Below are 144179 nucleotides of genomic sequence, written 5' to 3'. Positions count from 1 at the left end.
TTTTTGCTTCTATTCCCTTATTGGAGATTGCTTTGACGGATTACATTTGAGAGGGAGTTCACAAGAGAATCACTCTACCTTCCATATATTGCCGCCTGATGTGTCTTTGACCCTTATGGGCTATGTGAGTGAATAAGATTACATTTTCCACACATTTAATTTTATTCTGTAATGACTACTCTCATTATTGGTTGGAATCCCAGGCTCCCCACATTGTCAAATCTCACAAAGGGCTAAGCCTGAGAAAAATAAACCCCTGAAACCCCCCTGGCTGCACCATGTTCAAACAAAACTTAAAAAAATGATTTCAACATTTATACGTTCATCTGATGATTGATTAATTCTTCCAAATCAATCACCCACATCTAACTCCTTAACTCCTTGGGTGCACCATGAGGTGGTCGCTAATTCATATTCAATGTGATCGTTTTCTAGGGGAGATCGCATTCTGCGCCGATGTGGAACACAGAACCTGGTATGGCTGGCGGCGGAACGGAAGAGGACTCCTCTTCCGTCATCAGTGATGGAGCAGTCACATGATCGCGAAGTGCCGAGGGACACAATCTGTGGCCACCCGTGATACAAAGGGTTAAACGCAGCACTGTTATTGGTTTATTTTGGCTCTAAAAGGGACTGCTTTCTCATCTTTATTTCTCTCAGGTCTGTTGCCCTAATAATGAATCCTTCCGTATTCTGCCTCTGCCTCTTCCTCACCCCTCTATCACACGAACTTGGTGCACTTGCACAAATTATAGATTGACATAGGCTACATCTTATTTCCCCATTAAGTTCAGGGGCCAAACATATAATTCCTATTATTGTCTTTAAACATTTAGCCCCACCACTGTTTTATAGTTCATCCACTGAGAGAGAACGAGCTTTCTCTAAAGATAGTTGGAGGCACACAGCAAAAATGTTCCTCAATCTCTCTGTGCCTGTTAAAAATACAAATCAATATGAAACCCTACATTACAGTGCGTACTTCCCTGAAACATTTGTTAAAGCATTTAGGGACTTATTTATTAAGGAGTCTGGAAGACAACGTAGTGCTTATTCAGGTCAATAGGCTGTAAGAGGTCTTCCAGCACCAAAAGGTGCCTTCTAACAAAAGACTGCTTAGTAAATATGGGCCCTAGTGTAATGCTGTGCTCACGGAAGCCTGGAACACATTATAATAATACCACCACCCTTTTACCAAACCTACATATCCTATTTATTACATCTAATGCACTGGTCTTTACCTCTACACTCTCTGCGTCACAATGCACCAAGTAGATTGTGAGGCCTTTAAGGAACTCAATAAACAACCTTTTAGGAAATGTTTTTTTCCTCCGCTATAGTTTTATTTTTCTTTCCTTTTTTTTTTCCAACTTAGAATTGTATTAGTTATTTGAATCAAAATAAACGAGGGAATAAAAAGGAAAGGGGGTGGGGATAACAGTCACCGCATAATACCATTTTGAACCTGCTGGAGTATAATACGAACAGATTCCTTCAATTATTAGTCCACTTTTGTTCACTTGTTGCATATATATATATATATATATATATATATATATATATATGCATATATTCAAATAACGGGGGAAAAAAGAGGGGGAAGGGATAGGGAAGAAAAACCTCGCATCTACTTGTACAATATTCATGCCACCATAAGCCAAAGAAAATATACTATTTGCTTTACATGAGTAAGATTTGGCGGTGCTCACGGGTTGTGAATTATGTAAGTGAAAAGAGAAAAAAGTAACCCGTATGGGAGCACTCAGGTATGCAATTGATATATTTGTTTATTTATTTGACACAGTGCAAAAAGGGATGAATAAACAGTACATGATTAAAAACACTTAAAAAAGAGGCATGGACCCCTGTCACGGGTGCTACCCTAAAACACAAGTGAACAGCACTAGGGAACGACACAAGTTGTCAACCCTAAACATGAAAAGGATAGTGACTCAAAAACACTAGGGTAAATCAAAGTGAATCACAACAGGTTAATGGGTTCAAAGGCACCTATACAAGGCTAAGAATAGTACACACTACACACCAAAAAGTAGACTGGTCAAAATATAAATGACAGTCTCAAAGCATCACACATCTGCATAAGCATACAGTAATATAACCAATACCAACAGCGCAAATAAATCATTTGTAGGTAAGATGGTAAGTTGGAATGAAATCCCTAGATGTGTAGAACAATAAAGTTTGTGAATAGCATGTATAGGAAAATGCCTAATGAACACCTATTAAATAACCTTGTGTTTGTTATCAGTATCCCTAGTGAAAAAATGAAATGTCACAGTCCCGAAAAGTAGTTTGCATAAGTGCTGGGTAGCATAGTTACGTGAAACATGGGTCAGGGGTCCTGCCTAGCACCCCCACTCCGACGCGTTTCGTCCAGAGACTTTGACCAGTCTACTTTTTGGTGTGTAGTGTGTACTATTCTTAGCCTTGTATAGGTGCCTTTGAACCCAGTAACCTATTGTGATTCACTTTGACTTACCCTAGTGTTTTTTGAGTCACTATCCTTTTCATGTTTAGGGTTGACAACTTGTGTCGTTCCCTAGTGCTGTTCACTTGTGTTTTAGGGTAGCACCCGTGACAGGGGTCCATGCCTCTTTTTTAAGTGTTTTTAATCATGTACTGTTTATTCATCCCTTTTTGCACTGTGTCAAATAAATAAACAAATATATCAATTGCATACCTGAGTGCTCCCATACGGGTTACTTTTTTCTCTTTTCACTTATATATGCATATATATATATATATATATATATATTTATATTCCAACCCCACACTGATGAGACCCATCAAGGTCGAAACAGTTGTCTGTGGGTGGGTTTACTGGCTATGTATCTTAACCCAGGCTGTGCTCAAAGCTGTGAAATGCAGCAAGCATAAGCTTATAGGGGATCATGTTATATGGTTTTGAAGCAAAAGGTGGCAATGTGTGCTCATTTGCATGTAATTTCCCAGAATCCCTTGCTGCACTGGAAGTGCTGTGTGCTGGGTGATATTGGTGAAAGGCGGGGTTGCAGACCTGTCTAAGACATGCAAATGAGCACACAGTAATATATCCATTTGACACACAAACACAAAGAAAAAAAAGCATGGAACCAGAGTACAGAGAAGAAGGGGGGGTATGAGGTACAGAACCCAGAGGATTTGGAAACATTGTAATCATCAGGTAACCGAGGAGGGAAAAATACCATGCAACTCTCTGCTGGCATCACACCACTTCTTATATAACTCGTATCTCTCCAGGTAATAGATACCTTCATCCCCTCTTGTTTCTGAGCCACCCTGGCTAGAGTATTAGAGTTGATCTACCTATACAAAGTAATGTGGGATTTTTTTTTTATCCATAGAGACCAAGTCTTGGCAAATCTATCGGTCGAATCATTGAACCAGCCAGTGAGTTTCTCCATGAAGAGCACTTTCCATATTTTATCTATAATTGCTGACATTTTAGGTACAGGACATCGCCAGGCAGCTGCTATAACACATGCTAATAGGAAACATTGTCAGATTGTTTGTGGAGCAGGGCCCGCCATGGTGAGGGTAGCAGCGAAATATCTAACGTCTTACTTATTAGATCAAACACCTCGTTCCATAGGGTTTTAATGACCGGGCATTGCCACCATACATGGAGCATCATGCCAATCTGGCCCCAATCCCAGTAACAATGTAGTGAATGATTTTTGTTATATATGTGTATCCTAGAGGGGGTCGGGTACCATCTATATAACAGCTTATAGCTGTTCTCTTCTCTATACTTAAAGGACTTGCGTAATGGCTTTCAATCTAAACCAACCTATTCAAGGAGCTCGGCGAGTTCCACGCTGTGTTGTGCTAACTGTGCTGCATAAGAACAAGTTTGGAGGAAGGATACTGCCAGTCCTCCTTACGAACCGAGTGTCAGTACTTTAGAGAGATTTTAACGCGCTTTCCTTTACAAACAAAGTTAAACATGCTTTTTTTGCAGGATATCTATATCTTTAGCTTTAATGGGTATAGGTAGGGCTCTGACTAAATTTAAGATTTTGAGGAGGAGAGTAATTTCTAGTACATAGATTCTGCCAATTCAGGAGATGGAGTATCACAAAATGTTTCTTAAGGTTTTGGATTATGTATAAATAGTTAGCTAGATACATTGATGAATAATAATTTGGAATAAATCTTCATTCCTAAGTATATAATATTGTTGTTTTGCCAGCTAAAATTAAAGTTAGAGACAATTAGCATGACTGATTCCGGTAGTAAATGTATATTTTGGGCCTCTGACTTGCCAGAAATGGCCTCAAATTTTATATAGGCTTGGGAGGGAAATCAGCGGCTTGTGAGTTAGCGTTATATCATCCGCAAATAAAGTTTATATTCCTCTTTGCCGAGCTTAACTCCTGCAATATCAGGGTTGTCGCAAATTGTTGCTGCAAGCGGTTCTAGTAGGAGGGCAAATAGTAGCTGAGACAGTGGGCACCCTTGTCTAGTCCAGATTTTTTATCGGAAACTGCTCTGAGATCTGTCCTGCATTTTTGATAAATGCTCTTGGGTGTCTCTAGAGCTGCCTAATCCAATTGACAAAATTTCCCCTGAATCCAAACACCTTCTGGGTAGTAAACAGATAAATCCACCCTGTCAAATGCTTTTTCTACATCTAAGGCCAGCAGCATGGAATGGCTATCAGCAAATGTAGATGTCTGTATAATGTTTACAATTCTCCTTATGTTGTATGGGGCTTGTCTATCTAAAATTAAGCCCAACTGATCTGGATGCCCCCTGTGACTTTAATGGTTAATGCCCTAAACTCTGCATTGTTTAAAAAAAAAAAAAAAAAGTTTAATATTTAAGTTGTGTTTATACAAACATGTTTATTTGGGTTAAACCAAGTGATTAATACCTTGCAATAGCAGCTATGTATACTTCTACTAAAATAGTTAATGAAAGTTCACCCTAGAAAGGTACTAGGTTTACAGTGAGATTTGCAGCTTTGACTTCTTTATGGTTAACCATTTTGGCCTCTTTCTAAGCTGACACTTTAAAAAGGTATGTACAAGAAGAGTGGGTGCAGAAAAGATAGATAATCATTTCTCCCACTCAGGTCCTTATTCAATAGGCTGTGAAGCTATTTTTCTTTGTAAGGGAAGCTAATGACCACCATTGTAATGAATGTAACGCAGAAGCTTCCCTAACAGCGAGAAGCAGCTTCACCGCATAATGCAATGAGGTTGTCAAACTTTCAAAAGTTTGTAGATGTGATTTTAAGGCATTAGTCACCTAATTTAATCCTATTCCCATTTGTCTGCACAACTACAGTTTATACCAGACCATTGCCAAATTCAGCCAAAAGCACAGAAAGGCAGCTTTTTGTAAATGCAGGCCATCCTGATAAGCTTGAACTGGGATATTCCCTACAAAGCCTTGACAGTAGGAAGCCCTAACCAAAAATGTAACATCCAGGTGCAAATTCAAGTTGCTTTTGGGAGTTTCCACTGAATAGAATCTCTGCTCCTTAATAGGCTTATAATCATTTATTTTTTATATTAATGCGTAATAAAAGTCAGACGTTAAAATGTTTCTACATTGGTGTTAGTGTGTGTAAATAAATAAACCTATGGTCTTTCAATTTATTTATAGTTGGTAGTGGTATTACCATACATCAGAAGAGTATTTTATAGCCCGACTTGTTCAGAAGTCTATAATTTTGTATTAAATAATGGCAGTGATATCAAGCAACCTTTATTTTAAAATACACATGGCTGACTGCCTCTTTCCTTCAAAAACATCAACGTGTCCCAGGTTAAGTGGTAAGCTTTATTTATCCATGGGAGGGGGGAAAAAAATAAATAAAAAAGTACTACAATCCTTAAACAAACATTCTCATTTATGCTGACACCATAAACTCCAGCCCAGTGATGTATTTTTTTGAGGCAATAAGTATTCCCTAGGATAACAAGGAGCGCTCACTGTTTGAAGACCCTAACTCTCCTTCTTGAAAAAGGTCATTGGCATATGCATCAGGCCACTTTATTTTTTGTAATGCTTGCAGTTTCTTAAACCAGCGTCATTTATTTCAAATATACCAGCCTCCTTGCTCTCTAGCCATGTCTCCTTGTATTAGTATGCTGTTGAGGTTGTCTTGCAGGTAGAGGGCGAAAAAGAAAGTGCTTTTAAGTTGAATACTTCCATCTCCCCCTGCTGGCTGCTAGTTGCAGTCTGTACCAGCCGCATTAAAAAGTGTTCAGCTGAAATGATGCAGACCTAGCAGACGTTACAGCACCCGTAATCACAAGGCAAGGCACTAAATGGTGCACAAGTTGCAAAAAGTGCAAGACACAAATTCTTATAAAAGTAATGCGTTGTGTTATAATGGATGCAATAAGATCTGACACGCTGTTCAGGTGTATCAGAGGTAGTCCTCGCTTTTCCGACACAATGCGTCCTGCAAACCCGCGTGGGAGACGGGCCAGTCGAAAAGCGAGACCCATGTTAACCAGCGGCGGTTTCCGTCGGATACCCGAAAACCGTGGCAGATAATGAGTTTAGACTGCATTATGGGAAAACGCATCTGACGGAAAGTGGAACGTCGTAAAGCGAGAACTACCTGTACTATTAATACTGTCATAGTGAAAATTGAATTATTTTATTAGGCTGTGTATTGAATATCACCATCATCTATTTTATGTTTTTTTTTAATAATTTTTTTTATAAGAGTCCTGGCAAGTGTGCGTAAACTGTTACTCTTTTGGCAGCAACTTAACTATGAAGCTTTTGCTTGGGAATTTTTCATAAGCAAGTGTGTGTCTAGCGATGGTAAAGGTTATTCCAACCTGACCAAACAGTGAAGTATCAAAAGCTGTGTTCTGGTGTATAGCATCTCTAAAGACCAACTATCCAGGACCATTCAAAAAAGACTCGCAGGTTAGCTATAACAAGTGAACAAAAACCAGTTCTTATGCATTTGGGCCAAATAGGATTGCAAACTGAAATTGTGTCAAACACGTTACAATATACTTTCAGGAAGATGCAACATTTTCATTTTTCGGAATGTATACAGCTTTTATGATAGCATGCACAGTTTATTGTTTGCATCTCATGTGACCTAAAAACCAACTGGTATTTCCTAATTCCATTGTGGTGAAACTAGGAGAATTTATATAATAGAGGTTAGTGTATACAGGCAGTCCTCGGTTATCCAACACAATGCGTTACTCAAAATGGTGCTGTAAAGCGAAACGTTGTAAAGCGAAACACGTTTTCCCATAGGAACACTGTTTAAATGAAAGGTTCCGTTCCTGAAGGCATTTTTAACACTAAAATACACCAAATATTTTATGCCGGCAATAAGATATGCAGCACACACATAAATTATATAGTGTATATACTGTATTATATATATAATATAACATAATAAATAATATATTATATAGTATAATATTATATATATATATATACGCTCTTACGATGCTTTGCAATGTTATTTATGTGAATGTGTATATATATACACACATACACAACGTTGCAAAGCGTCTTAAGAGCGTTGGATAAGCCATTTTGGCGTTGTAAAAATGAATATAGGTATGCATTGCATACCGTTGGATAAGCCATTCGTTGTAAAGCGAAGCGTTGTAAAACGAGGACTGCCTGTAGTGTATAGCGTATACAGGTAATAACTCCATCAACTCACAAATGGCCGTATCAATATGAATGGAGCTGAGCTTTTAAAAAGCAAGGGGTGGTTCAAAGAATATTATATATGGGCCAAAGAAACAGAAACTGATGACAGATAAGAGCCCCCTTAGAGCATTCACTTTTTTTCCTTCTTTTGAAAATACACTGCAACAGCAGCTGCAGAAAAGACAATGAGAGCTAGAAAACAGATACAACCAGTTAGGATTGAGATAGACACATATGCCTACATCCAGACAGGTACCACGTTTTAGCACACACATTCATTCATATGCATGCACCCCTTTTCAGGATCTGGACCTTTGTGGTTAAAATTGATATACTCCATAACTTACGTTATTGTCCGAAAACTCTAATTTACTTCCCTATTTCACAATGTACAAAATGTCTGGAGCATCCGGCCTATAGAAACAAACTATACATTTATACAAACTAAAAAAAAGGGGTCGGATAAAAAAAGCAAATTGTGATACTTAACAGAGATCTCACATTGCTATGTTAAACTATACTATATATGTGTCACTATAAAGACCTGTGGTCCAAGTCCAGGGGTGGCCAACTCCACTCATTTACCGAGCCACTGGTGCTGAAGCAGGGATATCCTTAAAACCTGACCTGTTGGCCACCCCTGGACTAGCCAATTATTGAAAGGAATCATAACCTGCAGCAACCTTACACCTTTGCAGGGTCAACAGAGCTAACCACTCTCTGCCCTGCAAGAAAATGAACTCTTTGGAGAATTGCAAGATGATTTTAATTCAGCAGCATATGTTGCAATTTAAGCACCCCTCATTAGTGCAGTACTTATAGACCCGTTTTACCAAAACAAGATATTTTTCAGACACAAATTTCCATCATTTACAATATGAACATTATCAAACCGTAAAAAAAAAGCACTTTGAAGACATTTGCAGTTACTATGTTGTCAAGTATTGAAAACAAAAAGGTTTAGAAAGCCCAGCATGTAAAAATATATAGTCTTAGCAAACTCCCATCTATATATATTTTTATTTTTTTTAAATGAAGTCTGCATTTTAACTTCCATCTAGATGTTCAAGTTCTAAAGAAAAAAAAAGTAACTTGAAGCAACACGCACATTTTTTAAGTTAATAAATTATCTGTAGCAGGAGTTTTCCCTGTACAGCCATAGCAGCGATACATTGATAAACCTAGGACATTAGGAGTTGTAATTATTACTTAAAGAAAATAAGAAATACAGCTGTTGAATGGCTCCCAGGGTTGGAATGATTGATGCAGATTGAAGAAAAGAAGTTGTGTTTGATGCTTTAATATTATATATATTTTGAAATATATCAAGGATGTGAAACAGAATACGGTGTTACAATAATATTCTCCAGTGTTGGGCATGAATACTGTAAAATAAGATTAAGCTTGTGCTAGAAACACAAATGGCAGCTGGCTGCTCATTCAGTTTTCTTCTTTGCACGGAGACTAATTTATTAACGCAAATAACAAATAGTGGGGGGAAATTTAAAGTCCAAAAAATGACCATGCATTTGCAGTACTGAGCAGCTGTGTGCTACAAAATGGGTGAGAGGGGAGCATTTGTTTCCCGCGTCACAGGAGAGGTCAGACTACCACTGCTATATTTGATATCCTGCACCACTTAATCCAAACAATGCTTTAAAAAGCTATACCGCTCCATCATGAAACTGCTTAAATCACCCATTAAATATAAGCATTACATCTCAAACATACTTGTGCTCGCAAGTTGGTTGCGAGATAAAAATATGAAGTTCTGCACAAGATCAAACTCAAAGTAAAACTGTTGCACTTATATCAATATGAAAATCACAAATCAAACCATTACATTCCCAAATCAGATCACCAGGGCCCACGAATATCCTCTTTACAACGATGGAAATCGGGTATGGGCACTTCAATTTACTACTTGTTTCTTTGGACGCTATATTGCATTTCAGCAATCCTGTTGGCACAAAATTATTAGATAGTGGGAAACAATTATTAACCGGTTTCTGCCGAAGGGGTCTGCAAGCTGTGGCAGCACCTCTAACAGCAACCACACACAAAAGAGGGTAGCCCCGCACAGCTGAGAAGTCAGTGTGAGGTGCTCACTAGCTAGGGTAGATTTGCATACACGAGAGAAAAGAAACCTAGTAGGTGAGCACTCAATCACAGCTAAAGTATTGTGGTAATATTAAAAATAATCTTTATTATCATCAATGAATATAAAATAAAGGGGTTTAAAATTAGATCAAACAGCATGGACTGTGATCAAAATAACATTGCTGTACCAGCTATGTTGATTATACATATGGGAGATTATATGACAAATAATCAAAATCTCATGCTGTAAATTTACAGCCTAATGTGATAGAATAAGGGGCCAGTAATTGAACTGCTGTATATTAACTGCCTCAGCAGCCAGTAGTATCAATTGATGTAACTTAGGTAAATGTAGCTCAGTAGCTATGAGCTACAATAGAGGAATGAGACTGCGACAATTGTATATTGAATGCAGATACACCTCAAAGTATAGGAAGATACAAAACCGGCAAAGTATGCAGTGTCCACATGATTTTGGGCACTGCAGAGCAGAGTGTCTCCCTCCGCGGGAGGGATAAGGATACAATCACTGCTGCGGAAAGGCAAGTATGCAGAGGCAGTAATTACATAAGAGGGTATAAGTCATACGTAAAAAATCAAGGAGGCAATTAGTGTCTACAGGAGAACGGTGTCCTTATATATAGGTAGGTAATATCCCTGTATATGGCAGCAAACATTGTAACCCAAAGTAAGCGAGTGGCTGTGCCGTTAATTAACCAAATATTGCAGCCAAACACCCGACAATTCCCAGCTGATAATAGAAGCGGATCCACGGCTGATAAATGATCCCGTGAGAAGATCCGTGTGTGCACTATACAGCAAGGATGTATACAGAGGGAATAGATGATATATGCATATATGGTATAAAAGGATAACCAGGTACAGTGTTAATCGAGCACATCCAGAACCAACAGGGTAAATGAACCTAATTGAGGCAGAACACTATCTTCTGTATGCACTGTCCCCTACATCAGCACGGATCATAATATATCTCTGCTGATGTGCTCTCGGGCGTGCCTAAATAATGGCAGCAGAATAAAATAGAGGTCCCTTATATAGAGAGGTCCTGCGAAGCCGAATTGCTGCATACAGGATCGTTGTATGGTATACAAAGCAGGGACTCCGCAACTTAAGAGTAAATATCAGTAAATGTTGCGGTCACAGTGATGGCGTCCCGCATGTGTGGAGGAGTATGGCCATACTGTGACCGCAACATTTACTGATATTTAATCTAAGTTGTGGTGCTTCGTTATCCGGCGGCGCCGAGAGGGGGCCGCCATCTTTAAACCGCAGTCGCGCATGCGCAGAATGGGCGTAGTTTGCGCGTGCAGACCGTAGGCCGCGCATGTGCAGAACGGCGAAAAACGCCTTTCTGTGCATGCAGGGAACTGAAAATTGCCGGATCCGCTTTCCGGCGATTTTCACTATATGGCGGGGCCCTGGAACGGAACCCGCCGTATACCCGGGGCCCTGCTATAGCTGGTACAGCAATGTAATTTTGATCACAGTCACAGTCCATGCTGTTTGATCTAATTTTAAACCCTTTTATTTTATATTCATTGATGATAATAAAGATTTTTAATATTACCACAATACTTTAGCTATGATTGAGTGCTCACCTACTAGGTTTCTTTTCTCTCGTGTATGCACCTCTAACAGCAAACAGGTTCAGATCTGTTAAATACAGATTTGTAAGCTTCTCTAGTTTCTAGGATGCTGCTGATCCCTTTTAACCTTTGGAGCCTGGTTTCAAATTTGCCAACGCTCTTGAGTTTTTGAGGGAGTGGGACAGCTCATTGAGAAAGGAGATGAAATGAGAGTCTCTCTCTGACTTTTTCGACTCCAAAATCACTACGATGGTAAAATGTGGCTCGGGGCGTGTTAGAAAATACGTGCTTTGAACTTTGTCATCGTAGAAGTGGACAACCTTGTCCAAAGTGTTCAGGTCGGGAGTCTTGTCAGTCATGATCATGATGACATTGGGCCAGTGCATTACAGGTCTATCATTGGGTAAAGACACAACTGCTGGGTACTGGTCCACACCTTTTGGTGCTTCCCGGTAAGAATCTGGATGGTGATAACCATGACCCTGAAAGTTCTCTGACCCCCGGTTGTCAAAAATTAAGGAGACATTGATAGCGTCGTATTTTCTAATGAAACTGGATATTTTCCCAAAATAGTCTGGGTTTGTTTTAGCAGTCAGAGTCTTCATCTCTGAGGTCTGACGACTAAGTGCCTCATGGAAGTAAAAGCTGAACTTGGCAAGGAGGATGTTTTTAAACTTCATGAGCCAGAGGAAGAGGTGTGGGGGCTGCACAGCCTTTTGAGACTGTCCGCCAAATAGATGCTTCTTGGTCTCTCTCTGCTTCTCAAATATTTGACCCCAGGTCTGTAACTTGGTGTGAGCGCTGTGCAGGTTTACCAGGGACGGGAGGAACTTCCACTCGCAAATCTGAGTCTGGGCTTTCAAAAGGTGGGCAAGGACATCCACTTCAAGCTGAAATCCGCTTTCCAGAGGAGACAGTATGGGGTGGTGAAACCTACAGAAAGAAACAATAGTACAGATAGAAGTTTAGTGCTTGCAAGGTTAACCCAGTCAGTGGAGCATGTAACAGTGCAATCCCAAGGTTGTGGTTACCAGGGCAGAATCACAATATACATCACACATTCACAAGTAGGACACATCTTTGACGCAATTTTTTTAATGTATTGAAATTACCACTTTTAAAAAAAAAATGTGCAATGATTAAACTCCTAGAGCCAACCATCACATAAGCAACATGTTGATGTGTCAAAGGACTTGGGTTGGTAGGGCCTCCTCCTTGAGGGTGAACAAATTGAGGATTGGGATACTATAGTCTAACTTATTCTCTTTCGACTCACAGTAGTACTACCTTAAATAACAATACAGTATGTTACATTTTCAGACTCATTTGGATGGAGTCGACAGTCTATGGCTATCCTTAATTATTATTCCCTTTTATAATGCTCACTGCTCTACTTAATATGATTAAAAACTTCTACTGTAAATAGCAAGTCTGCAGTGCTTGGCTTGCATAAGAAGGAAGAAGGCACAGCACACTAATTTAAATAGCTTATTCATTATTAAATTACCTTTCAAGTAACAAAACTAGATCGAGTTACTGGCGTATAGCAGGGAAATGTCACTTCTCCTTTGAAGCAACTGTTCAAAGGAGCGCAAAATGCAAATTGTTATACTCCAAGTCTCACGGATTTGCTACGCTGGAAATTACATACATTCTTTTTATATATTTGTGTTTAATTACCAAACTACATCATAAACTATCATTTTGTTATAATATAGCTTAATATTGTCACAAACCAATATCAATGGAATGACCCTGTAAATACGTTAGCCTTAACATTACAAATATTACAGACTGCGCACATTTATCGAGACGGTGCCAAAAACAAAGGAATTGTAATCATTTTTTTTTTATTTTAAAGATTAAATCCTTCATTTAAGATGAATAGGTACAAACTAAAAAGCAACTTTTAAGTTAGGGCAGGAAGGGGGGATGTGGGGGGAGTTGAAAATCCTCCAATCAAGCCCCTTTGTCTCCCCCATCGCTTGTACTTGAAGAGTCTTAATACACAGCTGGAGATCTTTGTATTACAATACTGACCTTGAGCTGTACTTCTTTAAGATGGATTCCAAAATGTTGACCAGCTCCTCTGAATTGATGAACTTTTGGCTGCTCAAAGTGTACATTTTCTCATAGAAGTCCGCAATTTCCATGCGTGCCTGGACAAAATAGCACAGCTGCTCCGATAGGTGGGAAAGCAGCTCTTCTAAGTGTGGAGCAGTCCCTCCAATGGCATTCCTACCTGTGGTTACCACCTTCTTCAGTTCATTGTATAATGATGTGTAATTCGTTCTGATGGAATCCTTTCTACTGAAGAAGGACTGGCCACCTGATGGTGAAATAATAGAACACTTTAATTAAAATCACAGAGAATAGAGGACTATATTACCTGTATCTATGGTAAAGGCAGTCAAGTGTACATTTTTCCAATTCAGACGAGTGATCCTTGGCTCAAGAGTAGACTAATTCTAATCAATAACTTTAATATTAGTGCTTCACCCCATGCCATCTCCACCAATAAAAATTATTTCTCCCAAAGTCATGGAAAAATGTGTCCACTCCCATTTACGCGATTACTACACCAAGACAAATTTCCCTAGCCACTTCCAATCTGGCTTTCGCCCCAAACACTCCACGGTAACTACCCTCCTAAAAGTTTGCAACGAGATCCAGTGTGGAATGGAACTGAGACAACTTACAGGTGCAATATTCCTAGATTTTGTAAAGGCTTTTTTATACGGTTGATCACGTTATCTTGCTAAACAAACTTCAGTACTCTGGAATAGGGAAGCTTTAAACTGGTTTCATTCTTACCTATCAGATAGATCCCAACATGTGTCTATCTCAGTCAATAACTCCAACCCTTTGGACATCACCTGCGGTTTCCCGCAAGGCTCTGCTCTGGGACCCCACTCTTCATGAATGATCTTTCTACAGCTTGTAAGGGATCCTCAATATACATGTATGCAGATGACAACCTTATATGCACACAGCCCTAACCTCTCAGACCTTGGACAAATACTTCAATCTGACTTTGAGACTTGAAAATTGGATTTCCCAAAACAAAAAACTGTTTCTAAACACTGACAAGACTGTAACAATGGTATTTGGGACCAAGGCTACATTTCTAAAGCTTCCAATGAAGGAGCTACAGATCAGAAGCACCTCTAATACCATCCTAGCCCCTGTTACTAGTTTAAAATATTTGGGCTTACTGTTTGACCCCCATTTAACATTTGGGATGCACATTGATACCCTGATATCCAAAATCTATGGCAAATTAGGTGTACTATAGAGGAACAAATCCTCCCTAAGTCTGCTGGTCAGAAAGCACATCGCACAGCAGATGCTGATGCCAATTATAGACTATGAGGACATAGTATATGGCACGGCACCCCAAACTCACTTTGGTAAACTCGATATCCTCTACAACTCAATATGCCGCATTGTCCTCCAATGTAATTCCAACACACATTACTGCGAAATGCTAAAAGAACTAGATTTGTTATCACTTGAGTCTGGGCGCAAAGTTCATCTCTCCTGTCCTGCCTTCAAATACTTTCTGGACAGCTGCCCGCATATCTGAACAAGCTCCTCACCCCCACCACATGCAGCACTTATCCGAGATCTGACTCCAAAAGACTGTTCATGGTCCCACGGTTCAACAAAGTATCCGGCTGCTCCTCCTTCTCTTAACATGCACCCCACAACTGGAACAGTGTACCAGAGACTCTCACTGCCACCACCAGTCTAAGTTCTTTCAAAACTAAAGCCGTCTCACATTTTAATCTGGTCTGTAACTGTTATATACGCATATAATATATATTATCTTTAAGTGTGCATGCAACGGCTTGTATATAATGTATTGTATAACCATTTTACTTAACCTAACCATGTATTTGTCATTATAACTCTGTGCCCAGGACATACTTGAAAACGAGGTAACCCTCAATGTAATATTTCCTGGTAAAAAAAATTGATAAATATTTAATGGGACTTTTCTAAGGTGGCTGAAATAAAAAAGGAGCACCATACAAAGCATCTACACCAACAACTACGTGCAGTATTTAGGTTGTGTCTGGCTGTATCTGTTATGTTCACTATACAGGCATACCCCGCATTAACGTACGAAATGGGACTGGAGCATGTATATAAAGCGAAAATGTACATAAAGTGAAGCACTACCTTTTTTCCACTTATCGATGCATGTACTGTACTGCAATCGTTATATACGTGCATTACTGATGTAAATAACGCATGTGTAACAGGCTCTATACTCTCCCCGCTTGCGCACTACTTCGGTACAGGTAGGGAGCCGGTATTGCTGTTCAGGACGTGCTGACAGGCGCACGCGCAAGCTGCCGTTTGCCTATTGGGCGATATGTCCTTACTCGTGAGTGTACTTAAAGTGAGTGTCCTGTATAATGTTGCTGAAATATTAAAACCACAAATTATTTTATAAGTACAGTAGTTTGAAAGATATGGCTCCTGTTGCAGATCTAGAAGTTTACTTTTGTAATGATTGGAATAAACTATCTGGTCTGTGAATTCATTCTTGTTTTTGTATAGCTTGGCATCTTTTAAATAACGGTGATAATAAAGAATAAGAAATTATTTTAAAGTTATCGCTCCTGTAGAACACACTCAATTCTGTTTCCCCGAGAGAAAGATGCTTGCCCAAAAGCAAAATGACAATTGACATTTTGCATTAACCACTATATTCCAAGTTACATAGCTGTGGAAGACAGACATGTCCATCGAGTTCAACCTATTTTCAATTTAGATGAGATACTCATCCTATATTTACAATGCAGAGGAAGGCAAACAAAAAAACCAAGTCAAACATTATCCAATGATGCCTCATAAGGGGAAAATTAAATTCCTTCCCGACTCAGATATCTCCCTGGATCAACACCTTTCCTGTGTTTACTTATTTGGTTTATCCCTGTATACCTTTCTTTTAAAAAGAGGTCTAACCTTTTCTTTAAAAGTTTTCTATTGTATCTGCCATCACAGTTTCCATGGGTAACGAATTCCACATTTGGACTGCCCTTACTGTAAAGAACCATTTTCTTTCTTGCTGGTGAAATCTCTTTTACTCTAATCCTAAAGGATGACCCTGAGTCCTTTGTACTGGTGTCCTTGGGATGAATAGTTATTTTGAAAGCTCCTTGTATTGACCCTGAATAAACATTTTATATTTAGTAGTCAACATATCCCCTTAGATGCCTCTTTTCTAATGTAAATAAATCTAATTTAGCTAACTTTTCCTTATTAGTTAGACCTTCCATCCCCTTTATTAATTTGGTGTCTCTGCTCTTCTAAAACTGTACTCCATATTCAAGGTGTTGTCTTGCTAATGATTTATACAGTTAAAAAATGATGCTTCCTTCCCTTCCATACCATATTTTATGCAAGATATCTATTTTGCCTTTGCAGCTACTGTCGGACGTTTTATTGTATTGTATGTCTTTATTTATATAGCGCCATTAATGTACATAGCACTTCACAGTAGTAATACATGTGGTAATCAAATAAATAACAGATAATATAAATAACAGATCATGGGAATAAGTGTTTTAGACATAAAAGTAACATTAAGGAAGAGGAGTCCCTGCCCCGAGGAGCTTACAGTCTAATTGGTAGGTAGGGAGAACGTACAGAGACAGTAGGAGGGAGTTCTGGTAAGTGCGTCTGCAGGGGGCCAAGCTTTATGTATCATGTGTTCAGAATATCCACAGTGCTATTCATATGCTTCTTTAAGCAAGTGTGTCTTAAGGTGGGTCTTAAAGGTGGATAGAGAGGGTGCAAGTCGGGTACTGAGGGGAAGGGCATTCCAGAGGTGTGGGGCAGTCAGTGAAAAAGGTTTAAGGCAGGAGAGTGCTTTAGATACAAAGGGGTAGAAAGAATACATCCTTGAGAAGAACGCAAGAGTCTGGATGGTGCATAACGAGAAATTAGGGCTGAGATGTAAGGAGGGGCAGAAGAGTGTAAAGCTTTAAAAGTGAAGAATGGAGTGTGAGATGCGGGATTTGATCGGAAGCCAGGAGAGGGATTTCAGGAGGGGAGATGCCGAGACAGATCTAGGAAAGAGTAGAGTGATTCTGGCAGCAGCATTTAGGATAGATTGTAGGGGAGACAGGTGAGAGGCAGGAAGGCCGGACAACAGGAGGTTACAGTAATCAAGACGGGAGAGAATGAGGGCCTGAGTCAGAGTTTTAGCAGTCGAGCAACAGAGGAAAGGGCGTATCTTTGTTATATTGCGGAGCACTATTGCCAAACCTGCCGTCTTCATCACTCCTAAATCCTTCTCAATGATTGACCTAATTTAGTCACACTTAATTTAGAAGTAGGCTGTTTATTCTTTTTTACCAAATGCATAAACTTACATTTATCTGTATTAAAACTCATCTGCCATTTACCTGCCCAAGTTTGTAGTTCATCAAAGGCCTTCTGTAGAGAAATTAGATTCTGCTCTGATTTCACTACCTTACATAATTTATTATCATCAGACATCAGTTGGCATGGAGACTTTTTCATGCCAACCTCAAGGTCATTAATAAACAAGTTAAAAAGCAGTGGCCCCAGTACCGAACCTTGAGGTACTCCACTTTTAATTAATCCTCTAATATTTCTTATTAGAGCACAAAACATTGGCAAATTCGCTCTTTTTTTTATTCACTCAAAAAACAGTCTGCACCTATTTATAGTAAAAAAAAATTTGACAAGCATTGAACCTAGGAAACCAATTATCCAAGTACCCAGCGAGCTAATTATAACATTGTCACAAAATGCATCGTGGGATATGGTGTGGGAAGGAGGTTTCATATAAACGGAAACAGCACTGAGAAAACACTTTACAGAGCTACAGTCTGACTCCAATAACCTATGAGCTGCCTGCCTTTAACACCTAAAGGGACAAGTTATGTTACTAGCAGATGTGCACTCAACCGGAGATGTTACAACAGAGAAGACCTTTTCATGCTCAGAAAGCAGTTCACCAAGTGTGCATTGCTAGGGGCGATCATCAAAGGCATCCTTACAGGGTATGAAAACATCTATTATCTCAACAAGGGCTTATAAATAACTAAATGCACCAGATGTTAAAAGGAACCTTAAAGGCCATAGGCATGTTATTTAGAAATGGATTGCAGCTGTTTTGGAACTGGATACGGGTGGAGTTTAAATCAGCAGTTTATATTTAGGAGGAAAGAGGTGCATTGAGAACAACACATTAAACCAGGTTGTTTGAGGACCCCACTCATAGTAATGGCCAACTGCATCCAAAGCAAATCCTTATTTATTGGTTATTATAGTTAAACATAAAGGCAGAGAGTTCATGTTCTGATGGTCCCACTGGCATGGTGATTAAAGCCGAGGATTGGTTCATGACTGGTTGCTTCCTACTCTGCTCCATCCAGCAGGAGGCACTGGTCACAATGCAGCTGGTGTTCCCTTCACCAGTGCTGTATGACAAGAGGTGGTCCAAAGGAGGAGCAGCAGAATGCAACCTGCATTTATTTATTTTTTGATTATTGAAGCTCGGCTAACACGGTACTGGTACCTCTACATGGATATATATATATATGTAGATATAAATAATCAGAAGTGGAGGCCCCAGTGACTACAAATCCCAGCAACCCCTGCTATAGCTGACAGACACAGCACTTCAGTCTCTGTAAACTTACAAAGGGCGTGTTGCCCGGAACACAAGGTGTGTTGCTATCTAGGGGTCTGGTATGATACGTTTAATTAATAAATAATTTCCTATTTTTCTATATTGGCCTCCTCCAATTTGTTGGCAGTGCTCTGCCCCCGTTTCTATTTCTGTAAACTTACAAGACAAAACACACACGTGTATGTAAACCGTGTATGTGTGTATGTAAACCGTGTATGTGTGTATGTAAACCGTGTATGTGTGTATGTAAACCGTGTATGTGTGTATGTAAACCGTGTATGTGTGTATGTAAAACGTGTATGTGTGTATGTATGTACAACAAAAGACAGGGGTGCCCAATGCTACATCCAATTGACAAAACATATAAAGTAATAAGTATAAAGTTTAAATACTTCAATAATAATAATAATATTTACTTGGTTATTTGTATGTATGTATGTATGTATGTCTTTATTTGTATAGCGCCATAAATGTACATAGCGCTTCACAGTAGTAATACATGTGATATAAATAACAAATATAAATAACAGATCATGGGAATAAGTGCTTCGGACATACTGTAAAAGTAACATTAAGGAAGGAGTCCCTGCTCCGAGGAGCTTACAATCTAATTGGTAGGTAGGGAGAACGTACAGAGACAGTAGGAGGGAATACTAGTAAGTGCGTCTGCAGGGGGCCAAGCTTTGTGTCATGTGTCCATGATTATCCAGTGCTACTCATATGCTTCTTTAAGCAGATGTGTCTTAAGGTGGGTCTTAAAGGTGGATAGCGAGGGGGCTAGTCGGGTATTGAGGGGAAGGGCATTCCAGAGGTGTGGGGCAGAAAGTGAGAAAGGTTTAAGGCGGGAGAGAGCTTTAGATACAAAGGGGGTAGAAAGAAGACATCCTTGAGAAGAACGCAAGAGTCGTGATGGTGTATAGTGAGAAATTAGGGCTGAGATGTAAGGAGGGGCAGAAGAATGTAAAGCTTTAAAAGTGAGCAGTAGAATTGAGTGTGAGATACGCGATTTAATCGGAAGCCAGGAGAGGGATTTCAGGAGGGGAGATGCGGAGACAGATTTAGGAAAGAGTAGAGTGATTCTGGCAGCAGTGTTTAGGATAGATTGTAGGGGAGACAGGTGAGAGGTAGGAAGGCCGGACAGCAGGAGGTTGCAGTAATCGAGACGTGAGAGAATGAGGGCCTGAGTCAGAGTTTTAGCAGTTGAGTAACAGAGGAAAGGGCGTATCTTTGTGATATTGCGGAGGAAAAAGCGACAAGTTTTAGAAACGTTTTGAATATGAGAGGAGAATGAGAGAGAGGAATCAAGTGTGACCCCTAGGCAGCGTGCTTGGGCTACTGGGTGAATGATCGTATTTCCAATAGCAATGTGGAATTATTTAATTAAACCCTTTGGCCAAAGCGTCATAAGCCTGCATACCAAACGTCAAGGTATAACCAAATTAATGCAGGTCCTACACTACACTGTGAACCTTCCCTTTTACCCCTGTATGAGGGGAAAGAACCATAGTAGATCCTGTTCTTTGCAGCAAAGTGAAAAGACCTCCCGAGTTAAAAAGGTGAGGAAGAGGGAGCACGTACGTGTACACACACACACACACACACACACACACACACACACACACAGTGTATATATACACACACACATATATATATATATTTTGCAAGAGAAAAAGAAAGAAACAACACATACTAGAGTGCTTTTTTAGAGCCTTCTTTTCTCTCTCAACACACACATATATATATATATATATATATATATATATATATATATATATATATACACACACATACGTATGTGCAGTGGTCGACAAATCACCAAAAAATCTACTCGCCGAACAAAAAAATCTACTCGCCACCTAGTACCACACGTGTGTGCTTGGGCCAATAGGAGCTCGCCACGAGGTTAAATCCACTCGCCCGGGGCGTGCAAATGTATAGGTTTGTCGACACACTGCGTATGTGTGTGTATGTGCACGCGTGTGTGTATACGTATGTATGTGTGTACACCTCTCTCTCAGATATAGATATATATCTACACATATATGTGAGTATGTATATATACATACAGACACCATAAAGAGTAATCAGGATTAGTCATGTCAGGCTGTTAACTATTAACCCATTGGCGACCCATCCAACAACCAAAAAAAAAGGGGGGGGGGGGTGCGCCTAGCACGTGCTTCTAAATGAAACGTTTGTGTTTTGTCACTGAAATTGTTTTTTTTGTTTGATGTTTTTGATTGAATGAAAGACTTATGAGAGTATAATTACAATTTCAGTGACAACAGAAAGAAGTTTCACTTACCCCCCCCCCCCCACCCCCGCCCTTTTTTTTAAATGTATTTTTAGACAATGGTCGTTTGTGATGGGGCATGGAGTACCACATTTTATATATTACACACTTCATACTCCCCCTTTTTATAGGGAAATGAGAATAAGCGCCATCCTCAACCACTTCACTGCTAGAGTGGGGGGTTGGCAATGCATTGATCACTTTGGTTAGAAGTGAGACTGAACCTTTGATTCAAGACGGGTAAATCTGTTAAATTAGTCAGACAAAAAATCCTCTGCGTTGAGCCTGTTTCATTTTAGACCTATGCATTGGGCAGGTGAAACGGAAACGGAAACCTGATGCACTACTGTACCTTCTCTCTGGGTGTACTGGGAATACTTTTAAACAAACCACCGACGACACATTTACAACTTACATTGCTTAAACATGGGCAAAAAGTAGGGTTGCACATGTCAAAATTGATTTGAAGCAAAGTGTGTGTTCCTTTGCATGTCATTTCCCAGAGTCCCTTGCTGCAGTGGAAGCATTGTATGGTAAGAGATATTGGGGAAAAGCTGGTTCTCTGTTCAATATGGGAAGAATTTACAATATTTGAAGAATATCGATTACCAAACCATGCCATATTACTTGGCTAAACTAATCATTTACCAGGACTCTAAATTCTATAGCGTGACAAATCTAACCTTCCAGGTCGTTACTTAAAACATGTAAACTGGAAGAACGAAAAAAAGTGTATACCACTGTATACATAGTTTGAGTGACAGTAAAATGATTACCGATGGTTGTTCATGGGTCTTATCCATTTGTAAACTATTTACTTTGTGCAAAATCTTCAAAATTTAATTTATGGCTGCCTTCCAGTACTAAAAAGATATAGAGGAAACGCCACATTCACCTACGAAAATCCTGGCAATTCCAATTTAGACAAAGTTACCCATTAACTGGTCAATATGAAGATGGTTTTAGACCAGGTCAGCTGGTTAGGGTAATAAAGCGGTTACAATCTGCAGCCATCCCCAGCAACAAAGTGGCCATTGGACCTTAATGCAAACAACAAATTGCAGCCGCTGCTGCGGTGTAAGGCTTAGGAGGAACAGCTCGAGATGTAGAGCATGAAATTGGTTATTGCTAAGAATAGATTCTGCATGAACACCAGCCTCCCCTGACTTTCTAGCCAATGGCATAGCACGTACTGTATTATGTTTCATCTTTTTTTTGCAAATGTAGGAGATCAAGACCCAGAAAGTGAGCTCAAAATAAGATTGTTTTGCTTTTCTGCGATTTAACAGAAGTGGTTTGGTGAGTTTACCCCAATCAATACACTCACACCTTTACACTGGCATATACTGTATGGAAGGTGAAATGTAAATTGTGGCATGGTGTGCAATTAGTGCTCAATCATCCTGCACAATTTTGGAAAGCCAATTACAGTAATGATGTACGGGCACTCAAAATTCGACAATGCCTAATCATTGTAAACTAGCAAAGACAAGAAGCCCATGGGTATCTCTGCAGATCTCAAACAGGTCAATAAAACCAGCTTTGTGTATTCCATTCAGTAACACCGAGGATTCTGGGCAAGGACATGAAAATGAGCACACATTTTCCTGGTATAGTCAATCATATAAAAGTGAAAGAAAAATGTAAGTACTTTCCACTATCATTTTCCCACTTAATTGTCTATATATAAATACTGCCCACAACAACTTGATAGATACTTCATGTGATACAACCCTTTGGCAATCACTCAAATCACATCGATATATCTTGCAACTATGTGGTTGTAAGTAAATAACAATGGAACTTTTCATTGAAAACTACAGTGGCCTTGTGCTTTACTGCAGCAATACCACTCTAAACACAAAGATTATTCTATTTCAGTGTGCCATGTTCAGATGTTTCCTCCTTCCGCTAGCATTAGGTAATAACATGGCAAACTGAACTGTTTAAATAATATGTTTGAATGGCAGTGGCCATATTAAATTCCCAATGTGTAAAATATGTATGCACCTTCAGAACTTAAAAAGGATTGCATTAATGTAAAAAAATGTTTTGAAGAGCAGGCAAGAAGCACTAGGATCACAGTCTGCCAAGTTTCTTTTATATTATTATAGTCTGCCAAGTTTCTTTTATATTATGATAGCCTGGTGTGTATCCCAAGCAGTTTTGAACTCCCTTACTATACATTATGCTTTACCACCTGTTGGGAGGCTGTCCTAGGAATTCACCACCCTTTCCATAAAGAAGTATTTCTTTACATTCTCCCTGAGTCTCCCCACCCTCCCGTTTCAAAGCATGACCTGTGGTTCTAGCACTTTTGGTACCGGTGCTGTGCCCAATGGAAAGCCTCCTGACTTGTTTACGAGAGGATCATTCAAGAGGTAAGAACGCGAGACAAGATTTGGTTGCCTGGCATAACAAGCTATACTGCCCAAGAGAGAGAAATAATCCACAATCAAACTCTCAATAAGACACCTGTGTGGAAGAAGACAGAATGGAGCAGTAAGATTTGGCGAGAGACAGACATATGTTTTGTTAGCTCTGTCACAATTTACCAATAAGACAGAAGCACTGCAATGAAGGAGGAGGCTTCTGAAGCCCCTGAACGGGTTCACAATATCCAGTTATCTGATAATGGCAAAATGCATATCAGAAGCATGAAAGTTAATTACAGGGAATTTAGTTGATGACAGCCCAAACTGGCAGATGTCTTATGGCATTTGAAATCCAGGGCTAAAGGACAACGAATTTGACTCAGCAATAGAGACTTGTGAATTATTCGAATACATTCAACAATCTCCAATCAGGCACATTCGCCTCATTATAAAGTTAAATGAATATTTGTGCGCTAATTATTCCCACATGGTGCCAAACCCACAAAGGTGTTTTGGGCCATTCGTGTGCACAATCAAATACATGACTTGAATATTCGTTTTAACATTTGCTGATGGAATGCTATGACATGAAATGCCTGTAAATTTAATGTTTACCACTATTGATGTAACTTAACCATGTATTGTCACCGTAACTCTGTGCTCAGGACGTACTCGAAAATCAGGTCGATCTCGATTTATTTTTTCCTGGTAAAAACATCTTATAAATAATATTTCTTTAAAAGGGACGCCGAAGCAATACGCCGGTGGGCTTCGGTACAGTTGCCCACATTTTTCGATGCCAAATTCAAGGGCAAATATTCGACATTGAATTGTCAAAAATTCCCCCGAACTCACGGATCGAATTTTGACACATCTGCCCATCTCTACGCAGCAGCAACAACAAAAAAAGTATAGACATTTTGTTATCATCTGACAGTACTACCCATCAAGAGTGAAAGAGGTAGCGTTCAATCCATATAAAAAAAAGGTTATTTGGTAGGAAAAGCAGAAGAGAGTTGGAAAACGTTGAGTCCTTCAATCCATTGCTATGCCCCACTGGGAATCAAGAGATAAATGTATCAGGTTGAAAACTACAGTAAACCTTAATACACATTAAGGTAATCTACATATATTGAAGGCAGGATTTTAAACTTCTCCAAATATTAGGAGCGAGAAAACCTCCTATTCAAAGTATTTCTGTCCTTAATAGCTATTCCAAGTCTATCTATCATTGGCCTCTCCTAAATCTGCCAGCCAACTGCGGCTGATATGCAGGAAATGTCTAGGCCAGAGGTGTACGTTTGGCCAAAAAGTATCTTATGGAATGGATCAACTAATGCATAAAACATTTTTTACATTACTTATTCCTTCACATGGATAATATTAATTTATATAAATAAATGAATACTTGATAATAGCTAAACTAGGGATACAAAAAATATCATAGCAAAACACTGCAACCTCCTTGCGTTTTCCCCAGGGATCTTTAGCATATAAGACAAAGAAACGTATACTGTACTGTACATACTTTGATGTTACACAAATAAAATAATGTGCAACAGTACAATTCAGAAGTAACTGATCACATTTACAAAAAGAAGGCTCTATGTACCAAGCAGTCTGCTCTATAACCTCCTCCCTCTTCCTTATTTAGCTGGCAATTAGCACCCAGAGTAGGACTCAGATAGTGCTCATTAGGTTGGGACCATGAGGGATAGGCTAAAACAGCTTGTATTTATTCTGCTGTAGGGTAAAGAAGGTTGAACAAGTGCCTTGCTTACCGAGCTCAAGCCTCTACCCATACACAATTACATTTTAATCCAATCAGTAGGATCGTCAATGCTAGATACCTCTGTCACTGAAGGATTTAAAAGGGGGCAACTTTTAGAATTGCAGTTGGCACCGGTAGTTTTGGTACTAAAATATTGCTCTTTTTATTTCGTTACTGCTTGTAATGCTCTGAGCTGTGGGTGCGTCAGGGTGACCGCTTCTAAACCTTATTTCTCGGGGTTCCCCTTGGCATGCACACTCGGGGAGGGGGGTGGGAATGAGGTCACCCTGAGCGTGCACACACTGTGCGGGGAGGAGGGGTGTGAATGAGGTCACCCTGAGCGTGCACACACTGTGCGGGGAGGAGGGGTGGGAATGAGGTCACCCTGAGCGCGCACACACACTGTGCAGGGAGGAGGGGTGGGAATGAGGTTATCCTGAGCGTGCACACACTGTGCGGGGAGGAGGTGTGGGAATGAGGTTACCCTAAGCATGCACACACTGTACGGGGAGGAGGGGTGGTAATGAGGTCACCCTGAGCGTGCACACTGTGCGGGGAGGGGGGGTGGGAATGAGGTCACCCCGAGCGTGCACACACTGTGCGGGGAGGAGGGGTGGGAATGAGGTCACCCCGAGCGTGCACACACACTGTGCGGGGAGGAGGGATGGGAATGAGGTTACCCTGAGCGTGCACATACTGTGCGGGGAGGAGGGGTGGGAATGAGGTTACCCTGAGCGTGCACACACTGTGCTGGGAGGAGGGGTGGGAATGAGGTTACCCTGAGCGTGCACGTACTGTGCGGGGAGGAGGGGTGGGAATGAGGTTACCCTGAGCGTGCCCACACTGTGCGGGGAGGAGGGGTGGGAATGAGGTTACCCTGAGCGTGCACACACTGTGCGGGGAGGAGGGGTGGGAATGAGGTTACCCTGAGCGTGCACACACTGTGCAGGGAGGAGGGGTGGGAATGAGGTTACCCTAAGCATGCACACACTGTACGGGGAGGAGGGGTGGGAATGAGGTCACCCTGAGCGTGCACACACTGTGCGGGGAGGAGGGGTGGGAATGAGGTGGCCCTGAGCGTGCGCACACTGTGCGGGAAGGAGGGGTGGGAGTGAAGTGACCCCGAGCGTGCACACACTGTGGGTGGAGGAGTAGTGGGAATGAGGTCACCCCGAGCGTGCACACACTGTGCGGGGAGGAGGGGTGGGAATGAGGTCACCCCGAGCGTGCACGTACTGTGCGGGGAGGAGGGGTGGGAATGAGGTCACCCTGAGCGTGCCCACACTGTGCGGGGAGGAGGGGTGGGAATGAGGTTACCCTGAGCGTGCACACACTGTGCGGGGAGGAGGGGTGGGAATGAGGTTACCCTGAGCGTGCACACACTGTGCAGGGAGGAGGGGTGGGAATGAGGTTACCCTAAGCATGCACACACTGTACGGGGAGGAGGGGTGGGAATGAGGTCACCCTGAGCGTGCACACACTGTGCGGGGAGGAGGGGTGGGAATGAGGTGGCCCTGAGCGTGCACACACTGTGCGGGAAGGAGGGGTGGGAGTGAAGTGACCCCGAGCGTGCACACACTGTGGGTGGAGGAGTAGTGGGAATGAGGTCACCCCGAGCGTGCACACACTGTGCGGGGAGGAGGGGTGGGAATGAGGTCACCCCGAGCGTGCACACACTGTGCGGGGAGGAGGGGTGGGAATGAGGTCACCCCGAGCGTGCACACACTGTGCGGGGAGGAGGGGTGGGAATGAGGTTACCCTGAGCGTGCACATACTGTGCGGGGAGGAGGGGTGGGAATGAGGTTACCCTGAGCGTGCACACACTGTGCTGGGAGGAGGGGTGGGAATGAGGTTACCCTGAGCGTGCACATACTGTGCGGGGAGGAGGGGTGGGAATGAGGTTACCCTGAGCGTGCCCACACTGTGCGGGGAGGAGGGGTGGGAATGAGGTTACCCTGAGCGTGCACACACTGTGCGGGGAGGAGGGGTGGGAATGAGGTTACCCGGCTTCTGGCCCAGGAAGCTCATGCTGTGATAAGCCTTCTCCGCCGCCGCGAGGTGAGCCAGAGCCGCCAGCATGGAGGACCACGAGGCCCCGGCACTCCTGTTGGCCTCCTTCTCCTTCTCCACGTTGTCCTTGGCCTTGTCGTATGAGAAGATGCCGAGGTGAGAGAAAGTAGTCTCCAGCACGGCCTGCTCCACCGGCACCGCCAACTGGATCATCCCCTGGTCCTCCGAGCTCATCATTAGCACCAGCTCGTCGTCGTCGTCGCCTTCCTCCTCCGCCTCCTCTTCCACAACCTCCGCCGGAGCATCGCCCGGATCTTGCCAGGGGGCTGCGCCTGACTCCTGCAGCGACGGCACCACCATGCAACTCCCGAGGACGCGACCCAGGTCCGGTGTTTACCTAACACACGTGACAGATCCGGAAGCGGCGCCGTGTGAATGACGTCGGCCGTTGTTTTTTTTTTTTACTATATCTCACTATGCTTTATTGCTAACGGACAAAATAAACAGTGAGCGAAGCAACAGACAGATCCTGTGGTGAGAGCAAACAACATGATCATGAATGCACATTAGCAGCACCTCTCCTATGAATGCACATTAGTATCACCTATCCTATTGTAACGGGTGTTCCCTCTGGCCTGACCCACCCAATCTCATATTGGCCCGTGTAGTCTAACCAGTCCCCCATTACAAGGCGTGTGTGGTGGTGCACCTGCAAGTAACAGGACTCTTGAGTCTCCCGCTTGGTGTTATTAGGGGATGTCATCAGGACAGGTAGCTGAGGTAGTGGGTGCGAGTCCAACTTACTTCATGTGCAGCGCCTCCACCTCATCAGGATCTATGCTTCCGCAGGGAGATGGTCCTGGTGAGGAACTCCTTCTTGGTGCCATCCACTGTTGAGTAATCTCACACTCACACAGTGGGGTTCTTTTTCTCAAGGACATCTTTATTGAATACAGGGATGTAGCAGACTGCCCCATGCAGCTGCCGGCTCTAGCCACACATCTCTCCGTGATGTCCCTTTGCCAGGTACGCCCTCCCGTACTGAAGTGGGATTCCCTTTCTCCTAGGGAGATCACCGCTGTGCCAGGTCCCTGGACACAGTGTGGCATAGACAAACTTAATCTATCACTCTGCTGCCGCTAGTTACTGCACTAGGGTCACAAAAGTGTTACTTCCTCTCGGTACCTTCGGGTTACTATTTCTTCACCAACAACAACACTAACTGACAGTGTTGTGCCCTTTATACTCCAGGGGGCAGGCGCATCTCTGAGGTCACTATCCAGGGACTCAGAGCATACAGCCACTCCCTTCCTTACACAGGGCACCACACAAGGGTGTGAGGGAAAACCTCCATAACTCCCGTTGGCAGACCTGTATTTACCAGGACTTACTGCCAACAGGGAAGATGTATGCAGTCATTATTATGCATGGCTACATACTCCCCCTGGTTAATACCCACCGTCCCGGCTGGGACCTAAATTTGGTGTACCTTGCGCCAGGAAACACTGCAAAAGAACACACAAATAACATAGCAAACATCATTGCATGGACATAATAATGTAAGCCCAATACACTCACTGACCAGCAGGGAGCGTTAAAGAAAACAACAGACCACTCTATTGGATACTCAATAATAATGCCGAGGATCTGGCTTCTTCACCTCTCGCCCCGCGGCATCATGTACAGTCACGCTGTATTCTCTGGGTACTCCTCGCTCATTGCAGTATACTACCTTATGCATATATACACTGCGCCCTATCTTCCATACCCTCATCAGTTGAGCTACCCTCTGCTCAGCCTGTATCCCTTTTATGGCTCCCCCTCTCTCCACGATATAATACTGTATATCAGTTTTGAGCCATCTCTCCCTATTCTCCTCTATCTCTCGCATTAGAGGTTCAGGGACGTAAGGGTAATCAAGCCCATGGGACTTCCTATACTTCGCCGCAATAGCCCGTTCAGCTCGACACGACCTGGTCAAGCCACCTTGCCCAGCCGCTCCGGGCAACACCCATGACAGGGGCTCATCCGTTTCTACCGGATCATCCAACCCTGCGGACCCCTTAGGTATAACAAGGCCTGCCTGGATTCGATCCCACCTTACCCTTAGGGCCCTAAGGTATGACTCGTCGTCAAAGTCACCGGCAGCCCACCAGTGATCAACCACCCCCTCCCTCTCTAAAATAAAGCGGGTGCGGTCGAACCATGATACATACCCCTCGTACAATGGGGCCCACCACCTAGTCTCCTTCCGTTCCTCGGAGCTAGGATCTGTACTCTCTTCTATGGACTCCTCATCAGGCCCACCAGAAGACACCCCAGATGTACCCTCAGATCTCTCATTAACTCTTTTATACTGAGAGGTGTTTCGTACTGTGATACTAAGCCCACTAGGACAATCGCTAGATACAGACACTTGCCTAGACATACTCCCTCCTCCCTCCGACCCATCATCCGACGTACCCAAGTCCAGGCTTCCAGTCCAATCACCGGAAGGACCCCGTGACTCCCCGGACAACCCTAAGCTGGAACTGGACCCAAATAAAATAGTGACGGGTACAGGGGCTTTAACTAGGGCCTTGGGGCTAACCTTGGGTGTGGATGGGGTTTGGGGACGGGACCGAACAGTAGGTACTGACAGGGTTTCGACCTGCTCTCCAGCGATACCTGTCTTGACGTCGCCACAAAGTCCATCTTTATGCTCAACAGCGGAGCTTCTGGGGTTGCAGTTCAAACGTCCGTTCCCCCTGGTAGTAGAGGATCGTTTCTCGCTGCTTGACCTCAGAGGCGGCACCATCTCCCACTCGGGGCCTCCCTGGTCCGCCTTCACCACTTCCGCACACGCACGTGCTGCGACGCCATCTTGGGATGGATCCCCAATCGAGATCTCTTCCTCCACCATGACATCCGGCAACGCCCGTCTGCTGCGCGATCCAGTCTGGCTCTGGACTCGCTTCTCCGGCTCTTCCTCCCCTCGGTTCTGCAACAGGCACTGTGTCTTAGCACCTCGCAGGGTCGGGGTTGATCGACCCGCATCCGATCCACTAGTCACCACGGCAGTGGGACTCCGGCGATCGGGAGGTCGCGGTACGGGAGACTCTCGACTCTGCGTCTCCACACCACGAGGAATTTCATCCCTCCATGGCGTACCAATGGTATGACAGTCTCGTCTGATGACCGTCTTACTCGCCAGCCTTGCACACTCCTCATCCGAGGATTCCAGTTTGCAATTCGGCCGAGGCATCCCGGTAGGAGACCGGCGATGGGCTCCTCGGTGATCACCTCTCCGATGACTGGATTTCTCTATCGGAAGCACTAATGATGGCTCCGACTCTGCGGGACTGGCACTCTTGTTCCAGAGAGCTCCCGGCTGTTCTTCTCTTGGAATCGGGACATTCCCGGCTACTCCCACAGCCTGCACCGGTACGAATGTGGTCATTGGCCACATGTACTGCAGTCCGCAGTGGGGGCATCGGGCCTCGCTGCCCACGGCTCCGCCCGGCAGTCTGCACTGCAGGCAAAGACATGCCACAGTCTCCACAGTCTCCACACGGATTATCAGGAAGCCTCCTGGAGCCGAATAAGGTTGAGTGGAAATCACAGGACCTTGGTCCACTTTGTCAGCAGCTTCAGCCATCTTTACCAGCGGAGGCACTCGTCTCAGAGGTCTATACTGATCAATGGCTCTTCGCAACTGAAAGGCATGGGCAGAGGTAGCAACCCTTCCTCCCATTTTCTCTGTCGACATCCGGTGTAACCGCAAACCACTCCCCCTGGTTGAAACTAGGGGGATGTCTCGTAGATTTGTAGGCTGACCCAGCACAGGTGCGGAGTGAGTCATAGTCCATGAGGGCGCGGCTCCAGCTTTCGCGCCAAACTCCTCAGCGGGGTGGAGTTTTCTCGTTGGCGCCAATCCTGGCCAACAATTAGCAAACTGCAAAGTTGCAAGACTTTCTGCAGCATGCCCACGCGGCGTCCCGGGGAAGCGGGAACCGCCATTTTGGTAAGCATTGTCCTTTCTTTCATTTAAGGCAGCGTCTGGCTGTTTGTTAATTGTGGTATAACAAAGTCCATTTCGTTCCTCCCATCTAAGCACACTGTCCTGCTCATTATTCTCAGGGGTATCATCCCGAGAACAAAAACACGACAAACACGGCGCAGCCACGGCTTTCACGCCATTCCACAACAAACTCACAAAAGTCTCTTCTGTAGCTTGTTCTTCGTCTGACCGCAATCCTGGACCTTCTGCTCTATGCAGATCCTCCATTCTCGTGGTTCTCTCTCTCCGCCATCCTGGACCTTCTGTTCTGTACAGATCCTCCATTCCGACAGGTCTCTCGTGATCGTTGAACACGTCTCTCGTGATCGTTGAACACCGATTCTCTGTACGTGGAGCTCCGCTCTGCGGGGCAGCTACCACATCTGTACAATAAACATGCCTTGTGCACCACCTTGTGTACCTAACGTAGATCTGACTCGTGTTTGCACTACCTCAGGCTAGGCTCACTCTTTCTGTGTCTACTGTAACACGTTCCTCCAGTCTGTGCTCCTTGGTAAGTGATCTGGAATGGAGACTAGAGTACTCTGGCTCTTCCATGCAGTACTTTGGGCGTCGACCTACTTTTGGCTAGCCTAGTGCGGACCCTTCCAGAATTCCTGCTCTCAGTTACCAGTTTACCCCTTCAGGCGTCCCCCGCTAGCGCTACCTCAAGGCGACTAGAACAGCAATAGCCCCCGGCTCCAGACTCACTAACCCCTAACGGATCCCAAGGCGTCTTTGCGGCATGCATATCCAGCATCTCCCTGACTACCCCTGGCTCCGTCCCACGCAGCACAAAGTGGCAGCAGACACTTCTCTCTTTCCTAATGTGTGCCTAGCAAAAGCCTGTCCTGTTGACAGGCATCTCAGCAGCGCCTCCAATTGTAACGGGTGTTCCCTCTGGCCTGACCCACCCAATCTCATATTGGCCCGTGTAGTCTAACCAGTCCCCCATTACAAGGCGTGTGTGGTGGTGCACCTGCAAGTAACAGGACTCTTGAGTCTCCCGCTTGGTGTTATTAGGGGATGTCATCAGGACAGGTAGCTGAGGTAGTGGGTGCGAGTCCAACTTACTTCATGTGCAGCGCCTCCACCTCATCAGGATCTGTGCTTCCGCAGGGAGATGGTCCTGGTGAGGAACTCCTTCTTGGTGCCATCCACTGTTGAGTAATCTCACACTCACACAGTGGGGTTCTTTTTCTCAAGGACATCTTTATTGAATACAGGGATGTAGCAGACTGCCCCATGCAGCTGCCGGCTCTAGCCACACATCTCTCCGTGATGTCCCTTTGCCAGGTACGCCCTCCCGTACTGAAGTGGGATTCCCTTTCTCCTAGGGAGATCACCGCTGTGCCAGGTCCCTGGACACAGTGTGGCATAGACAAACTTAATCTATCACTCTGCTGCCGCTAGTTACTGCACTAGGGTCACAAAAGTGTTACTTCCTCTCGGTACCTTCGGGTTACTATTTCTTCACCAACAACAACACTAACTGACAGTGTTGTGCCCTTTATACTCCAGGGGGCAGGCGCATCTCTGAGGTCACTATCCAGGGACTCAGAGCATACAGCCACTCCCTTCCTTACACAGGGCACCACACAAGGGTGTGAGGGAAAACCTCCATAACTCCCGTTGGCAGACCTGTATTTACCAGGACTTACTGCCAACAGGGAAGATGTATGCAGTCATTATTATGCATGGCTACACTATGAATGCACATTAGCAGCACCTCTCATATGAATGCACATTAGCAGCACCTCTCATATGAATCCACATTAGTATCACCTCTCCTATGAATGCACATTAGTATCACCTATCCTATGAATGCACATTAGTATCACCTATCCTATGAATGCACATTAGCAGCACCTCTCATATGAATGCACATTAGCAGCACCTCTCCTATGAATCCACATTAGTATCACCTATCCTATGAATGCACATTAGCAGCACCTCTCATATGAATGCACATTAGCAGCACCTCTCATATGAATGCACATTAGCAGCACCTCTCATATGAATGCACATTAGCAGCACCTCTCATATGAATGCACATTAGCAGCACCTCTCATATGAATGCACATTAGCAGCACCTCTCCTATGAATGCACATTAGTATCACCTATCCTATGAATGCACATTAGCAGCACCTCTCATATGAATGCACATTAGCAGCACCTCTCATATGAATGCACATTAGCAGCACCTCTCCTATGAATGCACATTAGCAGCACCTCTCCTATGAATGCACATTAGCAGCACCTCTCCTATGAATGCACATTAGCAGCACCTCTCCTATGAATGCACATTAGTAGCACCTCTCCTATGAATGCACATTAGTAACACATATCCTATGAATGCACATTAGCAGCACCTCTCCTATGAATGCTCATTAGTAACACCTATCCTATGAATGCACATTAGCAGCACCTCTCCTATGAATGCACATTAGCAGCACTTCTCCTATGAATGCACATTAGTAACACCTCTCCTATGAATGCACCCCCCTCCTATGAATGCACCACCCCTACTATGAATGCACCACATGCTATTTATTATATGCAGAGACCGGTTTACCAATACAACATTTGTACAGTATCTATGGATTTATTTGTAGTTACTTGCTCCACTTCAGTGATGAGAGCAAAAGGACTCCGATAAAATAAACACAGCACTGCAAAGTTCACTATCAAGTGTGCTGAGGGAGGTCCCAGAGAGGAGCAAAATGTTGATTTCTGTACTTTGAGCTATAAAGATGACATTTTAATATTCAGCGTTGCAATGCTGCGTCTATTTCATCGGAATCTGGTGGAGAATTTATCAGATGATTTTCTGTTTGACGCGTGCACTAGCCATATCGTGAACACACACACACACACAAACACTACCACCACCCCTACTAATGAATCATTACAGAAGTGCATGGAGAATGAAAATCGAAATTCATGTATTAGCACTTCTCTTTTTATTAGATATACACATTATACTACTAAGTAAAGGTACAAACATGTTTAGATATAAAAAATGAATTAGTTTAATTCTAATATATTTTTCTCAAATGTTAAGGGAAAATTATACACGCAAATATAAATATACAGAAACGTATCAAGAAAGTACAGCCATCCCTCGATATACAGAAATTTGATATAAAAGAGTGTGTAAATTACAATGCACAGTCTGTCATTTGTCCTAGCGCAGGTCATACTGCTCTAGGTTGTTTGCGAGCGCTTTTTACACTGAACTGGTTTCCAAATGCTCTTAATTTTGCCAGTTATTATTAATATTCTATAATATAATTATCGATTTCCCAATAAATATGTGCTTTAAAAAGGTTTGCTGCATTGTTAAGTGTGATTTTATTAAGTCTTGGGGTTGTTTTTTCTTTCCGTAGGAACGCATCTCCAGTTGTATCATGCAAGTCAATGTTAAAATAGGGTTCGATGTTCAGAATTTCGCTTTACGGACAACTTTTCTGGACAATTCAAAGATGCTCTGTGCTGAATAGACGTGAGACGGCTTCAAAGATTTTGACTCAAGACTTCTTCTAAGTCCCACTTCTGAAGAATGTAGCTGTCGCGTCTGGCATTGCATGCTGAAATCAGTTCCAGGACTTTCGTGAGTACCTACCGGTCATTGGAAAGGGCTCCTACAGAGGTCTTTTTTGTGAATTTTGTTTAAAGGATAGATTTATTCGTTAGCCCCGTTCCCTGTAAGTATGTTAACCCTGTAAATTGTGTTACCTTGTGTGTATGTCTTTTCCTGAAATAAATTACAATTCATTTTACCTTCTTGCTTTGCTCAATCAATGATCCCGGTATAAAAAGGTGTTGATAAACCGGGTCTCCCATGACGGGTAGATAGTTAGTGATTAATGCGCTCCAGCGCTGGATCCATCTCATTCATAAAATGCAAATAGGTACAGAGAATAGGGCCCGTGAGATAATGAAGATATATAGTCCTCTATGGGGCCAGAAGATCCCTGAAGATAGGGCTAACAATGAAGCCCCTATATGTTCCTCATGGGGGTGGACCCTTGCTTCACAATGTGACCCGATGATGGAATAATAAAAGTACTCACATATTGCCCAATCTCAATGTCCTGAAAGGCGTGCTGCCGAGTCGAAGTGCTGGTGCAATGTAGAAAAAGGAGAACTGGCGCACAGCCAAAGGAGTGGGACACCAAGGTATAATGCAGAATAATCCTTTATTTAATCCATAAAACAAACGGAGGTTAGCACCCTCCTACGCGTTTCGTGTACGCCAGTACACTTTATCAAGGAGTAAACCAGTAAACTCCTTGATAAAGTGTACTGGCGTACACGAAACGCGTAGGAGGGTGCTAACCTCCGTTTGTTTTATGGATTAAATAAAGGATTATTCTTCATTATACCTTGGTGTCCCACTCCTTTGGCTGTGCGCCAGTTCTCCTTTCTCTACATTGCTCCCATGACAGGTATCAAGTTTGCTAAGGTGAGTTTGGGGTGCAGAACCATATACTATGTCCCCATGGTCGATAATTGGCATTAGCATCTGCTGTGCAATACGCTTTCTGACCAGCAGACTTAGGGAGGATTTGTTCCTATAAAGTAGTGATGTACTGAGAACACGGAAATTACCCAGTACCCGTCTTACCTGGCGCTTTTTTAGCTACCTGTAAATTACCCGGACCCGGCAGCAAAGGGCTGGAACCGGAACCGGGTAGCCAGTAATTCCAGAGTAGCTAAAAATACTTCAACACTTACCTGCAGCCGGCGATGGAAGGTGGTTAGGAAGACCGCAGCGACATCTGTGAGCAGCAGCAGACGTCCAGGCGGCGGTGGTAGCAGCAGAAATCCGTGTTCAGCCTTCGGGAGCAGCAGGAATACAGCACACAGCTTATACCAGTGGGAGCCACGGAACCATCCTCCCCGGCTGACCAATAGGAACGCTCCTGCTCAGGTCACATGGTTCCCCGGCTCCCACAGGCATCAACTGTGTGCTGTATTCCTGCTGCTCCCACCAGCTGAACACGGATTTCTGCTGCTGCTGCTGCCACCACCGCCACCTGGACGTCTGCTGCTGCTTCCAGATGTCGCCACGGTCCTCCTCACCATCAGCAGCGATCTCACCCAGCAGGTAAGTGCCGTCTAGGTAACCAGGTACCCATCCGGGCACAATGGTTCATTTTGCCAGAGTACCAGTTACCCGGTTTTCGGAAAATTTAGGGCCCGATACAACACCGCTATAAAGTACACCTAGTTTGGCATAGATTTTGGATGTCAGGGTATCAATGTGCATCCCAAATGTTAAATGGGAGTCAAACCATATGCCCATATGATCTGGAGCTCAGTCATTGGAATCTTTAAAAAATTAGGATATGTAGAAGGAAAGGAGCACAGCATCCGCATCAATGGATCAAAAATAGATAGGGCAACTCCAGATGTATTAAAATTGTGTTTATTGCACAATCAGCTTAGCAATGAAGGTGTAGGAAACACACCAACATGTTTCATCCAACAAGACTTTATCAAGGTAAAGTGACCACTGGGATTAGTAGTCAAGAAGAAAACCCAGGCAAAAACATTTATTTTTCCTCACATAAATATAATTTGCTAAACAATTTATGGTTTGTCTGAACTTGCATTGTTTGCATAACACCACTAAGTAGCTTTTCGCTTTGAGTGATGAATTATTTTTAAGTAGAAAAAAATAAAACAGGCCTGATGAAGGGCTAAATATGTAGAATACCATTAGAAAATCAAGTTTCAATATCATTGGGAGGGCCTGGAAATTCTGACAAGTGGCTGCTCGTTCCTTCTGGAGCACCCCGTAGCTTCTTAAGGAAACCATGTACCTTGTTATATGTGTTAGATTTTTGTCGGCTAGGTTGAATTGACTCTTCTTTGCTTCCCCTTATAGTGATAACATAAAGCTTTGATATAGAAATTCTGCCTTCAGGATAGTTCCTGTGGGTATTCAGTACGATTGAAGCAGGATTTCTTTGGCTGGGCTATTCTGCTAAACAGATTTTCTTTCCAAAACAAATGATTTCCTTTCTTCTTAAATCCCAAGAGATTCAGCACACCACATCCTATTGTGTATATGGAGTACACTTTTTCTTTCCTCCGTGTCTCTCCTTCCTGCCCTTCCACAATCCAACAATCACGAGGCCGTTATAGCAAAGAAATCCCAACAGAAAAAAATGCAACAAAGGTATAAATAGCAATCTGTATTACAGAAGGTGACATGCTCATTTGCTGGCTGCAGTGGAAGCATTGTATGCTAAGGCTGAGTCCATGGGGTGGGAGACCGCGCAGAGGCGTCTGCACGGGGCGCGATCAGATTGCCTTAAGGCATTGATCGCGCCCCTAGACTGTGCGGGCGCACGCGGGCGGAGGCAGGAGGGGGAGCGCGTCGCGCGGGACGAAGGCACCATGGCCTGGGCCTTAGAGTCGAGATAATGGTGAAAGGTAGGTCTGCAGACATGTCTGATATATGTAAATGTGCTCATGTGGTGTTTTTATTTGGTGTAATCCTTATTACAAAATGCACTATAAGATTAATTTCCCAGCTTTGTGGATCACTGAGATGGCCGCTAGGAGCACCTCACTTGGGATTTTCTGAGATCTCAGAAAATTGTTAAACAGATGGGTCAGTTTAGCGACAAGTATATCACTACATTTCTTACAATACGTGCTGGAAAATCTATCTGGGCCTGGAGCCTTTCCGGGACTTGATGGCCAACTCCACCTCATTGTATGTGATTGGGAGGTTGAGTTTGTCATTCTCATGACAGGATACTTGTGGGAGTCTACTCGCATTAAGGAACTCCATTAGGTCTCTGGCATATGTGTGTAATAAACACTTGAGCTGGTATGACAGAGTTGGTGTGTGAGATTAATAAGTGCAGGAACTTGCTAACGTTATCTAGGTCAGTGTTTTTCAACCAGGGTTCCTCAGGCATGCCTAAAAAGTTTCCTGTAATTTTCTGACAATTTTAAAATGAAATCAAATACAAAATAATTTACAATGCATTTGATCGGAGTTGCTATTAGAGATGGTTGGGGGTTGCTCAGAATTTCACTTAGGGTTCCTTAAACAAAACAAGGTTGGATATCACTGGTCCCTGCGGCATTCAATGTAGCACATAATACACCAGAAATACCAACCAGTCTGCTTGTTCAGATGTTGGTAATAATTGCAACAGCCTGCTGCTTAATTACCAGTAATGTGAAGCAATGTAATTTTCCTATTTCCAATCCATGATTGGATCGTGGGTCACTGCAGGATCCAATTACTAAAAAAGCAGCATATGAAATCAGCAGTATAGGTATATAGGTTTAGAGACACTTACAGTCCGGCTCACACTCCTCAGATAGATTCATGATTTGGTAACCATGGGTTACAAAACGGGAGCACTCATCTTTGGAAACCACTCTTTTTTTTTTTTTTTTTACAGTAGTGTAGCAACAGTTATGAGACACACAACCGAGGGGCTGTATATGCACATAATTGGCTGTATATCTGGTTACCAACATGAGACTGTTCTCAGCCCCTTTTCTACCAACATGAGTGTCTTAATTCCGTATGACATTTCCCCTCCAATTTTTTATTATGTATACTATGTTTCAAATCCATATACATTACCCAGATGAGACCCCCTTAAACATGTCACTGCAATTAGTTCACTTTGGTCCTTGGAGAGATTGTCCCCTTAAATGAAACTTATAATGCATTTTGTAATAAGAATTACACCAAATAAAAATGTGTGCACCTTCGAATATATCAGACAGGTCTGCAATCCTGCATTTCCCTATTATCTCGTAGCATACAAGGCTTTCACTGCAGCCAGGCACTCTGGGTATTGACATCCAAATGAAATGTCACCTTTCGTAATAAAGTTTGCCATTTATACCTCTTTGTAGCCATTTTTTTTCCTATAAAGACCCAGTGATTGTGGGACTGCTGGCAAAAGCTGCAAACACTTCCCCATAGTGGTCTAGGGAAATAAAGTAATGCAAGAAAGGAAGTGTTTTAAGTGACTCTTGATGGAGCAGTTCAACCTAGCAGCTAATCTGTTTTATTTTTATTTCTAGCAAGCACATTTGGCTTTGACAGATTTAATCACCCTTAAAGTTACTGTATTCCTTATGCATATCGTGAATAATATGAATAGATTGTTGAAAACAGTGAAACCAAGCGCTTCCATTGTTCTACAGCAGGGTTTCCAGACTACAGCCCAGGGGCCACATCAATCCCCCCCACAAGATTTTTTTTTTCCCCCAGCCCGCAGTGATTTGAAATATATTTTTGCTCATTATAGATAATTTCCCAGTGTAAGCACTGCATCCTCTTTGTAATTGTCACATTTCTCTCTTGTTCTGAATCATCATGCTAATTACCACAAAAAATCCAAATAAAACTTATTAATTCATAAAATACATAAAGATTTTTTTTCTTCTTTAGCCCATAAACAAAATAGTGTAGAATATACGTGTCTCTCGTACTGTAAAGTACAAGACCACTGTTATACAGCATTAGTGCCCCCACTTTTCCCCTCCTCCCTCACCAGGGCAAATGTTACTGGTGTAGCTTCTTCCCACCTGCTGCCTAATGAGTGTTAAATCACCAACTACCAGTGTAAGCAGAGGAAAGGGACAGTATTCCTCAGTGTGTCGGCATTAAGCAGCAGACTGGAGGAGAAACTTGTACACAGTGCTGCAACATCCCTTCTGCCTGTGCACACTACCATTGTTCTATAGAAAAAGGAAATTATATTTGTAAATAAAAGTACGTTTGGTAAAATACATCAGTCTATTGCAATTTATAGACAAATTGTTACTTATGTCAGACTATTGACCTCAGTTATCAAAATGAGTTTCAATGGCAGATTAATACAAGGCAGAAGCACTAAACCAACAATACTTCAAGATGTTGAAAAAGTCTCTTTTTGGAGCCACAAAAATTCACTTTTCACAGGGATTTAAGCTCAGGAAACGATTTCATTTTTTATGTATGATAAAGTGGTGTGCAAGCAATTTGTAAGAATAAAGAAAAAATATACAATTTACTACCATGCTCCTTTTCCAATCAATTCTGCTGAATTTAAAACAAATGACTAATTTTCCAATAAGAATCTTTATTACACCACAGAACAAAGAAAGCTTCTTTGCTTGGTTTAGAAGAAGGTGTTTGGTCTCTTGGTGGTGAAACGTGGCTTGTGCTGGCGGCGCAGAACTCTGTGTGGCAGAGGGAACTTGATCTTTGAGTCCTTAAATAAAAAAAACAAACAAAAAAAACCATTACAAATCATTTCCACAGCACTAAGATGTGCACAATTGACACCATGTTTAATGCATATACATGCAATAGACAGGCTTTCATTTAACACTGCAAACCATTTAACACTGCAAACCATAAGAACTGTACAGTATAAAAATGTATGTTTCGGCTACTTAGTTCAGTTATGCTAGAAAAAAAAAGCACAACCTGCTACTGTAAGTTATTAGCAGGGGTCACTATTTGGGTCACAAATTAACATGCATTGGGATTTTACATTGAAGAAGAAAAGTCACTACCATGAGAGCAGGAACCCTCAACATGGTCATGTAACAAAATGATGACACTTACATGGAACTGCTTGATGGCAGGTCTGCGGCATTTGTTGGCAGCAATCACCTCAACCTTCATGATCTGAATGGAGTGGGCACGAGCACGATGGCGGGCACCCATGTCACGGTCTGCAGGAGAAACAGCAACATTGATTCATATTTTAAACAAAAAGTATGCTAGAGCCAAGAGGACAAAACCATGCATATCCAAATGGGCACACTGTTGGAGTCACCAAATACATTATACAGCTATTAAACATTTGCAGCCCAACAGGAATACTGCACTCGCCGCTTATCATTACAGTTCATGCAGAACATAGAAGTGTCATTCTAGATACTACAAATTCTATATTTGTATCAACACTAGCCTAATCTATGAAAACGTATTAAACAAGCAGGTTCAAAGACAAGGTGAATGTTTGCTTACAGCATTGTGTTACCGCAGCAGCAGTGGTCAGGTCTCTGTACTCCCTGTACATATTGTGTGTTCCACTACGAGAGTCATAGCGCAGCCAGATGCCAAAATTCTTCACCCTCAGTGGAGACTTCTCAAAGACCTGCCAACAGGAAAAATGTATGTAACAATCATGGAAAAGCTGAAAATGATGCATCTGCCTTCTCATTGACATTGGCATGTCCAATATTCCATTAAAGATAATACAAAGAGACGGAAGACCATCAACATAAACTTAAGCAAGAGTAAACATTCTACCCAGTGCTGAGGCAACATTAATAATTAGAGGGAAGCATAATTTACAGTGCTGTGAGCTAAAGATAGATAATCTGATGTATGAATAATTTGATATCAGAATTATGAAATTTACATTGGTAAATTCAATTTTATAAAACAAAAACCGCTAAATGACAAATGAAAATGTTTGCATACGAAAACTGACAATTATTCGTTTTTGTTATACTTTGTGTTCTTGGTAGCCAGCAATGCTCTCAGATTCATCAAAACAAGTAGCAGCTACTAAAGTTAATCTATTATCTAAACAAGCTTGAAATTATAGAGCTTTCAAAATGTATGTAGCGCATACCATTTTTATTTCAGTCTAGAAATAAATTGTAGGACCTTCGATTTCACTTTCATGAGCACTTCAGCTCTTGAAAGGCGACAAGGTACAGATAATATCTGCACACCAGACAAGATCATTACACGTGAAAATAATGATCGTTGGGTTTTGTGTGCAACTTCATAAAACATAATACGCTGCACCTATTAAGCAAACTTTACAATCAAAGGTGATGTCAATAGGTATGGACTCTTTCCAATTCACAGCATAACGGAAAATGAACTTGTGATGCTTCAAATAGCTTTTTTGCTTTAGAGGAAATCTTTTATGCATTAAAAGTGATTAATTATTGGATGCATTGCTTAAGTGCAGCAACATAAATTACATACTATTTTATGCTCATCTCATTTGCCAGAAATTTTTTCTAGCATTCACTCTTGGGTAGATCTTGAGACAGCCGATATTGTGAATGTGGAGTTTATGTTGGACAAAGGAAGAAACTAGTCCTTTTCATTGAGACAAGACAGCCCTCGCAATACCAAAAATGTTTTTATTCATGACAGAAAAAAAAACAGATTTAGTAGCACAAACCTGTATTATGCTACATTCTGCTTTGCGGATTAGTAACAGTACACCCAGAATTCAGTACTTTGTAATACTTTACTAGTAATATATACCTGTCCGCAGTACACTATTTCTCCAGACGCCTTCTTCATCTTTTTAAGCTGAGAGACGAAGTACCAGAATCGGGACTTGGCAACCACATGGTTGGGTGCAAAGATTCGCATGCGATACAGGGGTGGAGCAGGAGTCTTCGTTGTAGGCAGACTGCGCCCGATGACCTTATACTCCCTCAGCTGAAAAACAAAAAATAAGATTAAATACATTTTCTTGCAAATCGCCTTACTCTATTGGAAAATAATGTAAATATCAAGGACCGGAACATTGTGCATGGACTGAACCACCTGTCCTGAAACCGGTATATCCTTAAAACCTAACCTGTTGGTGGCTCTTGACAGGAGTTGGTCACCCCGTATTAGTATAACAAGTCGATTGCAAAGTCCCCAAACCCTAATTATGCAATATCTTTAAAGTATTAATATGGAATTACATTGTGGTACCTTATAGTTCACTTTCATGAGCACATCAGCTCTAGAAAGGCGACAAGGTACTGGTACTTTCTGCACAACAGACAAGAACATTATTGGATGATACAATGCTCTTTGGGTTATGTGTGCATAGACTCCAATATGCCTCTTAAATATGCTGCAGCAGTGACTTCAACTAACCAGCCAACACTAGCAGCCCAAATGTCTCTAAATACATTACTACACATGCATCAATACTGATTTGCAATGACAAAAACTTTGATCCAAAGCTATTTGGAGGCCATTATGGGAATGGGACAAAATGTTTGCCGTTTCATTAATGGTGAAGACTGTTCAATTGGAATAAATATTAAAAATGTGTGTTTGCAATGTTACATTAAATATTTGACATCCTTGAGGTATAGTAAAAGGTGATTTTATTTTATATACACGGATTTAGCAAATGAGAAATGTAATTCAGCTTAGAAACCTAAAATGCCGAATGAAGGTTCTAATTTGCCAAGTCCGTGTGCCTGGCTCATCTTTTTAGCATGGACACCAAGCTTTCAGACACTACCACCCCGCAGAACAACTCTCCGGGCTAATGTTAGGTTACTTAATGTCCGTTTACTATACCCCCCCCCCCCCCCCCGCCACTTTTTTTTTTGTTGCCCAATCAGCCGTCATGTCAGCCTCACTTACCCGAAACCCTTTCAGCTTTAATATCAGAGCTCCCACAGACTTCAATGAAGTCTGACTCGCTCAACTAACATACTACGGATTTTTTTTTTACCCAAACCCAACTGATTTCAGTCACTGAAAGTTACCACCGCGTATAAAGTAATCCCCCCCCCCCCAATGTAACCCTGCGGCGCTGTTGTGCGAGCATACCCCGGCCTACCCACGAATACCCCGCCGCGCTGTGTTATCTGTATATAAAAGGGATATCCCCCACGTATGCAGCTCTGCCCCGGGCAGGACGCCCGCGCTCAGTATGTACAGTAACCCTCCCTCCCGGTGGTGACGGTCTCAGGCCGCCTCCCTCACTCCTTCCCCGGGGAGGACACGTGGTGGCTGCTGCCCGGCAGTGGGCCGCACGGCCTTCCCTGCGCCGCACACCCATGCAAACAGGGATAACGTTCGCAGCGTCCCACTATCCTTCCTATCCTACAGCCGCCTCTCTCCCTCCCTCCGGGGCCGCATGGCCGCGCTGTGTCCGCCATGATGTAGGCCGCGGCCGCAGCAAGCGCAAAAATATAAGCAACGGCGGCCACCTGGACCCGGCCCGGGACACTGACACCCTCAGGGGAGATACTGAACCAAACACCGAGCCGAAACCCCACCGCCCAGCCGCCCCCGGCCCGGTTCCTCGGGGTTTCCTTACAGTGCCCGACGCCTTCATGGTGCCTCGCTCCCTGCCAGCGAGTAAAAGGAAGCGCTGCTCCGACCGCCGCCTTACGTCACCCTGCACCGGAAGTACGCGCAGGTGCCGGCCCCGAGAGCCAATTGGAGTGCGGTGGGAGTGCACCGGGTGCTGATTGGATGCACTGCCTGTCTGTCAAATGCTCGCACATCCAGAGCTGGTTTGTGCAGCGCTAGAGAAGAGGTGCGGCTGGCCACGCAGTGTGTACATGTGGTGATAGTCAGTGTGGTTATAGCAAGGCCCGAGGACTGCAGGCCTACTGTATACTGTGCAACAATACTGCATCCTGTAAAAAAGCACGGCCTTTGTACATTTTAATATATCATACATTTTGCAGTGTCATTTTTTTTTTTGCTTAAACATAGATTGTAAGCTCTACAGGGCAGGGACTCTGCAAAATGTGTCTGTAAAGTGCTACGTAAAACTAGCAGCGCTACACAAGAACAAACAATTATTATAATTAAATATATTTACAGGTATATATGTTAAACCAGCGGGGCGCAAAGTGGGGTGGCGTGCCCCTGTGTTAAACCAATAAAGTGTATACAATAGAGCCGCCAAATTGTGTTTTTAGCTGTGCAGAAAAGTTGTGTAATGCGGCAGACATAAGCTTACAGGGATCCATGTTAAAATGGATAAGAAGTAACGAGTGACTCACTGAGTGCTCTTTTGTAGGTCATTACCCTGAATCCCCTGCTGCAGTGGAAGCATTGTTTGCTAAGAGATTATGTATGTATACATTTATATAGTGCAATCTAGGTAAATAGTGCTTTACAGCAGTAATACACGTGAGCAGAGGTGGATTTGAAAATTTGTCGCCCCTAGGAACTTGCATATGGCGGCCGCCTCCATTCTGCCGAGTTCCGCCGTGGACGTCACCAACGTGACGTCGCACGGTGGCACGTTGCCATGGAAACACAACATAATTACGTCATTTGACGTTGCCACGTCATGTTGCTATGGCAATGAGACGCCGTGTGATGTCCCGTTGGGGACGTCCGCAGCGTCATTTGACGCTGGGATTCCAAAGGAGCAGGAGGGCGGCAGAAAGGAGGTGGCCGACAAAGGGCAAGGGCCTTCCTATTAGGTCCGATAGGCCAGGGAGTGTGGCAAAATTATATGGAGGTGGAGATTTTGTCCGCCCCAAATTTTGTCACCTTTTCGTTTTAAGTGGCAGTAAGTAACAATACATTTGCTTAAGGGCCAAGGATACAAGTCACAAGCCAAAATGGTTAGATTATATATAATTTATTCCTTATAAATGACAATCTGACATTACTATTACTTTGGCTTGGTTTGACCACATTTCTCTCACCAAGTGAACTCTGTATTTACAATAGTGTCTACCTGCACATAAAAAAAAGATATGCAACCCTTCTCTCAAAAGATCTGTCCAGAGAGGATACAAATATCTCTAACAGTATAATCTTATTAAACAATTGGAAGAGCATCAAGTATGGGAGTACCAAAATGTTTGCAGAGTGGGCAAGAGGTAGGGCCTTCGTCCTCCAAGTACAGAAGAGATACTGCAGTTGTATGCAAAGCTCCAGGTGATAAGGGGTATACTGGGAGCTAAAATGTACCAAGGGGCAGAGGGATGCAGAACTTTTAATAAGAGAAAGAGGTCCAAAGATAGAAATCCCACGAGTGTATCTGCATTTCTTGCACAGGACACACAAAGCTGCTTTATTCGCCGCACTATTATATCATATAGTGCTGTGTTTTTCAACAGAGGTGCTTAGTGTGAGGATCGGGGAGTCACGCCGCTCTCGGGCACTCCCCGTTCACCTCTCTTCGTTTCCGGGTCTCCCGCTTCTCCCGCACTGCCCGTCAGCCTCAGCACCTCCTCAGGGACTACCTGCTGTGAGGAGCGCGCTCGCGCACTTCATCCGCAGCTATATGCTCCCTCCGGCCACCCTGGACTCCGCCCACGAGTTGACACCACGCGGTGCGCAACCGGCGCGTGCAGGACCTGTACCTTCCAATCATCACTGGAGCACCTCCCCACACCTGTCCAGCATCACAGAACAGCCAATAGTAGCCGCCACTTGGGATGCACCTTCTCTGCACCTCCTGCCTCATTGGTTGCCTTCCTCCTCATATGGGCATAAACCTATGTTGCGTAGTGTTCACTGCTTCGTTGCCTCCCAAGTTCTGTCTTGTACCATTGTTCCTAGCTCGCAGTTCCTGACCCCGGCTTTCCATCGGACTCTGCTCTTCTATTCTCCTGACCCTTGCTACGTATGACGATCCGCACATCTCCAAACCCGAGCTCGGCAACGAACCACGACTACTCTTCTCTCTCCAATCCTGACCACGGCTAATAGTACCTGCAACGATCCATTACTCTCCAAACCAGACCTCGGCAAGTATTGCGACTACCCTTACCTCTCCAATCCCGACCCGGCTACCAGAGAGGTTCAGTTACAAGCCGGGTCGGTACACAAGAGGTTAATCTGAAAGATAAGACTGGAACAAGGCAAGGCACAACTGTAGGAAGCAGCGAGGCTACACCGCATTATGCTGTGCACTGACTGAGAGCAGGAACGGGGTATATATATAGGCAAATGGACGGGGTGTAGCGGGGCGCGGCCCCAGCGGAAGCTGGGATAGGCTGCAGGAGACAAGAGGCACAAATGATGCTAGACATGCAGCTGGGGATCGTCAGATGTGCGTGCGCCTTACACGAGAGCTGTGCGGCACGTCCGGGGGCGGAGCCAAGCTCTGTGACAAGGGCTGAAGAGCTGCGGGTGCGCGCTCTGTAATCAGGGCACGGTTGCGCGCATGAGCGGAGAGTGGAGCAGCAGAAGCAACAGCACTAGGTAAGGAGGGAACACGTCGCAAAGGACATGTTCCCTGATTCCTTACACATCTGAACAAACCACAAAACTTCTGGAACAATGTCCTTTGGACAGACGAGACCAAAGTGGAGATGTTTGGCCATAATGCACAGCGCCATGTTTGGCAAAAACCAAACACAGCATATCAGCACAAACACCTCATACCAACTGTCAAACACGGTGGTGGAGGGGTGATTTGGGCTTGTTTTGCAGCCACAGGATCTGGGAACTTTGTAGTCATTGAGTCGACCATGAACTCCTCTGTATACCAAAGTATTCTAGAGTCAAATGTGAGGCCATCTGTCTGACAGCTAAAGCTTGGCCGAAATTGGGTCATGCAACAGGACAATGATCCCAAGCACACCAGCAAATCTACAACAGAATGGCTGAAAAAGAAAAGAATCAAGGTGTTGCAATGGCCCAGTCAAAGTCCAGACCTCAACCCGATTGAAATGCTGTGGCTGGACCTTAAGAGAGCTGTGCATAAACAAATGCCCACAAACCTCAATGAACTGAAGCAACGTTGTAAAGAAGAGTGGGCTCAAATTCCTCCACAACGATGTGAGAGACAGATAAAGTCATACAGAAAACGATTATTTCAAGTTATTGCTGCTAAAGGTGGTTCTACAAGCTATTGAATCATAAGGTGTACTTGGTTTTTCACACATGGCTTCTCCATTTTGGCTTTATTTTTGTTAAATAAATCATGACACTGTGTAATATGTCATGTGTTGTTCATCTGAGGTTGTATTTAACTAATTTTTAGACCTGCTAAGGAACAGATGATTGTTATTATGTCCTCATATTTAAAACCATAGAATTCGAAGAGGGTGTATTTTCTTTTTCACACCACTGTATATAACTTGAACTTGAGGACCATGAACAGTCTTTTGGAGTCGGATCTCAGATGATAAGTGCTGCTGGGACCATGAACAGTTTTTTGCAATCAGATCTCAGGCGATAAGTGCTGCATGTGATACGGGTGAGGCGCTTGTTCAGAAGGGTGGGTAGGTTGCAAACACACAAAGCCAGCATGCTCAGAACCCCAACATATACATATATATTTATGTCAAAAGGAGTGCTACTGAGCGTGGCCAAATGTATGCAAGAAAAGACAGAAAAGCCCAACGCTACATCCAATGTGGTAGTAGGTTTTTTTCATTTTGCTGTATGAACAGACCCAATGTGGTCATTCTCCCTCCAACAGAGATAAAAGAGAAGTTTCACAGTTTAGTGTCAGTTAGGACCTGCACATTTGGTTATGCCTTGACCTGGCTTGCAGGCTTATAACGCTTTGGCCAAAGGGTTTAACTATATGACCCTTACTAATGAGAATATTATTATTGAAGTATTTAACTATAGACTATTTACTATCTATTGTCACATTGGATGTAGCATTGGGCTTTTCTGTCTTGTATATGATGTGGTGGGTTTTGGGGTTCTGCGCTTGCTGGGATTGTGTGTTTGTTCATATCAATTTTTAACTGGCATCAGTTGTTTGGAGGTTAGTGGTCCCTCCTCCCAGGGTTTAAGCTCACCCCTTCCCATTTTTTACAGTAGTAGTTTTTTTTCTTCATTTTGCTGTATGGATGGACCCACTGCGCTCATTCTCCCTCCAACAGAGGTAAAATAGAGAAGTTTCACAGTTTAGTGTTAGGGCCTTCAAATTTGGTTATGCCTCGGTGTGGCTTGCAGGCTTACAACATTTTGATCACTCCACAGAATTCCAGAGGGAGCAGGATCACCCGGAAAAAAAGAGAAAAGACTATAGTGTACACTGTATATATTAATGAATGAAATGTGGCTAGAATCTTGGCTCATATGTCAGCCCACTTACAAGAAGGTTGAAAAGAATAAATCTCCTCCAAACAGTGGCTCATGCGTTTCTTCTTTGTGTAGTTGATACTTTTGATTCCCAGGGGTAGATAAATACAAAGCTTTCCCCAGAATTGGTTACAGAGTTTCTGCTTAACGGGTATCAAAGCTCAAGCAGCATTTCCTGCCACTGACTTATTTTATTTATTTATAAGATGTTTTACCATGAATTAATACATTGAGAGTTACCTCTCGTTTTCAAGTATGTCCTGGGTATAGAGTTATGATGACAAATAATACATGGTTACAAATACATAGTTACATAAGTGAACAGGGTATACATTAAATACAAGGCATAGCATGCACTGTTAAAGATAATATCTATTATAGGCATATGTAACAGTTACAGACCAGATTAAAATGTGATACAGCTTTAGTTTTGAAAGAACTTAGACTGGTGGTGGCTGTGAGAGTCTCCAGTAGATTGTTCCAGTTTTAGGGTGCACGGTAAGAGAAGGAGGAGCGGCCGGATACTTTGCTGAACCTTGGGACCAGGACCAGTCTTTTGGAGTCTGATCTCAGGTGATAGGTGCTGCATGTGGTAGGGGTGAGGAGCTTGTTCAAATAGACAGGTAGCTTGCCCAGAAAGTATTTGAAGGCAAGACAGGAAAGGTGAACTTTGCGCCTAGAATCAAGTGATGACCAATCTAGTTCTTTGAGCATTTCACAGTGATGTGTGTTGTAGTTGCATTGGAGAACAAAACTGCATATTGAATTGTAGAGGGTATCAAGTTTGCTAAGGTGGTTTTGGAGTGCCGAGCCGAATACTATGTCCCCATAGTCGATAATTGGCATTAGCATCTGCTGTGCAATATGCTTTCTGATCAGGCAGTTGATGCCAATTCAGCTTTGATAGCCATTATCAGAGCCCAGTGAATCCTCCCATTAGTTTCCCTTTTGAATAAAGTCTCTACATGGCAGATATAATTTATTGGTAGTATGGAAAGTTAAGCTTGGGTACAACATCAGCAACAATAGGTTGTGCAGGGAAGTCAATGAAACATGGGTTTCATTAGCAAGAGGGAGGTGTGATGGGGTTGTCAAATCTGGTGATGATGAAAAAACCATAAAGAACAGTTTCCACAGAAAGTGGCCATCCTTATTAATGTTGGGAGAAGTCGATTGGACGGTGGTTGAAGAGGAAATGCACAAGCCAAGACAACCGAGATAATCATCCACATAGGAGAGTAGAGGAGCTGGAGCAGTGTTTGTCCATTTGGGGGTGCCAGAGGCTTGTCACCAAGATACAGTAAGCGACAGAGTGACAAAAAGACAGAGAGGGTTTCAGAAAGAGTGAGAGGTATGTATGTATGTGTTTATTTATATAGCGCCATTAATGTACATAGCGCTTTACAGCAGTAATATAGGTGACAATCATATAAATAACAAATAATATAAATAACACATAAAGGGGAGAAGCGCTTCAGACATAAAAGTAACATTTAGGAAAAGGAGTCCCTGCTCCAAAGAGCTTACAATCTAATTTGTTGGTAGGAAGAACGTACAGAGACAGTAGGAGGGCATTCGAGTAAGTGCATCTGCAAGGGGCCAAGGTTTATGTATAAGTTGTACAGTATCAGCCATGGAGCTACTCGTATCCTTCCTTAAGCAGGTGTGTTTTGAGGTGGGTCTTAAATATGGATAGAGGGGTTGCTAGTCGGATATTGAGGGGAAGGGCATTCCAGAGGTGTGGGGCAGTCAGTGAGAAAGGTTTAAGGCGGGAGAGGGCTTTAGATACAAAAGGGGTAGAGAGAAGACATCCTTGAGAAGAACGCAAGAGTCGGGATGGTGTATAGCGAGAAATTAGGGCTGAGATATAAGTAGGCGCAGAAGAGTAAAGCTTTAAAAGTGAGGAGGAGAATTGAGTGTGAGATGCGGGATTTGATAGGAAGCCAGGAGAGGGATTTCAGCAGGGGAGACACTGAGACAGATTTTGGAAATAGTAGAGTGATTCTGGCAGCAGCATTTAGGATAGATTGTAGGGGAGACAGGTGAGAGGCAGAAAGGCCCGACAGCAGGAGGTTACAGTAGTCGAGATGGGAGACAATGAGGGTCTGTGTCAGAGTTTTTGCAGTCGAGAAACAGAGGAAAAGGCATATCTTGGTAATATTGCGGAGGAAAAAGGCAGTTTCCCTGCATCAATAACTCAATATATATTCCACTAAGTAAGTCTCTTATTGTTTAACATGGAATTTTTGGGCAACCAACCCCAGACCTTTGTCGACAATCTTCAACAGTGCATCTGATACAGAATAGAGCTAACAAAGGTAAAATTATTACGTCTGGGGGGTGCAGTTCAAATGGATTGGGAACCACTGGGGAGGAACAAAAGTAGTTAAGGCAGGATTCCAAATCAGAGAGAAAGATGGCAAAGAAGCTTGCAGAGTTCGGTTGGCAATACATGCCGGGCCTGCTGGGAGAGTGGGGACAAAACCCCCTCCATCAGATTTGTGACGAGGATGTGGAACAAAAACCAATGTGATAAGAACTACACTATAAATATATTAATAAAAATGCCACACAGCAGGGATTTGAACCAATCCCATCATGTGCACACTATCCCACACCTGTTGCTGCAGGGCAGCCCAATCGGTATGTTTTTTTTTTTTTTTTTTAAATTAAAATATTTGGATAGACTATGAACCAGTAGCCAGGCAAGTAAATAAGAGGCTCTTTTGAAGTGATGATACAGGATACATACTTTTTGGTGTAGTTACATTTCATTTTTGTATCAGTGACTAGTCCAGTATTTTCTGTATCCAAACTCCTATTTTATTTATAATAAAAGGTACCCAAGAAAATTAATTTCTAACTTGATGAATGGATATTCATTATCCCAAATATTTGATTGTGAGCCTCACTCATTCCCTGGACACTCATATTTCACGCTCTGGTACCCAGAGATACTCCATTAAAATAGCATTTGTTTTAATGCATGTGCTTCAAAGCTACGTTTCTCCGCTAAAGATATTCAGGGTTCATTATACTGTATGGGACCAGCACTGCCTGCAACCCTGGCTGGGTCTCCACTAATAAGAATAGACGCTGACGCTCACTTTGTACATCACACGTCCTGGCATCTCGCCCGTACCAAAGATGGGGACACGCGCTTGCCCTTACTACAGGCACCTATAATGACGTATTTACCCAGCGACGGGAAGAGTAGGGAAGGAAGGTCTGTCCACATGCACGAGTGCAGCGAGTTGTGGGCAGGACCGGTGGGTAATGTAACATAGTCACATAAAGTAACCTTCCATGACCATCGTTTAGTTCTTGTGATAGTTTGCGCCACACTAGTGATTTTCATGGTTCTGTCCAGCCACAAAACACACTGTAATTCTCTCTCTGGAGAGGCTTAGGTCCGTTATGAAATGGGGACATAGCTAAATCCCGCGTCCTGTGTCTCACTCTGCTCATGCTCTGCGGTCTCATTTGTAAACCGCACGGTATGTAGGTTTTGTTTCGGGAGGAGAGTGTGCGTTACACGAATCCCCAATATAAATATTAACCCCCATGTGCAGAGTTTACATGAACCTCATAAGCTGTACAGTATGTACAGGGCAGTGTAAGAAAAGAAGCATGCGATGTGCACGCCTAGGATTAGGCGGGCAACCTTTGCTTCCCTTTGCACCGTCATATATTCTCGCATTTCATGCTCGTGGAGGTGAACTCATGTAAATACAAAATATTTATATATATATTATATATTTATAATAATTATCGTTTTTCAACCAAGTGATCTAAATTAAACTCGGAAATGAACATACCTGTTCAGTTGTTTTTTTTTGCCAATGAATTATTTTTAGATAGTCCTGGTTAGTTACTTATGTTTGCACCAATTATATAATAGACTTGAAAGGAAACTTACTTATTTGTGTTCTTTGTACTGGAAGGTACCGTCCTATGACCAAACCGAACTAAAAGTTGTGGTATGTTTGTTAGTTGATGAAATCCTTTTTGAACAAGTGAAATGTGAAAGAAAACTGATTGTCAGTCTTGCTGCACCGAGATTTAAAAATACTCAAAATGTCTATAACTGATCTACTTTAACATAATACACATATCCGTGTCATTCTGTTACCTTAGACCAGTGGTTTCCAACCTTATTTTGGTTAAGGAACCCTATGTGAATTCTGAGGAACCCCAACCCTCTCTAACAGCGCGCCTAAGATCAGATGCATTGTCAATTCTACTGTATTTGGTACAATTTTAAAATGACCTGAAAATTACAGGGATCCCTTCAGTGATGCCCGGGGAACTTAAAGGTTCCTAGAAATCCTGGTTGAATAACACTGCCTTAGGCTGCGCTTATAGTGTCGGCGTCGCGGCGAAACAAATGTATTGCCGCCGTCGCGTGCGCTTATAGTAAGCGCGACGCGGGCGGCGCGAATTTCAGAATCTGGTCATTTGATTTTTCAGAGGCTGTCGCCACATGTGACAGCCTCTGAACCAATCAAAGACCTGGTCACTCGCGACGTCGCTGGAAAGCGAATTACAACTTTCACTAGCGGCGACGGGTGACGTATAGTTTTATGTATGATGTTCCAATAATAATAATTTACATTGCATGGTAATGCTGTAAGAATGGGCAAATGTCTCAAACAGTGAACTGTTCGCAAACTATTAGCTTTCAGCTTCATGAAGATTTGTCTACACACAGCTGTTTTGTATTCGCTTCTGCAATATAGTAACAAAGGAGGGGGAAGGAGTAGGTGGTATGATACACACCCTGCTTCGGTCACTTTTGCTATATCAGATTTTTAATGCAAGAAGGTGCAGATATGCATAGTCTTCTATGACCAGGTATTTTCTGATACCTCAGAGCATTTTTGACTGATCAAGATAAAAGTACTTTGTGGGCATCAGCATAGTCCTAACATTGTCCTTTTGTATTGGTATTACACATCTTACAGGTCCACCCAATTTTAAGAAGACTGAAATGCTCATATGTATTAGTGTTTCTTAATATTTTCTTCCCCACACCCGATGCTAACTTTAGTTTTGCTTTTCTCAGGGAAAAGAATGTTCCCTACTCCTCTATATTCGCATGTTGGACATGGTGATTTTACGGACGTTTATGACCCGGCTGAGGACACATTTCTTTTAATTGATGCCCTGGAGAAAGACGCAGAGGAGCTAAAATCTAGGTAATTTTAGATAAAGCAAAATTACCATTAAATAATAATACTATTTTTTTTACACTTGCTTTCTTCAACTTTCTTTTTATAATCATTTTTCAAATATAAGTGCATCCAGAAAATTATACACATGTCGATTTGGTCCGTCCACTGTTACTGTTACTGTTTAATGTAAAATGGGAGATCATGCTTAAAGTAAAAATAGAAATGTTTAATTAGCCTGGTCATAATTTAATCTATTCTTATGAAAAAAGTGTTTTGGAAAGCCAATGGTTAAACTCAGACCACCACAGCATTTACTGTGAGCTTACTTGGCAATACCTGGGTTTTTCATATACCTTATATGTCTCCCCTAAGCTATTATCCAATGCGGTGTTATTTCTGTCTTTGCTTAATCTGCGCTCTTGTTGCAGGGTTGGGATCTGTCTAGAAGTGGGCTGCGGATCTGGTGTTGTATCTGCATTCATTGCCTCACTTATTGGACCAAAAACTTGGTATCTGTATGTATGAATCCTCTCCTCCTATCTCTTTCAGACATATCTTTTTTGCCAAAACATAAACGAGCCTAATTGGGAACGGCACCATATAATACATGAAGAGTACATTCAGTATCTCGTTTGCTAACACCTCCTACTCCTCTGTCGATCTCTCGGTGGGGGTACTCCATGGGGTCTGTCTTGGGACCTCTTCTCTTTTCTCTTTACACACACTCTCTAGGTGACCTTATCACATCTCTTTGGTTCAAATATGATTTCTATGCTGATGACACCCAAATTTAGCTTTCAACCCCTGACCTTACACCTGCTGCACAGACCGAAGTATCTGAATGTATCTCCGCTATATCATCCTGGATGGCCCTCCGCCGACTTAAACTTAACATGTCAGACAGAGTTCCTCATACTTCCTCCCAAGCCTGGCCCTGCTGCCCCCTTCTACTGCTTAAACTTTAACGCAAGCCCTCATTCACTCCCACCTCGACTATTGTAACCTTCTACTGTCTGGCCTTCCTGCCTCTTACATGTGTCCCCTACAATCTATCCTAAATGCTGTTGCTAGAATCACTTTACTCTCTCCTAAATCTGTTTCAGCGTCTCCCCTGCTGAAGTCCCTTTTCTGACTTCCTATTAAATTCCATAGTACTTCCAAAAACTTCTCACGTTTAAGGCTATCTACACTCTTCTGCCCCTTCATACATCTCAGCCCTATTTTGTCGCTATAGACCTGCTTAACTCTTGCGTTCTGCTCAAGGATGTCGTCTGTCTACCCCTTTTGTATCTAAAGTCCTCTCTCGCCTACAACCTTTCTGACTGCCCCACACCTCTGGAATGCCCTTCCCCTCAATATCCAGCTAGCATCCTCTCTCTCCAGCTTTAGGACCTTTCTTAACTCACCTCTTTCAGGAATCATATGGCCAGCTCCGCTGGCTGACACTATACATCTCATATGCACTGACCATGGCCCCTTGTACACACACTAACCAGAACACCCTCCTACTGTCTCAAAGTTCTCCACACTTACCACTTAGATTGTAAGCTCTTCGGGGCTGGGACTCCTTTTCCTATTGTTTTGTCTGAAGCGCTTATTCCCATTGTGTATTATGTCACAAGTATTGTAAAGGGTTATGTACCTGAGTGGCGCTATATAAATAAAGATATACATACATTCACCTTCGCATCATACTATTGGCTAGCAACTATTGTGGCATGACTTTGGATTTTGTAGTACCACGGTTCATGTTTTACATTTCTTTGGCTTTGTGACTCCTGCAGGGATCCAAAAGAATAGGTGTTAAACACGGAATATGCCTCATGTGAATAGCCGTAATAAAAGGGGAGCAAAGTCACTGCTTTAGCTGCACTCAATACCCTGTTGGTTCTTACAGATTAGAAATGGTGTGAAAACCACATTGTAATAACTAATTAAAATAGTAGGGTGAAACATAATGATTGTACCACACAGAACAACACAAAACAAAAGCCTAGTGTTGAGAAGCAACTGTTAATAAAGTCGAGTGTTTACGCCAAACAATACTATTAAGTCAATAAACACAAAAGGGAGCCCGAACACTCATGGAAAGAGACACTGCACAAAGTGGAATATTTACTCTAAATATAAATGTGATGGCACTATACACCATGTGATTCTATACAGAGATGAGCTTATACAGGTAAATAAAAGCTAAGGAGAGTGAGAGCAAAAAAATACTTTGTTTGAGCTCATAGGAGTAGGCTGCAGGACAGGCAGCAGGGTCAATCAAACATTGTATAGGTCAAGGGGTGGATCACACTGGGAAGAACAAGTCAAAAAATGAAAGGATGTGTTGGCAGCATTTAGTGGATATGTTGAGGAGGAATCAGACTGGATTGTAGCAATAGTAGCTGGTTGAATTGGTATAGTATATAAAATATTTAAACGGCAGATACAACAGAAATGTATCTCTCTCAGTATGTACAAAGAAGCTCCCCCAGCAGTGTTATATCTGCTGCTTCTGTCTCATTCTGATAGTCAGAAAAGGATTGCTGCTAGACCACAGTTAGCTACTTTCTACATCTGTCTCCAATAGATACTTGGTATTCCCCTTACCAGTATGATATTGTTTTGACTGCTTCTATCCACAGCCCTATTCAAGTTGTCATGGAGGCGCGACAGAATAGTAGCGAAAGATAGATACACAGAGAGTGTAAGAGTATAAAGAGGGGCATTTATCCCCATTTAGTAGCAAGTTGATCAGACCCCGATCCTCAGTCGGTGAGCGGTGCTCCGTTTGTATCGGAGGCAGCGGCGTTGACTCTCTGTGGCTGCTCACTCAGGCGGCACACGACTTGTGATATCAGATGCTGTGCACCGACGTACGTTTCGGGTCGCAAGGGACGCTTCTTCAAGGGCGACTCTAGATTCAAAACTTATGCTTCAGTAAGGGAGTTCTATTACCTACTATCTTGTGAATAGTAGTAAGGATCTAATAGGAATTGTCTTCAGTATCTGGGACACCCACTAAGGGTGACAGGGCACAAAGGGAAGGGAATTTCCAGTTGTGCTTAGAATACAGAAGGGGAATCCAGGTACACAGATACTGATGAGCCACGCTTTGTCTCCATTCTTTTGTACAATGAAGAGATGTATATTCTGCTTTGCTTGCAGATGCACAGATATCAACCCATCAGCAGCTTCATGCACCCTGGAGACGGCACGTACCAACAAAGTACACATTGACCCAATAATAACTGACTTGGTGAGACTCATATCTATATATAAGGATACACAATGATTTGCATATCATTTACATTTTCAATATATGTTGTAGAGATAACCGTTCTGTTTCCAGGTTCCCATTCCCCCTGGGTAAAATCTTTTCCCTATAGGATGCTTCAACATTTTTGTTTACAAATTATTAATTGAAAACCAAAAGGCAATTCATATACTACTTACAATACACTGCTCGTGAGCAAGTACTTAGTTCAGTTATGGGGGAAATAGTTTTTCACAAGTTGGGATAGAATGTGTTTTTTTATACCAGACAGGGATGTTGCCGTTTGGATGATGGCATAGGATATATCACATGCAGTTTTGATAGATCTAAAATGATGCATGTTAATGAACCTCACATTAAACATCAAATGGGATTAATAGGTTCACAGTAACAAGGCTACATGAACAGATTGGTTGAACTAAGTGATTATTATATATGCAAAATGCTGTGTTTCTGTATTCCTACTTCTGGTGATTCCTGACATGCATATTCTTCTAGGATTGCCAAGTGGACTAACTGTGGAAATTAGCTGGTGTTTCAATATTGTTTTCTCTTTCTAATCCTGTACATAGGTCAAAGGGTTGCTTCCGAGATTACAAGGACAAGTTGATCTTCTTGTATTTAACCCTCCCTATGTGGTGACACCCCCTGAAGAGGTAAAGTCTTGACAGAAGCTCAGTGATAAGTTAATACATATCTTGTTTGGAGGGTCACTGCTGAATTGTTAAAGTATATCATCTGTGACAACAGAGATGCCTTTCTTGTTGGTCAGTAGCTGTGTAATGCGGAGACCAAAAAATAATCCCTTCCATTTACTTCTTTGATTTCCAAGTAAGGTGAGGCTGGGGTCTTTGGGCTACATCCAATACATCTCACATTTTCTGTCCCAAACACTTCATAAAGAATGCAGTGTTCACATCAGTCTCTCCGCTCCTTTCTTTCCTAGGTGGGAAGTCATGGAATAGAAGCTGCGTGGGCTGGAGGCAAAATTGGTCGAGAAGTAATGGACAGATTATTCCCTTTAGTACCCAAGCTTCTCTCTGACACAGGCTTGTTCTACTTACTTGCTCTAAAAGAGAACAATCCTGGTAATAAGTGTTTTTTTTCCTGTACTTTTTGTCACGCTTCCCATACTACAAACATAAAATAAATGTAGCAAACCTTATTAACATCAGTGGACAGGTGACATTTCTTTGAATTGGCTGTCTCCTGGATATCATAGTATATAGTTTACAGTTTATATATACCTTACATCTGTAATGAAACATAATTTTGCAATTTCTTCTTAAAACTGAAAATATTTCACTATCATTTAGTAACAAGTGTGGTTGAAGTGGAGTTGAGGAACAGTAATAGCATAGCAACTTTGCATGAATACATAAAGCATGTACAAAATGTCTTCAGTCCTCGAGTTGGAACATACAACAACCATACACTGTGTTCAGTGTTATTTTTTTGGCATATCTTGCAGAAAAATCACTGAATTTTCATGAAAATATGAGTAATTATAGGTCTGTCACAGTAGATTATTACATTTAAGAATTCTTTGATAATCTAATAAATATTCTTTAGAATTGGTGACTGCATGATGACCTCATCAAGTGCATAGTTACAAAATGTTGTTTAGCAAAGAAGAGAAGCGCGTTATAAAGTAATTGAGACAGAGCAAGTATTATTGTCCAAAACACTTACAGAAAATGTTTCCTGATAAACGATGGTCACTAGGAGGACTGAAAAATAATTAGTAAAACAACGTATCGCTCAGGAGTGGCAGCAGCTGGATCTATGCGTTATCGATAATGCAATCAGACAGTGGCGTTTTCTCGTCTTCGGGCGTTTCAGCAGAAGGACATTTTTAACCACACTTTGAACTCAAACGTTATAGTAATCTTCATGTTTCTGATTAGATTACAGCAGTTTAACACATTTAGGAGCTACGAAGGAAAAACTCCTATTTCTCGTTTAATAAACATGAACCTAGCGCAGTGTATCTGGCACTTGTTGACATAACACAGCGACATCAATTTAGTTAACATCAGTTGACTGCGTACATTGTGCTTCTTTATATAGTGTTAACCTACATAACAAACCTACAGTTGTGCACGTTTTTATGGGGATTGAGCGAGAAATATACAAGATATGATGAAAAACGAAAGAGGTCCCTTTTTTCGTGAACATGGTGTAGATTGCATTTACAACAGCAGAAACAGGCAAAATAACTGTCAGGATACTTGATAATTTTTGTATGATGTGGAAATCCTGTATAGTTTACCTGAGCGTTCCAGAGGTTACAGTTGCATTGTTATGTGTGATTCTTTTCGCTGGGGGAAACAGGAATGGCTGAGATGCAGAGTCTCAGTTTCCAGTAATCGTTTGCAATGCCAGTGTGTGGATTTCTATGCTATCTGAAACCTAATGTGGAAACACAAGATAACTTGTGCATAATTGCCCATATTTTATTCAGGTATTGGAAACTCCCAGCTCTTTGTATGTAAAATAAAAATAGTTTATTAAGGAAACGCCGACGTTTGCTCAACATTTCAGTCCAATGATTAGTGGTCCTGGGGACCTAAACCTTGTGCAGAACCAATGGTGTTTCTTTCAGAAATATTTATAATTTACAAACCTATTTCATTTGGTTAGACTTTTGACCATGACAAGAGCATCTTTTGAGGAAGGTGGATTATTAAGTGTGTCCATCATGCATTCCATATTTTACTGACTCTTTGTATGTGAAGTCAAATTCCTGCAGGGGATTCTGGGATAAACAGCATTTGGGGAAGCCAATGATTTTCATATTTACCAACAGCTGACATTTGCTAATCATTGTATATCTGATGCTTTCCTAATTGCAGATGAAATTGTGGAGAAGATGAAGACATATGGAGTAACGGGATCCAAGACGCTTTCTAGACAAGCAGGGAGAGAACATCTGACCATTTTAAAATTCTGCAAATCCCCCGATGCATGTGAAGTCTTTTCTGTATCTGTAGATACATGAAATGTTCAACGAAAACGGATCCTCTGTGAGGAAGTGATCAGAGAGTGACTGACTTTTTGTTCTATTGCCATTTGTGGACTTAAACACAGAGTGATGATAGATACAGTTTTGTATCTTATAGGCAGCAGATAGTTTTATTTAAACTGCATTGGTCATGTATCCTAAAGATCGTCAATCAGCGACTGTGTTGATGTCGCATTTCAGAGGCACAAATACTTAACATACATTATAGATGACGTTTGCATTGGGACTAAATGCTCACTTTAATTGTTTTACATTTTTAAATATGCCAAGTATAAGGTATTTTACAGGATGTTTCTCAAAACGCTTTGATTTATCAAAATAATAAATGCTTTTGTAACAAAAGGAAGTACAGTATGTTCACAAGTAAGACTCATGGTTAGTATTGCGTACGTTATTCATTAAAGTAAAGATTTTTTTTTAGCCTTTAGGGAAAATGTATTATTCCCCATTGACTAGCACAAGCGACATATTTTTTTATATTATTTTCAACTAATTTGTAACCACATTTTGTGTTGCTTATTTTGAACATTGAAATTGCAAGCGATGATACATTTCTTATAAGTTTGGTGATAAAAAAAAAATGCTACATTGGTCATGTCAAGCTCAGCAGTACAAAATATGCAATGTTTTAGAAATGTCAGGTCTGAATTGCTCTTTAAGTTTCAATGTTACAAGTTATTATCTCATGGACAATGGTTTAAACCAGGGGTGCGCAAAGTGGGGGGCACGGCTGTTAGAGATCCGCGCTTCCCCGAAGGCATTTAAAATAAATGCAGAGGATCGCGCAAGGTCACTGTAAACTTCTTACTTTGGTTCCAGCAACGCGTCACCATGGCAACCAGCGCCACCATGGCAATGATGCCGCAGGGTCATATGACGCTGCAGCCGTGATTGGGGGGGGGGGGGCGGGTGAGCCGGAGGGGAGAGAAGACAGGGTGGCACATTAAGAACAGTTTGTGCACCCCTGGTTAATACAAATGTCGTTTAGTTGGAAAAAAATAATCTAAATACTGGAGAGATTTTGAAGAGCTTATTAGTGAAACGATGCCACCACTGGCAGTAGTACATTATAGCTGTGGCCAAAAAAATAATGCTAAGGCCATACAGCCTTCGCCCGCGCGAAGCCTTGCACGTCACCCGCGTGAAGGGAGTGCGTTTTCCATCCATGGTGGACGCGCTGTGGGGGGCGTGCCTAGGGGCGTCACGGAGCTGGTTCGCCCTCATTGGGCGAACCGATCACGTGATCTGCCTGTCGCGCCGAGAAATCAGTTTGAACTGATTTCTTGCGTAATACGCGCCCTTCCTGCTTGCACCCACGCTGTCTATGGGCGCGATCAATGCTTTTAGGCAATGTGATTGCGCCCCGCGCGGTCTGCGGCAGTATGGACCTGCCCTAAGACAATGGATATAAAGACCCCACCATTTATAGAGGAGCTAAAACTGGAAATTCTCTTATGATATAGTATGACAAAAGAGAAACATTATCGGACCGGGAAATAAATAGAACACACAATAATTTTATTTCATATAGTGCATTTTTCCCAATGGGACTCGTCACAATTACAGTATAGTGCGCGGGACGCAGCACATAGGATGTTAACAGACACAGCCCCTGCCCAGATGAGCTTACAGTTGACATATTTGGTGCCTGAGGCACAGGGATATAGAGTGATTTGCCCAAGGTCACGAGAAGCTGACACTGGGAATTGAGCCAGGCTCCCCTCATTCAAACTCTGTGTCGTTGTTTAAAGAGTCAGTGTCTTTACTCACAGCCACTCCCTTCTCATACCTGGAATCTCCTTCCTCAGCAAAAGGATAGCATTTCAAGGATCTTTGAGGGCACAAGTTTGATCCTAAATAGAAAATTAAGAACAATAAAAGGTGGATATGAAAAATGGGTAATGGTATAAACTGAAAATGCGGGAAAGCTTTACCATGGTTCATGATTATCTGAGGGCCCTAGTAAAAGGGTTTTGAGGGGACAAGTCTAGCCCTAAAACTAAACTGTCACGATACCACAATGACATTGTTATTCTTAATTTTATTCTCGGTATTATCTTTGATGTTATGTTAATAGAAATATATTGTATTTTAATTTTGTGAACAATATTGGAGGTAAAAATATAACTCGTCTAAGCTATGTATGAATTGGCAGCTATACAAGTCGGAAATGTCAAGCAAACGGTGTCGACTTGAAGTCATGGAAATTATACTGTGTTAACTGATACTGTGATTATATTTCTGCAAGACATTATGTAAATGCACTGTTTGTAATTTCTGTCGTAGGAAAATGTGGAAACAATAAAAAATAATATAAATAAAAAATGCTGGAGAAATGTATGTCAATCTTTATATGACTGTTATAGCATTAATTGGTGGCAGGGTTGCCACCTTCTATTGAAGGCTAACCCAGGGACTTTTCGCAATACATTTTTTTTAACATTTATTTATATATTTATTTCTCTTACCTTCAGCGGTGGCGGGATCTCCCCCTGCAAGTGTCCAGTCGGCATGGCTATGCGACGTCAAATGGCGCACGTTGCCATGACAATGTGATGTCACGGCGCCTTGTGGTGTCAAGTTGCCATGACAACGGCACCTTATGGCGCCGACGCGTCACGTGATGCCCTGTTGTAATGGCAACGTGACGGCGTGTGACGGTGTGATGTCATGTAGCGTCCCGTTGTCAAGGCAAAGCGGCGCCGCTTGACATTGCGTAGCCATGTAGACGGGATTTGCAGAGGGAGATGCCACTGCTGACGCCCGGAGATTTTTCAGGTAAACCCATAGTATTTAGATACGTGGCCGAAACACGTAGTCTCCGGGTCAAATCCGGTGTGCTGGGCCATGTTTTCACTGAACATAAGCAATAAACATACCTACTTGTAGTGTAGACATACAATGTCACTTTAACAATAATAGAATTTGTGAAGTTTTGACAAATATGAAATATTTTTTAGTTGCTTTAAAACTTCCTTTTTTAATTAGAATATAGATGAAAGTAATTGAATATGAATGAAATATGATAACTTTTTAAACCCCAATGCAAAAAAAAAGTATAATGCAATTCTAAATGTATGCAACAAATAGATGAAGGGGGCATTTCTATTGAAAAGGAAAACGAACTAAGAATCTCATAAATAATTGCATGAGAGAAGAGTATACTATATGTGTATGTCAATTGCACGGCTCCAGATATTGACTAATACCAAATCATGAGAGAAACTTTCATCAGTAGCAGAGTGGCGCAGCGGAAGCGTGCTGGGCCCATAACCCAGAGGTCGATGGATCGAAACCATCCTCTGCTATTTTTTTTTTCTTTTTTTTTTTCTTTATTGTTACTTTATTAATAAAACGGAATTTTATTTTATTCATTATAGTTTAGCGCTATCATATTAAAAAAAAGTATTGATAAGCGCCACAATCACTTTTATACATGCTATATCATCAACACGAGGCTTTCACATCTCTGGTGTGCAAGACTGAAGCGCACTGCACTGAGTGACGTCACACAGCTTCACATGCGGATGACTATTAACCTTGGCAGATGGATTTAGAAGAAGGATGTACACATGTTGTGATTCTATATATATTATACACATAGATTTGCAGTGCAGCAGGAGGGTAGATGATGGTTGTTGATTGGCTGGAGTTTGTACTCGGATATGACATCAGCAATAGATGAATGGGCGGCATTGTGACGTACACATTCCTCCCAGAGGCTGGCGTTTAACCCCCTCCTTGCCGGTGAGACCCCCATGCGTCTCACAGCCACACTCTCTATCACTCAAAGTGTGTGAAGTGACTGTGCTGGCGGCGCCAGGAAACGCAATCATGCGTCAGAGTCATTCATTCCCCTCTGTGCAATGTGTGTGTATTCTCCCACAGTTACTAAGTAACACATTGCACATACAATCACAGGAAGAGTTTGCACCTGTGTGCAGATACCCCATCCTGTATACGGTATACATAGCTGCAGGGGACAATGACCTGCAGTATACAGACATATCATCCGAAGGCAGACAGTCCGATAGCGTAACTCCTGCAGTGCAACTATTCTAGGGCAGCCAGATTAACCCCTGCACTGCTGGGGGAACCCAATACCTGTTAACCCCCTCCTCGGCCGTGCCACCGATAATGTATATATCAGTGTTGCAACTCCATGCGTATTTACCCGTTAACTCAATGGAGACCTCCACTTGCACTGATGGGGTTACATGATCCCCCCGAGGCTGCTGCTGGGGAAGAGCTGGGCTCTGTATAGGGGCAGTGTTGTGTCTTCTAAGCTCCTCTCACATTAACACATCCCTAATGTATGTATTGCAGTACAGGTGACACCCCTGCTCATGTCCATGTATGGGATATGCTGCTACATAATCATTTCAGATTTTTTTTTTCTCTGTAAAACATTTTCTATTGTTTTGTTTGCAATTTTAAACCTGCATTGTTGTGTCTTCCTTCTAATTCTGTCTTGCGATCTACATTTTTAGGACACATCTGGCTTTGTTTGTGACACATTACACAAGAGTGGCCAACTCCACCCCACAAAGGCCACCATAAAGTCAGTTTTTCAGGATATCCCTGCTTCAGCACAGGTGGCTCAATCATAATGGCTGAGCCACCTGTGCTGAAGCAGGGATAGCCCTAATACCTGGCCTGTTGGTAGCCCTTGAGGACTGGAGTTGGTCACCCCTGCACTAGGATGTCACCACACCTGGCTGGGATGGCTGATAACATTGGGGACACTGAACAGAGTGATTGCATTTTCCAGCGTTTGGCAGGGAGAACTGGTGACCGCTTACACCACAACCACTTCTTTTGAGACATGAAATACCATTAATATTGATCAAGCTCAGAGAACAAATGGGTTTATTTTCTGGCCCATAACTTTAACACCGTGTGAATGTTGGGTATACATGTCACTTACACTGGAACATACCGTAGAACTGCCAAACGTTGAAAAGGTGTATAGCAGTATCAAATATCCCAACTTAATGGTTGAGAAAGCAAAATGTTCCAAACTTGGGAAGAGCACACCTTCCTGTGTCACCGCAGCATAGTATTAGGCCAGTATGGACCAGAGATCACAGAGTATGGGCTAAGGACAAGGAGAGAGGGGACAGCATTACATCAGCTTGTCAGCTCTGTAGTAATTGTGAAGTGGCAAGGAATGAACAAGTGTGCCAACCATTCGTCACCTGCATCACCCCTGGCCAGGCACAGTCTGTGACCATCATCAAGAATCGCATGTCCCTACTTTGAAAGTTGGTAACCTTAAGTGTTGGGTAAACAGCAGTACCCAAAAGGCAATCAGTGTCACTTTTAAGGTGTAAAATGTGACAAGTTGTAATGCTTTCTGTGCAGCTACACCCATTGTTTAAGTTTTTTTATAATACAAAATATAATTATAGCTGTTACTCTGGTATAGCACATTGCCCGTGGAGGCGTTTTGGAACACACCTGTGGCACAGCGCTTTAGGGTGGTGCTGATACGGTCACACTTAGGACTCGGCCAGGCAGGGAACGGGTGCACTGCATGCTGCTCGGCCAGGCGAATTGTGGCCGGCTAAGCGCGCTTGCCTTGGGGTGCGGCAACGACATCATGGAGCTGGTTCGCCCTCATTGGTCGAACCGCTCATGTGACGCGCCTGCTAGCAGCAAATTCAAATTTGCTTGCTCACGCTGGCAACACATTGCCGCAATGTGGCAAACGTGAGCTTGCCCACCCACTCAGTGCCACCCTGGACGAGGCCTAAGGCTGTGGCCCTGCTGGCGCTGACCGCGCTCATGCTTGAGTGGTAACATCACCAACTCTCCAAGCAGTAGCGTTGATGTCCTGCGAATTTTGCAGGCGCATGGTTGGCATGGGGGGGCCTATTGAATCCGCTTCGAACACTTTTTTTGACTTCCCAAGCGCCAAGCTTGGGAGAGCGTGCGTGCCCACGCGCGCATGAGAATTCACTTTACACAAAGTGAACTCTGCAAACGCCGCGCACTCAAGCGCTAGCAGGGACACAGCCTAATATGTGAAAGGCGACTCAAGTGGCTTTTGTGCCACACTGACAACACAAGCCACACAAACTGTATTAAAGACAAAAATAACATCACACACATAGACCTATCAGTTCAAGCATACCCCAATTACATCTCACTACCTAGTAAAATAGGTAATTACCATTTCTTTTGGGGAGCCGATGAGTATGTGACAGTGATATAATAGGCGCAAACACCTTAATAATAATAAGAAATTATTTATATATATATATATATATATATATATATATATATATATATATATATATATATATATATATATATATATATATATATATATATAATCATGGCGAGCTCCTATTGGCCCAAGCAGCACACGTTTGGTACTAGGTGGCGAGTAGATTTTTTTGTGATTTGTCGACCACTGTGTGTATATATATATATATATATATATATATATATATATATATATATATATATATATATATATATATATATACACACACACACACACACACAGTGGTCGACAAATCACAAAAAAATCTACTCGCCACCTAGTACCAAACGTGTGCTGCTTGGGCCAATAGGAGCTCGCCATGATGTTAAATCCACTCGCCCGGGGCGTGCAAATGTATAGGTTTGTCGAACACTGTGTGTGTATATATATATATATATATATATATATATATATATATATATATATATATATATATATATATATATATAATCACAACAATGTGAAAATAAGTGAATAAGTGATAAAAAAAATTCTGAAATTCCAGCTCAAACCCTCTGGTGGGACCTGTCTTCACGGGTTCCAAAACACAAGAATGATTCTCTGGAAATCCAGGGGGAGCATATGGGAGAGAAGAAAACAACGACACACAATATAAGGGTAGACGTAGGAACACTGGAAGTCTAAAGATGGTAATCTTGGCTCTATGTCCAGCCTACTCACAGGAAAACGGTGTTTAATGGGCGTTTAAGGGAATAATCCCCACAGAATGCAATTGAGTCCCTTCCCTCCGATGTCACCGAGATGGATAGGTGCTCCAACGGTATAAAGAGAGATAAGAACTACATAGCACAGATCAATAAAATAAATGGAACTTTATAAAAAATGTATATGAAAAACGCACTCACAATGGTGCCAGTAAAAAAGGCATGTATCACATAAAAGTGAACCACAGATATGATCGCGATGTCTCTCACCGCCTTCCACAACGTGTGGGGACCCTCACACAAACTGGAAATGTCCCGTCTTCTTAGCCGGTACTCAGGATCAGCCAGAGAACTTCTTTGTGCAGATTGCAGCTCCTCTGGCGTCTCGGCACATTCGTGTCTACCCGGTCGTGCTGATGACGTCACACTATAGGCGTCTCTGGATACGGATTGTCTGGGTGGCCAAAATTCCTCCACTCTACGCGTTTCGCCCAGTCAACAGTCAGCGGCTCCTGACGAAGCTATGGAGTGAGCTTTTAACCATTTAAATGTGGGAGGGGGTGAGCTTCAATTAGGTAGGAGGTTGCCACCCTCCAATCAGCTAAGACCAGCTGAACAAGAATTGTAAAAATATATTAGTGTTGGGGACCCTTGAGATGTGGTCTGCCGTGTAGTGGCTCAGGGGCTTACAACACTTTGGCCAAAATGTTAAACTAAAAGACCATTTTATTTAATAGATATCTATACATATATATTTAGGCACTGTACCGTGTATAAGTTTCGCTGGATGTGCACTGAGCTCTGGGTTTCATGTTCTGTCTCTGGTTTTAAATATATATTGCCATGCTCAGTAGCACTCCTCTGTGACACTCATATGCTTATATATGTTGTGGTTATTTTGGGGGTTCAATATGAGCTTGTATTTGTCCTGTATGTTTTACAATTCTTGCTGGTTCAGCTGGTCTTAGCTGATTGGAGGGTGGCAACCTCCTACCTAATTGAAGCTCACCCCCTCCCACATTTAAATGGTTAAAAGCTCACTCCATTGCATCTTCCACTCTCAGGGGAACTTGCTTGCTTGCAGTATGATTGTGACAAATCTAATACAGGGTGTTTTTCCTGGTAATATACAGGTTAATAAAAGCTTCAATCAGACTTAGAACTATGCAACTAATTTTGACAGATTTATTATAAATCATTCTTCCTGGTAATGCACAGGTTATTAAGAATTTATATTAGCGTTAGGGACCCCTGAAATGTGGTCTGCCGTGTAGTGGCTCAGGGGCTTACAACACTTTGGCCAAAATGTTAAACTAAAAGACCATTTTATTTAATAGATATCTATACATATATATTTAGGCACTGTACCGTGTATAAGTTTCACTGGATGTGCACTGATCTCTGTCTGTGTTTCATGTTCTGTCTCTGGTTTTAAAAAAAGTGTAAAATAATACGCCTGGGAGCTACTACGGTTAATAAACAGTATACAAACAAAAGACAGGGGTGCCCAATGCTACATCCAATGGACAAAACAAAGTAATACGTATAAAGTTTAAATACTTCAATCATAATAATATTTACTTGGTTATTTATTTAAACCCTTTGGCCAAAGCGTCAAAAGCCTGCATACCAACGTCAAGGTATGACGCTTTAGCCAAAGGGTTTAACTAAATAACCAAGTAAATATTATTATTGAAGTATTTAAACTTTAGTTATTGCTTTACGTTTTGTCAATTGGATGTAGCATTGGGCACCCATGTCTTTTGTTTGTATACATTAGCCATGCTCAGTAGTAGCACTCTTTTTGAGAGAGACACACACACACACACACACACACACACACACGGGTGTTGGAGTTAGAGCGTGCTGGGAATGTGTGTGATAATAAACAGTACCCAGAAAATTGTAGATCTATAAAAATGCAATTGGAGATATCACAGTCGCTTCTGCTTAATTCACGTAAGCCTAATGTTAATGTGCAAGTCCCACAGTACAACTCAACCCAGGGAAAATAGGAAGGCGACTGCGAGTACTGCCACACACAATATTCATAATGACCGTGGGGGTTACAAGTGGAACTCCTCTATCCTTTTAGCACATCAAATGCCTAGTCACAGTGCAATGATTCTCAACCAGGGTGTTCAATCACAAACATGTCATGAAATAAAACAAGCTAACAAAGCAAAAAATAACATCTGTAAATAAACGTATTAGCATAGGCTTAAAGACATGTTATTGATGGGCTAGCTTGCATAATGTACAGTTATGCAAGTGTTGGCATTGCTCCTATTCAGACCCTGAAATTGTGCTTTTGCTGGAGAAGAGGGAAATTACATCATGTTTGTTAAACCCTAGCTAACTGGTGTTACACTAATTTCATACACAGCAGAAGCCCCATTTGAAGGTCTGGATTGGAAGCTCCGATTTCGGCAACCTCACCTTAATGGAGCTTTGTGAAAAGGATGATAAAAGAAAGCCTCATTTGCATCTCATCACTAACATCCATTACTTTTCAACCTATGCTCTTTACAGGAGACCATATAGTTTAATGTTACATTATTGTCTTTAGTTAAAGACACGTTCATTGTAACTGTATTCACCAAGGTTAACGTCACATTACGTGGCCTATTGGAATTTGGTGAATCCGGGCCATACCAAGATAGACAGAAAATGCAGCTTTACACGCAAAGATTGGCGTACGAAAACCTTGCATTTGCAATAATAAAACAAAGTAAAACGACAACATCATTGGTTTAAAATGTAAAATCATAAGAATAAGGTTTTCACCTATGTAAAAACAAAACAAAAAAAAAGCTGGAGGTGTCACCATTCAAAGAAGGTGAACGGCTGGCTTAAGGATACCTGGTGTAATCTGAAAAGAGGTAAATATATTGGAGATCAGATGAAGTAACACGTGGCCGAAATGTCCTGCTGTTGTAAGCAGCTCTTTTGACTTATTCTTCTGTGGCGTAACATTCATTGAGAGTTGTCACTGTTTTTGAATGATCATCAATTGTGAGAGCAGGGAATAGTTCTCTCATGGCACATCAACATTTATAGAGACCCTGGACTAAAAGTGGTGTATTGCTCAAAACCATATTAGCACATCTAACTATCCAAAAATGTTTCAACACAATGACTCAAGATACTTTGCAGATTTGACTACATAAAATTTATTGTTTTCCTTTTATAAAAAAAGTTTGTAGAACCAGTTCCTATATTGAAATCCGACATTCCAAAAAGCAGCGTTTTGCACTGAAACCTCCATCTCAGAGATTTACTTTCTGCATACTGTTTCCATGTTCTGAATCAGACCTCCGAGATGAAATCGAGCCTGAGGATGCATCTATTATAGCCCCAGAGCAATGCACAAGTTCTTATACTACCAAGAGAATTACGCCACGATTTAATAAAAGGTCCCGGGTGGGGGATCGTACCCTGATCTGGTGTTAACGGCCATTGACTTGAATGCCTGTTAACGTTAGATCAAGGGGCAATACTCCCCCTGGGACCATAGAGAGCCCCCCATAGTGCCTGGGAGCCACAATTGGTTCCGTCATCAGGTGATAACTAATGCATTGCATTATAAACATAAAACCCAGCGATAAAGGGATTTAATATTCAAGGTAGTTGTAATGAAATGTCATGACTAGCTACAAAATTAATTAGATTGTTTTATTATGCCATCTCATTTGGACATCCAATTTAAAGAATTTATGTCTTCAATTGAAATCAAATAATAATAATAATAAAAAAAAAAATGTACATACAGCTTCTTGGCTGACTTTATACTTTTTTTAAATTCCAAAATAAAAATCAATTTAATATACTGCTTATTTCATTTATGTACTTTGAGCAGGTCACAAGCTTAAATTATGGCATAAAATAACAGTGTGGGAGCCCAGTCTCCCTTTCAGGGTCTCAGATTTCCGTCATATACAGAACCGGTAAAAAATTGTCTGCAGCTTTTAACAAATCAGTGAAGTATTCTCTGTTGTATGGCAGGAAGCAACTTCTTGTAGAGAACACCAGTTTAAAGGGCATGTACAAAATTAGCAATCTACATAAATTAATAACTGGAGTCCTCGAGTGTGGATCTCGGGTGCATGAGATTTCCCAGTATATTCCTCAGGGTTTTGCTCTTTGAAAGAAAACCTGTAATAAGAAATGGAGGACTATTAGGACAAAGTTTTAATAATCGGCCATGACACATTTTTAAATAAGGGAGTGGAGTTTAAAAAGGTCCTGAGGTTGTGCTCGGGGCTCTTTTACAAGGTGTAACCTCTACAAACACCCACATTGTTTTATAATCCGATACTTGCGTGTTTGGGCAAAGGAACATACCTTTAGGTAGTTCTTAAACACTTTAGCATCAGGTTGCTGAAGAGCCTGACAAAACTCCTGCAACGACAGAAAACAATAAATGAAGACAGGTCTGCTCATTTGTAATGACAACACTCTAAAGCAAAGGTGTGACATTCTCTGCATGTTCCCAAGAGACTGGTACAGTAAGATAACTCAACCATGGTGCCTGGAGTCTGTTTGACATTATCAGTGGCTGCATGTTTACAGAGTAAAAACAATTTATATAAAAAAAAAATAATCATAGGTGTTGGATTTTGAAAGAAAGATAAATCAACCAAATGTAAGCCCTAAAACAGTTCACTGCTATTGGTACACTTGGTTTTAGGATAGACTGTCCCTTAAGGACACATTTATTGTGTGCATCATAGTGGAGCTCACTTTCAGAGCAGCTATACTTGCCCTTCACTGTAGAGATCCTACAAGGCATTGTAAAACGTCCAAAACGTGTTAAATGTGCATGTCACATGGTCTCACAACCAATTTAACTGTAGCCAACAAGCAGTGTGCTACACATACAATTCAGATAAATAACGAGCATCTTAATAAAATTATTGCATTACAATATTTATATATACTTAGTCATGCGTGTCTGTCTCGGACTAAAGCCCCTTTTGCCTAAATACATACGATTTTATCTAGACACACGGGTACAATTGATCTCTATACAAAAACACTGCAGATACTGACTGTACTCAGCAGTGTTATTTTCAAATAAATATTTGGAGTCAAAGAATTACCTGAATAATTTCCGGAGCTACCTGCAGAGAAGGCAGGTATTCTTGCTGTAGGTACTGAATGCATTCAGGTCCCTGAAAGGTGAACATTGTATTCAGTAACTCATTTTAGAACCAGACTTGTCAAACACGGTAAGATGCAGAGAAAGGTAAAGTACAAATTGCCACACAGAAAGGCGTTACTTCTTGACAAAACCAAAGAATGTAATAAAGGGAGCAAACGCTTTTTTTTTTTTTTACCCTCTTACTACTGAACATTGCAAAATATAAAAACAAATAATATATATTACATACATATATACACATACACACTGAATATATTCACCACGCTTCTCAGTGTAGGAAGCACGCTGCTGGCGAAAAAATTGGCCATATGTATGTGAAAAAACAGAAAAAACAGAAAGCGAATCCCTGCGCTTCTCCCATTGGGCTAACAATAATTGGGGAAATATTATAGATTATTTCCCCATTTATTGTTGGCCAAATGGGAGAAGTGCAGGGATTCACTGCAAAATATAGGACTGATATACTGGAGAAACTTAATTGAGAACAGGAGAAAAGATTAATAGATTGGGGCTCATGTATAACGTACCATTAACCCCCATTGACCTTAGGTTAGAAGTCCTACACTACTCTGCAAAACGTTTCTGGGCTCCCCAGCAAAGAGTTGTATTAATTGGGAAGTACCAATGTCAAACAGTGGGACAAGTCAAACAAAATACGGAGAAAAAAAAAAATGTAAAAAATGCCACCAAACACCAATTAATATTTCAAGCCTTCGTTGTTTTCTGGGTAGTGTTGTGCAGTGTTTGCAACGCAGATCTGTCTAAAAGAGGGGAACTACTTCATCTGTGGGTGTGAGAAATCTTACCCTTTTTAGATGAATGGTTTTCATTGTCACTGCACATTCTGATAAAGCCTGTGGATGGTAGAAAGTATGGTTAGAGATGTTTACCGTACAAACCAGAAGATATTGTAATTATCCAGCCGTTACTTGTATTAAACAATTGTAGGTCTCTGGGGACTGTTAAAGCAGGTATGTGTCAGGTACAAATTTACGAAGTTATGCTGTATAACAGCGGTGCGCAAAGTGGGGGGCGCAGCGGCTAGAGGTCCCGCACTCTCCCCCAAGGCACTTAAATTAATTGCCGGGGGGCCGCATGAGGCCCCTGCAGCTTCTCTTACCTGATCTTCGGCGATGCGTCGCCACGGTAACTGGCGTCAAATGACGCCATGGGGTCACGCGACGGCCCATGACCCCGTGACGTCATTTGACGCCGGAGGAGAGGGGGCGCGAGGCAGGAGGTAAGAAGGTAAGGAGGTAAGGAGGCGCAAGTAAAAAAAAACTTTGCGCACCCCTGCCGTATAATACCACATTGTGTGATGTTCAAATACTTGTTAAGGCAGGACTCCAATTGATGGGAGTATGTAACTAAATAACAGATCATTAAGTATAAGCTTTGTGAAACAAACCTAACTTAAAATTTAACACCCTCCTTTGACCTTGGTGAAACAGAGTGCTGCTTCACAATCTTAATATATAAAATCGAAAGGTTGGTACTAGCTGCAGTGAATCTTATTGGTCCTCAGCCTCTGGCCAATCAGATTGGTGGCTCTATGACGTCACCCAACTCTCTCCCTCCCTTTCCCTCCCCCCCCACCGGCTCCCAGACGGAGGGGAAGCGAGGCGCGGCCCTCCTGCCCCAGCCGCCAATGCTCACTTCCCTCCCTCCCCGGCGGTGAGACAGGCAGTGGGCAGGCAGCCTCCGGAAGGACCCCCTTCCTCCTGCAGATGCCTCCGGTAAGATGGCGGCGCACAGCGGACAGGCGGGGGGTGGTATTCAGTCAGGAGAGAGAGGGTGGGGGGGGGGGGGAGTTAGTCAGGAGAGAGGGGGGGAGAGAGGGAGCCAGGAGAGAGGGGGGGGGGGGGGAGAGGGAGTCAGGAGAGAGGGAGTCAGGAGAGAGAGAGGGGGGGAAGGGAGTCAGGAGAGAGAGGGGGGGGAGGGAGTCAGGAGAGAAGGGGGGAAGCCTGAACAGCTGTGAAGAGGGGGGGGGAAGGGAGTTGAGGGAGGATGGGGGAGGCAGAACATTACATCACAGGCAACGCCGGGTATATCAGCTAGTATTCATTATTTCTTACATCGGTAAGCTTACAAGGATGCATTCACTTTAATGCTCTAGAACAAGAGGGCAATTAGTATTGAAGCAGCAGTCCAACCTAAAACAAAAGTGAATAAGGTGTGCTAAATAGATTTAATCTAGGTGACTGGTACATTAAAACATTTTTTTTTAAATGGTTATCATGGCAACCAAAACACTTAAAAGCCACTAAGACTTTTCACAAAACGATTAATAGATCTTCACAAACTGTCAATTGTCACAGTTATCAGTTATAAAGCCATAATTCGTCAAACCATTAAAATGTGTGCAACGATAATTGTCAAGATTTTTCAGAGAACTCAAATAAGTTTCACTTTAAGTGCGATTCAGTCTCCGTTAATCTAATTACATTTATAAAAAATTGGGATTAACACTTTAAAAAAACAAACAAGATATATACGTATCTTTGTAGCTAGAAGTGATAAATTAAGCCAATGCTCAACTGCTCTTCAACAAGTGTTCAAATTACATACCAATACTGTCTGAGCATCTGCAAGGTCAAAGGTTGGTTTCAAAGGTGCTAAAAAGCATGCAGGAACAATGTGCTTGTAGACAAAATCTGCAAATCCCACTAGCCCATCTTTGCCACCTGTGGAAAAAAAAATATATATAATCACAATTATTACCTTCCATAAAAGCCCTACTGTGATGACATTGTATATTAGAACCTGACACTTACCCCAAAGCTCTACCAGTTTAGAGAGGATAATGAAGCAGGTCTTCTGTGCAATTGGATCTGGGTATTCCACAGCCCCTTGGATGACCGTGAATAAGACGCGTTCCACATTCTCAGCACCTATAACCAGTACACATTGATACGACATTAAATATCGCACAAACACTCCAACAAAGCCATTGCTTAGCATGGTTATACCATAACAAAAGTTCACGAAATGTTAAAATACATCGATTTGTTCAATTGTTTTTTTTTTTCTTTAAAAAAAGGTGCCAATTAGCTACATTGGAGCAATTAAAAACAGGCCTCTGTTCTTAGCTCCCTTTCGTTCTATTAAGGACTTCCCTTTTAAAGGATAGGGAAGGCTGGAGTAACAATGCCACTTCTCTGGGCAAGGAAAAATAATTTGGCATAGCAAAAATAAACTGAATTGCAATATTCCAGCCAGAACAGGAAAAAAGAAACAAACAAAAAAAAGACTCCCTGCCACCAGTGTGTCAAGAATCACATTTCACATTGGCTTTCCTGAGTATCTATATCCAAAAGTAGCATTTTTCATTGGGTGTTTGAGAGATGCAATGAAAGGATGTCATTTATGCGATGGACCAATGTCACAACCTTGGAATATAAATTGGTTTTCAAGTTGACTGCCACGTACTGTATTAGTCCATCACTACATATTCTCCTGGTAACAACTAACCTTGGTTGGCTATGACCTCATTCATCCCGCATCCAGTGACTGTTTGAAGGAAAGCAAAGTAACTTCTGCGCAGCATTTGCTTGTCTAAAGCAGCAGACTGGTCGTTCTCTTCCGCTGGACGGACCAACATTTCAAATATGGCATGGAGAAGTGGCATAAAGACCTGCTGCAAAAATGGCGAAACCTGTGCCTGGGGAAATAATGTTGAGATAAAGGAAGCATAATCAATATTTCAATAGTTTAATAATGGTTTGAATTAATTAAAAATATATAAATAATGTATTTTACGATTGGGGGAAGAAAGGCATTCCAAGTGTTCATAGAATTATTTTACAGGTTTTTTTTTTTTTTTTAAATTATAATTAAACTCTTTCATTTGGTCAGTTTTACTGTATTTATACAATATTTTACCAGGAATAAAGTTTGAAATATATGGAGCACATCTGGTTCAAGTTCTACTGAACGAGAATTTAAATGTCAGGTTAACCTCGAGCACAGGCAATCAGCCCTCATTTTTTTTTATAATGAATACGTTATATATTTATTAGTATGTACAGTAGATTAATATGGTATTCAATAAAGCTTCAAAGAAAAAAAAATGACTGTCGAGTCCATAGTAGGTTAAAATAAGATAAATAATTCAGCAACAGAACCAGAAGGCCATGAACACAGGTTTTTGTTGCAGTACATTAAGCAGTCGACAGTGTTTGATTCTAAAACCTATACCTTGAACTTAGCAGTAATCTGGTTGATTAATGGAATGAATTCTTGCAGGTCCTTTGCTTCGCAATCCTTGAGCATGTGTTCTGAAGCGGTAGGGATGAAAGGAAGTACTTCATCTTCCAAGCATATAATCATGCGGTGAAGGAAAGTCCGGACGCCGCCTCGGAGGACTTCTTTTTGCACGGGGCAGTTCAGAGCTGGCAGAAACGTTTGTAAACAGTCCAAGTAGACTTCAGAGCAGCCGCAATGCTTTACGGTCTGCTTGTTACTAAAAGCTTTACTTGTACGGCTGCAAATAAATATGAAATCAGTAAAGAAAATATTCCATTCTTCATTTGCATTACTACACATACGGCATTTCCTACTACTATCTCTCTACCAACCTTTCAGAAGCTTACAAACTGAATGCACGTTAATTGTCTCACTGTACTGCTTTATACAAAAGGCTGCGTCCTCGTTTATATTTGGAGAGACCAGCAATGTATTTGAGGGAGAATATATATCTACATAAACATGTGAATGTGCTCACAAGTGATATTCTTTATTGGCTATATGCCAACGGTGGAGGTTTTCTGTCGCCTTTTTCACCCACCATAACTTAAAATGTATGATATATAGATAGATCTAGCGATAGAGATATATCTCTTTATCAACTTGCCTGGGAAAATACTGTGGCTATCTCACAGTAAACACTGCAACACTTCTGTGAGATTCTGCAGCCAGGCGCTGTATACACTGTGGGACGGACGGACGGACGGACGGACGCACGCACGCACACAGAGAACTGGGGGTAGGGATAGGCTTCAGTCAGATACATTCCAGGATGCACTGTTTTTAAGTAAAAACCTTTCTTTCTTGCTTTATCCATTGTAACACCGCTGGAAGAAGAGATCTGTGTATCTCGAAAGCTCGCACAAATAAAATCATTTCGTTAGCCACAGAACGGTACTGTCTATTCGTTTGAGATATATCTATATCTATATATAGATATATATATAGATATACACACACACATATCATACATTGTATTATACAGTATGTGACACAGCCAATACAGGGATACCCAAAGTACATCGCCGACGCTATACAAGTAGCGGTAGTAAAATTTGATTATAATATTTTGAAGCAGTGGATTATGAAAGTCTGAAGTGGAAAAAAAAAAAGGGGGACGGGGGGGTAAATTACACAGTACAGTAACCAAACGACAAGGGCATTCTTATCCCATAGAGCTAGCAGTACAACTATTGTTAATGTGAGCTGGTTGAAACCTTTCCAATATGGTAAAGGAGGGAATTATCTGATGTTAACCCAATTACTTCAGTATTTTAATTCTAATACATCTTTAAGATGCTGTGCTGGCGAGATTTACACATGTTGTATAGCGGGCTCATCGATTTCGTACAGATCATAGTAATTGCAGGTGGCTAGTAAATCATGTAATTATCAGTCTCTGAGGTTTTATGGGGGCAAATCAGAAAAAATGTCCACGATGCTCAAAATGTCATATATAAAGCACATAAATGCACACACCAGTTCCTTGTTAGAGCATTCTGTGTGTTTGTACTCAAATGAAGTTTAAAAAATTGTTACCAAATAAGGTGTACAATCCAGGATTTTAACTCTGGTCTTTGGTATCTACCCAAAAGGTGACACTGCTCATTTGCATGTTACATAGTAGATGAGGTTGAAAAAAAGACATGTGTCCATCAAGTTCAACCTATGCTAAATTTAGACAACAGATACTTTATCCTATATCTATACTTAGTGATCCAGAGGAAGGCAAACAAAATATCTCATAAGGGGAAAAATAAATTCCTTCCTGACTCCAAGAATTGGCAATAGGATTACTCCCTGGATCAACATCCTTCCCATGTTTACTTATTTGGTATATCCCTGTATACCCTTCCTTTCTAAAAAGATATCCAACTTTTTTTGAACAAATCTATTGTATCTGCCATCACAGTCTCCGTGGGTAATGAATTGCACATTTTAACTGCCCTTACTGTAAAGAACCCTTTCCTTTGTTGCTGGTGAAATCTCCTTTCCTCCAACCTAAAGGGATGACCCCGAGTTCTTTGTACTGCCCTTGGGATGAAGAGTTCTTTTGAAAGCTGCTTGTACTGTTCCCAAATATATTTGGTACAGTATAAAGTTGTCATATCCCCTCTTAGATACCTCTTTTCTACTGTAAATAAATTTAGCTAGGCTCTCCTCATAAGTTAGATTGTCCATCCCCTTTATTAATTTGGTGGCTCTTCTCTGCACTCTCTCTAGTTCCATGTCTTTTCTAAGGAGTGGTGCCCAAAATTGTACTTCATATTCAAGGAGTTGTCTTACTAATGCTTTGTAAAAGGGGCATAATTATGTTTACTTCCCTTCCATCCATTGCCCGTTTGATGCAAGATAAGATCTTGTTTGCCTTTGCAGCTACCGCATGACTTTGGGCACTATTGCTAAGCCTGCTGTCTACAAGCACTCCTAAATCCTTCTCCATCAAGGATTCCCCCAATTTATCCCAATGTATTTTGTAAGGTGCCAGTTTATTCTGCCTTCCTAAATGTATAACCATACATTTACCTGCCCAAGTTTCCACCCCCCCCCCCCCCCCCCCCCCAAGTCCTTCGGCAGAGAAATTACATCCTGCTCTGATTCTACTACCTTACACAATTTAGTATCATCAGCAAAGATGGAGACTTTGCTCACGATGCTAGCCTCAAGATCATTAATAAACAGTTAAAAAGCAAGGGTCCCAGTACCGATCCCTGAGGTACTACACTCATGACCATAGCCCAACCTGAAAAAGTTCCATTTATGACAACTCTCTTGTCTATCCTTCAACCAGTTTTCAATCCATGGGCATATATTTTTACTGAGTCCAATTTGCTTTATTTTGTACACCAATCTCGTGTGGAACCGTATCAAAAGCCTTTGCAAAAGCCAAGTTGACCACATCAACTGCATTACCCTGATCTAAATTCCTACTTACCTCCTCAAAGAAACAAATAAGGTTAGTTTGGCAAGATCTATCCTTCATAAATCCATGCTGACTATTACTAATAATGTTGTTTTCCATTAGGTATTCCTGAAAATTATCCCGTATTAAACCTTCAAGTAGTTTCCCCACTTTCCCCACTATTGAAGTCAGGTCTGTAATTCCCCGGTTGTGATCTAGCTCCCTTTTTAAATATAGGCACCACATCTGCTTTACACCAATCTTGTGGTACTGAGCCTGTTGAAATGGAGTGCTTGAATATTAAATATAATGGTTTGGCTATTACTGAACTTAACTCCCTGAGAACTCTTGGATGTATGCCATCGGGGTCAGGTGTCTTATTTACATTAATTTTTTCAAGCCGCCTATGAACTTCTTCCTCAGTTATCCAATTGTTAATTAATATGGAGGTTGTGATTTCCTCCTGCGGCACTACTATTGAAATTAATTCTTCTATGGTAAAACACAGAGGCAAAGAATTAGTTTAATACCTCTGCTTTTTCCTTATCTCCAATAATATGCCTGCCCATCTCACACTGAAAGGGTCCTATATTTTCTTCTCATTTTTTGTTATTAAGGTACTTAAATAACATTTCAGGGTTGATCATACTTTCCATTGCAATCTTTTTTTCATAATCCATTTTTGCCAACTTAATTGCCCTTTTGTAATTTTTGTTACATTCCCCGTATTAAACCTTCAAATAGTTTCCCCACTTTCCCCACTATTGAAGTCAGGTCTGTAATTCCCCGGTTGTGATCTAGCTCCCTTTTTAAATATAGGCACTACATCTGCTGTACACCAATCTTGTGGTACTGAGCCTGTTGAAATGGAGTGCTTGAATATTAAATATAATGGTTTGGCTATTACTGAACTTAACTCCCTGAGAACTCTTGGATGTATACCATCGTGGTCAGGTGTCTTATTTACATTAATTTTTTCAAGCCGCCTATGAACTTCTTCCTCAGTTATCCAATTGTTAATTAATATGGAGGTTGTGATTTCCTCCTGCGGCACTACTATTGAAATTAATTCTTCTATAGTAAAACACAGAGGCAAAGAATTAGTGTAATACCTCTGCTTTTTCCTTATCTCCAATTATATGCCTGCCCATCTCACACTGAAAAAGTCCTATATTTTCTTCTCATTTTTTGTTATTAAGGTACTTAAATAACATTTCAGGGTTGATCTTACTTTCTATTGCAATCTTTTTTTCATAATCTATTTTTGCTAACTTAATTGCCCTTTTGTAATTTTTGTTACATTCCTTATAATTCAGATACAATGCCTCCGTCCCTTCTGACTTCAATAATGTAAAACGCTTGCCTTTTCTTGGCCATTTCCTCCCCTACCTGTTTATATAGCCACATTGGTTTTGACTTATTTCTTTTATACTTATTACCCAAGGGTATACACTGATAAGTGTGCTTTTCTAACAATGTTTTAAAGACTGCCCATTTATCTTCTACATTTTCCCCTGCAAAAGCATCATCCCAATGTATTACTTGTAGATTAGACCTCAGTTTATTAAAATCTGCCTTTCTAAAGTTTAAGATCTTTGTTGAACCCAAGTACTCTTTTTTGATAACTTATTTCAAATGAGACCATGTTATGATCACTGTTACCCAAATGTTCCAGGACTCGAATATTTGCTATTGCTTCTACTGTACATTGTTTGATATTACCAAATCCAGTACAGCCCCTCTCCTAGTTGGTTCCTCTATAATTTAGATCATATAATTGTCTTTAAGCACCCCCAAAAACCTGTTTCCTTTTGTTGTAATGCTAATCTCATTGCATGCCATTTGTATGTTAGGGGATAATGATGAAAATCAGGGTTGCAGACCTGTGAGACGTGAATGTGCTCACAAGTGATATTTTCATTTGCTGTACCTACCTAGCAAATCCTACAGCATAGTTAAGACAATCTGACAACACGGCCTGCCTCTCTTCATCTTGCTCCACCATCAGTTTGTCCAACAGAATTTTGAACTTTTCCATTAAGGGATTCAGCAGATTCCTCATTAGAATCAGTTTCCGATTTGCAGAATAATCACTGTTAACTATAAGTACTCCTGCAGTCTCATATATGAAGAGCTGGTCATCGCTGCTCAGTAAGGTCTGAAAACCATTTTCCTTGAGGGGAAAAAATAAATAAAAAAATATTAGCACAAATACAACTTTCATTTTACTTTATTTCTATAAAAGGTTTAAAAATGTGCAACCTCACTCAGCATCATAACTAAACTAGTATTGATCTAGTTACTTTGTCTGTCCCAAACAAACTGGGACACCAAATGGGGGTGAGGGGGGGAGGGGGGAAACACCCCGAAAAGCAAGAACAGAAACCACAGGTCTGCAAAGATGAAACTCGGAGTGGGTCTGAACTTCTGCTTTTCCCCCAACCTGTATGAAATAATAGGCATCACAGAGCTTTACTTTAGCAGATAAAGGAGCAAAAGAATCTTGGTAATTAAAGCAGCAAAACATGCAAGATGTTTTTTGTTTTTTTTAAGTAAATCAGTTTTGTAGCATTAGAGAAGTGACTGTTTTTTTGGTTTGTATTCAACTCAATGCCATTTTTAATGAGTTTTAAGGTTTAAAGCATTCTTTGATTGCTATAGCAGGTTTTAGGCCACCTCCCAAGAAGTGCACGATTTTGGCAATAAATTATTCCAAACAGGAAAGTGTTACAGTTTACAGCTCAAACTGCTGGGAACACTGTAACAATAGATAACCATTACCTTGGTTATGTACTGGTACAGTGTAGCTGTCGCGTTACACCTACTGAAGTTGGCATTATGTTGGGAAGAAATTCAGGATTTTGACAGATTTATAACAGGAGCCGTAAACGATTGGCAGCATAGGTAAGAACACACACACACACGTAGGAAACTTCTGCAGGGAGCTGGTATACAAGTCCCTCCCTTTCAATGCAGGGATAGTCTTCGCTTTCTCCCCTAGCTATAAACATAACATATACAATCATTACAGGGAGGGTATGATGTACCCACTGCCATTAGTGAAGTACAGGAGAAGAAAGTTATGGTAAGCTGAATACATTCTCTGTTTTCCTGTCCCCCACATGGCAATGTGCACTAATTGGGATATACCAAAGATCACCCAATGGGAAGGAAAATAAGACAAGAATACACAATGTTGTAGTTAACGGTTCAATCCGACTACAATCGCTTGCAGAATTCTCCTGCCAAAGCTTGCTTCAGCTGAGGCGTGTACGTCCGGCTTGTAGTATTTCACAAAGGTGTGAACGGCGACCAGCCTGCAGCTTTACTAATTTGCCTTGGAGATGCTTGGGCTTTGAATGCCCATGAGGTAGAAACTGCCCTGGTCAACTGTGCCTTTATTCCTCACAGGATCCATTTGCCTTTAAGGTTATTGGCAAGTTCGATACATGAAGTAATCCATCGTGAGAAGGTTGCCCTTGAGGCTCACTGTCCTCTTCTAGGATTGTTCGATTATAAATACAAGGATTTTCTGTATTTTTGAATTTGAGTATGTTTACCTTCAAACACCGTACTACATTTCAGTTATGTAGTCTCACCTCATTAGGATTCGGGCAGAATGATAGATTGATCTCTTGATTGAGGTGAAATGAGGACACGACTTTTGGTAGGAAACATGATACAGGTCTTAGGACTGCTTTGTCATGTTGAAAAACGAGAGAATGTTCTTTGCCCGAGAGCCTGCAATTCTTCCACTCTTCTTGAAGATGTAATTGCTACCAAACAATAATGTCTTCTTCAGGAATAGTCTTAACGTTATTTGCTGCACATGTTGAACAGGTAAAGATCTACTAGTGTCCAACACCAATGAAAGATCCTACTTTGATGCTATACATTTAATTTGAGGCCTCAGTCGCCTGACAGCCTGTAGAAATCTCAGCACTAATGATGCTATATCTTTTCTTAAAAAAGCGGACAAGGCTTTCTTAAACCCAGCCTGTAGAAATGCAACCAGGGTGACATAGTAAGGATTGAAACAGTCCATGCTCATATTCCTACCTCATTCCTGAAAACAGCGCCAGACATAATAGAGGAGGTTGACTATTTTCTGGCTTAGAGTTGATATTGCTCTGTCGGAACAGCGCTTTTACTTTAACGCTTGCCGCTCAACCTCTATGCTGCTAGGGCCAATTTCTTTGGTTCTGGGTGCTGTTTTGGTGCATGTTTCCGACGTTTAAGACAGTAGATCTAGTGGCATACTCACCAGATGGGGGGATCAGATCATCCTTGGCCAGGAAGGTATTATTGCTACTACCTTGGTTTTATATTTTCTTAGGATCTTTGCTATAAGAGGTATCAGTAGGAAAATGTTAGATTCAAGTTCCAATGGAACTTAAAGCGTCTACCTGGCTGACGAGATGGTGGGAGTACTTTGAGCAGAAATGTTCCTCCTTGTTTTGATGTGTTGCCATCAGATTTATTTGGGGTTGTCCCCACTGAACTATGAGCTGTTGAAATAGTTGCAAGTCCTGTTCCAATTCTCCCGAATGGGTGATGGTTCGGCTCAGAACATCAGCCATCGTATTATGGGGTCCGGCCGGGACTGACTTTCCAAAAAAAAAAGTGTTCAGCGCGAGTAAGATTTGATACTGCCAGAGCTCGAAGCTTTGCGCTTCCGAGTTTCCCCATTGCCTTGCAATGTATTTTACCATTGTGCGGTTGTTGGTTTCTATCCTTATATTTATGCCTTGAACTTGGTCTTGAAAAAACAGGAGGTTCTCTTTTTTAAAACGCAAGTAGCTAGCATATTTGCAGAGACGTTGCTGTAAGATTTTGGCAAAATTCCTTGTGCCACTGAAGACCCGTCTGTGCTCCCCAACCAGAGTTGCTGGCATCTGGGGTGACCGTTGAAGCAGGTTTCTTCATGGATAGAAAATGTGTTCTCTAGTTTCTGCTGATTCTCCCAACATTTGAAATCCCACTTTGTTGAGGGATAGACACACACCGTGGTGTAAGGATCTTGGATCTGTGTTCCATTGATCAAGCATATTTCTCTCTGGTGTGGCCTTACGTGGAGTCTGGCCCACTGTAAAACGTTTAGCGTTGAAGCGAATTTCCCCAGCAAGGTCATGCACACATTTTCTGAGGCCGGACTTAATCTTCTTTGCTTTGTAGTTTGTATTGCCGATTGCTTCATTTTTTTAGGGGGTTATAGACCCTTCAGTGTTCCATTTGGAATATGACTCCCATGAACCTTGGGGATGGAGATAGAATTAAATAACTCTTACAGGAGTTTATTATCCATGCGTGCCACTCCAGGAACACAATCCCTTTCTGCATAGGATGCATCAGAATATCTTTGCTGAGATTTATCAGTCGTGTGTCTAATGAGAAGGATAGATCTGAATTCCTTTTCCCCCCCCCCCCCTGAATTTGGGGACTAAAGTAACCAACACCGTGGTGAAGATTCTGGGCTTGACCTCTTGAATTACGTTGTTCAAGACTTTTGCTTCTTGGAGGAAATTGGATTTCATGGATCCTTTAACTGATTCTGTCTTGTATAAATATAAATTTCTTTAAGGGTTGTGCCTATACAGAAGCGAACTGAGGCCTCTTCCTCCGACCGCATACTGGAAGGCTCGCCTAGGTTAATGCGAATTTGCCTCTCCTTAAAAAAATCCTCATTAGGGCTACAATAAAGGCTTTGACCCCTCTCGATATTTGTTGTTGAGCCAAAAGCCTTTTTGCTTCTCTATAAGGCATTGTCTTGCCGAGGCATAAATAATTTTCACTTTCTTCTTTCATGGGGGAAAAAGGGCACTTGCCCCCTGATAACTTAGCTATTATGGGGTCTAGTTTTCTCTTAAACAGAAATTTACCTTCGTAGGGAAGATAACAAGTTGTTCTTGCAGGTCGAATAGCGCTCTTCTTGCTGTCACTGTCATGCTTCTTGCCGAGAGGCGCACTACGTCCAGCGATGCTTCTGCTATATAGGCCGGTCATCCTCTTGATTTCCGTTGATGCAGATAGAATTGAGGTTCTCCTGACACCGCTTCCAGATTGCCTAGCAACATTCTTATGGCTCTCACAAATAATGCTGTTGCTACTATAGGCTTGCAAGCAAGACACGCTGCCAGAAAGGATTTCTTCAGGACACTCCACCCCTAGAGTCCAATGTGTCACTCACGAAACACCACTGCGTCTTCCACTGGTATTGTAGTCTTTCCTGCAATACGGGTGATTGCAGCGTTCACCTTCAAGGAATTTTCCCAACTGTGAAAAGAAGGGACACATCTTGGAAAGCATCTCTGGGTGACCAATTTCTCATCAGGCCGATTCCATTCAGTTCCCATGATCAGATGAATCACAATACTTTCCTTCCAGGTACTACTATAGCACGTCAGACTTCTCTGATGAAGATGCTCCTCCTCAATCCAGGCTTGTTTGGGACCTTGATCTCTACTGGGTCTGTTTAGCCATTATGTAAGATACCATTTCTTTTATCCAGGATAGGAGTAGAAATCTGGTCATTGGGCCCATGGCCGCAGACTTAAACACCCATTGTATATTTTCTTTGAATGGAGCACTGCCTTACGAGAAGACGCTCATATCCTGGCTTACTGCAAGCTGCACATATCCTGGCTTATTAGCCACCTTCCTCTCCCTGAGCCCAGGGGTACTGCATCAAAGATAGAGCATATAAACAACTAATTTTCACTCCTTTGTTAGTCACTCTCTTTTGTATTACAATCATTTTACTATACACGGACTCGTAAAAGTTTTGGGAAGTGACCCGTTGCTTTATTCAGCTTCTATAATCATTTTGTGAGAAATAGCAATCTCCTTAGTCCTCAGAAGCGCTTCAGGAAGATCAGGCACCATTAGATGGAATTTCCCCTTCGACTATGGTGGTGGTGTCCGTTGGTGCCATCGCGCGTGATGTTAGAGCATCATTGTTGCTTTAAGGGGATGAGAAGGCACGCGCGCACACACTGTCTGCTTCTCTTCTTCCTGCTCAAAGGGATCCATGGTATCTTACCAACCATGCGTTAAAAACCAACACATTCCCAGCTAGCTCAAACTCCCACACCCAACACATCATCAATATATATTTATGTCAACAAGAGAGCTACTGAGCGTGGCAATTGTATATGACAAGAGACAGGGGTGCCCAATGCTACATCCCATTGACAAAACATATATGGTAAAAAGATTAAAGTAAAATACTTCAATAATAATAATAATAAATACTTGGTTATTTAGTTAACCCTTTGGCCAAAGCGTCATAAGCCTGCATACCAACGCCACGGTATAACCAAATGAATGCAGGTCCTACACTACACTGTGAATACTTCCTTTTACCTCTGCAAGAGGGGAAGAACCATTCTTGTTCCAGCAGCAAATGAAAAGACCTCCCAAGTTAAAAAGGTGAAGGAGGAGGAGTGAGCTCTGGGGGGAGGCGCCACCAGCCTCCAAACAACTGCTACCAGTCAGAAAGGACCTATAAAAAAAAAGAGACTCGAAAGGGAGGGGCTAATATACTAGGTCCCTGCAGAAGAGTTTCCTGACCGAACTATGCTGAGGGAGGAGCCAATACCAATTGATACCCACTTATGTGGGGAAAAGGAAAATATATTAACCTGTGACAATCATGTAAAACAAATTCATATAAATACTGTACCGAGTCAATTTATATTGGCGGTCACTAAACAAAAAAAAAAAAAAAGGCCTAAAAAGGTTTTGATGCATTGTAGTTAAAAAGTGTCATTATTCAATACACTGTTACGATATTTCTGGATGGCATGTTAAAGGATAGGCAGTAGTGTATTTTGAAGTTACAACAAAAAAATAAAATAAAAAAAAAAAACACTTTGCTCTTTCAGTTACAAAATATTTGGAAATAATTACAGTATCCCATCTACTAACTTCTGAGTTTAGCATGTATGCCTTTTAACATAGTAGAAGAGGTTGCAAAATCCAAAAGTGAAGAAGGTAAACACAACAAAAAGATGTGGGGTAATGTCAAGATTAGGAAGTTATAAATAACAGTATCAGTACATTGTACCCAAGGTCCACTAGGCTGGCATGCCAATCAACAAGAAAAATAGGAGAGAAGCTCTGATGCCAGCAAATAATGCAGAGATACCATTTGCACACATGCGGTTACATCTTGAGAAGGCAGGAGCTGAACCACAATCTTTTAGAGACAAAGGTTGCTTGATCATAAAGACAGAACTTGATACATCGTGGACATCTTATCTTGCTCATCGATTACGTTTCTTATGGAGGGGGGGCAAGCAGGACCCTAACATCACAAACCGGGCACCTCAACAAGACCGTGACTTTACTAGACAATAGTGATGCCTTCCTTCTCTTGCTAGGCTGCTGTGGTCCATGAAGACACACATGGGTAGGATTGTCAGAGGAATGGAAAGGCAATCCAGAGACTGCAGAAATCTAGCATTATTGGCCAGTCAAATGTCGCTGGACGAAAGCATCATGATGGCATCTGTTTTTTTTTTTAGTTAAACCTCCAAAATGTGTCAGACGCACACATAGCATTTTTGCTAGCCAAGCATATGCAATTGAATTCTTCGTTATTCGGCAGAAGACAGAGGCACAACATTTCGGGGTTCATATCACCTTGGGCGTGATATCTGAAGTGATTCTGAATAAAGAAGGATTATTCATGCATATGTGAGAGTAGCAGAAATGTTATGGGAGTGTGACGGACATATACTGGTTTGCTGTTAATGAAAGTATGTAGAAGGAATCCCTCGAGTCTACCCTGTGAGTAAATTAATTCATTTTTCACAGCCTCATACAAAGACTGGATTGTGCTTTACTTAAACCTCCCTCTAATTCACTGATCTGAAAAAAAGTCCTCTCTTAAATTGCTAACACAATGAGATGCCCAAATAGAAGCTAGATATAAAATCAGGAACTTGTGAAAATCAGTAAAAGTATTACATTTATAATAATAATATTTCTGGCCAACAATGCATATGGTGCCTCAGTACACAAAGCACTTAAAAATCATGTTCTGAGAGAAAGAAAAAACAAAACAATATAACTAGAATGTCAAACATTTTAATTTACAAAACAGGATAGAGAAAGGTCATTTTTGATATAAACCACCTCTCTGGAACAAATTATTACTCACCGGTGGAGATAACTCAAGCAGATCCTGTATTCTACTCAGAATGTCTTCAACAAAGGCATTCATATGTTTACTAGGTTAAATGAGAAAATATGTAGTTATTTTCCAGGAAACAAATTATATACTGCAATACATTGCATTTAAAATGTAGTGAGTCCCACAGCAAATTGGTTATTAACCAGTCAGTAATTTGCCTTTTGCCGCTTTACATTGGCTAAGTATTCTCATTTCTAGAGCATGTGATTGCCCAGATGAAATAGATTTGAAATATGTGAGCAGTAATATGTAATTACATTTGGTAAATCCCTTGTGACATTGTCTGAACTTTTTAAAGTTATACATTAAACGTAATGGAGAACAATGTGCTATCAATGGCGCTTAAGTCTAATAAGTGCAATTATAAATTGGGAACAATAAGTGACCAGATAGTGAATATAAGCACTAATTGGCTTAAAAGCGAACTACAAGTGTAGTAAAAAAAACACCTATTGCAAACTAATAATGAAGATGTATGTTGATTGCAGCTCAATCCTTAGGTGGATTGCGTTCTCTCAATCCTAATTATGTAGATTTCCAGGTCAGTAGCGCTGTATCGGCGTCCCCTCAGCTCAAACAGCTCATGTTGAGGTTTACGAAGTCCTGTGTAAACCTCAACATGACCACCCAATGAAATCAGACCATACAGTATTTATTAAATGGTAGGATGTGTGCTAAGAATACTCCTGATGAAACCTCTGGTAGGTGAAACGCGTAAAGCTGCTGTGTGAACCGAGAGAGGGGACGCCGATACAGCGCTGCTGATATCACCGCGATCATCCGGGAATTCAACCCGGAAGTGAGTGACGCTGAGTACACGGAGCAGAGGGGCTGAGAGTGCGCCAGCTGTTCCTCTTGCCTTGTGTGGCTAAAACGCTTTTAAAGAATTGACACCATGTGAGTGCGCACTTTTTATATGTTCCTATTGATAAAATCTATTACTGTCTGCACTATAGGGTCCTCAACCTTTAATTTACTAAGGTGCTTCATACACAAAATCAACCAGAGTTTATCGCCATACATCATTGCCACTGATTTGGTAATTTTCTTGTTTGTTGAAGAGCGTGTATGCGGATTGCATTGATATGATATGATAAAGAAGCATACACCACAGTTGCATTCACACTGCCTGACAATTTCATGAGCCATTTAACTGGTACAAAAAACGAAATAGGTTCTCTTTCTTCCAGTTCTCTCACAATGTCTGAGGGATGGTTGGCTTCTGCTCAGTCAAGGGAAACCAAAGACTTTGTCAGCGGGTTCCTCACCACCAAGTGAAAAGCAGGGACAAGGACGTGGTAAGGCATTAACAATGACTAGTCTTGCACATGCACTGAGGGAGCAAAGTGCCTACATACACAGCGTGATGCTGCAGTGGCAATCTCAAGAGTGCAGAACAGGCAAAAAAGTTAAGGCAGAATACAGGCATACCCCGCATTAACGTACGCAATGGGACCGGAGCATGTATGTAAAGCGAAAATGTACTTAAAGTGAAGCACTACCTTTTTCCCACTTATCGATGCATGTTCTGTACTGCAATCGTCATATACGTGCACAACTGATGTAAATAACGCATGTGTAACAGGCTCTATAGTCTCCCCGCTTGCGCACAGCTTGGGTACAGGTAGGGAGCTGGTATTGCTGTTCAGGAAGTGCTGACAGGCGCATGCGCGAGCTGCCGTTTGCCTATTGAGCGAGATGTACTTACTCGCGAGTGTACTTAAAGTGAGTGTCCTTAAACCAGGATATGCCTGTACTGCAGCAAAAGTAATCTTTGTGGAAGTATGACTGGTTAGAAATAATGGGAGAATTTATCATCCTCTGAATTTTATCAGTTTACAAAGTGTGGATCAGAGCTGCTAACTCCTTCAGGATGCAAGAGAGATAACAGCAACAGCAGACACCATAAAATTGTTTAGAGATGACTCAGGGGTTTAGGTTACATCATGCAGTGAAGTTAATGTTTTATCTGCTTTGTGACAGACACCATCAAAATCCTCTTTATTGGCATACATCACCCTCTAACAGATCATGGAGTTAATACAGCAAAAGCGTGTCTGATAGTCATGCATTGACATACATTAGTTAATTTGTGAAATATACAAAGTATAATGCATTGCAAGCAAGTCTTTAGTAGAGATGGGAGGATTTTCCACCAAAATCCAAATCTGCCTCGGATTGGCCAGTTACGTTCATCCACGGATCAGTCTCAAAATGGCAGATGTGTGGTTTTTAAAATTATTATTTTTTTACCATCAGTAAAAATCCAACCAACTCATTGCAAAAATTGGAGCGGATACCTCTGAATCTGTCAGTGGATTCAATCCAAGTTTGGATTCGAGAGGGAGGAGGCGGCGTTAAATTCAGTAGTGTCTCCAGTTGCCTATGATCAGAAAGAACCATACATGAGGTACCCTTGGAGATATGCAAAGTATATTTAAAGGCGTCACATCTCACACTTCCTAAAAGGATTTCCATAAGAAACGTATTGAGTTAGCACACGTAAGGCACCTAGTGACTGGAATGGTGTACTGGTGTCTGACCCAACTGGAGTAGAACTCACAACCACTGCTTTTATAGGCAGCAACTCTAGCAGTGTGAGCTAACCCATCTGCTTGGTATCCCCACTGTAACTGTCTATTAGCATATCTCCAAGGGATATCTATTTTATTGATTGTATCCTTGAAAGAACTTCAAGCACAAAGTAATATGTACTGAGGGCTAGGAGTTAGAGGCGAAGTGAGATTAAATAAAAAACACAGGTGGACAGACAGGACAGACATCAAATAACGCAGATGCGGAGAAAAAGTAATATAATAAAGTGACCTGGTGACATGAGTTAGAACTTCATATTCATATCTTATAAAGACAGTGGGCCAGATTTACAAAGCAGTGTTCTGCAATAAGACACATTTGGTGCTGGAATAAATTACAGTCTATTCAAATAAATCGACTGTAAGGTTTCTTCCCGTCTCATAACCAATGACTGCTTATTGTTATTGGTATGATGGATCTTTAAACGAGAAGAGGGATAAGTCCTTTCTACAGGTATGAGCACTCAGTGAGAAGTAGAGCTCAAAAGTATGCTATGACAACAGTGCTAGCCATCAGCTGGTTTAGCTCACACTGCTAGAGCGGTTATCCTGAATAACACACATTGATTGTGTGGGCTCTAATCCTGTTGGGTCAGACAATAATATACCATTGCAGTCACTAGGAACCTAGGCTTGCTAACTCAATATAGTTCTTAAGGAAATCCTTTTAGGACGTGTGGGATGCGACTACTTTAAAACGTACTTTGCATAGACATTAGCATATCTCCCAGGGTATCTCTTGTGTGCTCCTTTTTGAGCACAAGCATCTCTCCAAGTTATTTGGAGGGAGGTTTGAGGGGATATATATACACAACAATGACACTACTAAATTGAACTCTTCAGTCCCCTGAACTCTGATTCAAGACAGAATCCGACTGGATTGGATCCAATTATTGTTTGAGGCATCGCTTGGATTTTTTAGTACCCAATCCGCAGACGGATTTTGGTAAAACCAGCCGCGGAAATCTGCGGATCGGATTCAGATAAGTCTGCCTATCTCGTCTTCAGCACCAATAGAAATGAATTCCTGACACTTACTGTAGAAACTTGACGAATCTTGAAAAAAGATATGTTGTTCGACTACGGACTTTGGGACTGGGATGTCGCAGACCTCTGTGATCCAAGAACGCCATCTGAGGAAGAAAAAAAAAGAAGAGAGATCTATACAACTCTCTGCATACCAGATTCATTGGTATTGGAACATATACAGTTCCAACAGCATAAAATTAAATGGGACCATTCATCTATTCCAACACTAACATATCAACTTGTAGAGTTACATGAAAAAATCCCCACAAAGTATTAGTGGAGGTCTTCCCTTCATACACCGAAACCCCTAGTAAAATTACCAGGATAAAATCTTTTTCTGTCCAAATCCACCAGGGTAGCTCTGGCAAGGGTGTACACTGCTGTCCACTTAATATTTCTAATAAATATGATATCTGATTATGAAATAGAAAAGTAAGATCTTTTGCTAAGTAAGCGCTGCTGATAATACCCAAGGAAGGGCTCCTTTCAGGCCTGAATGTCACATGGTGTATTAGTGTTTATTAAAATAAAAATACATTAATTGGATATCCCTGGTTGCATTTATCTAGTTGCATCTCTGAACTTTCAACCAGTATTGACAATGCCACATGTAATATTGCTGTCCACATATATATTTATTCTCTCCAACATTAAAACCCACATTTTAATGACACTGGTCACTTTACTGTGGTTTACAGCAATTGACCTTAGACAGGCAAGTGAGGGAAGGGCGTGTATAACCAAGGTAGTTCCCTGAGTCGGGATTCCTTACTTTGGCCATTTTTTTAAAACATTAAATACTACACATTAAAGAAAGTTAGTTTAGGCAAAAGGCTGGGAACATTACATTATATATGCATCCTGCTTTTAATAGTGAAACACCAAATAAGACCTGCTATGAGATGACATTAATGCAGATAATTTCTCTTTGTGCTGGTCATTTGCATATCAGTCACAGGAAACATTTAACCACAGGGGATCAAGTCACAGCCCTTTTGTTATGGTTATACCGGAAGTATATAATATTACGGGGGAACTATATGAAAACCCTGTAATTGGTACACAAAGACCATTGGCTTGTTCAGTCAGATTAGAGATACTATAAACAATATTTACCAGAACATTTGGAATGTGCATGGGTTCCACCAAGAAAAACTTTTCATATCTAACCACAGTTTCAAAAAATTCCAACGTAACCGATGTATGACGGTATGCACTCACGCCAGATGTCACCAGCTGTAAGGAAACAAGATCGCATGCTCATATAGAAGTGTGTTACAGCAAGAAAGAAATGTCCTACCAGACACATTAAACTGAAAATTCGGTGTTAATGGTGTCCCCATTATGTGTGTCACTTGTGGTCACCAGTGTTGCAGAGAAAGTGCAACCACTTATAAACATCTGAAAACACCAATACAGCGATTATCATGGACTGAAAATATCCTCAAGCATACAGAAGTGGGACAGGTTATTGGCAAAGTTTTGGCTCTCTGTAGTACAATTGCAAAGAGAGAGAGAGAGCTTTGTGATGACAGTCTCACTGGGTTAATAACTAGGAGATGTTGCTCTTAATCTACACTTTGCAGCTCTGGCAAATTCCAAGCTCAAAGCCATTCCAGGAGGTGTAGGACTTACGGTTCGCATCATGTCCTGCAGAGCACTGGCTTTAGAAACGTCACCGCAGAAATGAGCTCCATGGGATGCTGGGATAGCTTCACCCAACATATACAGCAATCTGATGGCTACTTCAACTTCCATGAACGGAACAGTCTGACAATTCCTGAAAAACCAAAGGTCAACGCCGTTCCTTTAAAATTTATTTAGAATCAACTGTACCAAAAGTACAGCATCACATTCACTGCCTTGGACTTCAGCACATACATGGGAATGCATTTATCTTACAGTGGCACTCCACACAGTCTTTTCGAAAGGCCCAAAAGCCCTTAAAGAAAAACATTTATTTCCTGTGAAAAACTAATGTTTTAATTTTATTCAGGTCCTACGTCATTTATTTTTCCCAGATACCCTCACCTGTCTAATAAATATTAGCAGTACAACATCTTTACAAATAAAATAAGAATGGGGTCGCAATTCACATAGACAAACCTTATAATGAAAGATATTAAATAAAAATGGTAGAAAGTCTGTAACTTAAAAAAAAAAAAAAAAACACTTCCCTTTTATTTAAGGGTTCACATTACCTACATTCAACAAGCATGTCACTGCCATTAACTCCTTAACCTTAGTTGTAGGAAGGTCTGCCCCTTTACTGAGTACATGATTAATTTACTCCATATGTGGTGTTTAATGTCAATAAGCAGGGAGACATTTCTCATAAATAAATCCAGAGAGCTATATTTGGTAATTTGCCAGTGCATCCAAGAACGGCCCTATAAATTTACTATTTTAAATGATGTGGGGGTTGATAAAGCATATTACTTCCAAAAATGTATAAAGGATAGGCACGGCGTCTAATTTAGCCTTTTTTCTTATATGGCGCACAGATCTGATCCCATAACGGGCACAGAGACTTACTGTAGTGTAGTATTAAATATTCTGCGAACAGAAGCCAACAACAACTCCGGTGAGACTTGAGCAAGTCGGTCCAGCAATAATTTCAGCTGCTTTCTGTATTCTACAAACATTGCCTCATCTTCCCCCTGCAAACACAGAGCCGTTATTTCCAGAAAAGCATTAATAAAAGCAAGATCCTTCAATAGACTCTAGATCAGGGGTGCGTATCTCAAGGGCTCAAGGGCTGAGCCACCTGTGCTGAAGCAGGGATATCCTGAAAATCTGACCTTTTGGTGGCGCTTGAGGACAGGGGCTGCCCAGCCCTGCTACAATTATAGAGGATGTGGTCAGATTAATGAATAGTCTCAGAACGTCCAGGGGGAGCATATAATGGGTTGAGAAAACAAAACAAGATACACAAATATAAGTGCAGACGAAATGCAATCAGTGAGTAAATGTGGCAGTGTCTTGGCTCATATAGCTGTACTACTCACAGGACTAAAGTGTATATATAAGCAGTTGGCAAATAGGGTTGCCACCCTTGATGGTGTAAAGGCACCGGACCCCTTATCGATACTCCGTCAGCATAAACCGCATGTATAGAGAGAGAGAAAACTACATAGTGCGATCAATAATATAAACTTTATAAAAAATGAATGGGTAAAAGATGCGCACTTACAATGTGCTAATATAATAAAAGCATTGGTCACAAATTGTGAGTAGGAGTTGTCCCGAGCAGCTCACCGCCTCCCTGGGTCCTCAGGCTGAATGCCGCGGCACTGTATCCACGATCGGAGCCTCCCTCTGTGCGCCCGTCTGATCCTCTGACGTCACGGCTGCAGGTTAGGTTCAGCTACGGGTCGCCTCCAAGACCAGAATAGGTCTGCTGGTTTCCTCTACGCGTTTCGCCCAGCACCAGATACTGTTCACGGCTTCGTCAGGAGAATAATGAGTAGCTAGCTAGTGGCTGTTTAAATACCCTTTGGAAATGCTAATTAAGCTAAAACATTCAATAAATCAATTAAGATTGCACCTGGAATTGGAGTTGAACATGGTTGGAAGTTATAATACTTTGTGTTATTAAAGACTAAATAACGTGGGATAACATTGTTGTGGACACAGTTTGTTCATACATTACGGCAGATATCAAACGGCAGATATCAAACATATATCACAATTTTACCCTTAATGGGTATTATGAAATGTCATTCTGTATTTTACTTGCTGATAAATGTGATTGTCAGATTTATTATGTTTACTGCGATTTCAATCGCTTCAAAAGGAGATGGGAAGGGGAGGAATCTACTTATAATGAACTCACTATGTATTTCGATATTAAGGGGTGATGAATACTTAAATAGTAATTGGTCAGTGTGTTAAATCTGATCTAGAAACAAGGGAGGGCAAAGATCTCTACTGGGGTATTAGATGTAAACAATGTCCGAAAAAGACATTGTTTACATCTAATACCCCAGTAGAGATCTTTGCCCTCCCTTGTTTCTAGATCAGATTTAACACACTGACCAATTACTATTTAAGTATTCATCACCCCTTAATATCGAAATACATAGTGAGTTCATTATAAGTAGATTCCTCCCCTTCCCATCTCCTTTTGAAGCGATTGAAATCGCAGTAAACATAATAAATCTGACAATCACATTTATCAGCAAGTAAAATACAGAATGACATTTCATAATACCCATTAAGGGTAAAATTGTGATATATGTTTGATATCTGCCGTTTGATATCTGCCGTAATGTATGAACAAACTGTGTCCACAACAATGTTATCCCACGTTATTTAGTCTTTAATAACACAAAGTATTATAACTTCCAACCATGTTCAACTCCAATTCCAGGTGCAATCTTAATTGATTTATTGAATGTTTTAGCTTAATTAGCATTTCCAAAGGGTATTTAAACAGCCACTAGCTAGCTACTCATTATTCTCCTGACGAAGCCGTGAACAGTATCTGGTGCTGGGCGAAACGCGTAGAGGAAACCAGCAGACCTATTCTGGTCTTGGAGGCGACCCGTAGCTGAACCTAACCTGCAGCCGTGACGTCAGAGGATCAGACGGGCGCACAGAGGGAGGCTCCGATCGTGGATACAGTGCCGCGGCATTCAGCCTGAGGACCCAGGGAGGCGGTGAGCTGCTCGGGACAACTCCTACTCACAATTTGTGACCAATGCTTTTATTATATTAGCACATTGTAAGTGCGCATCTTTTACCCATTCATTTTTTATAAAGTTTATATTATTGATCGCACTATGTAGTTTTCTCTCTCTCTATACATGCGGTTTATGCTGACGGAGTATCGATAAGGGGTCCGGTGCCTTTACACCATCAAGGGTGGCAACCCTATTTGCCAACTGCTTATATATACACTTTAGTCCTGTGAGTAGTACAGCTATATGAGCCAAGACACTGCCACATTTACTCACTGATTGCATTTCGTCTGCACTTATATTTGTGTATCTTGTTTTGTTTTCTCAACCCATTATATGCTCCCCCTGGACGTTCTGAGATACTTCTAAACTCTGGAACCCGTGAAACAGGTCCCACCAGTGAGGTTTGAGCTGTGGGTTTTCTGGTCATCACTTACATTTATTTTATCATTTACACCACTATTATCACTATATATAGCTGTTCGCGCCTTTTTTCACCTATTTACACAAGTACAGATTAATGAATAGGACATATTTATTTTTTACTGTTCAAAATATAGAAGTGTATGGTGAACACAATATGTAATGGCGTTGAAAACATTATGGGAGAATAAATGGCTCCACAGTTACAGGGCTAATAGCTGAAAAGAATAAACGGACCAAACATAGATAAGCACGGGTTGTGTGAACCTGTTCAGATTTCTTATGTTTCTACCTACTTTTCCATTGTACGATGAAGCCGTGGATGCCAGAAATATTATTAAGTAAAATAATTGCATAGAATACGTTTAATAGGGCTTGAATGTGTGATTTGGCCAACAGCCCATCTGTACGGAGAGCACTAAGGATGAAATATGGTTTATGATTTAAAGGCTGGATCATAAAATGGAGCAACATTTTAAGCCTTGAGATCCATTATGTTCTACTAATAATTGTGCAATGCTCCTTTAAATAAAAGGCTAATATAACTTTATAACAGAACAAAGAAAAAGCAAAACTCCACCCAATGTTCAGGTTGCAAAGGGAATACCTTTATACCTTCTCACAGAAAAAAGAAATAAGTCTTACCTCATTTTCAAAGTTGTATTCTTCATCATAAGTTAATTTTTTCATAACTGCCAGCATTACTGCCTACATGTAGAAAGAACAGGAATAATAATATCCAAGAGATACTAGACATTTAAAAAAAAAAAAGGTAACTGCTGTATGCGTACAACACTCGGCAATGTCATTGTGAAAACCATTATACTGTAACTTCCAATCATTTAAAATGTTAAGCAATCTTATCCTGTATACACGATCAGAGCCTTTTGTTGTGTGTGTTGGCAGGAACGCATCCTTTAGGAGGTAATTCTACACAAGCCGAAGAGGCAGAATAGGCTGTTTGCAGACAAAAATCCCCACTGAAGCCAATGGGGATATCGTGCCAATAACGGCCTGAACTGCCGCTTTGGCTTATATAGAATGACCTCCTTAATGTCTCATTGCAAAGCAATTACTACAAAGGGACAGATAACGGACATCACACTATCAACACCATGTCTCCAGTCAACACCATGTCTCCAGTCAACACCATGTCTCCAGTCAACACCATGTCTCCAGTCAACACCATGTCTCCAGTCAACACCATGTCTCCAGTCAACACCATGTCTCCAGTCAACACCATGTCTCCAGTCAACACCCCCCCCCCCCCCCGGCATTTTATTTAAATGTTGTGGGGAAGAGCGTGCCGCCTCTGTAAGCAATTTAAATGACTTGGGGAAAGCGCAGTGCCTCTGCAACCGCCCGCGCCCCCCCAGAAAAATCCCGCACCCCCCAGTTTGCGCACCGCTGACTTACATAAACATAAAACCACTTACCTCTACATGAGACTTCTGCTGATCAGAAAGCAAAGCCAGCTGTAAGGAAGACAAGATGTCATATTTACTACTGCAGAATTTTGACAAAAGTTTGTTATATGTTGCAATTTATTTTATTGGACCAATGAGATAGATTAGTTGTACACAAGCATTAGTTGCCCAATTGGTCGTCTATTCCTGTAATGCGTGGTAGCTACAGTAGATCTGAAAAACAAACTTGTGAAGTTGCAGGACCGTGTGTACAACAACATTTATGAAACCCCATCATGTTTTTTCATTAAAAATAGCAACCTGCAATAACTACTAGACCTCTGTACTACTTTGACAATTACAATTCTATGGAATGGCATAGGAATTAGCAGAGTGCATTGTTCCACACCTACAGTTGCTCCTACCAACCACTGTGGCCAAGCACTGCCATCAACTGCACTTATTCCCTTGCCTGGTGTCTCCAAAACTCCCAACATATCACAGATTGTAAGCTCTCCAGGGCAGGTATTTCCTTTCCTATTCTCTGATTTTGTTTGTTGCATTTATTGTACTATATTCGGCCTTTTGTAAAGCGCTGAGGACACTGTGGGCGCTATATAAAAGAGATACACACACCATTTGTATTGATAAGTGACAAAATTGCCAACATACATTAAATAAACTACTAAATAAGTGTTTTTATAAAAAACCTAACTTGCTGAATAATTGAAGGAAAAAAAAAAAAACTCTTAATGACGGGATCATTCGATGGTAAATAAGTAACCAATGAAGACAGGCACTTAAACTTGCTCAGTTTAGCCTACCTGTTTCAAGATGTGCAAATATTCATAACAAAAACCAATGATATTGGTAGAGATGTCATCGTCTTCATGAACGAGCAACTGCAACATCAGAGGCACTTTGGATTCAATGGATTGCAGGGTGTCTTGCGCAGTCTTCATGTCGCCACATTTTACAAGTTTAGTCCAGCTAATAATGAGTGACTGGCCCATTCCGTTGACGAGCTTTGAGAACCTGGCCAGGAAATCCACGTCTTCCTCCTGGAACAATTGTTTAGCAGAGATTGTTTACTTAGATTACTAGCAGTAAACCAGGAAGCGGAAACAACCAAAAACACAAAACGACTTTTTAAGCATCGCCAAATACAAGGTTCAAATTCTCTGCCTAAGGAAGACTAAAATCAAAAACAAACTAAGTCAGGAAAATTATGAACTGAAATATTTAAAATAATTATATTAAGCCCGCCCAGAGGAGTCACTTTTTAGTCTCGGCAACTTTTAGGACGGCTTTTGCATTGTAGACAAGAATGGTCTTTAGGATTGAAAATGTTTTATTGTCTGAGCATGATGGTTGACTGGTGCTCCTGCCCAAGCCGGTGTTCTGCAGAATCAAAGATGTGCACAAAGCTGGTGACCTCACAAGTTTCAGGACTTAATAGACTACAAAACTTTTTGCAATTTTAAATAATTTGCTTCAAATAAATGCTACTATATAACATATGTAACTACATTTAATAATTATATATTTAATTAAATAAAAATATAACTTTAGCACATTCACATGGCCCAGGCAGGTCTGCAAACCTGCCTTTCCCCATTATCTGTTTGTATACAGTGCTTCCACTGCAGCCAGGGATTCTGGGTAATGACATGCAATTGAGCCTGTGTGTCACATTTTGCTTCTAATCCATTTTAACATGTGTATATTTAACCATACACCTACATGTTTGTTGCCTACTCAAGATATCGCTGCACTGGTTCTATCCAAACTTCGAAAAACAATGTTCATAACGCCCTTGCACAACTAATTTTACATGCCAGATTCTGTACTGCATTTACTTCCTCCATTCTTACGGAGCACGTCTTCGTATTTCGCTTTTTCTTTTTTTTTTTTAACGAATTCTGCATGGATTAACAGCCTAATTAGTTGATGTTAATATTTAGAAAATCAATGTAAGTGGTTACAATTTTGCAGAAAGATTTTTTTCTGTTCACTAACCTGCTCAATGCTGAAGAATCCCGCAGACTGCAACACTTGACACAACGATTCCACTAATTTGGTTTTATCACTTGGATCCATTCCCTTATTTACAATTTCGTACAAACAGTCACATGCTTCCTCCCGGAGAACTTCCACTGACATGTGACCAAGCAGCATATTTATGAATCTGAAAGATCAGAACATGAGGATGTAATGCATTATTATCGTGCACAAACAGCTGTTCCTAAAGGAAACTTAAAATCTTGACTTTCCTTATCTAAGCAAGAAAAAAAAAAAAAAAGATACCCTTAGAATATCCTCCTTAACGGAGCAATCCAAGCGTTTATTTTTTATACATTGTATTGAAGCAGGGAGTCTCCGGAGCTGAACCGCTTTAGTTCCAGATTCGGGGACCGCCTGGCTTCCCGAGGTACTTACTTTAGTAAGGGTGCCGGTATCGCTGCAGATTTAAAGCCCTGGTCACGTGAACCAAACGGAAGCTGCAGTGGATGAGGTCATGGCCTCCTATTGGCCCACAGGACGCCACTATATGAACTTCATAGCGGAGCCGCTACGTCACCACATTACAAAGATAAGTATTTCCGAAAGTAGGGGGGGAGGGGGTCTCAGGAGCTGAAATTAATGTGGTTCGGTCCTGGTGACCCCCTGCTTCAATACTAACTAAAAAGGGCCACTTAGATTGCTCCTTTAAGACAAACAACTTCTAGACTCAGAGCTAGGCTCTTGAAGATTATATGTGGGTGTAAATGTTGCATCACACAACCGAAGGCAAGAAACGTATATTGCTGCCTTTATGCTCATAAAAATCAGTGATTAATACGGGTGACATGGAGTGAGAGCATCTAAATAAAAACGTCACCAATAATTAGCAGAGGCTGTAAAAAAATTACGGATTGGTTGCAAAGACCAGATAAAAAAAGTTAAACAGATTATTGCCCATTAAAAGCAGGAGTCGCCTGCATTGCAACAAAGAAACCATGCTATTTGAGGCAATGCCACCGGCAAATGTGTAAACAAGCCCAGATGGTCTCTAATATTAACTAGTATATGAAGGTAGAAGGAAAAATAAGTCAAACAGATCCAAGAACTGGCTGTAAATATGAAGGTCTTCAAATGGAGAACCATGCAGTCAGAAATGTGACGGCAGAAGTTTGGAAAAGATTCTAGAGCAACCACATTCTCCACCTGAAGTAGCAGCTTGGGAAGCTTGTGATCATCTACATCAGTGGTTCCCAACCTTTTTTACATTGTGCACCCACTGCTAGAAAATATTTGTTCTGTGAACTCCTAATTGTTAAATCTTATTGCCTACTCAGACTATTGTTAACAAATCTAGTGTCCAGAGTGTGTGGGGGGAACAAAAGCCTAATAAGGTCCCCTAACTATAGCTTAGCAGACAGCACAGGTGGTATAGCTGTCAATCACTACGGGAGCTTCTAAAGTCACATCTCACAATACCTTGTCACTGTGGATGCAAGGCATTGTGGGGAGCGACTTTCTAAGCTCCTGATATAATGGACAGCTATACCTTCCCACACTAAGGAGCAGTTTGGTGCCTTACAAAGTGTGCAGTCCCCACACAGGCTCAGGAACCCAAGATATTGCCTGGGATCTGACATTACGTACTTTTGAAGCAAACCCTTGGAGACACCTCACGAGTCAATAGGGGTTCCCGAATCCCCTGTTGGGAATCACTGATCTACAGTATATTATGTATGTCCCTCATCAACTTTCATTTTTTTAAATCAAGCAAAAACTTGCATAGCAGGATGCAGAAAATTGCATTAGGATAAAACCTAGCATGAAATGTAAAAACATTATATAAATATATAAATACAAATGAAAAAAGCCTTGCCGTTACTGTTAATGAAGTAGTTAAATCAAAATCTATAGGTAATATATACGCAAAACATAAGATCTATCTAGCCTTCCCCCCATCTTTACTAAAAACACCACAAACAGACAATGCATTTTCATACCTGTCATTAGCAATCAGGGTTAAATCTATCCAAGATACATAAGCTCCAATCACTTCAAGGCACTGGCATGTCAATTCTGAATTACTGTGCTGATACGTTTGCAGGATTTGGTACCACGATTCAACCAGACTTGGGATACATTGCTCCCTCATTGTATCTTTCAGCAAAGTATTTCTTCGAGCTTCCTAGAAAATGAGAATGGTTGCAAGCCTCAATAACCTGCGTTACCCAAGAAAAGCAGTCACTTGTAGCCAACACACAATCTTCAATTATTACCAAATACAGCTCAACCCCCTTATAACACTGTGCTTGGGGTCCAAAGAATCACATCGCGCTATAAGCGGATCGCGTTAGAAAAAATGTAAAATTAAGTATTTAAGATACCAATAATCGTGTTGTAAAGTATTCATAAATATGAAAATTAGGAGCCACGCTTGCATCGCGTTATAAGCGGATTCGCGTTGTAACGGATCGCGTTAGAACGGGACTGAGCTGTATCATGCATTATATAAAATATATTCCAAAAATGATCAGTCACTCAGTCTCTGTGAAGGAGAGCCTCAATGAAATCAAGGTAAGTGGCACATCTTTCTTGTACGCTTGCACAGAAAAGCAAGGGCACAGAAAGTTAGACTGCCAGGTTATAAATAGTTATATCCACATGAAAAGGCTGTAAAAAAATATTCCAGAAAACCACAATGCTATGCAAGTAACACTTTTCTTACCTCTGGTGTGTGAACTATATCACGATCCACTACCTCTGCATCGACAGCCATTAGGATTCGGAGGTAGAGGTCCACGCCTCGGGGATTAAGGCCTATTACTGACAAAATATCAAAGAAGTATTTGGGCCATGCCGTGAGGTACTCGGTCACGAAGACCAAGGCAAACACTTGTGCGGCTTTGTTACGAATAAACGATTTCTCTGGTTGTGCATTTAGCATCTGTGGAAAACAAATTGCATCGAAGCATGAACTGGAATAAGTAACCATATGGCAGCATTTACTTTTCCATCCATCAGCCACAGCAGATCTGAGTCTAGCAGATTATAGGCCATCATAATATTATTTCTATAAAATAGTATTTAATACATGGCTTCTAAAAGTATTATTGATGACCATATATTATAGATATATGATTATCCCAATGCACCGTTGTTCAAATCTTGATGGATACTAGGTGAGCGTTGCATCATTCCTTTTCTTTGCACACAGTATTATTGATGACCAAGTTTTGTAATTGACAGAGCTTTTTATACAACAAGCAAAAACAAATGACTGCAGCTATGGAAGGAACATCTCTGTGGTAAGACCATTGCCAATGAACATTGATCGAATCTCAATGTGACATTGAGCAAGCCCCACTTCATCTTCCTGTGCCCTAGTGGCTAAAATTAGATTGTAAGCTCTTTGGGGCAGGGACAAATGCCGTGTGCACGTAACTTTGTACAATGCTATGTACATGGTCAACGCTGCGTAACAAACTATTATTAATTATGTCCTCGCAGTAGCGGTAAATGCAATATCAGAGTGACTGCAAAATTAAGTACAAATAAAATACTTATAGCATTATACGCCCAAGTACTAAATCCCCATCTTAAGCCAGTCTTTCAAGCCATATGGAGTGGAATATAACTTATTTGGTAAAAGCATGAAACGTGTTACTATAAGTCTTTGTTTAGATTATTTATACAGATAATAGGATTACATAGTTTGCTCGGCTAAAAGTGCGGCATTTTCTTTAGCTACACTGTAAATCAGGCGGCGGATACGACAGCAGAGTAATGACTGTTAGGTGTGGCCTTGGAATAACTGCACATCTGTTGGTTTGCAGGTAACAGACTTTAGTTGGCAATTTCGCTTTGTTAAATGTTGTTTAATGTCTTCATTGCACCCTGGTTTTAAAGGAGCAATCCAAGCAGGACTCTTTCTCCCCCCCCCCACCTCCCCCATAGGAGTGAAGCAGGGGGTCTCCGGAGCTGAACTCCATACATTTCAGTTCCAGGGACCCCCTGCTTTCAGAGATACTTACCTCAGAAGGGGGTGCCGGTATCTCTTGTGCCACGTGGGCCAGTAGGAACCCGTACCGGATGATGCCACGGCTTCCTATTAGCTTGCAGGACAAGGGAGCCTTGAAAAGCGGTCATTATGTGAACCCCAGCTAGCAAGCAGGAACGGATACCGGCACCCCCTACTGAGCCATCACCGGTAGCAGGTGTGCCCTGGAGCTGAAATTAATGGCGTTCAGCCCCGGAGATACAGACATAGAATCGCCGCTTTAAGTATAGATATGTACTGTCAGCACTGGTGTGAAACGGTCACGGAAAAGGAGGAAATGTTAAATTAAGAAAAAAAAATACAAAACCACACCTACAAATTTGTTGATAAAATCGGAAATTGTACAGATTGCAAATTTACAAATGCTTGTAACATTAGTCCTTCAAAAAAGGACAAAACGTGAATAAACCATAAAATTAACAAACTAAATGGGACTGGTGCTCCAAAAAGTACAATTATTTATTTACCTGAGCTTGAAGCCATGCGATAAGAGTTTCCCTTATTAGTTGCTGTTGCAAAGCAGTCAACTCAGAATACCTGCAACAAGAGAATTCAAGCCATTACACAGTAGCTTCATTCTTATAAAGCGGAGATAGAGTGATCTCTGCACTGAGGTCCGAGGCGATGGGAAGGTGTGGCGTATGCGTCACAAGGCTGGTTCGTCCTCATTGGCGGAACCACTCACGTGACCATCGCGCGAAAAGGCAAAAAAAAAATTGTCGTTTGAAATATCTGCTGCGCAGTTGCTCTGCATCAATCACGCACACTATGGGCGGCCTAATAGAGAAGAGATCTGTTGGTCGCGCCATTGCGCCCACTATAATCACGGCCTAACAGTGGAGAGGATAATGCAGGACTCCATACTTTTAGCTCTCAAAGGAACTTTGAATATAATCTTTCCAAACCTTTATGATGGAAGCTTCAACACAAATTCAGGAAGCACACGTTAATCAAACTTACAACTCACAAGTGCACACTGCTTTAGCTTTAAAATCAACTGAGCCACAGTGACTTGCAGCAGGGGTGCGCAAAGTGGAGGGCGGGAGATTTTCCAGGGGGGTGGGGCGGCTACAGAGGTCCCGCACTCTCCCCCAAGGCATTTAAATGAAATGCCGGGGGACCGTGCGAGGCCTCTGCAGCTTCTCTTACCGGGTCTTCGGCGACACGTTGCCATGGTAACCCGGTGTCAAATGGCGTTGCAGGGTCATGTGACGTTACGTTGCCATGGCAAAGCCGAGCAGATGGGAAGGGAGCCGGGAGGTGAGCAGGCTGGGGGGGGGGCAGGGTCAACTTTGCGCACCCCAGACTTACAGCATAAGTGATCTGAATGAATTTTTTAAAAGTGATTTGAAGCAGGATAGAAGGGTGGGGAAGTTTCTCCCTATATCTCTGAATAGATAAACAACGGGAAAAAGAAAAACCCCACGCAGTCGCTGTGGCAGATATGTTTGTTAATAACCTGAGTAGTTAAAGAATAAAGGAATTAAATATCTGGTGCAATGATTGCTGTAGTCATACACTACAAAACGAAGCATTAACAATTGCTACAATTTAACCTACTTAAGACCTACTTAAAATTGGACTAACATGAAAATAACTAATCATTAGAAGAACACATGATGTAGGCTACATGACCTTTCATAACTAAAAGGTCTCTTCAGCTCTGCTCTATGTCAGTTACAGTATGTGGAGGAAAAGTCCACTAAAGTGAAAAAAGAACAAGACTGCAGAGAATACTTACTTAAATTTAATTTGATGTTCCAGGACCTGAAAGCAGAAGAACTTGACATGATCATCGCTGAAACAAGGAGAAGAAATGTTCAGTTTTATGTAGGATTACAGTATTTCCAGCAACATATTTTATTAACACATGAAATAAAAGCCAAGAGTGTCGTTTTGTTATTAGATCTCTACATGATCGTCAGGATTCCACCTCAAGAGAGAGAAATAATATAGTGCACTTCTGTATATAAAAGTGGCAAACACTTCTTCAGTCTTGGCTCATATAGAGAGCCTACTTACAGACTGGCAGATAGGTAACAGCAGTTGGTGTAGATAGTGTCAACAGATCTGGGATCCAGTCTTGTCTTGTGTGTCTCAGAGAAAGACAAAGGAGAACCAATAGTGCAGACCAATATAAAATGTATCAACATAAAAACAAAAACAGTATTGTACTCACATTCTGTACAACACATATAGGCACATCTATTAGGATGCAACTTTCCCCAGTGAAATGGGCTGTCAGCCGCCGCCACAACTGCCCATTTCCCCCGTGAAACCGGAAGAGACGTTGACTCTGGCGGATGTGACGTCAGACGCCACCCTAAGCGATCGTGCTGCGGGAGGATCCCATTAACAGAGACGGCTCCAACTACCTTCTCGGCAGTATCAAAGTTGCATCCTAACATTAACATTATGACCTAGAGCTATAGCTGTTGTGTATCCTTGGGGCAGTAATTTACATTGTTCATTTAACCCTAAGGCAACATAGGTGCATTATCCTATCAAGATTTAAAATGACACTCTATTGCTAACTACAGGCTGTGCAATCAACCCACCATTAGCAGTGTCATTTCAATACTATTGCACCAATGCACTACAAGTATATAATTGGCATTCCATATAAGAATAGTATTTATAATCCCTCAATCTAGCTTTCCCCAAGGTTTCCCTAATTAAGGAGGCTGGGGGCTAGTGTACTCAAGTAACACTTCAATAACGACTACCTACCTGGGGACTATCATATCCCTTAGGTAATTAAGTGTAGTGATACAGAGTTTAATCCCCATTGTTTTACTATGTTTCTAATAAAGTTTAGTTTTAAATCTACACCATCATCTCAACACAGTGTATGAGTGATCTACTGGGGTTCTTTCTTCCATTGTTTATCATAAAGTACAGATACAACTGATATGGATAATTTAAAACAGAAGGGGAAACAAATTAATAACAGCTCAACACGTTGGTGGCTTTCATAGATTAAAAACAAACATATACGAAGATTAACGCCTTAAAAACTGGAGGGGCAAGCAACACATTGCTGAGCACCAAGTAGTTCACTCCTTTAGTGCCCGAAATATGCTTTGTTACCATCTCCAGGGCAAACCATGGGCATGTGCTGAGCTTTAAACCCAGCACAAGCTTTCTTTCCTTATATCTCAGTATATCTTGAATCTGATAATATAGACTCAGTAACATAATAGCCAGCAAAAGCAATATGGTCACTATACGCAGGGCCGCCGAAAGAGGGGGTGGGGGGGAAGAGACAGCCGGGACTGCAGTCCCAGGGCCGGTGGGGTTACGGGCTGGCTCCCTTGCCTGCACATTAATTCCCTGCAGCGGCCCGGAGATGCAGCAGGAAGATCAGAGGGGAAATCCCTTCCTTTGCAGAGCCTCTGTAGGTGGGTGGGGTCAAGATCAGGGGGCGGGGCCTTTAGGACAGCAGCGAGGGAATGGAATTGCAGCCTGAGAGACAGACTGGGAAAGGAAGAGAAATGAGAGAAAATACAGTACAAAAGAGAAATACATAGGAGGGAAAAGAGACAAGAGTGAGAAAAGGAGAGACAGGCATGCTGGTGAGAAGTGAGAGAAGAAGAGAGAAGAGGAGGAGAGCTGGGGTTCCCCAGAATGTCAATCTAATTCTAGGGTTCCTCAAGTAAAAAAGAAGGGGTGTGTGCCGAGCACGCGCGTTCTAATTGAAACGTGTGTTTTGTCACTGAAATTGTAATTATACTTTCAAATGTCTTTCATTCAATCAAAAACATCAAAATATAATTTCAGTGACAAAACATAAAGAAGTTTCACTTAGAACGTGCGTGCACGGTACACATCCTGTCTTTTTTTGGGGGGGAGGGTATTTTACTTGCTAATTCGAGCACGATACTCTTGAACTCATTCAGGTTGTTTATTAGCCTTTTTGTTTTTTGTATTAACGTTATTCTCGTTCAGTTAGGATGAAAGTGAATGGTGAAAATTAACCAAAGTAATTGGACTGCTATTATGACAGCTTGATTTATAAAAGTACTGATATTGTCCCAGGTTTGCTTAGCAAATTGCTGTTACTGTGGTATTTTTGTGTATAAAAGTAGTTTGTATATAAAAGTATTGGTAGTGTGCGAGGTTTGTATATAAAAGTACTGGTACTGTGTCGGCTTAATAGTTATTTCATATAACAATACTGCGTGTAGTTGGTGTCAATTTGTAAGGTTTTCAATACCAGGGCCAGGGTAATGGTAGACCCCAAAGTTAAGATAATATAGCATACCACAAAGTGCAGAGACAGGTGTCCAATGTTGTGGTAATGTATGTCAGATTTTTTGTTAATTCAAACGTTACAAATGAGGGCCGAGCTCGTCCTGCTTTTTCTCACTGTTGAGTGCACCGAGGGACTCCTGTAGTGACATCAAGTGTGATGATGGCTGTTTGTACGTATACGCAGGAGGAGACGGATCGTTTATGTTTATGTATGCGTGAGTGATGCAAGTTTCAGCGCATGCGCAAGTCATTTTAGAGGTTAATGGGCATGTGCGGGCCACTTCTGCGCATGCACGGGCAGCACCGGCCATTTCGTAACTTCCGTTACACATTTTCGTCCCCATGAAGGAGTTTTGTCCTGTGAGAATTTACTAGGTGCCAATAAAGAACTTTCACTTCAAAAAGGTTGAAAACTACTGCCCTAACTAAATGGCCACCTTTCAGTTTCAATCAATCATTCAGTGTAAGGCTACGCTTATAGTGCTGGCGACGTCAGCCTGCGGTAGCTGGAAAAATTGAGACGACTTCCAGCGATCGCGACCAAGCCGTTGCGCTTACTAGAAGCGCAAGCGATGGCGACAATGCATTTGTTTTGATGCCAAGTTGCGTCACGGACACTATAAGCGCAGCCTCAGCAGCTACAATGTATCCTTATATTACCAAGACAACATTGATTATTGTTACAGTTTACAGCTCAAACTGCTGGGAATATTGGCAACAAATTATCACAAACAGGAAAGTGTTACAAAGATATTGCACTGCTGGAGAGGTGGGCTGAAGCTGGTTATAGAAATCAAAGGATGCTCACTATATTACAACTCATTAAAAATGGAATGAAGAGTTTAATTTATTAAAAAAAAATAATAATAATCACCGTTACCCAATACTATAGACCAGATTTTGTGTTATAAACCCCATAAGATTTCACGTGTTTCGCTGCTTTCAGGGTGTGCAATGTCGTCTAGTAAATGCGCTCATTAGATGGCTTAAAGTGCTTCAGATCACCATTTTTTAAATGCAGCATACAAAGCTAGAAGCATGTAACCACACCCAATACATGCCTTTGATTGCATCATGTTAATTTTCAGGAGGGACCCTACATATAATATGGTTCTCTATCAAATAGAAAACTGAGAAAAAAAATTACGCTCACTTTTAAATCGATTGCGATACCTTTTCAGAGACTAATTAAAAAGGTATGCATGTATGTCTTTATTTATATAGCATAGAAGGATCCAAGACACTACGGATTGCTTAGAAAAATGTATAATCAAAAATCAGCACAACGTTTCAACCTTCTCTGGGGTCTTTCTCAAGTGACTAACATGTTCCATCAGAGAAGGTTGAAACGTTGTGCTGATTGTTGATTATACATTTTTCTAAGAAATCCGTAGTGCCTTGGATCCTTCTATGCCTTAGTCTAGGATTTTTCACAGAATTTCCCTGACCCAGTGTTTAACCGCAAGCATTTTGTTTTTCATTGTGTAGGAGTGCAGCACTGTTTATCATGTTGTCTTTATTTATATAGCGCCATTAATGTGCATAGCGCTTCACAGCAGTAAAAGAAAATAATAGCATGTTCTTGTATAGCGCTGCTAGATTTACGTAGAGACATTTTGCAGGCGCAGGTCCCTGCCCCATGGAGCTTACAATCCATGTTTTTGGTACCCGAGGCACAGGGAGATAAAGTGACTTGCCCAAGGTCACAAGGAGCCGAAGCTGGGTATTGAATCAGGTTCCCCTGCTTGAAACTCAGTGCCAGACAGCGTCTTTACTCCCTTAGCTTATTCAGAGCTATTATAGGATGTGCATAGCATGCAAAAACTTAACACGTGTGGTGTACAAACCAATGATTTCTTAAAAGCCCTGTACACCATTACAAATAAGAAGAACTGGCTGACAACCCACTACAAATGACACGTCTCTAGGACCACCACAGCAACGAGATCTTTACTCTCACTTTGTAAACAAAAAGCAAAAACAAGAACACTATGTGAACCCAACAAAGGGGTGACAGTTTTGTACAAGGGATAAATGTTTAAGACAAACGCCCCCAAAAAACTCCCGTCTACTAGCCATGCAGATCAGAGTAAATATAAACTACAGCTGTTAATGTAACCACAAATCACACAGAATTGTGCTCCTAAACCAGGGGTGGCCAACGCCAGTCCTCAAGGCCCACCAACAGGTCAGGTAGTAAGGATATCCCTGCTTCAGCACAGGTGGTGCAGTCATTCTGACTGAGCCACTTGTACCTCAAGCAGGGATATCCTTACTACCTGACCTGTTGGTGGCCCCTGAGGACTGGCGTTGGCCACCCCTGTCCTAAACAATGAAACACCAACATGACTTCATATTTGGAGATAGGGTCGTTAAATATAACTCTGTAATTTGTTTTTGTAAATGTGTTATAAAGCATCAGACCTTTAGTCAGTCTATTTATTACAGATCTTGAAAAGGTGTTAATAAATTCTATAACCAAGGTAAATTTAGTTAATTGACCAGGTAGACGTTTCCAATCAAATGTGTAACTTGATATTTGCAGATTTGATATCAACAATTCTCTATTTTTGCATAGACATTGACTTGCACTTCAAATAATTATTGACATGCATATCCTATTAAGTTACGATCATCCAAATTGATGGCTTAAAAAAGTTAGAAACTAAGCAGGAATTAAACAAACCTAAGGCAACTATATCAAAACAAATAGGCCACCTAAAGATGTTATCCTTGACATGCTTAAATATTTGTACCATGGTTAAACACAGACAAATGTACAGTATTTGATTGCACATTAAACCAGTGTAAACATGCAAAAAAATTTCAGGTTAGATTACATGTCCTATACATACCAAGGAACATTAAAAACCTGACCTACCTCTATTCTATATAACATGTAAGGTCAACATCTAACTAGAAAGGCAATAACAAAACAGATTGGGTTCTGGTGTAATTAAATCCTAAATATTTCTACCATTTGTTAAATGCATAGCTCTAATAACAATATTAGTACAAAGTGTAGAGTTGTGTGAGGTACAGCTAAGCTTTCATGGACACACGTTCATGATATAACATTTGTAGAATTGAATAAAGTTTCTAAAGAGATTTCAAATGCAACACTATTGAATTACAGTATATGATTATATTATAATCAGAGTTAGCATACAATGAGCTAAAAGATATGAAATATTTTTGTTTACCAATAGCCACACATTTCTGCAACAAAAAAAAGAAGTGAAGAGTTCGTAACAATTGCAGAATTAGGTACACAAAAAATACTTCTCCAATTCAATATATTATTGCAGAATATTTCAGCAAACATTTACCTATATACCCGTTGGGCTAATGCTTCTGCACAGACCTGCCATGCATCACGCGAAACCTTTAACTGTTCAAAATAGGCCAAAGCCTGCAATAAAAGATAAAAACACAAAAGTAAACACACGTTTAGTTATTGCCTAATAAATCCTCCATAGACTGACAATGAGGCAGAGACAACAGGGGAAGTCAAAAAAGCAATAACAAGTTATGACAGAGGTAGGAGGGGAGGCGATGGAGAGAGAGAAGAGAAAGAAATAGATACAGGATGGAGAGAAAAAATAATAAATCGAAAAATGGAGGCAAGATGTAGGGGCAGGATGAAAAAAAAAGCAGCCCAGCTAAAAGGGGAAAAAAAGGCAGCTAGAACGAGAGAAAGAAGAACATGGAATACATGGAAAAACAAAGAAAGTAATAAACATGGAAGAAAGTTAAGACTAATGGAAATAAATGCACGTAGTAGGAATTCAATATGAAACGTTTATTTTGTTAAGCTACATATTAGAATTGCACTCCTTGAGGACTGAAGAGTTGTTCAAATGCCTGTACTTATCCAGAAAGAAAAAAAGTTGCAGACCCCCAAGGTTGTAAAGCTTAAAGAATATGGACAACACATACTCGGTCTCTGAAATCGGCAGTGGCATTTGGGTTTAATCCAAGCAAGGCTTGTTCATCCATTTCTGCTGCTATACGCCACGCTTCCTATTTCTCACAATAGGTTTGTCCCTTTCTGGCGCAGCAGAATCAACCAACATCTGCCAGAGAATGAAAAAGCAAAGTTAGGAGAAACATGGTATTTGCAAAAACAATGGCGCTGCTTGTCTCAGCAAAATGCCATAGAAAAGGCAAGGCTGCTAACATCCTGTGAAGTTGTGCGTGCACCAAAAAAATTGTTAGAAACTACAGTTTACACGAACATAAAAAAGGTTTAATTTCCACATGTAAAATATATTAACCTAAACCTGCTCTGAAACAGTGTTAATAAATCAAAATACAATCAAAATAAGGGTTAACTGACTTGCTTTCCATTAAAATCTGTTTTTGAGGAAAGTCAGTTTTTATGGTCACTTTACAAAAAAAAAACACATTGCATTTGACAGATTACAAATCTTTTGATTGTTATCTTATCGTTGTAAATATGTTACAGATACTAGAACTCTATCACTATCCAATTAGGTTGGATTTCACAATAGGAGTAACTTGTGAAAGTGAGATTACAACACTAGGAGATAGACTGAGCATGTGATGATTCCCAGCCTATTCTTCTGATACCATGATATACTAGGGTTACACACCCCAGTGAAAATGCTAGGTATGTGAACAACATATTCATTAGATATCCTGTTAATGTGTTTTGGATCCGAGTTCTGGAGATAGATCAGGACACAGAAACTAGACGGCCACTGCAGGAAGATTCACCGATTTTGTACAGAGCAGTGAGTGTGCGTACACACGTACGTGTACGTGTACGTGTACGTGTACACACACACACACACACACACACACACACACACACGTCTGGTAACAAATTAGAACACATCCCAGCGTCTATGTTAGTGATCACAGCATCTTAAAAAAACGTCTCTACCATATGAACACTGCTGGCAACTGAAGGCACGTGGGTTAAAATCTGTAGAATGATACAACACAAACCCAGTCTGCTGCTGACATCTAAAAAAAGGCAGATCATAGACATCTAAATGATGCAACAGGCTGCACTAGACAGCACAAAAACAACTTCACTGTTGAATGGCGTTCCACATCCAACACCTACTGTACATGGGCCGCAAATCAAAGCATGTCTGTGAACATGCACAGGTACTGTACATACATGCACAGCTACATACATGCACAGCTACATACATGCACAGCTACATGTACACGTGTGAAGCAATGCTCTGGCAGTGAAGGGGCTGACTGAGAACAAGTATATATATCCCTGACGCCTCTCTGGTGATCACAGTAGGTGTTGGGGGACGTGTGCTCCTGCCTGTGCTATGTGACGTGCTGGCCGCGGTACGGGCAGGCTGGTTAGGTGTCAGGCCGGGGCCACGCTCTGTCACTGGGTGCTGCGTGTCCATGCAGAGGCCGCCCCCAGGCAGGGGAACCACATGGCACAGAGATGCTGAGCCCTCACTACACCTCCGCCCCCAATTCCCTGCCTGACCGTCACATCCTCCTCACCTTCCCCGCCGGTCACTGCTCCATGCGGTGGCTCCGCTCTCCCCCCGGGCGGCAGCGTCACCCAGCAAAGGCGGGTCCTCCTATGCTCCGGTCAGCCACACCGGTGCGCACCGCGTAAGCTCGCGGCGCCGTCTGACGTCACTGCGTCGGCTGCTAAGCACGTGACCACATGAGAAAGGAGCGAGGGGGAACATTCTCCTTCGTTTGCGCGCTCTGGCGACTCCGGCGTCGTCAGCACACACGTGCACAGGAGTGCGTGCGCGCGCCCTCTGCCAGCCTGTGAAGAGGCTTGCAGCAGAGTGATGCGATCTGATAGTAACATTATTATTGTAATTACAGTACAGGTAGTCCTCGTTATCCAACGTTTCACTTTACAATGAATGGCATATCCAACACTTTACAATGCAACCCTATGTGCTGTTTTTCGACACCGGAATGCGTTGTCTGACGCTCACTGCCACTGATTAACATGGGACTCGCTTTACAACGGTTTCACCATCAAACGCTACTTCCAGAACGGATTCTGTTGGATAACCGAGGACTGTCTGTATCACTGTGTGTACTTCTGGCGTCCTCCAGGACCCTAATGCATGACATTTGGGTATTCAGGATAAAAAAAATATGTGTGTTATCGAAATAATACCGAGTGTTACTTGCACTCTCTGCGACTGCACTTGTTTTGCGGGCAGTGTCTGACCTTATTTATATGTCCTGCACTTATTGAAACCCGTGGTACAGATTTCTGCCTGTAAGTGAGAGTGCGGTACTGACTGTCTCCCGCTCAAGGCCAGATTAAGCCTTTGGGGGGTCCGGGGCACTTCAGGCAGAGTAGCCCTAGTTTCCACCGGAGCCCCCCTCTCTTTCACACCTCCTCCCTCTCTCACCCACCTCTATTTCTCTCCCTCCCATCACCCCCCTTTCACTCTTTATCCCCCCTTTCACTCTTTATCCCCCCTTTCACTCTTCCTCCCCCCATTTCACTCTTCCTCCCCCACCTCTCTTCCTCCCCCCCCCCTTTCGCTCTTCCCCCCCCTTTCGCTCTTCCCCCCCCCTTTCGCTCTTCCTCCCCCCCCTTCGCTCTTCCCCCCCTTTCGCTTTTCCTCCCCCCTTTCGCTCTTCCTCCCCCCTTTCACTCTTCCTCCCCCTTTTCGCTTTTCCTCCCCCCCTTTCGCTTTTCCTCCCCCTTTCGCTCTTCAGCCTCCTTTTTCGCTCTTCCTCCCTTTCACTCTTCCTCCTCCCTTCACTCTTCCTCCCTCCCCTTTCACTCTTCCTCCCCCTTCCCCTTTCACTCTTCCTCCCCCATTCACTCTCCATCCTCCCTTTCACTCTTCCTCCCTCCCTTCACTCCCCCTTTCTTTCTTCCTCCTTTTTCACTCTAACCCCCCTTTTAAAACCAGAGACACAACATAAAACACAGACAAAGCTCAGTGCACATCCAGAAAAACTTATATACGGTACAGTGCCTAAATATACATGAATAAATAACTAATAAACGTGGTCTGCCGTGAAGTTTGGCTCAAGGGCTTACAACAATTTGGCCAAAATGTTAAACTAAAAGACCATTTTATTTATTAGTTATTTATACATGTATATTTAGGCACTGTACCGTATATAAGTTTTTCTGGATGTGCACTGAGCTTTGTCTGTGTTTTATGTTGTGTCTCTGGTTTTAAATACATATTGCCATGCTCAGTAGCACTCCTCTGTGAAACTTATATGCTTATATATATGTTGTATATATATATATATATATGTTGTGGGTATTTTGGGGGTTCAATTTGAGCTTGTAGGTGTTCTGTATGTTTTATAACCCCCCTTTTACTCTTCCTCCCTCCCTTCTTTCACTCTTCCCCCCTCCGTTTCACTCTTCCCCCCGTTTCACTCTTTATCCCCTTTGTTTCACTCCTCTCCCCCCCCCCCCCGATTCACTCTTCCCCCTCCCCTTTCACTCGGCCTCCCTCCCCCCTTTCACTCTCCCCCTTTTCACTCTCTCCCCCTTTCACTCTTCCTCTCCCCGTCACTCTCCCTCCCCCTCACTCTTCATCCCTCCCCCTCACTCTTCATCCCTCCCCTCTCACTTTTCCTTCCTCACACTCTTCCCCCCCTCCCCCTCCCCCCATTTCACTCTTCCTCCCCCCACCCCCCAGTTTCACTCTTTCTCCTCTCCGTTTCATTCTTCCGCCCCCCCTTTCACTCTTCCTCCCCCTTTCACTCTTCCTCTCATATCAAAACAAGAGGACTTAATGCGGATATGGGGTTTCTCACACACTATCAGAATTGTTTGTAATTATCCTGCCTGTCTCTCTTCTTATCCACACCTTCTTCCCCCCCTCCACCCCCCATGCGGTTCCTTGTCACCCTTCCATGGCTTCAAACACTTTTTCACCCCACCTTATCTACAGTACGTTTTTTGTTGTTGCTCTCCCTTACTGTTTTAGCCATAGATTCAAGAGAGAACTCTTGAAAGCTTGTCCTATGACATAAATTGTTAGTCCAAATAAAAAAAGGTATCGCCTAATACTGAAGAACTCATTTATTCTGCACTATCGCAACTGGACTAACACGGCTATTTCCGTTACACATATACACACACACCCATCGACAAATTATTTTTAAAAATGCTACTCGTGAGACAAAAAAAGTCTTTAAGACTTCCGGGTCGGACCGCTGAGGCACATTCTTCCCCGGAAGTTACGGTGAAACGTATGTAGGGTACGTCTGACGTCACCATCACGTGACGTTGGCTCATCGGTGAGGTGTGGGCTGTATGAGTGCTTCGCAGACTGCGTCCGTGGGCAGCAAGAGCACTCAGATTTGAGGGTTAGTCTCCTCTATCTCTGCAGTTGCCCTAACCTGTTCTGTTAAAGGCTGGATATTTATGTAACCAGGTCCCCCGCGGTGGTGATGCCCCCCCCCCCCCCCTCGCGACACTCACGAGGTAGTAGCCGCTTGTGGGGAGATGCGGGGGCATAGGCGCGGATAGCGCGACTCCTTGCAGGAACCGGTTGGCAAGGACGCGGTCGGACGCATTGCTAGGGCCCTGTCGGGTCCCGGTGCAGGGCGCCGCCATAGGCGATTGCGCACGCATGCACAGAGGACATTCCGGAGGGTGGGGGCCGAGGAGGGAGCAGCGCCTCTTCTCCGCGAGCGGGCCGGTTGCCAGGGACGCGATCGGGCCGTCGCTAAGGCCGCGATCGCGTCTCTAAGGTCCCGGCGGCCAGCGAAGAGGGCGCCGCCATTACCCAGACAGCTCGCGCATGCGGTTAGAGCAGGTGCGGGAGAACGCCAGTCAGCTCGCGCATGCGCAGGGGTAAGCCCGCGAAGCCCTAGCCTACCAGGGAAGGTATTGGCCAGGGACTACAGATCCCATGAGCCTTAGGGAACCCCATGTGACGCCAGGGAGCCAATAGGGCTGCAGGAGCTCCCTGCTTGCAGGGATGGATACAATTCGCGGGGTTTTTGCACACGGCAGTTGATGACCGGAGCAGCTAGGGGAAGGAGGTAGGGTGCAGGGGTCAGTGACTCTGCACTAGGCCAGCAATTCCCCTAGGCCCCAGATAGCCCTGAGTCATCTTAGTGAAGTATTGTAGGGACAGGCCCTAAGTTAGGGATTCGCCCCATTAGCTACCGGATAGTAAGAATAAAGAATACTGCGTGTCTTGCAGAGCGAGCTGGACTGTTATCAGGGTGGGATCGCCCCTGATGGATCATCCTGTGTTAGATCTGGATATCGCACAGGAGTTCGCCTAGATCCTTTGAGAAGTCCGTAGCAGCACCCGTGGCTGGAGCCTGGGGAGGTAACCCACACCCTCACGTGCACCAACAAGGCCTATCGACAGACATAGTGGCTGCGCAGTCACACACACACACACTGGTTTATGATTGGGGAGTGCGAGACATTGGGTTGGGGTTACTGGACATGGGGAGGGGTCTCTCTGTACAAGCGTTAGCGTCCGCCGTGACGCATAAGGTGTGGGCGTCCGCCGTGGCGCAGAGGTAGAGTGGTGTGGTATACTGTGATTAGTGTCTCCTCTATAGAGGGACACGTGTTATATGAAGTGTGATATATCTGTGTTATTGTGTTCTCAACTAAAAGCTCTTTGGTTATATCTCGTATGTGTATTTGGTTATTGTGATTGTCCTGCGAGGAACCACTCCCCCTCTGGTGGGAGCCATCGCAGGTGGAGGCGCTGCATCGAGTAAGTGGTTACTCATTAGATCATAATTTCCCCCAGGTTTCCCGTAGCGGAAGCTCAGCCCTCCTGTGAGCCAACAGGTAATGTAACACAAACACTGAGTAACGCTGTATGTTCTTCGCACCTATACAAAATCTGCGATTGGGTGGGTGGGAATACCCGTTACATTTATATTGCCAGATATATGTATGGCTGCTTCACCTTAGCTACCATTATTTTCAGTCTGGCTTTACATCTCCCTAGCAGACATGCTTATTGAGAACTGTTTACACCCCATCCAATTCACATCTTATTGGTTACAGGGGATCTGAGATACAATATTATTTGAAGTATTTACACTTACTAATGATATAGAGACTACTCATATCTATCATAGGGTTAATTAAAGCTTAATAGAAAGAGGTATAGATTTATAATACTCCTCCATTAACACCCTCACCACACCTCTCCGTCCTATTAATTATTTTTGTTTGTTCTGAACATGCGGTTTTTCCAAACAGCTTTATTTTAACAATTATATAATAAAATTAAGTTTTAATTAGGGTGTTCTCTCTCTAAGTGCCACAATATAGGGATTCTTTCTTTCCACTCATTTGTCAATACCCCACTCCCTGTGAGCACCACCCTCTCGTCACTGTTTGGTTTACCTTCCCTCTCTATGCTTGAGCAGAGTAATATCTGCAGTGCTTATTGTATGCAGATTCCTCCTTCTATATAATTCTTCCCCGGCAGTCCTGTTGCGCTGATATGGTCAACAGTTCTCTTCTCCTGCTGCTTTCCACCTCTGCTCCCGTGGGGGGAGGGGGGTGTGGGGGTGTGTGTGTAAAAAATACAAATATGGCAGACACAAATAAAGACAGGAAAAAAAACGATGGAAAATTAATTTTCAAATTACTTCATTTTCTTTAATATGGAATTCAATTTTTTTTTATTTCACTGTAAATGTATGATTCAAATTCAGAAACAAGTCCTGTTCAAAAAGAATGAGTTCACATAGTAAACCAACAAGAACATTCTGGTTGGCACAGAGAATTAAACAGCTTCAGTTAATAGGAATCCCAATGAGATGGACAAACACACCTTTTTAAGTTTGATATTCAAAAAGGAAGTGTTTTTTCCAGGTATTTATCAATGGAATTGAATAAGCAGCTTTCATGGATATTATCTGCCTGTGGCACACCGCTCAAATTGTTATAGTTTCCAAATCAAAAGAAAATACTATGTAATTAAAATCAGGTAAGTTGTGCACTTTCTAAAATATTGCAATTTGTTCCATGTACGAAGTATCTTTACTAATACTTTTTTCACATGATAATCGTGGAAATTTCACTTGACAAGATATTTCTCACATGGATCTTTACAATTTTTTTTTTTTTATAATGAACATTATTATTAAAGCAACAATCCAACCAAAATTTTAAACTGTTTTTTTTTTTGGTACATAATTGGAACCAGAGGGCCCGCTTCTGCTGAAGCTCTATTTCAGTGCCAGAGACAAATACTGTGGTAGCTGCTAGTGCTCCCACTAGAGAATCCAACTTGGTTACTAGCCATTGACCATGCGGAAGTCACAACCAGTGACGTTGCAGCTTCCTATGGATCCACGGATCCGGTGAGATTTAAACAGCCATATTGTTTTCCTCAAAGGCCCAGATCCACAAAAAAAGGTGATAAGTTTTAGCACGCCTTTACTTCCATTATATAAATTGGAGTAAAGGCATGCTAAAGCTTGGCACCCTTTTGTGGATCCAGTACCCATCACAGTAATTATCTCGATAACTGGGCGGCACACCGAGCTGAATACAGCACGTTCAACTAAGGGGGATCCTCTTGTTTCAATTACGTACAAAAAGATCAATTCAAAATGCAGCTTTAAATACTATAATTTCTATAAACACCATTACTAGCATGATGCCAAAGTATGAGGTTTTTTTTTGTGTTATTCAATTCAAATGTTGAACTAGATGCCAAGTTTACAGCTGGTTAAAAAAAACATCTCTCGCAGGTGCTTAACATGGAAAAGCGAACCTGTTTTCTTAGAGATTCTTACAATAAAATTCTATAGGCTATGGGACTTGTGGTATAACTATATGTCGCACAGAATTTCATGGCTCTTCACTGTCAATATAGGATATGTACTTACTGTGAAAATGCTTTATATGTATATTTGGAAAACAATATCCCCCCCCCCCATACTGAGAAAATTCAATACTTGTTTAAAAAAAAAATTGACATACTTTTTTACGCTTGCTTTTGGTCACAAAGTGTTGTATCTAAAATGACATCATCCATAATGATGTGCAATTAGGAATATCAGGGGTATTCGAGTAAACCAGCACTGATTTGTTACTGCAAACGCAGTCTCTACAAATGGCTCAAGACAGAAACCCATGGTGCTCCCAACCAAGGAAGTTGGGGTTAGTCAGAGAACATTACTGCATTGTAAAGATTGCAATGTACAATTATGTTAAACCAACGAGGACGAAGAAGACTTTAAAGGAACACAAAATAAAGAACCTAAACAGAAATGGGATGCCATTTTTTTTTTCTCTTATTGGATTTGACTTTTGCTGTGGTGCCAGCTATGCATTTTTTTTTTGTTGTATTGCTTATATCCAGATCATACATCCTGTTCGTCTATGTATAATTAAGTCAGTTGCTTCAAACTGTAATACTAAACACTGCTTGGATGCTATTGCGCTTAATGAAGATGTGGGTTCAGGTACATTTCTGAAAAAGTCAAGCAGCAGGAGATCTTACATGAATCTGTTTCTCAGACAAAACACTTTACCTTGAATTGGCTGCCTCCACCAGTGCAAATGTAACGTCTTGTGTAAATTATTTCTAAATATCTGACAACACTTTAGTGTATTACCTATAGCCATCCTTTTTAAAGGACATGGTTGATACCTCATTTACAGCATTTAGCTTTCTCTCCAGAAAGGACAAAACGGGCAGCAACCCGGGCTTTATAACTTCATAATACTCTTTAGAGCGGACTATGGCCAGCAAAAGTCTATGTGCTGCTCTATTAATCCAATACAGAACAAAATGTCTTTCCGGTCAGCGGTTTGCAGAGGTTTGCACGTCATTTACTTATAAATAGGATATTTATTGTTAACCCTTTTGCTGCTAACAGGACTACTAACCCAAAACATTGGCTCAGTACACAGAGTAGAGGTTAGAGAGCCTATAACCACATCCCAACTAAAAATGATATTACTCAACTACAAATCATGACAAGAGACAACTAAAACTATTATCCTGCTCAAGAGACACATATCAACCTCCTGCCTTTAATAAAAGAACACGCTGGATTATTTTTTGTTGATGGCTTCCAGTAAACGAAGCAGGTGCATGAATAGATTAATGATGTCGAGATAGAGGTTGATTGAAGCCAGGATGTGCTCTTCAGGGGACAGCTTGTGCATCAGCAAATGCGTGTCGTAGATTATGAATCCACAGAAGAGCAGGGCCCCACCAGCTGCAATTGCCACTTCTACAAGCTCACTGTGAAAAAACAGCTGCCGGGAAACAAAGATTCATTTGAGTTGATGGATGACGCCAAGACTCACATATTTATGTATGCTTTTATTTATGCCAGAGGCTCCCGCAATCTGTTTTTAGGATCAGTTCGGCAGCAAAGAGATACAAGCTTTGCCAAAGCAATAAACCAGCAAATAGACAAAGTCTTTGGGCTTTGACTCTATGTATTTCGGTAGTATGATGTTTCCCCACTAAATTCCATATTAAACTCCCCCCCCCCCAAAAAAAAACCCCACATGTGATATACTGTCATAGTGACTACTTATTCTTGAAGATTACTAAAGAGAGCATTAGTTTATTTATAATAAAAAATAGGCACACCCCACACACAGACCGGTAAGTACGTCTGACATTTAGATATTTGGTACAAGATACGTACGCATGACTAGTAAGCTCATATGTACACATTGTTATAAGATCATCTTACCCTCAGAAATCCAGCTAGAATCAAGATCCACAAGCCTGCAAAGAGCCTATAAAAAGAGATGAACAAAATGTTGCAGACATTTAAAAAATAAATAAAGCTGAATCCTCACTACACGAATTCCAAACAAATACTATTTTAAGGCTAGTTATATATGCAATCTCACACTGATTGTCCCTGCATTCATTGTGTTTTCTGCCAAAACGCAGATTCTGCTCTATTACTTAAAGGTCTGGAGAAAAAAAAAAATAATAATAATAATAAAATGCGCAGTGTTGATAAAAGATTGTGCTAATTTTTTCCATTTGTCCCCCCCCCCCCAGACCTGTAAGTAATAGAGAAGAATCTGTGTAAATCAGCAGAAAATATGATTAATCCAGGGACAATCAGTCAAGACAACAGAGATTAATCAAAGGTGACAGTGAACAAGTGGATGGATAAGGATAGTGTATTTCTATGTGGGTATATGGATGGTTTCTGATCGAAGCAGCTACAGCCAGGCCATGGCTCAATAAGGGACCGGATAACCTTGCATATAAAACCCATTTGTTTCAAGGGCAATTGTTCCTGCTTGATGAACCGCAAAACCAGTTTAGATTTAAGATGCTTTGCTCAGATTAGACGAGTTCTAGGATCCATAATGCATAATGGCCTGACTCCAGTAGTTCTATTAGGCAGAATACATTGCAAGCAAAAAGCAACATTACCCAGCTCCAAACTTGCTGAAGTCTCTCTTAGACTGGAAAGTGAATGCTGTCAGACCAAGGAACACAGCTGTGGTCAGTATAAAGGCCTGAATAACCACAGCTACTTCATAGAAGGTCACTGAAACAGAGAAGCAGAGTGTACAACTTTAACAATGAACATGTGATCCATCCATAATATACAGGAGGCTATAATGTACATTAACACCTTCACTGACAAAGCCCAGTTCCCAGATAAGGTTTACATTGTTTTTTGGCAATACAAGTGAAAACCCAAGAAGGTTTGTAAGATGTCCGATACAACAAACTAATTCAGTGTGCTGCACACGTTACATTTCCCCCCCCCCCCGCACCCCCAGGCAGGTGGTCTGTATTAGAGTATTATTTACCTGCAATAGCAACAGTCACAGCTTCCAAAAGGGTCTGTAAAAGAGAGACATTAAATATAGATTTGCTTGACCACACCTACTGACCAAAAGAAAGAGCAAGGTATTGTAGCCCCTGCAGAGAAATATCAGTCTTACATTTCTAAGAGACATTAGCTTTCCTAGATATAGACATTAGCAGAAAACTGAAACACGATAAAAAACGGTATTCTAAAAATACACCAATAATGTAATATTATATGGTAACATTGGTGGTGTATTTGGAGAATCTATCATTTACATGATATGGCATATATTACCGCTTGATACAACACTGATAAAAACAATGTAGTTTAAAAATAATATTAAATGGAAACCAACAGTGGATATAAAATCGCTAAGCATGTGCCCTGTAGTTTCTTTCAGTCACAGGGTGCAAACTAAAATAAAGGGGGTTTTGAATACTGCAATAAATTTGCACTACCACTTAGCAATATTCATTGCATATGCAAAGTGAAAACACCCATCAAAAGCCCCAGTTTATCTAGCTTATTTAACATTTGTTTAATAATGTAAGAAATGTGATCAGTGAAAATGTAGGCCCACAAACGTTATTTTGAAAAGCACAGCAAAAAATGTGGTATCAAATATAATGCATTCTGTTTTATTTGGAGCTAGTCACACACACACACACACACACACACACACACACACACACACACACACACACACACACACACACACACACACACACACACACACACACACACACACACACACACAATCTGTATTAAGCTACGGAATCATTCTTCAGCAACTAAACAAGTGATTATATATATAATAAAATAGTACTATTGAGTACAGGCCTACAGTATTTTTTTTTTAGTTGCTCATTTGGTTTTCAAAATACCAAGGAAGTAGACAGCACGAGATCCTAAGGAGTTTTAAAATATCTAATTCTCCGACTATATTAAGCCTTATGAACAGTCTCACCAACCTCCCAAAGGATTAGTATTTTATTTCTTATTTTTTTTAACTACATAAAATCTATGAAGTAATTTTTCTTAATTCAATGTGGAATCTTTTGAATGTTTTTTCCACCCAAGAATGATTTTGGTGTATTTTTTTAATGTGCTTTCCCCCCCCATCTTTTTATATAAGTCTGTATGTATTTTTTCTGTCATTATTTTAGTCATGTGTTAGTGATGCACATTTGTCTTTTGGATGATATTTTGTGTTATGCCTATAATAACTTATATTTCTATATTTCCGGGGTGCTCCATTTGGCATTGTGATGTTTCCTTTAAGGTTACGCTTTGCTGTTAGATACAGATCTAGTAACAGTCCAGCGAAACATTTGTGAGCAGGATTCATGGAATACAAATAAATAAACATGCAGGCGACTTAAATCCACACAGTGCAAAAACAAATAGTCATACACTGTTCAAAGTGGCTTTTAAAAAAAAAAAAAAAAAAAAAAAAAAAAACCTTGAACATATTTTAGAAAGATTTATACAATATAAAATGGGGGTGATGCTTTCTAAAATAATTATTTATAAAAAGGTTTACCAGAAAGTAATAGATGGAGAGTTACCTCTCCTTTTCAAGTATGTCCCTAGCACAGTTACGATAACAGTAGGTTACATCAAATTAACAGGGTTATACATTATATTTATGGTTCATACTTCTATTTAAAGAAAAACATAAGTTTGTCAATAAAGTAGCGTTGCTTTGGAGTTGCAAATTAACATATTGCTACTCTTTACCCCCATCATACCATCATACTTTCACCAGTGTCTTCAGATTGACGCAATATGCTCAGTTGTGGAGTACTGATCTCAGGAATAGGCACATGGTAAGAGCGCGTAGAGCTGTAAGGTCTATGGCAATTTATTAACTTCAGACCATCTGGCACATAATGGGTACTTTAAAAGCACTTGGCAGTTAAATGATCTTCTGTCTAAGACAGAACTTTATCCATTTCATGGTTCAATAACTCTGTCTTGGCAGGTTGAAGAAAATGGCAGAATAGCTGCCACGTTGCTTTGACTTGTAATGAGACAACAAAAGTATCTCAAAACAAGCAAAACTGAAATAACATTCATTTAATTATAATGCTGCTACTTATCAGTTTAAATCCCAGTTTTAGGCAGTAATTTGAAAGCATACTACAGTAGTCCCCCCCCCCCCACACCCACACCCACACACACACACGTTATTACAAACTTATCAGCACAATTAAAAAAAAAATCCCCAAAACATTCATTTTAACGCTCTATTGTCTTATTCAAGAAGATGCTTACAAATCCAAACAGCAAGTACAAATTCACTGGATACTTATGCCTGTAGATTGTCAAAGCGATAACTGTACCCAATGATCCTATGACCGATATAAGAAGCAAAGCGGGGCTGCAGGAGAATATAAAAAGAGAATAATTAGAGAATGGATAAAAAAAAGTCTAAAAATCCCTTATAACGCTCCAACATATTCTGCAGCGCAGTACAGTCAGAGGATAACAATATAACATCAAACATTAACATACATTGTTACAGTAGGTAGGGAAGGGCCTGTCCCAAGGAGCTTACAATCCATAAGGAAGGGTAAGTGGAAACATACGGTGGAGGGGGATAAGAAGGTTGGTGTGTGTTTTGGATCGTGGCTTATTTGAAGAAGTTGATCTTGGGGAAGAAGTAAGCGCTGGTAAGAGCAGGGTAATATGTAAAGGTGGAAATGCTTCATTATACACCGGACATTTTACCCAAGACCAATAACAGAAGTGGTAACATCAATGACTGACAACTTTTGCTGCTACTCTGTTGAAGATATAATTAGAACTTGCCAAACTGCACGTCTACACCAACCATGAGTTACCAAGTATTAAAACTTGATTTTTCACAGCACCTACTGAGCAGACATATGTTTTCCTTATGGCCTGGAACATAGTGTAGTGAAGAGCGCTGGGCAGCGGTGACGCTCATGCTCACCTGCTCACGCAGGAGATTTTTCTTGTCCCTGCATGAGCGTCAGCGAGCGCACTTGTGTGCAGGGTGGGAGCCGGGGCTAGGGCGCCACGTCACAGACTGCCATTGGCTTCTGGCAGTCACGTGACCGGCCCTGCGCTTCCCTCAGCGGCAAAATTTAAACTTGCCTGTCTCCTGCATTTCCACACGCCTTTGCACGCCTGCGGAAGCGCCCTCTAAAGCCGCGCTGATAGGGATAATGTTTCCCCTCAGCGCACCTCAGCACGGCTTCAGTCTCTATGGAATAAGCCTAACGTGTGTTATTTTATTAAAATCTTGAATTGATCTGTATATGCTTCAGTTTGATACATCTAGTACTTTCAGATATTTATTTACTGTACCAATGATTTACTTTTTATTTAAAAAAAAACAAAACAATAAAACATACATTTAAAAAATAAAATATTATGTGGATTTGCCCTAGATTACACATAAGATGTTTATTATCTCAGAACCCACTGCTGGTATTAACACATTCCCCTCTTCTCATCTGCAGAAAAAGAAGAACTGGCTGTTCAAATGCATCAGAACACAGGGGTCCTCAGCAGTTTGTAAGCCATCAAATTCCCTCGAGCACGTAATTTTTTTTAGCCGTGCAAGGCACAGGATGCGCTTTGTAAGGCCTTGTTCAGGGTGCCAGAGGCAGGAGTTGGAGGGCGTGAGTTCGCGTGTGCGAGCGGCAGTCTGCTGGGCGATGTGTGCACATCATCCCCAGCAGACTTTTTCAAGAGTTGAGGAGGCGGGGAGGGGGCGGGGCTACAGACAGCAGCTTAGGGATCCAAGTTGCTGTCTTGAAATCATTCTCAAGAATGATTTCATTGGCTGCCGAGGTCCCAGTGACGCTGCTGCAGCTTCAAAAAACAACTTGGGTTGTTTATTGAAACTACCCTGACAACCACAATTAACTTTAAATACATTGTTTCGGACGGACGCTCGCACGTAAGCACGCCCTCCCTCCGAAGCCAGCACCCTGAACGAGGCCTAAGATGCTGTCGCACCTTGCTGCAGCTCCCATCAATGTTGCGATGTGAAAGCACAAAGCCAGGCAACACGCCTGTTACAATTTGTATCTTTGTTCAGAACTCAAGACTATTGGTAACACTGCAAACTTACAGGTAGATTCAAACCCATAACTGCACTGCAGCATGTTACAGTGAAATTAATGCTGTAATGATAGGTTACGGGAAGCTTATCTTAAACGTAACACTACCATGAAAAAAAATTAAAAATAAAGCCTTTAAATTAATATTTGAAACTGACAAGTTCAGCAGCAAAAGTGGAAAAAAAAAAAAACATAAACTTTGGACTTTATCATCTGACACAAAAGTGAATGTTATAATAAATTTCTAAAAAATTGAGAATGTTAGACAGCCAGAAAATCCAAGCCCCCCTGTACGGTGTCACTATTGATAAAAAATATATATCCAAACATGCATTCTAAGTAATGGATACATGTAGTTCTAAAAATTCAAGAAATAGCAGCATATATTTTCTATGTTGAACTAATAAAAGCATCACAACTGGCTTTAGGGAACCCCGTTTGCATATTGCATGTGGTGTGATGTTGAAGGCCATTGATTGGAATGCAATTGGAATGCAAGACCATAGCACAAGGCACACGTAACCTACCTTTCATGCACAAAGGTCCGAATCGAGTCAAAGTAGAGGAATACTGCAGCTGTCACAGTGGTCAAGAGAACTTGTATTGAAAGAATGCTGTAGACCTTCCGCAGAAAATCTAGGGTTGTGACAAAATAGACCGTTTCATTTTTTTATTATTTATTTTTTAAACTGTAAACTCTTATTCAAATAAATCATTATGATAACACCGTTTCAAAGCTCATACAATTTATATGCACCATTACTTTGGGAAACCACATCCTAAAAAAACAGGACGCAATAAGAAGCAATCCTAAGTATCACTGCACACTTGGCAAAAGCATAATTTAATTAGAGGGCAGGGGCACAAATAGCATGTTATGAAGAATGGTAACACCTTATTTCCCCTCTGGTCACTTAGGGCCTTTACAGACACAGAATATTGCTCTGTATAGAAGGAATATCCTACCATGTTTGGTGGATCCATTGTCAATGACAGAAACATATAGGATCTTCTCAGACCAAGAAGTTAATATACCGCTGTTTACAGGCTTTATTGCCTTACATCTCAGTCACACAAACTACATGAAAAAAGATCAAATCTGAACCACTCCTTTCTAAAAGTGTTAAGGGTGTTTCTTTAGGCCATTCCTTTACAGATCAGTACTGACTGTCAGCATATGGTTTGAGAGAGTGGTGCAACCCTGGAAAGTTTGCATAAATACCATGCATTTTGTAAAAGATAAAAACAAGAACTGCAATACATAAAGAAACGACAAGGATTTAAACTATTTCCCATTGGCTATTGTGCCACTGGAGATACTGGAAGGGTAGTTAACAAAAATGTCTAGGTTGTTGTAATGGACACAAACCTTTTGCTTTAATTAAATGCTTTAGTTTATCCTCCACAGAAGGCGACTTAGGTACAGATGGGATATAAATACAAGGACAATCTCAAAGAAGAAGGCGGGTGTCCACTAGTTGGGGACCATTAAACCCTTTTACTGCCACTGCAGAGTAAGGAGTTGCACCTTTGAGCAGGTGTCACTCTCCACTTAACTCATGTCCTGTTCCTCCTGTCACTAAACTGAGAACTTTTACATGGCAGCAAGATTGTACAGTGAATAAGAGGGGATTTCAGCATCAAAATACCAGCAAAACAAAAAACATAAGACCAAACCCTTAAAGTTGCATTGGCCTCTACATTAAAATAATAGTGGGGATATTAATTCTTTCACAATGCCGCTATACGTGTATTTTTGTTGTTGAAAAAAAAGCTGTTCGCATCTAGTTCTTTCCATAAATCTGCTGTGTGTTCATGGACACATGAACTCCCATCTCCTGCTCACATCTCTCAATCCAGTTTCTTCAATGGGGCCGTCCTACCTACCAAAAAAGTGAACTAAAGACAGTGACGTGTAATAAATTACATGTAACTGGCTGACACTTTTATTCTTGACCGTTTTTTACCTTTAACATTTTTTTTTTTTAAGTGTTAGCTTAGCTTTGTTTACAATGTCATTATGGTGCTGCTTATCATTAATGATGCAGAAGTAACTAATCTTATTCTGTGTTCCCAACAAGAAGTTAATATTCATTTTTCCCCAAGATACAAATAAATGAGACTTTAAGGGCAATTGAATCTTTCAAATGAAGCCAATGACACTGATAACTAGTTGTAAACCATTCTTTTGGTGGGGAGGGGGGCACGTTAAGTAGCCCTGCCCTTTTAATGACTCACAGATGTAGCAGATTGAATGAAAAGCCAATATGTATTAAAATGAATTTCGGAGTATGTGAGGAGTTGCTGTGGGGCTGACAGTTGGGATACCTGGGGGAGGCAGCTGACAGATATGGGATGCCCGGGGGAGGCAGCTGACAGTTGGGGGATGCCCGGGGGAGGCAGCTGACAGTTGGGGGATGCCCGGGGGAGGCAGCTGACAGTTGGGGGATGCCCGGGGGAGGCTGCTGACAGTTGGTGGATGCCCGGGGGAGGCTGCTGACAGTTGGGGGATGCCCGGGGGAGGCTGCTGACAGTTGGGGGATGCCCGGGGGAGGCTGCTGACAGTTGGGGGATACCCGGGGGAGGCTGCTGACAGTTGGTGGATACCCGGGGGAGGCTGCTGACAGTTGGGGGATGCACGGGGGAGGCTGCTGACAGTTGGGGGATACCCGGGGGAGGCTGCTGACAGTTGGTGGATGCCCGGGGGAGGCTGCTGACAGTTGGGGGATGCCCGGGGGAGGCTGCTGACAGTTGGGGGATGCCCGGGGGAGGCTGCTGACAGATATGGGATGCCTGGGGGAGGCTGCTGACAGTTGGGGGATGCCCGGGGGAGGCTGCTGACAGTTGGGGGATGCCCGGGGGAGGCTGCTGACAGTTGGGGGATGCTGCTGACAGTTGGGGGATGCCCGGGGGAGGCTGCTGACAGTTGGGGGATGCCCGGGGGAGGCTGCTGACAGTTGGGGGATGCCCGGGGGAGGCTGCTGACAGTTGGGGGATGCCCGGGGGAGGCTGCTGACAGTTGGGGGATGCCCGGGGGAGGCTGCTGACAGTTGGGGGATGCCCGGGGGAGGCTGCTGACAGTTGGGGGATGCCCGGGGGAGGCTGCTGACAGTTGGGGGATGCCCGGGGGAGGCTGCTGACAGTTGGGGGATGCCCGGGGGAGGCTGCTGACAGTTGGGGGATGCCCGGGGGAGGCTGCTGACAGTTGAGGGATGCCTGGGGGAGGCTGATAGTTGTGGGATGCCTGTGGGAGGCTGACAGTTGTAGATGATGACAGTTGGGGTTCAGGACTCACCCATACGGATCTGGATGCTGGCTGACGCCACGTTAGTCCCGTAATTGAAGTCATCCTCGATGGAGGACCTGGGGTAGCTCTCCGACATCATCACTGATAACTACAAACAAAATTACCGCATTCAGAGCGCTTCCTTGTTACCGTCAGCTGCTTACAGAGGAAAAGATGGCCGCTCATCCTGTGCGTTCCACGTCCCGTCCCCTGCGAACTCGCATAACCAGTATGTAATAACGCGGGTGTCATAGAGAGGCATGAAACGCATGCTGTGCGGTCCACTAGCAGGAAGCTCGACTTCACCCGGGACTAGGCCAATAAGAAAACACGACATGTTCCTTTCGTGTACAAATGATTCAGAGCGATATATATACATTTGTGATCTATACATAATTGTTCTGTGGTCTAATTAAATCAGAATTGTTGATATAAAACATAATTAGGCACTGTGCAGATACCCGACAACAGAGCTGCGGACGTCATTACGCCAATAAAGTGCGCTTTCCCTTCTCAAACACTCGCGTTCGTGCGTCATGACGGCCCAGTAGCGGCTAGAGCGTGCGCGTAGGCGGCCAACACAAGCAACGTGACGTCTTTCCTGCGCGGTGACGTCACGCCCAGTAACTACTGCGCAACGAGTTTCCGGTTCGGGCGCCGCGTGGAGCAGTGAGGGGCACGGGAGGTGAGTGGATGAGGAGGCCTGGGCAGCCAGCGTGAGGTGCCCCCCCTTCCTTCTTTTGGGGCTAATTATTATCACATGGGGGGAGCAGCACACGAGTCTTCCATAGAGAAAGATAAGAAAAACGCCTTTTACATTGACATAGAAGGGGCATGAACCGGGATCTTTGGACTTCTTACAAGGAGAGCGGCTAAAGAAGCTGTAGGGCTTAATGTTTTAACAATGCAATCTGTGCATATCCGGCTATCCTGTCTATGAAGGAAGCCAAGCATTAAATAGTGTGGCGCTGGGCAGGCTAAAAGTAGGCCAGGCTGTTTTTGTATTTGCTGTCACATTTTATGTCGGTGAAACGATTTAACCCTTCGTAGCTGTTGACCGTGTCACCCTGAAAGGATTAACGGCCACGGAGAGGCAGCCTGTTTGTATTTAGTCTATTTTGGGTTTCCAAGTACTGTATGTTTAAAATATGTAAATGATGCAAGTTATGGAGTCGGTTTCCTGGTTTGCATCACTTCCATCAGATCCATTTAGGAATGTTAGGTGCTGGTGAACATGTCACCACTGGAGATGCTCTATTCAGATCGTTGTGCCTGGTGTTAGGGGAATCTGCTGTACAGGTTCCTACTTCCAATGGCTGGTGCTCTGTGTGAGTGAGGCTTGCAATGCAAGGGACTGGTCAGCAACTTGCTGTCACCATGGCAAACACATCTAACTCCGTGGGTAAAAAAACTGGAGCAAACATCCCCAAGATGTAAAATCTCTCATAAGTGTTTTTGAGGGCTCCACATTATCTTTTGACCTATTTGTGGTGAGTTGCAGAGCAGCGAAAGGATTAAATAACACTGGTTATGTCCTTAACTATTTTTTCTCATTGCTCTACTGTTAAGTAACACAACAAATTCTAATAACGGGTGCAATGGTATCTGTATATGTGAAAGACCTTCTGCCACGGCTTTATTAAACTTTCTATATATACAGTGTCAATTCTGACCATTCTGAATTGCCATAGTTTCCAGTGTTTGGGGTTTTGCCTCCATAAAGCTCATTGTTCCTAAAACATCAAACCTTGAGGTTGGGGATGCCAGGTCACTAAACTTGTGATACAAAGAAATGGATTTGTTTGCTTGTAGCATCACCTCTGGCTTTGGCTGTGCTTATAGTTCCGGCGACGCAGCCGATGCCGTCACCATTGCGATAGTTGCAATTCAAGTTTAGGCGACGTCACTGGTTACAAGACCAGTGACCTCATAAAAGGGGAAGGCAGAGGGACTGAGAAGCTCTCTGGCCACAAGGAGAGACAGTTGCGAAAATAAAATAACAGTGATTACCAGATTTTTGGTAACGCTGTCGCTTGGTCGCGCCGTCGCGTGCCCTATAAGCGCCAACGACGGCGACAATGCATTTGTATTGACGCAGTGTCGCCAGCATTATAAGTGCAGTCTGACAACCCAAAAGCTTCACTTATTTTCTTCAAGTCATAAAAGATAACTTTTGTACTTTATTGTTATTAAATAAACCGTCTTTAAATTCACACTAATGGTGACAACTATTTTCTTCATTCATAGTTTTCTTTTACCGTCGCTCAGGAAAAAATGGCTAAAAGTTTAAGAAGCAAATGGAAGAGGAAAATGCGGGCAGAGAAGAGGAAAAAGAATGCCCCCAAAGAACTGGCCCGGTTGAAAATTGTCTTGGCAAAAGGCAGCGATGTGTTAATGGATGAGGTGAAAGAGATTGCAACTGTGGTGACAGCTGAGAAAGTGATGGAGAAAACAAACACAGAAGTGGAAGCCACTGAAGGTGATTTGAAGGGGGGAAAAAAAGTTAATTTTATATTTGCAAAATTGTCTAATGGAGCAGTTAGTTCCCTTTGCGTGTGTTTTTTTTTTTTCTCTTTTTTCTTGGATAAAAATCAGGAGGCCCCCCAGAGCTGAAACACAATATTTTCACCTGGTTCTAGAGATGCCTACCTGTAAAAGTAATGTTGGTATCGTCCCTTCCAGAGGAAACAAAATGGTGGTTTAAATATCACGTGTTGAGCAGACCAATAGGAAGCCGCCATGTCATCCGTCGTGACTTATTGTCTCACGTGATGAGGGTGGATTTACATATGTCCAACTGTTGCTACCTTTCTCTGTTCAGCTTCAGGGACCCCATGGTTCCCACCTAAGGCCCAGCTGCACGCGCCCACACTGCTGCCTTGCTTGCCGGCGGCGCGTGCAAGTCACTACACTGTGGTCTGCAGTTAACTTTTTCCGGCACGGGGCCAAAACAGGTCGGGTGGGAGGGGCCATCACACAAACTCAAAGCACAGCACTGCCTGTCTTCAGATTGGCTGCTGCGATCTAATCTGTGATTGGTTCCCTTGCGTGTGACGCGTCACTGCGCAGGATCACCAGAGGCTTGTAGCTCCGGCCGTCTGACGCGTCACAGCACGTAGTCAGCCACGGAGGGAGGAGGCAGCGGGGACCACCAGAGTGCAGGTAAGGGTCTGGTTGCCCGAGCGCGCCGCCGACCGCAGCGGGTCCTCAGCCTAACTGGGGGAAGAGGTTGGAGGCAGGGTGTGGACACTGCTTTATATCAACTTGGGTTTCTGTTCTACCACAAAATTCTGTGTTTTTAACAATATGTATATTTTTATTTTATTCTGATTGCACCAAAGCTTTATCGCAGATTGCTCTACCTCATCAATATAATACTATTTAGTGCAGTTATTGAGTGTCTTTGAAAAGAGCAGCCTAGTTTAACACTGCTTTATCAAGGTGACCACTTCTGATCTTTTATTCACTAAACTATTCCTTTTTAATATGGTTTGATGGAACAGATTTAAAATAACTTACATTTTGCTATAAATGCAAATTTCTTTTGTTTGCTTATCAAAACTTGGACTTTCCGGTTTGCAAAAATGGCATCTAGTTGTCCATCAGCAAGGTACAATCTGATTTCCGTGATGTCTTGCAACAGCCTTGGTTTCATGATAGGATCAGGATCTGGTGTAAAGAGATTTTCTCACAGATATCTGTAATACATTTGCATTTCACCATGGAATTTGAATCCGTAAATAGAGCCGCATGATTATGAACAGAGACGTTTATCACCATGAGGTGGTGGGATATTCTGATGTTTGTTGTGTTGTGTCCACTTTGTTGTTTGAAAAAGTATCAATTTCAATCTAATGGAACATGAATGTGTTTTTGTTTTTTCCCCCACATGTCTAGGGCATGTGATGTTATGTAAACGGGTTCTTTTGCACCTCTGGAGAATTGCATATGACATTTTTCTGGGCATTGTGCAGAGTTGCAATTTGCAAAACAAACATAATGTGTTTTTTGTCTTTTAATTGGCGATGTTCCAAAAACAAGTTACTATTTGGCAGAATACTGGTTTAGATGGACATGTTTTCAAATGAGGCAAAATAGCTTGGGCAATAAAACAATATCTTGGTAATATGGTTTATGCATATTAAACTTGGTACTTGTTGGTCATATATTTTTTATCTATAGGATACAATGTAAATAAAGCAGTATTATGTGTTCTCCATTATTTTAAAATAACTGCTGATGTTTCTTCTAACAGTTATTTTATCTTTGCATCTGAGGGTTTAAACTTTAACAACTTAGTTATCTTTGGGATTCTTGCAAGAGCAGTTAAGTCTTCTACTGAGATGTCAAGAAGAGGGGTGGAGATATTGTAGCACTCTAGGGGGGAGGGGGTGGAAGGAAAGTATAAAAAAAAAACCTTTATTTAGGGGGTGGAAGAAAAGTATAAAAAAAAAACCTTTATTTAAAGAAGCAAAGCACAAAGTAAAGAATTTAGTGCTTATGGACAGTGAGCACCTCAAAACCACATTAGTCTACAACCTACAGTACAGATTCTGTAAAATGAGTGTCCAAAATCTACATGCAACATACGTGTATATCAAATATATATATAATCTCCTCAGCCCTTGTTGATCAACTGCTGGTTGAAGGCCCCAATGATTTATATATGTATATTTTGTAGAAAAACTTGGCCGGTAAAAGATTCTGTGCACTACATGTTGTGGTAGGATACAATGCACTTCTTGCATGAAGTAGCTGCTGAAAGTATCTTGCTTGTGGTTAGATACAAATAATTTAGTGCCAACACTTAATTTGGACAGTTACGTATAACCGAATTATCCTGTACATTGAAATCACCATTTCCTTAGTGCAGTTGTTCAGGAAGCCAGATCGACATCTAACAAACTGAGGTGTGACTAAATTAAATGACCCCAGAGTGTAATTCTTCTTCGTTAAACTTCCAGCTCTCTTGATGAATGATAAAATGAAATAATTATTCTCTCCATACATTTGTTTTTCCGAGGTGCAAGTTAGAGCCTAGTAATGTGTAGTAAGTGCTGAACATATGGCGTCCATAACACTGTCATCATGCAGAACATGGTTACATTACACACCTCACTTTCTCCGTACCAATTACTGTCCTTTGGCCGATTTTTAATATCAGGATATTTGTTGTTCGTAGAGTACAGCTTGGCATAATACATTTTAAGATGCCTAAATTGAAATTCTCCCCCACCCCTGCCTTGCTGGGGTTTATTTTAAAATCAGATCTAAAGAAAATTACCCAAACTGCTGTCTGCTACCAAGGGAACCCTAAAATCATGGTTTCAATTGTTGACAGACTTTCATTTAAAGCCTAATCAATATATTACCTTTTTTATTTTTCTCAAATACACAAGCACAGCAAGCCTTAGGCCTCGTCCATGGTTGTTGCTTGCTGGCGGAGGCGCGCTTCCGCTCAGCACTGAGCCCCTACAGCCGCAATTAGAGCGGCTTTAGTAGGGGCTCGCCTATGCTTGCTTCCACAAGCGCAGGTCTTAGGGAAATATAACATTTCCCCGCTTGCCGGAGCGCAGGGCCGGTCACGTGAGCGGTTCGCCCAATGAGGGCGAACCAGCTCCGTGACGTCACTGGCCCGCCCCCTGACGGCGCGCAGGGAAAGCACCCGCAAGACCAGGGAAAGCACCCGCTTTCCCTGAGCCTCAGCACGCCAGCGGGAAGCTTGGCCGAGGCCTAAATCGCAAGTATGCTAATATTACAGAAATCGAGAAAAGGCAACAAACTGAATATTTAGTTTGTATTTGATAGTTGGCCTTTTTGGCTCCTTTAAATTGGTCCCTTAATCACCCATTTTAAACACCTTATTGCTGTAATTGGCTTTTCCATAAAGGAAAAATGTGACTACCGTTTCACACGAAGTTTGGGCTTTTGCTATTGCTGATTTTTGTAAAATCATTTTTTTATTTCAGGCGACTCCGGTAAGATGGACATGGATTTAAAACGGAACAAGAAAAGCCTTCTTGATCAGCACGGTCAGTATCCAGTATGGATGAATCAGAGGCAAAGGAAGAAGCTGAAGGTTCAACGAGGGAAAAAGAATGGAAAATCCAAACTTACCAAAGGATTAGCTTGGTAGAAATGAGGAGCACAGCCTACATTCTATGTACTTTCCTACAGCCTCCTGGGAGATTCCATCTACTGGTCTCTGCTGCCACAAAGGCCTGTGAAGCAATGGATGCTTCTCTGCAGCAAATCCGTTAAAAAAAACACATCTGGCAAATGAATGGGGAAGTAACATAAAGGCATCTAAGAGTAATACTTAATTTTTGTTATGTTTTTAATCTTCAAATCTCCAGCACCTGTAAATGTATGGTCTGCATCTTTGTTTCCAAAGGCTAATTTTGTATGCGGTCTCCATGGTGGTAGTGGTCTGCAGTGCATTGCTTACGTTTGTCATGAAAAATGGCGTCGACACGTTGTGTCGGCGCCTGCATCCTTTTTAGCATTTGCTAATAATTATATCTTTCTTTTATGTGCGGTGATGCCATCTCTGCACTGTCACAGGGACTCTCATGTATTGTATGCATCTCAAGAAAAGAAGCGGCTGAGATACCACACAAATGTCAAGGCTGTTCTGCGATAATCTTTAAATGCATACTGTCATGTAAGGAAATAATAAATATTTTTAAAGAGTAAGCGATTTTAAAAATCTTGTACTAAATGATATATATATATATATTTTTTTTAACTTCATTTAAAGCTGCAATACTACATTCCGTGTGTTTCTACATTCCTGCCTAAGCTGGTGCTTGTTATAAATCTAAAAATTCTGATTGTATGCCTAATATAATGGTTGCCTTTCAGTTTGAAGCAATCCTTCAGTCAGTGTAACTTTGCTATAATGTATCCTGATATTACGAAGGTAACATTATCTATTGTTAGTTTGCAGCAGAAACTGCTGGGAATATTGCCAAAAATGGTCACAAACAGGAAAGTATTACAAAGATCTTGCACTGCTGGGGAGGTGTGCTAAACCTTGTATAGAAATCAAAGGATGATCAGTATATTAAAAATGACATTAAGCTGAATAAAAAGAAACCGTAACTTAACTAATACTACAGGACTGATTTTATAAAAAGACAAAAAAAAAACACCCATACCCCGGTTTAAGGACACTCACTTTAAGTACACTCGCGAGTAAGGACATGTCGCTCAATAGGCAAACGGCAGCTCGCGCCTATCGGCACGTCCTGAACAGCAATACCGGCTCCCTACCTATACCGAAGCTGTGCGCAAGCGGGGAGACTATAGAGCCTGTTACAAATGCGTTATCTACATCAGTTCTGCACGTATATGATGATTGCAGTATACAGTACATGCATGAATAAGGGGAAAAAGGTAGTCCTTCACTTTAAGTACATTTTCACTTTACATACATGCTCCGGTCCCATTGCGTACGTTAATGCGGGGTATACCCGTATAAGATTTTACATGTTTTGCCGCCTTAATATAATATATGGTAGAGTGGAAACATTCTACATGGATCCAAACTAACCGAAGTGCCTGACTCGCCACAATGGTTTTGTGTGCATGACATTTACTACTGATATTGTTACATTGACCTATTTTAACAAATGTATTACACTTTAGTACAGCAAGATGCTAGAATTCTGAAATGGAACGGGGAGAATGTTATAGTACAGCAGGCATTATGTGAATGTGATTTTAGTTCCTTCACTAAACTCGCATAAGCAAACACTATAAGTAAAATAGCTTATTTACTATTACATAATGTCCCTAAATTTTATAGTGGCCTAATTTGGGCTAAAAAAGGGGATGCGGTTCATCACATTGTGTTACAATTGCATAGTATGCCAACATCTTTCTGTTACACCTATGTCGGTTCCTTATCAAGGGAAACTTGCAATATAAAAGCCTACCATGATGCTATAATATCTACTGCTTCCATTTGGAAGCTCAATCCAAAACTCATTAGATTTTGGTCTTGTTATGGATTTACTGAACGTTTTCATGTACATAACCCATACAAAGCTGACATGAGGCATTTGTGTTGATCTACATGTTTAATCACGTGCTCTGGCTTCAGAATTGTGCACAAAAAAGGAAAGCAGCACTCCAAATAGTCAACTGAAGGAAAATGTTTCTTTTCCATGTTGTGGATGAAAACCTTTTTATTTGCTGGTCTTCATCCATTATAAAGTTAGGTCAGTGATTTTCAATCGGTGTTCCACGGAACCCAGGGTTTCCCTGAGGGAAAAATGTCACAATGCTGACATTTTATATTTATATGCATGGGATAAATAGGGAGAGGGTTTTTTTTTTTTTTTAAATAAATCCCAATAAAATGATTGGTTCTGTCAAAAAGTAAAGTGAACGCAGAAAAAGAAACGAGTACAAAATTTCCTGGCGTGAAGATGTGTTAAAAAAGGCAAAGAATAATCTAATGAAAACGAGTCCCAAGGGGTCTCGATGCAATTTTCCGAGAACTCAAAGTGCAGCATCTTTCAGGCTATAAGAAAATAAAAAGAATATGGTGCAGTATGGCTAATCAAAGATATAGCAGGGAATAAACAATTGTCAATTCGCTCACATTTGAGAAAATAAATATAGGCTTTTCAAATATCATTGGAGTACCCACGTTAAATCTTCTTGTATAAATAACTGAGAGCAGAAACAAAAAGAGCATATATAGTGTTAAAACCTTTACTGTAATATTTTTAAAAAGTGATAAGGGACATTCACAAACAATGAGAATAAAGGTGCATAAAGTCTGTAGGAGCGGTTCATATGTTAGCTGTACACGAGTTGTCCGTACAGCCAATAAAATTAGATGTCTGGTGTCCTCCATCATGGGTTGCATGGCCTGGATGATGTAACGTCTGGGAAGTACATATATGCTCAGCCACCCTCTTCTCCTACGCAGTTGTCAGTCTATGCGTTACGCTAGATAATTAGCTTCCTCCGGGACACTCAAATGTGCCAACCATAGCTCATATACCTTTATACACATTACCAACAAAGTCACTGCAGTATGTATCTATACAGTCATGTGAAAAAGAAAGTACACCCTCTTTGAATTCTATGGTTTTACATATAACCTCAGATGAACAACAACACATGACATTACACCGTTTCATGATTTATTTAACAAAAATAAAGCCAAAATGGAGAAGCCATGTGTGAAAAACTAAATACACCTTATGATTCAATAGCTTGTAGAACCACCTTTAGCAGCAATAACTTGAAGTAATCATTTTCTGTATGACTTTATCAGTCTCTCACATCGTTGTGGAGGAATTTTGGCCCACTCTTCTTTGCAGCGTTGCTTCAGTTCATTGAGGTTTGTGGGCATTTGTATATGCACAGTTCTCTTAAGGTCCAACCACAGCATTTCAATCGGGTTGAGGTCTGGACTTTGACTGGGCCATTGCAACACCTTGATTCTTTTCTTTTTCAGCCATTCTGTTGTAGATTTGCTGGTGTGCTTGTGATCATTGTCCTGTTGCATGACCCAATTTCGGCCAAGCTTTAGCTGTCGGACAGATGGCCTCACATTTTACTCTAGAGTACTTTGGTATACAGAGGAGTTCATGGTCGACTCAATGACTGCAAGGTTCCCAGGTCCTGTGGCTGCAAAAACAAGCCCAAATCATCACCCCTCCACCACCGTGCTTGACAGTTGGTATGAGGTGTTTGTGCTGATATGCTGTGTTTGGTTTTCGCCAAACGTGGCGCTGTGCATTATGGCCAAACATCTCCACTTTGGTCTCGTCTGTCCAAAGGACATTGTTTCAGAAGTCTTGTGGTTTTTTTAGATGCAACTTTGCAAACCTAAGCCGTGCTGCCATGTTCTTTTTAGAGAGAAGAAGCTTTCTCCTGACAACCCTTCCAAACAAACCATACTTGTTCAGTCTTTTTCTAATTGTACTGTCATGAACTTTAACATTTAACATGCTAACTGAGGCCTGTAGAGTCTGAGATGTAACTCTTGTTTTTTTTTTCATTTTCTCTGAGCATTGCCCGGTCTGACCTTGGGGTGAATTTGCTGGGATGTCCACTCCTGGGTAGATTGGCAGCTGTCTTGAATGTTTTCCACTTTTGAAAAATCTCACTGTAGAATGATGGACTTTAAATTGTTTGGAAATGGCCTTATAACCCTTCCCAGATTGATGGGCAGCAACAATTGCTTCTCTAAGATCATTGCAGATGTCTTTCCTCCTTGGCATTGTGTTAACACACCTGAATGCTCCAGACCAGCAAACTGCTAAAACTTCGGCTTTTATAGAGGTGGTCACACTTGCTGATGATCAATTAATCAAGGGCATTTGATTAGCAGCACCTGTCTGCTACTTAGCATCTTAATTCCTATGGAAGCAGTAAGGGTGTACTTCGTTTTTCACACATAGCTTCTCCATTTTGGCTTTATTTTTGTTAAATAAATCATGACACGGTGTAATATATCAAGTGTTGTTGTTCATCTGAGGTTGTATTTACCTAATTTTTAGACCTGCTAAGGAACAGATGATTGTTATGTCCTGATATGTAAAACCATTGAATTCAAAGAGGGTGCACTTTCTTTTTCACATGACTGTATATATATATTTATCTGACTTGAGAAAGTGCTCTACGGATGTGGTGTTCAATGAAAGAGCATTAGAAATGATACGGCTATTCGAATGTAGGGGTTATAGTCATAAACGTATTGAGAGAGGCTACAATCTTAGCATTGCAAGTAACAGAGCTCTTTCACTTAAACCCAAACCTAAAAAAAATGATTCCATAATACGTTTCATAGGGGCTTATAATGAGCGCTGGTCAGATTTATGTAATATTTCAGAAAAACATTGGTCAATTTTATGTACTAATCAGGAACTTAAATCGGCTTTGGGAGAGAAAGTTACTCAACCAAAATGTGCTCGTGGCGCAAAGTGACCATAAATAAACAATAACGTGCAAATAAACTCAGTGATTAATAAACACTGAAAACACATATACTGTTACTCCATATGTAGATCCTCTGGTTCATAGGCTCCTTGATGACCTCATATGTAGAAAAAGACAAATGCAGTGGGTATAGTGCATTAACATTTACTGAAGTTGACAACACAGAGGGGAAAGGAATAAAACTCACACTCTCCCCGCTGGTATAATCGCAAGAAGTGTGACTTTGGGTGCACTTCAACCCTCCTCCCGAACCCGCTGCTTGGCGTGCACAGAAACACGTGTGCCGGTCTCCTCCGTCAGCGCCTCTCACCCGCGACCGGAGCCTCCCGTCTGTTAGACACGCAACAGCTGCCTCAGCAGTCTCATCCAATAGTGATTGGATAATAAGAGGAATATCAGGGAAAATATTAGAAAAATCCTCCCTTACCCCATTATTAATAAAAGCCCTACTAGGGTAGAATGAATGTCATACCTTGGTGATGTTGATTGCACATGGTGGTGAATAAACGTACATGAACATCCGAAATTTAGAAAAATAACCTTTTTCTAATGTGAATTTGAGATTTAAAGTTCTGGTTTAATGTTTTCTAGAGGTACAGGTATGTCTTCCACGCAGCCCCATACGGGTGTAATTAGGTCAGCATGAAGTCTTGCTAGTAGAGATGTGTGAAATGAGCACATTTTTCATTTGTCTCTCATCCATTAATTTGGTGACTGTTTTGCGAACTAGGCAGATTTCGCAAAAATAAATGCAAATTGTGGCCTGCTGGCGAATTTGACCAGAAATTGGCATACCTCTACTTGGAAGTAAGTGTCTAGTGTTAGTCTCCTGTATGTTATTCTACCGGGCTTTACATTTTTCTTTGTCTATAGCAGCGAGAGGCAACGGTAAAAAAGGAAATATCTTGAATATGGTAAGTAATGTCATTTTGGGCGATACGAAATTCTGCATAGGATCTTTGTGCAAAAGAAATAAAATGTCATATTGTGTTATTTCCTTTCATTGTTTACATGAGGCTAGATGACAGGATAAACACTGACCTCTCCCACCTCACTGGGATATTTATTATTTAGTTATCATACACATGCTCCTGGTGGAACACTACTCTGAAATACTGAGGTCTTTCACTGTGGAACATATATACTGTATATATATTTGTTTACATTATATGAGTTCTCCTAATTGTAGCCCATGTCGCATTCGCTAGGTGGAAATCAAGGCCAAACTTGTTACGGCTAATCCACCATTACCCTGCCTCATTTCCCTGAGGAATGTTTATGCATCCATTGTATATAATATTTTACTGCATAAAAAAGGTATATGTGTTTCGTTTATATATTGTATTCAGAAGCTATAATCTTGGAAACTGCTACACCACATGCAT

At 41.7% G+C, this 144179-nt stretch overlaps 6 protein-coding genes and 3 non-coding genes across 14 annotated transcripts; 3 read left to right on the top strand and 6 right to left on the bottom strand.

Moving 5' to 3' along the window:
• Positions 1–8423: 8423 nt before the first annotated feature.
• KICS2 (KICSTOR subunit 2) lies at positions 8424–27942 on the bottom strand. The gene is made up of 3 exons (XM_075600374.1): positions 27502–27942; positions 13422–13710; positions 8424–12314 (listed from the first exon to the last, which is right to left on the bottom strand). Exons 1-3 carry the CDS (start codon positions 27866–27868, stop codon positions 11504–11506), a joined length of 1467 nt encoding a protein of 488 aa, XP_075456489.1. The 5' UTR covers positions 27869–27942; the 3' UTR covers positions 8424–11503.
• A 12702-nt stretch (positions 27943–40644) lies between these two features.
• RPL18A (ribosomal protein L18a) lies at positions 40645–44745 on the bottom strand. The gene is made up of 5 exons (XM_075600373.1): positions 44625–44745; positions 42830–43009; positions 41564–41693; positions 41156–41265; positions 40645–40796 (listed from the first exon to the last, which is right to left on the bottom strand). The coding sequence occupies exons 1-5, from the start codon at positions 44640–44642 to the stop codon at positions 40704–40706; spliced, it is 531 nt and encodes a 176-aa protein (XP_075456488.1). The 5' UTR covers positions 44643–44745; the 3' UTR covers positions 40645–40703.
• On the bottom strand, positions 42201–42331 carry LOC142496359 (small nucleolar RNA SNORA68). The gene has a single exon (XR_012801958.1). It is a non-coding gene; the product is annotated as a small nucleolar RNA SNORA68 (small nucleolar RNA).
• On the bottom strand, positions 43263–43393 carry LOC142496360 (small nucleolar RNA SNORA68). The gene has a single exon (XR_012801959.1). It is a non-coding gene; the product is annotated as a small nucleolar RNA SNORA68 (small nucleolar RNA).
• A 7777-nt stretch (positions 44746–52522) lies between the features above and the next one.
• HEMK2 (HemK methyltransferase 2, ETF1 glutamine and histone H4 lysine) lies at positions 52523–63118 on the top strand. 5 transcript variants are annotated; one of them, XM_075600371.1, is made up of 8 exons: positions 52526–52596; positions 53272–53307; positions 54393–54525; positions 54930–55016; positions 57658–57748; positions 58339–58422; positions 58713–58854; positions 60622–63118. In XM_075600371.1, the coding sequence occupies exons 3-8, from the start codon at positions 54401–54403 to the stop codon at positions 60765–60767; spliced, it is 675 nt and encodes a 224-aa protein (XP_075456486.1). In that variant the 5' UTR covers positions 52526–52596; positions 53272–53307; positions 54393–54400; the 3' UTR covers positions 60768–63118. The 5 variants fall into 5 exon arrangements, with proteins under 5 accessions (XP_075456485.1, XP_075456486.1, XP_075456482.1 ...); XM_075600370.1 differs by lacking the exon at positions 53272–53307 and having other exon boundaries at positions 52523–52596; XM_075600367.1 differs by lacking the exon at positions 53272–53307 and having other exon boundaries at positions 52539–52824.
• Positions 63119–64027: 909 nt separating this feature from the next.
• On the top strand, positions 64028–64099 carry TRNAM-CAU (transfer RNA methionine (anticodon CAU)). Its single transcript has one exon. It is a non-coding gene; the product is annotated as a tRNA-Met (tRNA).
• Positions 64100–70876: 6777 nt separating this feature from the next.
• XPOT (exportin for tRNA) lies at positions 70877–115345 on the bottom strand. Its single transcript, XM_075600366.1, has 25 exons — positions 115186–115345; positions 113620–113756; positions 113010–113092; positions 107168–107224; positions 105894–105963; positions 104095–104313; positions 103370–103554; positions 101388–101556; positions 100193–100429; positions 99399–99437; positions 98608–98670; positions 95393–95517; positions 94493–94637; positions 93974–94093; positions 92867–92961; positions 89202–89271; positions 81973–82211; positions 77089–77374; positions 76363–76552; positions 75666–75782; positions 75460–75575; positions 73698–73745; positions 72830–72901; positions 72072–72128; positions 70877–71882 (listed from the first exon to the last, which is right to left on the bottom strand). Exons 2-25 carry the CDS (start codon positions 113677–113679, stop codon positions 71856–71858), a joined length of 2889 nt encoding a protein of 962 aa, XP_075456481.1. The 5' UTR covers positions 113680–113756; positions 115186–115345; the 3' UTR covers positions 70877–71855.
• A 4919-nt stretch (positions 115346–120264) lies between these two features.
• TMBIM4 (transmembrane BAX inhibitor motif containing 4) lies at positions 120265–132075 on the bottom strand. Its single transcript, XM_075600363.1, has 7 exons — positions 131839–132075; positions 129071–129179; positions 126724–126829; positions 124445–124478; positions 124059–124176; positions 123355–123400; positions 120265–122905 (listed from the first exon to the last, which is right to left on the bottom strand). The coding sequence occupies exons 1-7, from the start codon at positions 131927–131929 to the stop codon at positions 122699–122701; spliced, it is 711 nt and encodes a 236-aa protein (XP_075456478.1). The 5' UTR covers positions 131930–132075; the 3' UTR covers positions 120265–122698.
• Positions 132076–132399: 324 nt separating this feature from the next.
• Positions 132400–138525, top strand: LLPH (LLP homolog, long-term synaptic facilitation factor). Of its 2 annotated transcripts, none has more exons than XM_075600364.1 (3): positions 132400–132514; positions 134077–134308; positions 137799–138525. In XM_075600364.1, exons 2-3 carry the CDS (start codon positions 134104–134106, stop codon positions 137963–137965), a joined length of 372 nt encoding a protein of 123 aa, XP_075456479.1. In that variant the 5' UTR covers positions 132400–132514; positions 134077–134103; the 3' UTR covers positions 137966–138525. The 2 variants fall into 2 exon arrangements, with proteins under 2 accessions (XP_075456479.1, XP_075456480.1); XM_075600365.1 differs by having other exon boundaries at positions 132405–132514; positions 134098–134308.
• Positions 138526–144179: the final 5654 nt, after the last annotated feature.

The sequence above is a fragment of the Ascaphus truei genome, chromosome 5, assembly GCF_040206685.1.
Source record: "Ascaphus truei isolate aAscTru1 chromosome 5, aAscTru1.hap1, whole genome shotgun sequence".
In the NCBI taxonomy this organism is placed as follows: Eukaryota; Metazoa; Chordata; class Amphibia; order Anura; family Ascaphidae; genus Ascaphus; species Ascaphus truei.
This window is presented reverse-complemented; position numbering and strand designations above follow the sequence as displayed.

Coding starts and splice junctions, on each gene's coding strand:
- TMBIM4 (XM_075600363.1), bottom strand. CDS start 131,929: ATGATGTCGGAGAGCTACCCCAGGTCCTCCATCGAGGATGACTTCAAT. Junction 129,180..131,838: donor CAGCATCCAGATCCGTATGG/GTGAGTCCTGAA, acceptor TCACAACCCTAG/ATTTTCTGCGGAAGGTCTAC. Junction 122,906..123,354: donor TTCTAGCTGGATTTCTGAGG/GTAAGATGATCT, acceptor GTTTCCCGGCAG/CTGTTTTTTCACAGTGAGCT.
- LLPH (XM_075600364.1), top strand. CDS start 134,104: ATGGCTAAAAGTTTAAGAAGCAAATGGAAGAGGAAAATGCGGGCAGAG. Junction 134,309..137,798: donor AGAAGTGGAAGCCACTGAAG/GTGATTTGAAGG, acceptor TTTTTATTTCAG/GCGACTCCGGTAAGATGGAC.
- HEMK2 (XM_075600367.1), top strand. CDS start 52,794: ATGCTCTGCGGTCTCATTTGTAAACCGCACG. Junction 55,017..57,657: donor GGACCAAAAACTTGGTATCT/GTATGTATGAAT, acceptor CTTTGCTTGCAG/ATGCACAGATATCAACCCAT. Junction 58,423..58,712: donor TGGTGACACCCCCTGAAGAG/GTAAAGTCTTGA, acceptor TTTCTTTCCTAG/GTGGGAAGTCATGGAATAGA.
- KICS2 (XM_075600374.1), bottom strand. CDS start 27,868: ATGGTGGTGCCGTCGCTGCAGGAGTCAGGCGCAGCCCCCTGGCAAGAT. Junction 13,711..27,501: donor CTTCCTGGGCCAGAAGCCGG/GTAACCTCATTC, acceptor TTTCACCATCAG/GTGGCCAGTCCTTCTTCAGT. Junction 12,315..13,421: donor TTAAAGAAGTACAGCTCAAG/GTCAGTATTGTA, acceptor TTCTTTCTGTAG/GTTTCACCACCCCATACTGT.
- RPL18A (XM_075600373.1), bottom strand. Junction 41,694..42,829: donor AAATAGTGTACTGCGGACAG/GTATATATTACT, acceptor TCCTGTTGGCAG/GTCTTTGAGAAGTCTCCACT. Junction 40,797..41,155: donor CTGCCATCAAGCAGTTCCAT/GTAAGTGTCATC, acceptor TTTTTATTTAAG/GACTCAAAGATCAAGTTCCC.
- XPOT (XM_075600366.1), bottom strand. CDS start 113,679: ATGGATGAACAAGCCTTGCTTGGATTAAACCCAAATGCCACTGCCGAT. Junction 94,638..95,392: donor ATATTTAATACTACACTACA/GTAAGTCTCTGT, acceptor TTGGTTTTTCAG/GAATTGTCAGACTGTTCCGT. Junction 77,375..81,972: donor TATGCTGTAGGATTTGCTAG/GTAGGTACAGCA, acceptor ATTTATTTGCAG/CCGTACAAGTAAAGCTTTTA.